Source organism: Lygodium microphyllum, unplaced genomic scaffold (genome assembly GCF_053477565.2).
Source record: "Lygodium microphyllum isolate KBCC unplaced genomic scaffold, Lygodium_microphyllum_v1.1.10 scaffold_31, whole genome shotgun sequence".
NCBI classification, from domain to species: Eukaryota; Viridiplantae; Streptophyta; class Polypodiopsida; order Schizaeales; family Lygodiaceae; genus Lygodium; species Lygodium microphyllum.
The window spans coordinates 13,489,391-13,633,569 of NW_028229514.1; the positions used below are offsets into that span (position 1 = coordinate 13,489,391).

The window sequence follows — 144,179 nt, forward strand, 5'->3', positions numbered from 1 at the left end:
GCTACTGGTGGAGTTGCCACTGGAAGTGCAAGAGTGCCCTTAAGACTATTGAGTGTGCTAAAAGCTCCTTCTTTAGAAAGTGATTGATCATCCTCTTGACTATACGGGATATGAAGAGTAACAAAAGATCTAGATAAACTAGTAAAAATGTACCAAGAGTAGAAGGAGATTAGGTCATGGTGTTTGATTTTAAGGTATCTGATGAAAGAAGGCTATGAAAGGCTCTACCCCTAAGAATTGCGTAGACACTGATTAGGGTAGAAAGAGCATTGCCCAAAAAAAAAGAGGAGGGAGCAACATGATGAAGATGCCATTCGGCTAGCTTGTCAATTTTAAGAAGGCAAAAGCTAAGGTGAGCACTTAAATTATTAGCCAACTACAAGAAATATGGAAGCTTCAACCAGAGTGGTAGTATGCCATTCTAGAGATAGATGGCATTGCAAGGTCAACATTATGTTTCTTTCAAAGATCACTAATGTCAATGACATGGTGCGAGAAAATTTGTATTTATTCCAACCTAGAGACTTGTGACCCTTCATTTTCCATATATCTTCAAATACTGCACTAGTTGGCATGACCTTGGCTTCATCACCACCTACAATCACATTCATCTTTTGGTTAAGACATTGGAGCAAGACATTACCCCTTGCAAAAAAAAAGAGCCCCCTTTACTCTTTGACATCAATGCAAGCATAGATAGGATAGTCGTGATATGACAACACCTACGCACCGTCCTTTTCCCATCGTGCTATGCGACACTACTAGAGAATATGGTGGATAGCCACTTTGCTTTATGTACCCACTTGTTTTATCTAGAGTCTTCCATTGAGATATGGAATGTAGTTGAATATTATATGCTTAGTAAGCGATGTCTCAGGCTCACTGTATAGTCACTCCCTGAGGAACAAAGCCAATCTTTAAATAAAAGAGAGAGAGAGAGAGAGAGAAGAAAATCAAATAAAAGGAGAACACAAGCTTCGACCTAGATAGGTGCAGTACATGAACATTGATTCCAAGAGTCCTCAAGTTATTGTCTTGTGGTGTTGGTCAGTCGGTTATGCTTCTAGCCCCCTAACCCTTTTCCCACAGCATAATCTTTGGGCACATCAAGGGTAGGATACCTTGGGCTTGCTTAGACAACCTATCACCCCAAGACTTCACTGAACAATAAAACTATACATTGACTAGGTCCTCAAGCGTGGAACAAAGTGCCATGCCTTCTTAAAGCTCGATCTATCTCCCAATTACACATGCACGAGCACAAGCACTGCACAATAAGGTTACACCCACATGGAGAGCACCTTAATTTTAGGTTGTTGAAGATCCATGGTCATTTAAGAATCCATTGAGGATCCTGTGACATTAGTGGACTTGTCATCCTGTGACATTAGGTTGTTGAAGATCCATGGTCATTGAAGAATCGATTGAGGATCCTATGACATTAGTGGACTTGTCATCTTGTGCATCAATACTACATCCACAAGCCTTTTTCTACCTCCTCAAGCACCATTGATAGAATTGCAACACACCAACACCCCTTATGGACTACTAGAACCTTTTAGTAGAATCATAGCACCACGACCATCCCTGGCATTGGGTCCTATTCCATGGCATGTCATGGGACTATCACTCATCTAAGAGGGGTTTAATGTTAACCTTGGCCTCACAATGAACCATTCCAAGAAGTAAAGATGTTATGAATGTGATATGGAATGTGATATGCAACAAAATTTTTGATTATGTGCCATGTAACAAGATGACTAGTCCACTAATGTGTGTGCAAGAGTGGGGAGGCCAAGAGATCACAAGTCTAGGTTGGATGCCCAAAAGGATAGGAAACCATAAAGCTTTGTATAAAAGGTTTAAGAGATAATGGAAACAACTCATGTGTATGCAAACTATGGAAACTTCTAGTATTCATGCTTGTGTTATTGCCTCTTGCAAGGGAGAGAGTTTGAGGTTGAGGGAGAGAGTGAGTGTGAGAGTGAGGGACATGGAGTGAGAAGCTCTTGCACCTTCTCTTCTTCTTAATCTATTCCATTGGAGCAACTTAAGTGGTAGTGAGAATTGTGAGGGAGGGAGAGTGGATAAGTGAGGGACATGGCAAGGGAAGTTTCCTCAATCTTTCTTCTCCTTGAGCTATCCTTGATGGTTCATGCAAGCAAGGCAATAATGCAAGCTAGAAGATAAGCAATTAGGTATATGTGTGGATTGTGGAGAAATGCTTGTCAACATGTTGCAACTACAATGTGGTAAGTGTTAGTAAGCATGCTCAATAAACCACCTCAATTTGATCTATTGTCATTGATAGGTTGGTTCATTATGTGCTATGCATGTGTGAGTAGGCTAGGTGAGAGATAGCCATGACTTAATGAGTCAAACCCTTAAAACAATAAGGGTGTTTTTCTGTTCTTGCCTTTGGTGTGTGAATGCCATAAGGAGCTTACCAATAGCAAGGCAAAAGAGGCAATTCCAACAAATAAGATCTCTTCATCCACATGGGGGTTGCGATTACATCGAGGACATGTGCATCCATTCTATCCCTGATCAAACTCACAAGTCTATCCATCCAACCTTTGACCTACTTACAATCTTCTTAGGGATCTAGTTTTCTCAATAATTACAACATTTTCTATCTCTCCATCATGTAAACCATCCTTGCTACTATAATGTCATTCAATCAAAATTAGCCACAACAGTTGTCTTCTACTTATGTGTTAGACTAATGTAAACAAATGCACTTACAAATTAATTACACTACAATACACAGTCCTCAAGTATGGATATACCAAGGAAGTTAGAGTGTTAAGACTTGTTTAGTATTAGTTTCATCTCCTAGTATCCTATGCACAAAAGACTAGCACCCCCCTTAGGATTTGATTGCATGCAAGGTTTTCATTGCAAGTACCAAAGCTTGTCAAGAACATTGGATCTTCATCTCTACATCAAGAACCTAGTTCTTCATCCTTCTACATTGAGCAAATTCTTCTTCCCAACACATCAAGTCCTTACCATTAGGGGATATATTCACTAGTAAAGAGTGTGGATGATGTTCGACAACACAATCTTTTGCCAACATCTTGTCATCCACCACCACCCAAACCATCATTTAACTAAGAAGGCCAAACACATTCCTCACCTTCATCATCATGAGCTACACCATTAATAAGAAGAACCATTCCTCCTCCATCCAACTACACCATTGAAGTCTTAACATTCCACATCTGTAGTTTGTGGTGCAACGCGCTACCTTCAATAATGAGTGTCAATAACAAATAAGTGCTTATCTAGGAGGGAGAGAATGCTAATCACATTTAGGAATTGCTAAATCAAGAATTGCTAAAAGTAATAGTTGAATAATGATTGTTGGAGTCAAAAGTGTGAAGTAAGTTTGCTAGGGGTGCCAAGAGTTAAGCAACACTTTCATAAGTCTCCACAAAAGTAGCTACCATAAGCAGGGGTTTAGAAAATAACAAGATAATTTTCGGGGACATTTAAGGTCTGTATGCCTCTTATTTCTATCTCTATTTGTTTTTCATTGAGACTAGTCCATTGCATTTAAGAGTTAATCTAAAATATTCGCAACATGTATAATATTTTGTAGGCTAAATAGAAAAATCATATGCATACATGTCAATATCTCATGGGTAAGCTATGAATGCCTAGTATGGGCATTGTAAGTGGACTTAGAGAGAGGCCAAGGGTTGAGGCTACCCACCCCAAAAACCCTACCTATAAGAAATGTGAAAATGAATAGAGAGCTCATGCTTGTATATGGAAAATTTTAAGTTCTTCCTTTTATGACTCTACCAAATCACCAAGGAGGACCAATCAAGCACTTTAGTGGGCAAGAGCACAAACTTATACAAACATACCATGTGAACATTAGTGTCGAAGTTCCAACCAAATGATGCACTTACTTGAATTCACAACCTCAATTGTATGAGCTTGTGTGTTAATAATTGCTAGTATATCACAACCTCAAGGGTATTAGCTTGTGTATTAATTGTTGGTGTACAATGTATTAAAATATCATAATTGTTTGTCAAAAAGTCAAATACGTTTACTCTATGGTACGCAATCATAAATTGCGATTTGCCCTTCTAACATGCTTTTATCATTGTCATATATAGTAGAAGATATCAATGATCATTGTATGTACATTTGCTGGAGGCCCTTATGGCTGAATTAGATGTTAAAGATGCACGACTTTGAGGTGTCAAATCAGGGCTTTCATGTGTTTGCATGCATTCACCACCTTCCTGGTTTTCTGATACGAACAGAAGATCACGATCTCCAAGAGAAGGGCTCTGAGAGAGAGAGAGAGAGAGAGAGAGAGAGAGAGAGAGAGAGAGAGAGGTTACTCAGGTTAGTTATGGAACCTGGGATCCTTCGTGAGATTGTGAAGGAGGTCGTGCGTCTCCACAGAGAACAACATTCTGATTCACAACGCCCTTTTCTCAACGAATTGGCCTGGTTTTTGGCGCAAGCTACTTGCCTTCAGCACCCTGACTTGTCTGTAGAATCTCTCTTCTTACTTTGAATTGGTTTCCTGCCACATATAATTGTATGCACAGCAACATAATTGTATGCGCGATCAATACGCATTGGATAGTTTTGCCAAATTAAATGATCCATCTAATGCATTTAAGTTTTATGCATTCTCTTGTGCGGTGCATCTACATGTCATCTCTTCTGTATATGTACATATGTGTTAGCTCCATTCATTGCTCTGCATAAACAGTCCAGCATTTCAAACAGGTACAGAGATTCTTGTACAGGCAAGACCTAGCGCCAGAGTCATGGGAATTGAATGTCGGTGATATGTCTCCTCGAGTTATGTACTCCGTGCAATTTTCAACATATACTACACCATTCAAAAGAGTTTCCACTATCAACAGAGATGCGGTCGAGAGTTCAGCATCAACTACTTTAGGGTGGCCTTGAAAGCTTCAAGAGTGAGACCGTGAATTTCTTGGGAGGATGTGTACAATTATCCAGATCAAAACAGATGAGTTGCAGCAGTCCAATGTTCCATCTCCATTCCACGTAGCAGCCTCTTTTCTCTCTGCAATGCCTACTCAGAAGAGATTACTGAACTGCAAGGTAGTGAAGTGTGAGGATATGCTAGGGTTTGCAGAGAAAACACAAAGAGTGTACGGACATGACTAACAAATGAACTCAGGAAAGAATGCAAACTAAGAAAGAAAGATGATGAACACTGAGATGAGCAGACTGAGTGCGCTAGGTGTGATACAAGGGCTGTCTGACAGCTACAGTTTCTTGTGGGGGCGGATTGGGGATGAAGGAGAGTGTGACATACTTTGATGCATAATGGTGCAGCAAACCAACTATGCTCAATGCTGGATGATGAGTAAGAGATGCAAGGCATCTATGAAGGCAGTAAGAGAGCCAAAATGCAGCAATTCCTACTAGAAAAAGGGTTGCTGAGGCTGAAAAGATGCCAGGCAGTAGCAGAATGCAGTAATGCCTTTGACATGGACCGGCAGAGCCATGCAGCTATGGATGATGGATATGGCAGCAGGAGCCAAAATGCAGCTCTCTGTTGACAATTGATGGTGCGTACAGATGGCTGTGGAGGATGCAAGGCAGATGTGAGGACAATGAAGACAATAGGAGGGGCTGGCGTTTGACCCAAACCCATAGGGTGCCAACACTGGAATCCAAATGTAGGAGAGGAGAGGCGTGGCAGCAATAAGATGATGGCAAGGAGAGATGGAGGGCTGGTGTGGAACATGAGACCAAAGAGATGAATCATTCTAAGTGAGTGATATGAAGACAAAAGTAAACTGGGATTCATCATGAATGTGGCAATCCCCACAATCTCTTTTATAGAATATTCTGAAGTTTTGTGATCGATTCAATTTCATGAGGATTTCTTTTTGGAGCCATAAGAGAGGTGAAGGAACTTACCAATAATATGAGATTATCTTTTGGGTTAATTCTGAGATAGCTCAATAGGCCAAAACAGGTTTTAAGGGGGAGGAAAAGCAGACTTTGTACCCCAACCTAAGACGTGGGACCCCAAACAGTCCCAAGGCATTCGACCACAGTTGCCACAAAGTACTGCCCGGGGTTTTACTAGGATTGCACGTGTGGTGAATATCTTCTTTTGAGTGCCCAAAATGTCCAACATAGTGAAACCAAGACATCGAACCAAGAGTGCCACAATGGAGTGCCCAAGGGCCTTTCCATGATTGCAAAGGCAATGCCAACTCTGTTATGCATCTTAGCTTTTATTTTATTTTCTCTTTTTTGAATGTTTGACTTGGCCCATTAGCTCATACAAAAATGAAACTACAATACAAGATCACTATGAACGTTGTTGCTAATGAAAATATGCTACAAAGAGTGGGGTAGTTGTTTGAGATTTGGGGTGAGCAAGGAAGGCCACAATTCTCCACTTGATGAGGTAAAAGGGAACATGCTACACAATGTATGAGTTTTTGGATGGAAAGATGGCCACAAATGCAAGGTTTCATATGCCCAAGCGCCTAAATTACGAAACACAATGCTATGATGCAAAAGGAATATAATAAGGGGCATGCTCATGAGGTAGGGTTTCTTGGACAATGACCTCGTAGGGGAATTGCTCAGTTGCCCAAGTGACCATTTACAATGTGAGAATGAATGCATGGGTACAAACTGAAAGCGATGTCGATGTCGAAGACAAGCCAAAACCTAAACGTATCATATGAGAAAAGCAACCCCCTTTCAAACCATGTTGGAGGTGGAGGAGGAGCTGAAGTCAACTAAGGTGCCAAGATGTTGAGCCACCAATACTAGGGTTTGCACTCGGTCATAATTATGGTGCATTAACCTTAATTTAGTCTCCTAAAAGAAGCCCCAAAAAGAAATTTTGCAAAAATAAAAAATAAATGGCTTTTTTTTGATAGTAGGACAAATGTACCCCCTTGAATCCTCTATAACCTTGTATTTGTGCATCCCGAATCCTTCATTCCAACTAGCTCTCATTCAATCCTCTCATCACCCATACTGTACAGCCATACCAGGATGATACGTTAGTTTGTGGAGCTTCTTGGGATGGTGCCCTTGCTGTCCACAGCCCCCTACATAGTTGGGTGACCTGATCTCCAGCCATTCTACACGTGGGTTTTCAGTCTATGGCTGCTGTGCTGTTGGTCATGGACTGTGGGATTCCTCTTTGGAGAGAGAGGAGTAGGACATATGGCATTTGAGACGATTGGCAAACCATCTTCTTCATCTCAACCAGGCCTAGTGTTAGGTTCATATAACCCCTTTGAGTCATATGAATCATAACCCTCCATTGTTTCTCCTTTTGGTATGCGGGCTCTATATAATTTTTAGTATGTCAATTTGAATCGAGGAGGCTCTAGACACAAATATACATCTATAGGTATATTCGGAATTGTATCTTTTGTTTCCTTTGAGCAAGGAGTTGGCACTTCACACTTCCCTCCTCTACCATTGATATCTCCTAAATCTCTTTCTTTTGCATTTGGTACTTTAGGATTACACTTCACTTCTGCATCTAGCACATTGGGAGTTGGATCTCCCATCTCTGCTCCTAGTTCCTTCTCTTTCTCTATACCCCCATGGTACCTATCCTTAGATGAATGCCACTTTGCACTGTGATATATCATTAGGGGGAATACCACCCTTTAACATTGTGCCTTTCATATTTCTGCACATGAACATGTCCTTTTACTATAGGACGACAGTGATGGTGGATATCCCCCTCATTTCCCTGAGATACCCTGCCTCCTTATCTATCGACCTCTTAGACACAAGGATTTTCATCCTTTGCTTATGGTGCATTGTCATATACTCCATGGGTCACTCCAATGTAGGGATTTTCATCCTTTGCTCCATGCGTCCCTATTTCTTCTCCATGGGCTATTTGTGCGGTCACCATGTCCATGCCTAGTTAGTCCATTCCCATTTTGGATCCATTGTGCATACTTCACGTATGCATGGTGGACACTGCGGGATTAATTTCCAAGGGTGCTCCATCCCCAGCCTATCCACCCTTTCCACCTTTCCTATCCTATGGTACTACCACTCCTGTTGTTATGACCAAGAATGCCTTCATGGATAAGATTCATTTTAATGGGTTGGATTTCATCACTTGGTTGAACGTCATGCAACAAGTGCTTAAATCTCAAGGTCTTTGGGAGCTCATCATTGGTCTAGAGCCTATGCTGCATTCTCAATTGGCTCACCCTGATCACATTCGTCAATGGAGAGCCGGCAACGCCACAACCAATGTTCAGGTAATGCAGGTGTTGCTTTTTGAGTTCCAATCTCGATTACATCAACTTTTCCTCACATTTGAGTGATGGAGTAATCTTATTGATTGCTTTGGGGTGTGAGATCTTGTCACAGATATGCCATGATCAAGTGCATGGATTAATTCTTGCTTATACCATATGAATCCACACCCCATGCGAACGCACCCTTAACAGGACATCCTCGAGCCAACCACGCAAACCCAGCCTTGCCATGTCATCATAGAACCTCTTGGAAGATATGCCATGTCATCGCTTGCATCATCGATGATGCCATTATGGAATATTCTAGAAGATCCTTAGTTGCCCTCCAACCTATAAAAGGAGGGGGCTAGTCTTGGGAGCTCAAGGAGTCAAGACCTCCAAGTAAGTAACTTCGAGTTCCAGTTCTAGTTTTTGTCTAGTCATGGTATCTAGTCTTGTCTTGTCTTTCATTGTACTCCTATTGTCTTGTCACCTTGTAATCTTGTAATACGAGATCTTGTCTAGTACAGTCTTGTGTCTTGTTCATCTCCGTTGAGAGAGATCTTGTAATTCTGATATCTTGTATCTTGGTATCTAGTCTTGTCTTGTCTTTCACTGTACTCCTGTTGTCTTGTCACCTTGTAATCTTGTAGTACGAGATCTTGTCTAGTATAGTCTTGTGTCTTGTTTATCTCTATTGAGAGAGATCTTGTAATTTTGATATCTTGTATTCAGACCTATAGTTCCAAGTTGTGGGATCCTTCATATCCTATCGAGTCTTGTTGTCTATACCTACGATCCTAGGTTGTGGGATTTTCCGTATCTTGTTAAGTTATCATTGTATCTTGTGTCCCTACGTGGGATTACCTTGTAATCAAAATTCTTGTAATAAATCTTGTATCTAGTCTAGTCTCTCAAGCATAGTCTAGTGCTTCCATAACAGTTTGGCAAGACTACTTTCTAGCCCTACTGAGCACCATGGAGGCAACCCTTGAAATAATCGTAGTCTCCCTTCAAGATCTCCAACAACAAAATCAAGACTTAAATGAACGACAAGTGCAACTTCAAATAGAACATCCTCCTATGCATCTAGGCCTTGCGCTTCAAGAGATGCAAGATTGGATCCAAGACTTGTAGAACAATAGAGGAAGTGATCAGATGATTCTGTGTTTATCAATCCCTAACAAGAGTTTGTGGTCAAGCTTTATCATGGTTCGCCCCAATCTTGGAAAAGAATATGCAAATACTTCATAACTATGAGGCACTTCTTTGCGAGCTCACTTCCACATTTGGAGATGTAGACAGTGGTCGAGTAGCAGAAACAAAAATTTGGAAGCTATGACAAGGTAACCCCTCTACCTTTGCTTATGCATCTGAATTTAGGCAATTAATTTGTGATCTCACTTAGTATGAGGATTATTTTATTAGCCAATTTAGATGGTGTCTTCGAGATGACATCAAGGACCTCATGCTTACTATGCCTGAGCCAAAAATACTCAACAATTATATCATGCAAGCCATCTAGTGTGATAATAGATTGTTCGAGAAGAAGCAAGAAAAGTGAGAAGAATTAAGGCCTTGCCAATGGAACCCAGCCCCAATCAGAGAAGAAACCAAGCCCGAACCGACACAAATAGATAATATCAAATTCTAGCCCTTGATCCCACAAGAAAAGCAAAGATGAAGAGAGAATCATCTATGCCTATATTGTGGAAATCGTGGACACATTGTCCTAAATTGCCCAAATAAGAGGGCAAGAACCCTAAGAGTTGCTGCAACCATTCTCGAGTAAGAAAACGAGGATGTCCGGTTGTAAATGAGATTGTACAAGTGGACCTTGACATAAGAAAGGGTCTCTTGATCCCAGCCATCCCAGCCACACCCATGGAAACTTTTTGTGTCATAGCCCAGATGATTTTGTTGAGAAAGACCCTTTCCCTCAAAGCCCTGGTCGACTCCCAGGCCTCTGCATGTTTCATTGATGATAGCTTTGTGAATAGATACCAGATTCCAGTACTCCAAAAGACCAATCTTGCAACAGTTGAAGTCATAGATGGAAGATCTCTAGCATCTGGAGATATTACCAAGGAAACCCGACCACCCATAGTAAATCATGGCGATCACAAATCTCGTGTATGCTTTAATGTTATATCCAGTCCCACAAATCCAATCATCCTTGGGATGCCTTGGCTAAAGAAACACAATTTAGAAATTGATTGTATTAAGCAAAAGATTACACGTCACAAAAATCAAGGAAAGCCGGTGTCATGAGGACATGGATTTTTGAAACCTCACTTACTATGTGGATTAATTTTTAATCACATGTTTAAGTAAATGTCGCACATGTGAGGTGTAACTGGGATTAGAGTAAATTTACGAGCTCGAAACCGGAGGAAATCACAGGATGTTAAAGGCAAAAGTTGCTATAAGTTATGCCGCACAGGTACTTGGTGGTATCTGGTGCCAGTTGTTGGCCTAGGTCATTCATTTGGCCATAAGTGTTAGTTGGTGACACCAGGGAAGTGGCATTTAATGGTACCTAACGCCAATCTGATGGTCAAAGATGGTGCAGAGACACTCGGGAATGGAAGTTGTCTAGCCAATTTAATTATTGATCAGTCAGATTATTTTTCAGGACACTGAAATAATTATAAACTGAAAATTAATATTTAATTATGGATAATGCTAGAAAAACCATTTGGGAAGGTTGCCAGTTGTCAAAAATGCCCATGCAAGGCTGTGCAAAAAAATCAACGAATTTGGGGCATTTTCTATCTCTATCAAAGCGCCTGAAGGCCAATTGACTGGCCAAAGACTTGCTGGTCATTTTGGATAGCAAGGGAAGTTGGGATACTAAAAGGTTTGGGAGAATCCCATTGTACATCAACTTCTTCTTCAATTAAGTTAAATAAATACCGAAAGGGTGCCAGTGTTGGGGCCAATAGGTTGTCCAATGTCCAAGATTATATGGTAAAGTGTGCATTTCAATTTTGTGAATTTGTTAATTGTTGTAAATAGTACTTAATCAGGTTATTTACTACCCTATCTGAGGAGGAAGGATGGTTTCAGTTGGTATATCTAGGAGCCAAAGCCTTTATGTACACAACAAGGCAAGAATTGACCTATATGATATATCATATACCAGCTCAAGAATCTAGTAAGGATGAGTCAGTCAAGCTACCAAGCCGGTATCAAGAATGATGAGATGTCTTTGAAAAAAAGAATGCAGATCTCTTGCTTGAATACAGATCATATGGTTGTGCTATAGAATTGCATAAGAGGGCTCAACCACCTTTTGGGTCCCTCTATAGGCTATCCCTTGATAAACTAGTTGAACTACGCAAGAACATCAATGAGATCTTAGCCAAGGGGTTCATTAGGCACTCGAAGTCTCCTGTTGAAGCCCCAATTCTGTTCGTGAAGAAGAAAGACGAGTCACTTCGAATGTGTGGATTATTGAGGACTCAATAAGATAACAATCAAGAATTGATATATACCAGAGCTCTTGGAAAGGCCAAGATCTTCACAAAGATCGATCTATGAGGGGCTTACACTTGTATGGATTAGAGAAGGAGATGAACGGAAGACAGCCTTCCGCACAAGGTATGGTCACTTTGAGTATGTTGTTATGCCATTCGGTCTCACCAATGCTTCTACAGTGTTTCAACATATGATGAATGATATCTTCTGAGAGTATCTAGATGATTTTGTAGTTATATACTTGGATGATATCTTGATATTCTCAAAAGATCCAAAGGAGCATGAGCATCACGTAAAATTAGTTTTGGAAAATCTCAGAGAAAAAGGACTATCTGTAAAACTTGAGGAGTGTTTTTTCTATTAGATAGAAATGGAATTCTTGGGGTATAATGTCTCCCTGAGAGAAATCTTCATGGATCCCAAGAAGATCGAGACTATTCTTGACTGGTAGACACCCACGTGTTCACGATGTCCAATGTTTCCTTGGCTTTGCCAACTTCTACAGGATATTTATCAAGGATTACTCAAAGATAGTCATACCACTCACCACACTCATAGGAAACTCAAAGTTCTCATGGACGCTGGAAGTCGAGAAGGCCTTCTAGACCCTAAAGATCGTTTTCACCACCGCCCCAATCCTAGTCCACCTAGATCCTACCAAGCCATTTTTCTTGAAGACCGATGCATCAAACTATGCCTTAGGAGCCATCTTGTGTTAGCATGGAGAAGATTGCCATATGCATCCAATTTATTCCACTCAAGGAAGTTCTCTCCTTCAGAGAGAAACTATGAGATCCATGACAAAGAACTCCTTTCTGTAAAGAAAAATACCCTAACACAGAAACATAAACAGAAACCGTATGACAAAGCACAGACTGATAAAAAGAACACAGTTAGGGTTAGGATTAGAGTAACTCAGAGACAATGAACACAGTGAATAAATAAAATGATATGATTACTAATAATACGATGCTCATGCAGCAAAAACACTGTAGTGAATGAATACTGAACCTCGAACTTCTGTATCTCTAGGATCAGGGCAGGGATAATGAGTTGGAGAGTGTGTCGTACTCCAAACGGATCCCGAATCATAGCAAGGCAGCCTCCGGATGTCGAACACCAACAAACATAGCAGTGAGAAGCTGGATCTGATGCAGATAGTAGTGAGGAGAGAGAAAGACTAAAAACAGAGCTTGCAGGAGAGAGAAAGACTAAAAACAGAGCTTGCAGGAGAGAGAAAGACTAAAAAGCAGGACAGCCTGCATGAGAGAGAAAGACTAAAAACGGAGCCTGCAGGAGAGAGAAAGACTGAATATGCAGGCAGGACAGCCTGTAGGAGAGAGAAAGACTAAAAATGCAGGCATGACAGCCTGTAGGAGAGAGAAAGACTAAAAACGGAACCTGCAGGAGAGAGAAAGACAAAAACGCAGGTAGGATAGCTTGCAGGAGAGAGAAAGACTGAAAACGCAGGCAGGACAGTCTGCACAAGAGAGAAATACTAAAAACGGAGCCTGCAGGAGAGAAAAACTGAAAACGCAGGCAGGATAGCCTGCAGGAGAGAGAAAGACTGCAGCGACTGGAAACAGGAGAGAGAAAACTGTCAGGGCGGTAGCTGGAGCCTGCAAACGCAGCAGTTTGCTGGCGTGGTAGGTTGTACGACAGCAGTGCAAATGAACAGCAGTCAGTCGCCAAGCAGAAACAACAGCAATCGGCATGTGGAGGGCTGGAAATAGGCGCCAGACTGTAGGAAACAGTGATGGATAGCAAGGGCTGAGATGTCCTCCGCGAACGGAGTGTGGACAGCAAGCTGATAACACCTGAAACCTGCAAAAACGAGATTGTAAAAGAGTGGAGGGCTGGCTGCCAATTTATAGAAAATTAGGATTCTAGATCCTCTCCCACTTAACTTTCTCGATCTGCTTCCTGTTTTAGGGTTTTGGCTAAAATAAGCCTAAAATAAGTATGTTTTGGGGCTGTTTAAGTGGCTAAGTGCATTTCTTAGCACAACACCCCCTCTCAGGCCCAAAATAGGGCGAGAAAAGTAGGCTAGTCTAAATTTTGATTTACCCCAAGGCGTCCCATCCCAAAGTAGCTAGGGCATCGGACAAAAGGTGCAGGTTGGCTGCCCAGTGGCCTTCCAAGACTACAAAGGCGATGGATATTTTACCAAGGGAGCCCAAGTGATCACCCCAAAGAGGTAAGGACATCAGACCAAGGGTGCTCGTCGGCTGCCCAAGGGCCTACCAAGGCCTACAAAGGCGGATGGAATCAACAATGGACTTGTTTGTTTTTTTTTTTTTGGTTTTTTTTTTTTGAAAAGTAAGTAATATAGGGGTAGCGGCCGATTAAGTGACAGATAGGAAAAGATAAAAAGAGTTTTAAATCCAAATTATTCACAAAACTAGCAAGCCAATCCCTCGTACTAACGAGGATAAGTGCCTAAGGATGATAAAAGTGAGTGTATGTGCCAATCATGTGTTGAATATGTGAGGGGCAAAAAAAAAAAAAAAAAGGTGGGCTTAGCAAGACAAGCAAAGCAAGCAAGCAAGCAAGGGTAGGGAAACTGCCTTTAGGAGAACTGCCATGTGTTATGCTACGAATATGGTGGATCCTAGAGTCGACCACTCCAAAAGACGGAAAAGGGATAATGTGTACAGATGCATGTTGACATGAACAGAATGCCAATGCATAGGGTAATACAAAGGGAGATGCGAGATGTCATGCTCATGCAATATGCTATGCAATGGTGCCACTGGGACAGTGCCCTCGCAGGGGAAGTGTTCACTTGTCCAAGTGCCCTTTTACAATCAGGTCATCCTGATAGTGCAGATAAAGTTGCAAATGTCCATAATACAATACAAAAGAATAAGTGAATGTAATGTCAAAGAATGTAAGCATCATCACTGTCACGATCAAGAGTAAGAGCCGCCCCCTCTCAAACTGGAAGGTAAAGCAAGAGGGAAGTATCCTCTCTCTTTCAAGCTGAAGAAGTAGGGGAGAGTGTACCCAAGCCGATCCTAGGTAGCAGGTACTGAAGAATCGGCCGGTTGACCGCTTTGGTCAAGATATCTGGAAAATTATTTGATGAAGGCATAAACTCTAGGCGAATAGTGCCTAGCTCAACCTGCTCTCTGGAAAAGTGGAAGTGGACTTCCACATGCCGTGTCCATGGTGTGATGAGCAGATTGCCCGCAAGGGCAATGGCACTCGGGTTGTCGCAGTAGACAACTGTGGGAGAGTCACAAGGAAAATGAAGCGTCGCCAGTAAACTCCTCAGATAGATGGCCTTTGTGGTGCCATCGAAGAGAGCCCGATACTCAGCCTCGGCCGTGGAAGTCGCCACTGTCTCTTGCTTACGGCTGGACCAAGAAAAGGGAGCCATGCCCAAGGTAAAGAGGTAGCCGCCATGGGAACGCCGGGTGTTAAGATCTGCTGCACAATCAGAATCAGTGTACCCCTGCAAACATAAACCGGAACCATATGTCAAGCCATAAGAAAAAGTACACCGCAAATAATGCAACACACGAAGACATGCAATCCAATGTGACATCCTAGGTGTTGTGAAATACTGATTGAGTATGCTAACTGAGTAAGCTAAATCTGGCCTAGTGTGAATTAACCAAAGAAGTTTTTCTACAACAGAAAGTAGGTGTGTGCATCGAAGGGCTGTCCTAGGGTATCCTTCGACAAGTGGATAGTAGGATCAAGAGGCATGGCCATTGGCCGTGTCTGATCCGAAGTGGTAAGCTTACCTATCTTGTTATCAGGCATGTGTGTGTATGCACGACACCCGAAGACTCTGAAATGGGAAATAACAGGCCGAGAGCCAAAAAATGCCTCATACAGGTTCTTTTAAGGAAGAGCCGCAGCCAGGCACCGGTTGAGGATATACACCGAAGTGTTAACAGCCTCGACCCAAAGGCGCTTAGGAAGCTCTGCTGCGAACAATATAGAGCGTGTCATTTCCATGACTATGCGGTTCCTACGCTCTACGACTCCATTCTGAGAGGGGGAGTTGGTAGAGGTGAGCTGGCGAGAAATGCCATGCTTCTGTAGAAACTCGGAAAACTCGTGGGAGATAAACTCACCACCGTTATCACTTCTCATGCATCCAACACGACGACCAGTTTGGTTATGAACCAGCAGTACCCAAGCAGAAAAATATGTGAAAGCATCTGACTTATGCTTGAGGAAGTACACCCACATGTATCGAGAAGGATCATCCACTATCAAAAAGAAGTACAGTGCACCGTTCGAAGCGGTAGTGGATGTCGGCCCACAAAGATCAACGTGAATCAATCAAAGAGGCTCCTCAGCTCTATGTGTAGCTTGCTGAAGAAATGGGTATGGCGCTGCTTCCCGAGCTGACAGGCTTTACAGACATCTCGAGCTAGCTTCAGGTGTGGAAGGCCCTCAACCAACTCACGGCGTGACAACTCATAAAGTGAGTCATAACCAAGATGCCCTAAGCGAAAATGCCAAAGACGCTCATTGTGCCTAGGCTCTCGAGATGTGGCTAAGGCCTGGAAGCTATGGAACACGGAGCCTTCAGCGTTCGGCTCGGTCAGAAAGTGTGTCATGTGGTATAGGCCATTAGGCTGTGCCTCACCGCGAGCAATCACTAGACCAGTCAGAGAGTCAAGGACCTCGACTATGGCAGCTGTAAAGAGACTGCTTGCCACAACCGGCAAAGCTGCTGAACAGATAACAAGTTCACCCCAAGCTGAGGGACATGATATACATTGTCCAGCGAAGCTAGATCCAGACCCTTGTCAGTGGCAAAACTGACGCAACCTTGAGCCTGAATCTTGATCGAGGAGTTGTTTTCTACACGGATCCGCCCGACTGCAGGGGCTCGGGTACGGAAAATGTCATCTATAGGAGTCATGTGATGTGTAGCTCCACTGTCCACAATCCAAACTGGAGTTGAAGTGCTCAGTTGTGATGAGTGGGCCTTTGCAGTAACCTCGTCGGGAGGCAACTCACAGATGTGGACGAGACTCGCATCTGATGTCTCTATGGAGACGATATGGGCCTCTGTAGACCAGTCAGACAAGCCCTCACGAGTTGAGAACGTTGTCGACTAAGATGATTGTGTGGTGGCAGTGTGAGTTTGACCTTTAAACTGCCCCTTGCCATCACCTTGCCTCCCCTGTTGGGGGTTGCCCGACTGAGGGGCGGGGGTCGAAGACTTAGGTTTTGGTGCTGTGCCTCGTGCCTTTGATCGACACTCGTCGTCAAAATGGCCAATCTTTTGACAATGTTGACAATACCTATTCTTTTTAGGTACATTCCATCCAGATTTGAGTTGTGACTGGGAGTTTCCTTGAGAATCCCCAGATTGATTTAGCTTTTGAGTTTGATTTTGATTTTGAGTGGAGGTTTGGTTTGGTTTGCCCTTCCCTTGTTGCCCTTTTTGAGAATGAGCAAGAAGAGTCTCCTTTGAAGAGAAATTCATATGAAACTGATCGAACAACCGTGCGTAACGCAATAGCTGACACTCAAATTCATAGAATGTAGGCATGGTAAGCTTTGAAACTGTTCCTTCCACAAAATTGAAGTATTTCTTGGGCAGTTTATTTAGGAACAATGTGACCTGATCGTCAGAGGACTTGGGAGTCCCCATAGTGGAGAATTTAGTGAGGAGACGCCGATTCTCAGCCAACTTGACTTTCAAGTCATCCCGGTCAGTGATTTTGAAAAGTTGAAGCTCATGGTTAAGATTAATACGACGCGTTCTATCTCGAGCCTCATAGCGGTCAGTCAAGTATGCCCATCGCTCTGACACTAAGTCAAAATGCTGAAGCTGAGAATGAAACTCTGGCAATAAGCCCTACATCAGCTCGACAATAGCGGAGGCATTCCTAGCCTTCCATGAGCGGATGACCTCGTATGGAACAAATGCGGGATCGGGTTGGGGTTCCAACCCTTGCACTAGATTCCATAGGTTTTGTGAATCAAGGACATGTCTCATCAAATTCGACCAAGTAGTAAAGTTTGACCCGTTAAAACGAGTCTTGTCATTAAATGCATTCTTGGCAGAAGATGAGCTAGAACCATGAGGTGTCGGGTGGGTGGAGTAAGATGATGGTGGGAAAGATGGTGGAGGTGAGAGTGTCTGATAAGAGTAAGAAGGAGGGGGAAGAATTGGGTAGGCAGAAGTAGGCTGTGAGTGTCCAATGAGTGCCGATTGATGCGGAGGAACGGGAACATGAATGCTTCCGTAAGGTGCCGGTGTAGGTGGAGGCACTGGGACATAGAAGCCTTGCCCAAAGTCAGGCTAGGACATAGCATTATGACCAGAAGGTCCACTAGGCAATGCCATGGAGGCAAACTGTGGAGGCAACTGATCCACACTCGGGAGAGATTGAGTGGGATACCCAGGCTGCAATGATCCCGAAAGTGTGTATGAGGTAGGTGGAACACCACCTGGTTGAGGGAAGGATGAGGTCCTAAAGGATGTGCCTATGTTTCCATAACCCCCCGGTGTGATGTGCGGTGCGACATGAGGTGTCTGAAATGGAAATGTAAATGGTGTAAATGGAAGTGGTGAAGCAACAGAAGAATGTGGTGGGATGGGTGGGTTTTGAAAGTGAGGTGTATGAGGTGCAGATTCTTTTTGTTCATTTACACTATGCAGTGAACGAATACTGAACCTCAAACTCTTGTATCTCTAGGATCAGGGCAGGGGTAATGAGCTAGAGAGTGTGTCGTACTCCGAACGGATCCGAATCGTAGCAAGGCAGCCTCTGGATGTCGAACACCAGCAAACACAACAGTTAGAAGCTGGATCTGATGCAAACAGCAGTGAGGAGAGAGAAAGACTAAAAACGGAGCCTGCAGGAGAGAGAAAGACTGAAAACGCAGGCAGGACAGCATGCAGGAGAGAAATACTAAAAACGGAGCCTGTAGGAGAGAGAAAAACTGAAAACGCAGGCATGACAGCTTGCAGGAGAGAGAAAGACTGCAACGACTACAGACAGGAGAGAAAATTGTCAGGGCGGCAGCTGGAGTCTGCAAACGCAACAGTTTGCTAGCGTGGCAGGCTGTACAACAGCAGTGCAGATGAACAGCAGTCAGTCGCCAGGCAGAAACAGCAGCAACCAGCGTGTGGAGGGCTGGAAACAGGTGCCAGACTGTAGGGAACATTTATGGACAGCAAGGGTTGAGATGTCCCCGTGAACGGGGTGTGGGCAGCAAGCTGATAACACTTGAAACTTGCAAAAATGAGAGTCTAAAAGAGTGGAGGGCTGGCTGCCAATTTATAGAAAATTAGGGTTCTAGATCCTCTCCCACTTAACTTTCTCGATCCGCTCCCCGTTTTAGGGTTTTGGCTAAAATAAGCCTAAAATAAGTATGTTTTGGGGCTGTTTAAGTGGCTAAGTGCATTTCTTAGCACAACACTTGCCATTGTAGATGCCTTTGATACTTGGTGTCATCATCTAGAGGGTGCAGCCCATAAAGTTATCGTCTATACAGATCACAAAAATCTAGAATACTTTATGACAACCCGCATTCTCAATTGAAGACAATTCCTCTTGAGTAACTTCTTATTTAGGTTTGACTTTGTCATCACCTATTGCCCAGGACGTCAACAATGCCAATTAGATACTGTATCAAAAAGATTCTACTTGGCACCTACGAAGTGAGAAGAAGCTTTTGATCAGCAACGAGCAATACTACTCAAGCTAGAGCACCTCCGGCTAGCAACCATCTCGAGTTGTCACCAAGATGACCCTACCTTGATCCGGTTAATCCATGAAGCCCCCTCCCGCATGATTATTTGGCCAACAATGTCAAGAGAAAAAATCAAGAGGGAAAAGGAAATGATGTTTGTGAGTTTCAGGAAATTAATGGATCGTTACACTATAAGGATCTACTTTATATCCCTCTAGGAAAGCTGAGACTCAAGGTAATCCAATAATGCTATAACACCCCAGTAGTAGGATACTTTTGAGTTAATAAGACCTTAGAGCTTATTTTAAGAGATTTTTGGTGGCCCCAAATGTGGAAAGAAGTTAAGGAATATATAAAATCATGTGATACTTGCAACAGGGCCAAGGTACCTCGTCACAAACCACATGGCCTCTTGCAACCCTTGCCCAGTCCAGTGCCGCCCTGGTCTTCTCTGTCCATGGATTTCATAACAGATCCGCCCAAATTAGACAAATATGACTCTATTTTTGTTATGGTGGATAGGTTCACAAAAATGGCACATTTCATCCCTACCACAAAGACCGTCACAGGTGTAGCTATTGCCAGACTTTTCCTCAAATACATTTCGAATTACGTAGACCCCTAGACGACATTGCCAACAATGGGGTTTCCCAATTCATATCTTGTTTTTGGAAGAGCCTTTGCAATCTCCTTGGAGTCCAAGTTAAGTTATCCACAACCAATCATCCATAGACTGATGGTCAAACAGAATAGGTAAATCAAGTCTTGAAACAATATCTCCACTGCACCATCAACTACCATTAGAATGTTTGGTTTGAGCTCTTTTTCTTTGCAGAGTTTGCTTATAATAATAATATCCATGTATCTGCTAAGCAAACTCCTTTGCAAACTATGGCAAGTATCCAAGGATGGATGTACATCTCTCCAATCAAGTAAAGAACCCCACCGCCCGAGATAAAGCTCAACATCTAGCAAATATAACCAAGAACTCAAGTAACAAATCCAAAAGGCTTAGAATCAGTACAAGTACTATGCGGACCGGTATCATCTTCAACATCTAGCATCATGGTTACTCAGGTATAATCTTCAGATAACAAGGCCCTCTAACAAGCTAGACCACTAGAGATTTGGACCCTTCACTATCATAGCCAAGTTCAGCCTAGTTGCTTATCAACTCAGCTGAGCTTCAATCTGTTCTTCCTCTCACATTTGGTATGAGAGCTCAGGTCAGCTCAGTCTCTACTCAGAGCTCCAACTCCAGCTTTAGCTTGGTAAGCTGTTGTCTCTGTCTGCAAGCAGCTGTCTACACTGCCACTAGCCACCACCAGGTTGTCTGCTAGCACTGAAGCCTTCGGTGTTGCCACCAGAGACAGCCGCTGCCACCTGTTAACTATGCCAGCTGCGCCTCAGGCGTTGCCAGCTCCTGCACGCCTGATTCAACTTGCTGTCTCCTGCCTCATGCTTGCTCAGTGCGCTGCTGACAGCGCCGCCCGTCTGCTCCACGCTCCCCGTCTACTCTAGGCTGCCCCTCTGCTCCAGTCTGCCCACCCACCCACTCCAATTCGCTCTGCACTACCAGCCAGCTCGCCAAGTCAGGCAGTAGCTACCTGACAGTCCAGGTCGACTTTGAGAATTAGGGTAAAAAGGATTTTTTATTTAAATTTATTTCTCTGGAAGGAGCTTGTTGCCCGGGCAGGCAATCTCAGTTCTAGTATGTGTCTGGGACACAAATATTGTAGAGATTTGTGCATTTTTTTTGGGCCAGACATATTGCTGAGTCAGTGTTTATTCATATCCATGAGCCCACAACCATCTTTGAGCTCTGTATTGGAAGTCCTACATCTATCGGACTTGGGCTTCCATCTTCTCTTATCGCATGGCCTTACATGACTTCGTACTCAAGTTGTCTTCACCAAGTAGGCCATAGTTATTGAGGATTCTTCCTTAGGAGCCATTCTTGTGATATTTTGGCGGGAGAGGCAGCTATATAGGCTCCATTCCCCTTCCAGAGTTAAGGGCCCTTCAAGGGAGTTTTCCATTGCCACATTGGTTCCCATTTGTGCACTACCCACCCATCCCATAGGTTCTACCCTATCCCTCACCATCTCCTTCGTTGGTTTTCTCATACCCTCCATCCCTTTGAGAGGGGGGACGATAAAGGAGATGTAGTTGTGGATTCCCTTGCCCTTTGTGTTCTAGAGAGGCATTTCAAGGATTGTGAGAGGAGATTCTTCACGCATTGCAATATTCTATGAGCCTTTCCTTTAGTAGCCTCTTTGTGTTGTCATCAAGCCACCATCCCCTGCTGCTTGATGGCCATCCCATGGCCGTCGATCCATGTTGTTCTTCTCTGGCAAATTATGACACCTTTGATAACTCCTTGCTATCATTTGTTAGTTGGGTCAAATCTTGGCTCACCTATTCTTGATTGGGCTTTTCTAGAGTGATCTATTTGAGGCCTCTCCACTTTGATTGACCTATGGTCGCCTACCATTGGATTGCACTTTCATTTGGAGACATGGTCTTACTCCTTGCTTGGCATTCATCATTGATGAACTTCATTGGCAATGGCACTCCTCCTAACACCCTCGAATCCATTCCATCTGCTTTGGCCTTCCACCATATCTAGGATGTGAAAGAGTAGTTAGCAGTCATATTTACCATGTTTGATCAACTTTTGCCTATGAGCCTCAATTTGAGTTAGATGGGGACATTGGGAGCTATGACATTGTGTTTGTTTGTCATTTTATTAGTCCTAGACACTTTGGAGGTGACACCAGTGCATTTCATTTCTAGCACAGTGGACATTTTGTCATTTGAGCAAATTGACCTAGGCATCCATATTTTGGGCCTGGCCAGCTAGTATACTAGTTATGGCTTCAATTTTATAGGCAGCCTGTCCCCTCACTCCATTGACTTATCATCCAGTGGTCATTCAGCGAGCCCTCCTCATTCTTGTCTCATCCTCTCGTTCCCATCCAGTGCCCACATTGACACTACATGCTGCATGTTGTGGCTGATTGTTGCAGCCTTGTATTCAGTCTTTTGCTAGTTTGTTCCTTCTCTCTCTTGCATTTCTTTCAATGTGTTCCCCCCCCCAAAAAAAAAACACACACACAAAAGAAAAGAGAAATCTATTAATAACACCTCGGAGAAAAATCCCCCTTGAGGTAGATACAAAGTACGAGGAACTCTGTGAAGAGTAACTAAGTGCATAAAAAAGACAACAGTTATGTGAACAATCAATCTGGTAGGCACCAGCTGAGGGGTAGTATGAAAGATGGTGTCTGAATCCCAAATCTGTAGGAAAGCTTCTCTTTTCTTCCTCATCCTCTTAGAGCTGCCCTACATCCTTTCCCATCTCCCATGGAGAGTGTGGACTATCTCTGTCCAAATCCTTGATAAAGACTCCCTAGTTGTTCAAAATCCTTCTCTATTCACTCCATGTTCACTTTCCTTTCTGCTGCCCGTAGCTCACTCTCCTAGTTGGATCCTAGGGGCATGTTTCAATTAGATTGTCCATACCAAAGTTTGAGAAGCAATGATAGAACAAGGAACAAAATATTCTTTGAACTAGCTGTACCCATGGGAGAGAATATTACGAGGTTTGTTGAAAAGCCAATCTGGTGATTTATAATGCAAGACTGTATGTGACTCTAGGTGAAAGAACATGCCAGAGTCCCATGTAGCAAGAAATACATATCTCCTCCTCGTATGCTTAGAGTCGCCCTATAGTCTCTCCCATCTCCCATACTGATCTCTGTTTAGAAGAAAGGGACTCAACTACAGAGATGCTCTATTCCTCAATGGCATGACTTGCATCTCGCTGTGTAGATGTACCAAGCAGTTATACTAGTAATGAATTCCCAATTGGATTGTGTCCTGAGATACCACTCTGTGTGCAAGAAGTCTGGTGCTTAGCTGCCAAAGATAAGTAAATAATGATTCCCCTAAACATCCTTATAGCCACATGCTGGACCTCTGTGTGTGACCTATTTACTGCCCCCTAGGTCAATATCGGTCTCAATTATGCTGTGAAAAGAATTGCAAGAATCTTGTTGCATACAACACCAACATGTATTTTATTTTATACCTATAAAAATTTACATGGTAATTAATTGGTATACATATCTTTTGAAACAATTGAAGCACAACCTTAGATGAAAGAACTGAATAACGAGAACAAAAAACACAGGTGTCGACACAGTCCTGAAAATGGAGCTGCACATATGGAGTTGGTTAATAGATGTGTCAAGCTTTTGTCACTTAGGGATTGTCCTGCCATTGAAACTATTTATTTACAGGTAATTGAGGCTTTAATTTTTAGCTTTTGACAAAACAGGATGTGCCAAAATATTTTCTTTTAAATCATCCGATTAGAAGGGTGAATTAGTACACTTGCATTGAAGTACAGTTTGCTTTTGACTGCAATAACAATTCATTTATAGCTGTTTGTTAGTTCAAATGAAAGCCTGGCATATGTAACATTAGTTTTGATGTGCTATTAAGTTTGTACATACATATATCATGGAAAAATGTTAAAATATCACTTTTTATGCTATTTTGATGATTCTCCTTGTTCTAGGAAATGATTAGATACTGGTCAAGCTTCAAGTTAATAAAATATTACATGGAAAATATTGATTTTGATCGGGAAATAAAGAGGCCATATCTTTATAATAATGCACAAATTGTTTGTGGCAATCAAAGAAGTAGAAGTGTGGGAAAATGTTTGACACCAAATGTGAGCAGCAATGCAGTGAGGTGACAAATGTGAAATACAAGGGCGTCAGTAGAGAGGTGGAGCACCACCTTGAAATGCATAAGTAGGCCAACAACTGTAGCTGTAGTTGACTGCCCAGTTATGCAAAGTGTACAAAACAAGGTGTTTATAGGAACTCTGATGTCCTGTAGACTCTGCTAGGTCCACAAGTGCAGATGACAAGGATCATCCTCAAAGATTTGGACACCCTCTTGCATCTCAAGAGGGAGCCAAACATCAGGAGGACCTGAAAAAAAGAAGATTTATGCTTGGAATCTCATGTCTCAATGAAAGAAAATCAGTATTGTGCTATGGAAAGAAGGTTTGCACTATAACCTATTGAAGAACCAGAGCTGAAGATGAGATCGACAAAGCTGCATCTAGAGTTGAGAGCTGAACATCCGACACAGATATGCTCTAAAAGCCTCCAACCAGCAGTGGAGGGATTGCTCTCCTGTCAAATAATTCCCTGGCAATGATGACATGCTGTGGGCATCTCATAAATCAGGATGCCCAACCATCGTGTCATACCTCAAGTAAAGTAGCTTGATCAATAGCCTTAGGATCTGCCTTTACATCTAAACAAGAACTTGAGCTCGCCTTGGGAGTTTCTCTTCTTCGTCTTCTTGTCCTTGCCTTGTTCATTTTTCTACTTCTGCTGAGGGTCACAGGTAGCTAATTCTTGCCACCAAACCAGCACTTGACCTTGTTCTTTTTTGGGTTCCTTTTCTTGGAACCTTCAGCAGCCATAACTGCCTTTGAAAGTCAGTTTTATGGTATCTAGGACCAAATTGTACACCAATCTCCATAAGCAAAGAATTCACCTCCTTAAAGGTAGGAGGATGAGTCCTAGAACTCATATATAGTACAAAGGCTAGTAGAATAACCAGTGTAGCAGTGGATAGTAGGTGGCCATATGGGGTTCCCCAAAGGGAAGAAAGTGCTGAAATGTGAAAAGCGTAAGAAGTCCTCATGTCTCCTACTCATGCACTCTAAATCACACCACAATTTGTGTCTCTGAGTGTCAATGGTCTTTGTCTTGATACAGTTGAGAATATGAGAAGTAGAGATGTGCTGTTGACGATGCTACCATTGAGCTCCCATCTATGATGGTGAGTCTCCTTTGTCACATGAACAAGCCATGGATCTCTGCCATGAGTCTTGCACATCTAGGCTCCTTTGGACATAAGCTGGCTGCATGCTTGGGAGGCTATGTTTCAGGCTTTGAGTGATGGTGTGGTCACCTGTAACCGAGCAAGCTGGTGCCCATGCTCGTGTCAATTGTGCTGCCAACCCTTGCTTGTGTTGATTGCATTGAGTTGGTGTCCCTGTCTTGACCTTGGTTAACTTGCTCATGCATCTGTCTGGTTGTGTCGCTTCTCTTGACATTGCCTTCTATCCCAATTATTGATCTAGCTTCAATGTTGTGCATCTTTGACTATGGTTGATGTGTGGATCCTTGTCTTTTTGTTATGAAGGCTTTTGTTGACACATACCATTGCTGTCTTCCATTGATGCTGTTGTGTGTTTTGGACTTTGTTTAAAGGCTTATTCATGTTGAGTCCATTTGAAGGTAGTTTACACATCGCGCTTGATTGGTTGGTTTTATCCTTGTGTACACTACATGTGCTCATTGTTCTAAGAAATTTTGCAGTTATTTGCACTCTCTTTGCTACTATTTCTAACTGATGTAATGTGCAAGTTATTTCCTCTTCTCATTTCACTTGATTATGATGCTTTGGTGCTCATGTTTGAGAGATCCATTATTTTGATACATCATCATGGAGCTGTGGTTGAGTGCTATGATACTCACTAGTGCTTTTCAAAGAGGTCTTAGATTGCTTGAGCCTTTGGAGGAGAGAGGACATCTTGATGCTCTTCATGTTCTTGGTGGATTTGATGTCTTTCATCATGCATACAGGTTTTGGCAATTCCAAACATTGGACTGGTGTGTCCATTGCTTGTGAATATATGCTAGGATTTGCATATAGAAAACACAAAATGTGTGAATATGGCTGGAACACAATAACTCAGACAATAAGACAAATGCAAAACACAAAATGCAAAAACACAAACACAAATAGAGAAGAAAGGGAACTCTGAAGTGAATGAATGAATGCTGTAAATGAAGGAAAGAATGTACAAGATGCTCAAGGAAAGTGGTGGCTCTCATGGGAGTGGGCTGACGGAGGTGTCGATGAGTGCAAACCAATGGAGACGGATCCTGAGTGTAGTAACCATGAGTTGGAGCAGAGACTAACGAAGAAAAGTGTTGAGAACACAAAAACGATTTGATTAGATGCAAACACAAGTTAGGCAGATGCTGGAAATGGAAAGGCAACAGGCCGGAAACCAGAATGCAATAGTGTTTGGGGCTAGAACTGTTGGGTATTTCACTCACGCCTCACTTACGCCTACGCTCACATCAGAGTGTCGGTGATCAGTAGGACACTGGGGCACTTTTTACTCTCGGTAGGAGAGGTTTTTTCCCCCAGACTTATGGTATTATTTCGTATGTGATTATGATACACACTTACGGGCACTTACCGTGTTCGGCTGTGAACACCCCCCTACAACCCTAAGGTTTAAGGGTTGTACCTTGTACTTTTAGTTTACACTCTTTCAGTCTATTCCATTGGGTGTCGTGCTTCACTCTCTACTGTCTACTAGTTTTTTGTGCTGAGCTTTGATCCTGTCCTCCCTCACATTTGGTCTCAAAGCATTGGCTTTGTTTAGCTGAGGCTTAGTTTTGCTCAGCCTCTGGGAGCTTGTGGCTCTTTCAGCACGACTTGTAGCAGCTTGACCAGTGCCCCAACAAACTTCAATTGCTTGCGTTTGAGGCAAACATAGCCCCTAAGCCACCCATTCGCCATTTGCCATGCCAGTTTAATCTGCACCCCTCCCCCCCCCCCACTCGTCAGACGTACGTCAGTCACTGTGCTTGTTAACAATCGATAGCTATCCTTCCTCACACAGTCACCTCACCTGGACCAACGCCTGCCTGGACCAGTGCCCACCCGCTTGGACTTTGCCATAGGCGTGCCCGGTTGACGCCTCCTGTTTGCCCGTCGTTTGTGCCTTTGCTCTGCACTATTTCGTCCTTGCTCGTCCACTTGCCCGATGTCCCGTCAGCTGCTGCACGCTCTGCCCGTCAGTCACGCTTTTCCATAGGGGAAGGGGGTAAGGTGGAAATAAGACTAAAACTCAAAAGCAAAGAAAAACAAATCAAAACCAATTCATGGTTAAGAAAAAGGGTTGTAAATTTTGGAATGTATGGACTGCTTGAGAGAGAAGTTTAATTCTATAATTAAGCATTTCAATTCCATAAGCATGTGATCTTTTTTTCTCTGCAAATAATTGTTTTGAAAAGCACTAATGGTGAACATGGCTTCAGGCCAAGAGAAAGCCAGCAAGTTGCAATTTTTAGAAGAAGAGTAGGCAAAATATGGCCTTTCGGTGGAAATAAGGGCCTTTAACCAGTTCAAGTTTAGGCATGTGTTGAACTTGAAGGATGTTGCCATGGAGGAACAAGCAATGAAGTGAATTGTCGAACAATGCCATTTGCAAAATACATAAGAGGCAGTTGGTCAAGGAATGGAGTACAGCGAGTGTGTGGAGTTCCTCCGGACCTTTAGTAGGAACTGTAGCACCGTGAGAGTGCGGGAAAGAGAAGAAACGTGTCAAGCCCAGATTGAGTTGACTCTAGAGTTGGTGGAGAAAGCATTGGGTGTAGCTAATAACGTGGAAAGGCGGCCAAAGAGAGATGTGTATGCCATGTTAGGAATGGATAAGGAGATAGTCCACACAAATGATGGCATCTACTTGGTAGACATCCTCGACTCCGTAATCTAGCTTCAAGCCAAAATGATGCACGCACTGTTCTCTAGCAAAAGGTACAACTCAATAATGAGCCGAATCAACCTGCCTATGCTGGAGAGCATTGCAAGAAGATCTCTTGACGAAGCGAACCTAAATGGCTCTGTGCGGAAGACCATTGAGTCTTCAGCAAAGCACTAGCAACATGAGGAAGACCCGCAGGAGGAGAGTCCCCTGCTACCAAGGCAAAAAGAAAAGCATCATCCTCAAAGGCCTCTACCATCGGATTCGGTGGGGTTTTAACAGCTATAATAAGGGAAGCATTGGGGGAAGGATAGGGTGAAGGAGGAGGAGTCGGAGAAACACCAGAGAGGTGACCTCCTCACCATGAAAAACAGCCACACTCTATGAAAGGACGGTGAGTGATGATGAGGAAGGAGAACAAGAAATGTCAAGCAGCTAGAACCGCAACTAGAGGTGCACCTGTCAGTTGCTGAACTGTCAAGCCCAACCAAACCTCAGCCACCTGCCGGCCTTAGACCCTCTTACCAGCGGAGATCCATTCTAAGCATAGCCATAGAGTTAGCTGAGAATACATGCGACGACTTGGTTGCTTCCCTCAGACGCTTGGATGCCAGGTTTACCATGCTTGCTAAAAGTTACCCGTCGGAGATGGATCCCAAGTACTGTAATCACCAGTTTGAGATGAGAGAGTGCTGAATAATGAAGGGTAGTAGGCTGGTCACGAAAACACAGCAGCTAGAGACTGAAATCTAGTAAACGTAGCAATGTGTACCACCAAAGAAGACTGAAAACTGATCACCTAAGGCAGAGGAGTGTGAGGCGACAACAAGAGAAGGGTTTGCCGATGTAGGCGGCCTGCTAGACAGCAAAAGCACATGTATTGTAGTAGTCGCCTGGTGGGAGAGATGGTAGTAGCCTTGTCACTTGGCACCAAATGCTGAAAACGCAGGCTGATCAGGCGCTATGATGATGAAGCAAATGGAGACCTCCAAACAACAGGTCCATGGCTAGAGATAGGCCACCTAGGTTGGGATAGTAATAGGTTGCAATCGATGATGGCTGAAGAGCAGATGGTAGGTGGCTGATGGCTGAAATCTGCATGGTACAGCAAGAAACCTGCACAAAAGGATGAAGATTGAATGGGGGCAGCCTGTCTATTTATAGATCTGGAGGGATCCTCCCAAATTAGGGTTTCATTGAAACTCTCTCAAACTGTGCATTGTTTTTGTGTTTTTCATTAAATAAGCATGCTTTGGGGCTGTTTAAGAGTCTAATCAGCATATAATGCATTTCCTAGCTCAACATGATTTGCATGCACTTCAAGAAGACTTAATTTGGGCTCCTTAGGTTGTAAATCGAGGGGAAAATTAACTTTTAGGATTGCGGGTTACAGAGAACAGCAAGTGATTTTAGAATTTTATGGGATTGAGCTTGGTTTGTTTTAAACTGGGAAAATTTTGTGGAATGGGAAACTTCAGTGGTAGGAACTTGAAATGTGTTCTCAGTTCTCAGCTGAAGGAACTCAGACACTCAGATGTATTCCTTGAGTTGACGGTGTGGTTGTCAAATCTTTGTGAGCTTCGGCCTTATCCCAATTGCAATTAATTTTCTCGAACTAATTCAAAAGAAACACGACAAGAGGTGCCAACATTTTTGGGGCCAATCGGTGTTGATGCACCTCTATTCCTTGAAGGCAACTTAATCCAAAGTAGTAAAGTGCTGAACTTTCAAGCTATTATTTGTTTTATGCATTCATTCCTTGCTGTCATTAGTGTAGTTCAAGGTTCCACCACCCTTTTCCAAAAAGAAAGACTGGTCTCTCACACACACACACACATCTCTCTCTCTCTCTCTCTCTCTCTCTCTCTCTCTCTCTCTCTCTAACCTGCAATGCGTGACTGAAGTGGCAACATGTTGATTGGAATAGAAGCGCATTTATGACTTTCAAGGAGTTTGTGGTGGGACGTGCACAGGAATTGCAATGTCCTTGTGTTTGTTATGACCTGCATGTGACAGGCCGCACATTTGCAACTACTACTCTGCACGTCTACAAATACAATCATGCTCTTTCATGTGAACCATTAATTAATTCTGATAAACCCTAACTACACTTGCACATTCTTAGCACATGGATGGTAAGAGGTGATGGTGACTACATAGACAGCAGGTCTATATAGGCAGCAGGTTGTGAACTGACTGTCAGGTGAGAAAATGCAACCCTAGAGCATGGCAATAGCTGAAAACCGTAGCTGAGGTTCTAGAGAATGGGTGGCAAATGCATGACCTGCTGGAGACAAAACACAGGCCTGGAGAGTGTGTTGCCTGCTTAGAATGGGCCGCCTAGACTGTCAGATGTCTCCCCTATCCAGAAAATTGGCTGCCAAACAAGAAAATGTGCCAACCCGCAGCAAGAACCCTAACGATAAAAAGGAGAGCCGCTGTTTGAGAGGACCGATTGACCAGCAAAAGCGAAGGGACACAAAAGGGGAGAGCTGCCACAAACAGCAAAAGTGGGCAGCATACATGCTGGGTGGGTAGACTTGTAGAAGGTGCCCAAGAGGTTGCTTGAGATGATCATGAGAAAGATGACGAACATGTTCATACAAAGCTTTGGTTGTCCTTATCTTACTTCCTCCAAGGGCCACAACAAGGAGAAGAACATAGAAGAGATTTTTTTTTTTCAAGTAAAATGTGGTTGATTATATTACTCAAAAGACTGATTATAATGGAATGCTCATGCTCGACAGATTAGCTGGAGCTACTGCAAGGTTACAAATACGTCATGTGCACAAGCCTCTCAAGGCGGCTTGGGGGGGGATGGGGGCAAGAAGCCAAGGAGGGGGGGGGGGGGGGGGGGGGTATCGCCATCTGGGGTTGCTTGCTTGCATCATGAAGAACAAGTTTTGGCCGCTCCAAGTGCACATGAAGTGAAAACGGAGCTCCTGGCGAGCTTAAGACTCGCCGTACTCCTGGTTCCATCCACCGTGAAGGGAGTGGATAATGGAGGTCTAGAGCTCTGCCAAGGCTGCCTGTACTGAAAGTCTCTCACCGCCAAAAACCTCCTGACATTGCGCCTTCCAGATGTGCCATCTAGTAAGACTCCCTACGATATCCCATACCTCAAAGCGGTCTGCTGTGGGCTCTAGTACCTAGCGGATGAGTAGAGCTTCCAAGCCGACCACTGCGCAGGACCCAACCTCAATGATGAAAATCGTGTCCTACATCCCAGCCTCCTACAAAAGTTGATGGCCCTAGTTGATTGCGTGCCAGTAGAAAGCTTCCCATGAGATACATCCAAGCGAGTGTGCTAGATGGCGGAGAATGCGGCATGCTCCTCTCCACATGAGCTGCACTGCCTCACATGATCAAAGGCAATGCTTTGGAGTTTCCAAAACTTGCTGTGTGCAGCGTTTACAATCTCCATCCTTCTGCAACTAGGCTAACCAACTCCCCACCACTAGGCCTCCATGTGCCAACAGCCATAAGAAGTACGATACCCTCCTCGGTCTCCAACTGTCCCATAGGCGGCGCCAAAAAGTCCGTCGAAAAGCATTCGTGATGCTGTGCTCCGCCTAGTATCTACTACGCGAAGGTGCCTAGTTTATGTCTTCTTGCATCGGTACGTGTTTGCCAATCTTGGCTGTGTACTCTAGGAACCTCGGTGGCTTCTTGGCGACTGCAGTGGCCGGCCATAGCCACTCTCCAGGGTCCCACTCCAGCTCATCAAGTGTCCTAATCTCCCATATCTAGAGGCACCACTCTTGGAACTCCTCCCAGAATATATAAGAGTCTAGACGCTATGTCAAGGACCAGACGCCCCCCCTCTTGTACCGTGAAGAAAGTCCCATGTGGGGTGCCACCCACTCTACTTGCTACCCGTAGGGGGATACCTGTTGGTGAAAATCTAGTGGCCCATACCTCACCAGGCTCTACCGGCTCTCATATCGGAGGGTCAAGCCATTCTTGAGGTATCATTGCATCAATCTCCCTTCTCCTCAACTCAACTCTTCTCTGACAACCTAATGCCTGTTGCAACACCTCCTGGTCCACCATCCTGTACACCTCTCGCCATGTCCTGATGGTATGAGTAGGACCGGCCTCCTAGCCAGCCCACTGGATATGGGGGTGCTCGCCAATCTGTATCCCATCCCAATCTTTGACTTGGGGATTCCAGATCACCGGCTGGTGGTCGTATCTTCTCTTGGCAATTTGGGGGGCTCTGAATTAGGGCCTTATGGAGGCCCTGCCACACATGAAGTAGGCTGCGGAGGAAGGAGGATCTGGGGTGCGTGATGTGGGCCATTGTGAAGATCCATCTCAAGGACGGCCTCCAGTCACCACCAAGCCTCGGTCAGCACTCCTAGAGACCCTCCTGCAATAGGACCTTCCAGGTCTGCCCTCCTAGTTTGAGACCGCGGACTACTAGCTTGCCCAAAAGGGCTAGACTTTGATACTCTGAATCTATGATCCAAAGCCCTCCCTCTTAGTGATGCCGGATGATGGTTACCCACGCTAGCTTGGCCCGAGAGTCCTTGGAACTGCCTGACTTGGTCGAGAGAACATTCCGCACTAGGCAGCAAAGTTGAACTACACAGGACGAGGAAAAGCACCAACACGAGGCTATGTACCAAGCCGTTGCTAGGAGGATTTGGTTAATCACTAGGGCTCGTCCGCTAGGGAAAGGCGAGCAGTTACTCTAGTAGGTCAGCTTTTGCCGAATAGAGTCGAGGAGTGGAAGAAACTGCTGGGCAGGAGTGATGTCGAGTCCCACCTGGAACCCTAGGTAACGGACGGTCTGCCCTCTGCACACCATCTGAATCCCAAGTGGACGCCCCACTCCGTGCTAGAGTCCGGGTCCGTAAGGAAACCAACCGACTTTCACCAGTTGATTTTCGCTCCCACTGTAGTGCAAAACACCTTGAGAGCTAGTCTCACTCTCTCCAACATTAGCTCATTGTCCTCTATGTAGAGTGTTGTATCATTTGCATACTTTGAGTCCAACAACTCCGTCTCCTCTCTCATCGGAAGTCGGAGGCCACGTAACCCGCTCACAGGTGACCTGAGGAAGTGAGACATTGCCTCTGCAAAGAGTAGGAATTGATACGAGGCCAAAAGGCAGCCCTACCGGACTGATCTCCCCAGCCTAAACTCCTCCCCCCACTTGCTAGCTATGAGAACCTTGCTGGTAGCCGATCTGTGAAGTGTGGAGACCCCATGGATCCATGCCTAGGGGAAGCCTAGCCTCACCATGGTGCCCTCTAAGAAGTCCCAGTCCACCCTGTCATAGGCTTTGTCGAAGTCCAGGAGTAGTACCGCCAATCCCTGACGACTATGCTAGGCCCACTCTGTTGCCTCAAAGAAGGTGAAGAAATTGTCTAGGATGCTCCTATCCTGGACAAAGCCTGTCTGTGTGTCATGAACGATGCCTAGAAGCATAGGGTGGAGTCGACTACCAATCATCTTAGCTAGTGCCTTATAGGCCACTGACAACAGGGTGATCGGTCTCCATTGGGATAGCTCCAACCAATCTCCCCCTTTGGGGAGGAGACTGGTAAGACCTACCGATAGATTCCTTGGAATCCTTCTTGAGCTGAAAATCTCATGGAAGGCCAGCAGTAGGGGGTCCTTCACCACCCCCCTAGTAGGTAGTGAGGAAGGCCTTAGAAAGACTATCCTCTCTTGGGCATTTCTGCCTGTCGTGTATGGAAAGCCTCCTCTAGTTCCTTCTCTATGAAGGGGTCTAGGAGGGAGCGTCCCATCTCCTCTATGACAAGGGACGGGATGTGATCCTAGACTTGCTGCCTACATCGCTGATCTCTGGCTGAGGCTGTCTCTTGCTTGAAAAGGTGTTTGTAGTAGTTAGTGGCAATCTCTATCACCTCATTTGGGCTGGAGCGAATACTCCCATATTGATCCTGAAGGCTGCGTATCTACTCTCCTGAGGTGCGGAGCTGATGCACCTGGAAAAACTCCCTACACATCGTGTCCCCCTTCCGCGCCCAAAAGACTGCTGAGGTGTGAAAGGAAAACTCTGAGTGCCTGTCCTCTCTAACCCGGCGAGGGCTGCTCATGCGCGCATTTCTTGTGCGTGGAGGATGGGGTCCCTTGGTGCCTCCTATAGTAGTCTTTGCGTGGTTGCTAGGTCCCCCCAGAGTACTTTCTCCTTTTCCCACCTTTGCTTCCTGGCTTGTAGGGTTGCCTCCTGGCACATACTACTTGACTCGGCTAGGACCTTTGCAACCTCCTCTGTGATCTGGTCCCTCCTGCCCCACTCCCTAGTCTAGAGCTGCTTAATGTGTCTCTTCACCTCCTCCCTTTTGTAGATCGAGTCAGGGATCCGACAGGATCATGTATCTAGGGTACAGGCTGGGGCATCAAGTGTCAGGAGAACCGGGTAGTGATTAGACAAAGTGGTGCTAGCCAAGTGCCCTACCTGGCCTCTGCGAGAGCATCCCCAGTCTCCCACATAAAACCTGTCCAGTTGCTCCAGCAAAACTCCACCTAGCCGCCTGTATCCCCAAGAGAAGTCGAGCGGCGTCTTCCTCCTGTGGAAAGCTAGGTCTCTCCAAGCATCGCATGCTCCTACTGCTAGGAGAAAGACCTCCCATGCCTTCTGTTCCTCCCCAGCCATGCCCTGTAGTTTCTGCCTCTGCCTTGTTGGTCCTCTAAGGCCTCCAGGTTGTTGAAGTCTCCTCCAACAATCCAGGAGTTCACCTCTGGGAGTCTTGCAATCTCCACCCAGAACTTGCCGCGTGCCCTAACCTCAGTAGGGGCATAGACATTGAGGACTCTAAGGCATGAGTCTCCAATATCCAATTTGATCCATAGAACCCTCCCTGCCACAATTGTCCCATGGTCCCGTACACAAGCGGTGAGGCTCAAGCCAATAGAGGTGCATACACCTCCACTCCTGTCGTGGGCACCAATGGCGTGCTCCCAGTAAGTGTGTGAACTACATGGGAGTAACTTTCCTACTTGATGGGCCTGGGCGGAAGTGAGCTTGTGCTCTTGCAAAAGTAGCATGTTGATCCGTCCGATAAGGGCAAGTTGCAGCTCCTGCCGAACAATCAACTTCTTGGAACCACGTGCCCCACTGTAGTGGAGGTTGTTCACATTCCAGGATGCAAGATGTAAACTCATAGGGAAATCTGTGATTGACTGAAGAGACATTTGTTCGGTGTGGAAGCTCTTGATGAAGAAGAAGAGCTATGGGGCTTGCGGATACGCTTTGTTGCAGGCCTGAACAGTGAATTCCATTTCCCCATGGCGGCCCTCGGGCGGACCATGGGGGTGATAGATGCACCTGGTGGTACCACCAGGGTATCTATTTGCCAGGCTGAGAGGCGTGACTCAGTACATTGGTAGAAACGGGCCATCGGCGCTAGGGGCCACTCGATCACATCCATTCGAGCTCTCCACTACGGAGGGGCTCGAAAGATAATGCTCAGATGTGGGACCTTGGTCCCAGCCCACCAATCAATGTCCATCATGCAACCTGGCCATTGCTGGGAAAAGAGTGCTAGTCCTCCTTCTCCCATCCACTGGGAGATGTGGTTTGCCACCTGACTCTTCACCTCCTCTTCTATGTGTGTCATTATCTAGTCTCCTGTATGAGAGGTTTGAAGGAAGAAGGCATAGTTTGGTCCATCTGGTAGTGCTAGTAGATGGATCTTGCTGCTCCTTGACTTGCGTACCACGAAGATTCCTACCTCTAGAGGTAGTGGGAACTCTCCGCGCTCCGCAACTCTCAGGTAGGACCACAGACCACTGTGAAAGAACTCCAGCAATAGTAGCTGCACTTGTCTTGGGAAAGTGTGACGAGCGGCATGGACAGATGAGCTGGTGGCTGTGTGGGGAAGGGGGGGCCTAGGTTGTTGGTGAGTGGAGGATGTTGGCTTATGGGGCTCCTTACCTCTTGTGGGGAGGGGGTCACCTGTATTGGGTGGGAGTCAGGGAGACTGATCGACGGGGGAGATGGTGGGGAGGGGGAGGATTGAGGGATGGTGGGGTGGTCGGAGGCACAAGGCGGGTGTGTGGGGGGGTGCGGTCGCTCTGGAGGGGGGGATTGTGGACTAGGGTCGGGGGGGGGGTAGGTGTGGGGGATGTGGGCCCTCGGGTGTGGTGTCCTGTGATGCCTCTGTGGGAGGTGGATGTGGAGGCTTATGGTCTTGCTGGGTGGGTGGGACGAGGAGGGGGGGGGGGGGGGGACTGCGTGGTGCTTTGCTGGGTGGGGGGGAGTGATGCTCGCCCTCCTTCTTCCTGTTGCTATCGCTGTGTTTGAGGGGCTGACTGCGGCCCCCCTTGCTGTTTTCCTCTCTGTTGTCTTTGGACCCGTGTAAAGCCGTCAGTGTCCACCTGTGGGCCTGTCGACAAAGCTGTCTTGGCTTTGAAGTGCGTGCAATCTGCTACCTGATGCCCAAAGTCATGGCAATGTAGGCACTGCCGTGGCTACCCAGTCACAATAACCTGCTCCCTAAAAGAGTGTCCACTTGCCTCAATCTCTAGAAACTGTGGTATATTCTTTGTCTCTTTCATTGCCACCCGTACCTTTGGGACTCATGGAGCTGTCATTGTGTCCGCGAAGGAGGCGGGAAGGATAGTGCCGAACTGCTGTTCAAAGTCCTCCACTAACTGGCGATACTCTACCGCCAGGCCGGGGAAGAGTAGGGTGACCGGATGTTTAAGGAACCTATTGTGGAGCACGAATGCCTCCAGTGTGAAGCCACTATACCAGGGAACCATGTGGATGACCCCCTTCGTGGAAGTATAGGGTGAGCTATCCACTAGCTCATGGGTTGCGTTTGCTGAGGTGAGTCGTACCATGAAGATCCCTTGACCCATGAGAACCGCCTTTGCGATCTGCGCTGTGCCAATGTGCAGCGTGGAGTGAAGCCAATCTCGAAGCTGGGCCCTAGATGGGGAGTGTCCTACGACTTGACCAAAGATTGCTGTTTCCTTCAGCTCTAGCTCTATGGCACAGACAACTAAGAGCTGTTCCTCAGAGAGGACAATGCGCAAGGTGTTTGACCGGGGGGCACTCGTAGAATGCACCGGCATCTAATCAGAGGTTTTCATTGCGCGTTCTTGCTGAGAACCTACCAATCTCACTGCTGTGCTATCGGAAGGGGGGGGAGTTGCTACAGAGGGAGGGAGCAACTGGAGGGGGGAGGGATTCTTTTTTCTGCTGGTGGGGGAGGTGCTGGACACCATTGAAGGCTGGCTCTTAGCGGGCACAGCACGGGTGTTGGGCTTGACGGATGGGGCCGGGGCTGCAGGGTGGAAGAGGCTGGGAATCAGGGCGGAGGAGGCGGGGGATCAGGGCAGGGGGAAGGCTGGCGTAGGAAAGAAGGGGGGTGAATAGGAGGGGGGGGTGGGGCGGGGGGGTACAGCAGGCGGGTGTGAGTGAGGTGGAGGCAGCGCTGGGTGGGCGTATGCGGGCAGTATGTGGGGGGGGGGGGGGGTGGCGTTGGCAGGGCAATGGCAGAGCAGAAGGCGGGGGGAGGGTGGAGAACATAGTGCCACGGGGGGAGAGAGCTGGGGGCGGCGGATCACAGGCAGTTGGCGAGGGGGGGAGAGCAGGTATGATGGCGGGGGCCCTCTCTCTTCTCTTTTGCTGTCTGAACATAGAAGAGATAGTAAATGACATGGTTGCAAACACCTCCTTATGGGAGGAATGAACGTCCTCTTCATTGGGATAGTGGGAATCTCCTAGCTGATGGTTGCGGCAGCATCGGCTACCTTGATTGTTGCCATGTCCCCATCACTAGCTACTAGAAATGAGGCCCCCCTTTGAATTGAAAGAGAAATGGACATTAATCAAGATCAAGATTGGAATACTTCATATAGACAAGAGTGAGTGAGACAAAGTGAGATAATGAAAATGCACAACATGTGATCTCCTTGGTTACTTGACATATCTCTTCAAATAGGCCTAGAGCCCTGGATTGCTGCATTTACTGTTGGAGCAGGCTGCCCTGCTGTCCTGTCCCTCCTGTGCTTGTTTTTAGCTTGTGTTTGCTGTTCGAGCAGGCTACCCTGGATGAGATTCACCGTTTCCAGTTGTCGCTCAACTATTTACTATTGCATGTGACCGGTTGCACTCTTCTTCAGGCAGGTACATTGCTGCTTACCAGATTCAGCCTCCAGACTGCTACATTTTGGTTTCCAGCCTACTGCCCTTCAACCTCCAGCACCATCTCAGTTTCAAGTGACCTCGAGATCCGTCTTTGGTGGATGTCACTCTTTGACTACTTGCATTGCTTTGGCTTTGATTATTTGTACACTCTTTCATTCATTTATAGCATTCAACAAGTATCAGTGAGGGCGTTGGATTAGGCTGATGATGATGGTAGCACCAGAGACAGAGAAAGAGGCTGGAATTGGAGTGTGTAACCTGCAGAAAAAGATGAATGATTTTCCCCAATTGGGGGCTGCCTATACATAGCGAATAAATAGCTAGAGTGGTTGACTGTTGTCTGGGGCTGAAAATGGTATAGTTGGCCATTCAAAAACTGGTCAACCAACTTGCTAAAATGGCAACATGCTGTCACTGATGCCTATGGAGGGCCGGTCTGATTTGATTGCATACATACGGACCACTTGGCCACTGCAAGGCTGGAAATTGGCCACAGATAGTGTGAAACACACTTGACACTCACTGAAGAAGAAATGCACAAACTAAATGGGCAGAAACAATCAGAGCTCCAAGGCCTCCATAGACTTTGATAGAGCTCATAGCTAGGAGATGACAGGTTGATAAAATGGCAGGCTAACTCCTTTCAGATCCTATATTGTTTGAAGATCTAACAACCTCATGTGATACAACATAGAAGCCTATGGCAAAGGCTTTATGAAGAAATATGCTGCATTGTCCTCCATGGGACAGTAGGCCATTGCTAACTCGGAATCCATGATCCACTCTCATACAAAGTGATAGTGAACCTGGAAGTGCTTTGTGTGAGTGTGAAACACAAGGTTCTTCACCAGAGCTAAGGCACTCTGGTTATCCATGCACAACTGTGTGGGTTGTGTCTATGGAAATCCACTCTTCACCAATATTTGATGGAGCCAAAACACCTCTTGAGCGGTAGAACAAAGTGCTTGATACCTGGTCTCCATAGAAGATAAGGGTATGGTAGGCTGCTTCTTATTACTCCATGAGATAGCTCCCGAGCAAGGGAGAAAGCAAAACCTGTAGTGGAGTGTCTAGGCTCCACATCACCTACCCAATCTGAGTCACTCCATCCAGTGAGAGTTCTAAGTAGTCCTATCTCCATACATGATCCCGTAGGATCGAGTTCCCTATAAATAGCGCAACATGTGCAAGGTAGCTCTCTAGTGAGCTTGAGTAGAAGTCTTCATGAAAGAAGATAGTAGTGCCACTACAAAAGAAATGTCTAGCCTAGTATAGATAAGCCAAATCAAAGATCCAACAATATTTGTACCAAGTAGCATTTGGAAGGGGGTCTCTGGTAGTCATCATCTTGGCTCGATGTCCATGGGGCATAAAATGGGCTTATACTCAGCCATACCAAACTCTGAAAGAAGCTTGAATAAATACATGTGTTGGGAAATAAAGATGCTATGTGTCAGAGCTGATAAATCTCAAGACCTAGGAAGAAGTGTAGGATCTCAAGGTTCGTCATTTAAAACTCTAGTTGCAACATCTTTGGAGTCCAATCCACCTACTGTGAGTCACTCCCTATAATAATCAACTTATTCACATATAAGATGACCAAAGTACATATGTCACTCTCAACCTTGTAATAAAGGTTAGGGTCATGAGATTGGAATGATGGGAGCCACACTATAGAAAGAACCGATCAAATACGTTGGTACCAAGCCTAAGGAGCTTGCTTCAATCCATAGAGAGTTTGCACCTATAGATGTAATCCTCCTTGTGTACACAAAAACTAGGAGACTAATCAATATAAGTCTCCTCTAGGATACCATTCAAGAAGGCAGACTTATTCATATGGTAAACCAGCCATTGGTGATGAGCTGCAAGAGTCAAAACAACTTGAATAGTAGACATATAGGCTATAGGTGCAAACGTTTGGAATAGTCTAAGCTTGCCCTGTGTGCAAAACCCTTGGCAACAAGCCTAGCTTTGGCTTGTCCAAAGTGCCATTAGCTAGGTATTTGGTCTTAGAGACCCACTTCACACCTATCATCTTCCACTTTGTCGGATGCGGAACCAACACCCAAGTCTTATTATGCTTAACGGAATCAAGCTCCTGTTGTATAGCATAGTGCCATACATCCTGTGCAAGGGCCTCATGATTTGGTATTCCCAATGGAGGTCATGTCCATAGGTTCACACAAGTCAGTGTGCACCAACTCAGGAGGAGTAGTAGTCTTGCAAGAAGTAACTTGTGGATGAGGCTACTAATGTTGCTTGCTCTCTTGGCAAGTAGGGTATAAAGTGTGGATGGGGGAAATCTAGAAGTCTCTCAATTGACTTCTTTTGAGAAGCTTGTTTGATGGAGTCAAAATTCGGATGCCCATAATGGGCATGCTGAATCAGCCCAAGCTTGCGGGAAGTTCATGCAACAAGGGCAGTGAGCTTGTAAACCCCACCCTCTTGTGTATTTATCCAAAGAATAGAACTTGTAGAACAGTCCTTAATGGTTACAACATCCTAGGTGAAGATCATGTGAGTACCTAGTTGTTTCAAACCATGGACAAAAAGAAGGTTAAGACCTAAATTGGGTCATAAAGAACTTTGGTGGATGAGGCCTATCTATTGGGAAAAAGGGAAATAGCCCCCACTCCACAAATGGAGGCGAAAGAATTGCCACCGATGGTGATGGAGCCCTTCCGTGGAATGAGGATTCTAGAGCCAATCTTGTCGGTAGGCCATATGCAAAGAGGCCTCATTGCCAACGAACCATAGCTTCTCCTGAGTGGAAGAAGCAAGTGATGTATTTTCAACCTCAAACAAATGAACAAAGATGGACTCTGTAGTAGTAGGGGTAGCCTTCGAAGCCTTCGAACTTTGCTTTGGGTTCATATGGGGGTACTTCTGCTGACACTTCTCCTTTGGACGAGTGCCCGTCCCACAATGTAGTTACTTGAGACTTCTCCTCATCCTTCTTATCATCTTGCTTCTTGTTATTGTTTTCCTTCTTGTTTCCTGCTCCTACACTTTTGGTAAAGGCTTTGGTAGAGCTGGATCCACTAGCTCCTATCTCTTTGAGTCACTCGTCATGCTCCAAGACAAGTGGAGCTAACTTCTCCCAAAGAAGAGTCTCACATTGCTTGGAGGTAAGCAGACTAGTTTAGGAGACATCCTACTTAGGAGATGGCAATTGGTTAAGAAGAACCCTTGCCATATCCTCTAAAGATATCATTTGTCCTAGGGATGCAAGCTTATTCCGCTTATCCTCCATTTCGTTAATGTGATCTTTCATAGAAGAAGAGTCATCAATGGAAATCAGTTTTGAAACTTCTCATGAATGATACAGTAGGCAAATCTTTTGATGATAGGGAGAAGAGAGCTTCGTCCACACCTCCGTTGCCGTTTGCAACCTATGTATACAAACAAGGACATCATCTTGTAGACTCATAAAAGGAAAGGATCTACCTCAAGAATTGAGTGAAAGATCCCATAGAGTTGCGTTGTCTATAGTAGAACCAATGGCAGGATGCCAAGATCCTCAATGGGGGGAGGAATAGTAGTCCTAAAATCCCATAGATCAAAGGTATCGAGGATGCACTCCACTTTCCATGACCAAAGTCAGTAGTTTGACCCGCCAAGTTGATTTGCTTTGGGTAAGGAAGCAAGGACTAGCACTTGTATAGAAGATGCCATCATGGCAAGACGAGGGCTAGAAACACGGGCCCCCATGTGAGACATGTAAAGAAGCAGGAGGAGAAAGCCGCCTTGATCTTCAAGACTTGTTAGAATGATGCTTCCTTTTGGAATGAGGCTCTAATCTCTATTCTTCGCGTTGCTCTTCGCAGTGTTTTGATCAGTGAGAATGATCTACACACAACCCAAAGTGTCAGTGAGAACACTGGATCAGGTTGATGATGATGGCAGCACCTAAGATGAAGGCAGCTGAAGTCAGAGTGTGCATAACTTGCAGAAAAAGATGAATGATTTGCTCCAACTAGAGGCTGGCTATATAGAGCCAAGAAATGCCTAAACTGACCAACTACTTTCTGGGACTAAAAATGGTGCAGTCAGCTAGCTACACCTGATACTCAGTGAAGATGAAATGCACACAAACTGAATGGACAGAAATAGTGAGAACTCCAATATCTCCGTCAGACTTTGACGGAGCTCATAACTGGGAGATGAAAGACTGATAAAATGGCAAGCTAACAGCTTCAAACCATAAAATTCTACCTTGAGATGTAGCGCTTTACTCTTTCCCTGGTGGCCAAAGATTTCATTCATGTTAATCCAAGCTTGTCTTCTAGTCCTTTGGACATTCATGTTGTGTATAAGTCCAGTGGCATGATAATGGCCCATCAGGGATGAAGCTAGTTGATCTTTCTCTTTCCAATTGGAAGTTGTTGGAACTTGTGTATCTTCACAAACCACATTCCACAATTTCTTGTGCATATAAAAGAAAGGTGATCTGAGTAGATTGGGTGTCAAATGCTTGGCCTTTAGATTTTACAATGGAGACATTTAAACTTGAACTTGCCATTTCAAGTGTATATGATACACTAGTAGTGTCAATTCTATTACAACAGTATTTGGCTGAATGGTGTTTCAATAGGCTGAAATTGAAAAGCTGAAACCATAGTTATAATTGACGATCATTTTTGGACTTGAGTATTGCAAGGACAATAGCTTCTTTTTGTCCCACATCCCCTTCCATGTGACTATATAGTCACAAGTGACCTCCCTGGTTGAAATAGAAACAAAACCCATAGTGGGATCATTGTTGAAAAATAAAGATTAAAAAAGTATTTTATTATTTAAGACTTAGGTTTTTGTTGTTTAGGAAAGGGGCCCTGAACTTTACCCACCTATGTTTTCATTTTTGGCCAATAACCAATATGCTTTAGTTTGTCATCTTAGCACTTAAGGCATAGTAGGCTGTGAGATCACTTGTTGTGAAGTTCAAGTATTTTGGTGGCAACATATTAAGGAGCAAAGTGACCTAGTCACTAGGGGACCTAGGAAGTTTGGTAGTGGCAAACTTAGTGTGTAACTACCGGTACTTGGTTAAGTTGACCTTAAGTGTGCATCTTGGTCAGATATCTTAAACTCTTGGAGCTCATGGACAAAGATTGATATGAGGGGTCCTATCTTGAGATGCATAGTGGTCAATCCAGCGTTCCTACAGCTGGTCGAATGCTAGGTCAAAGTGTTGTATTTGAGAGTGATTTTCAGGCAAAAGACATTGCATCAACACAATGATGGCTGAAGCATTACAGTCTTTCCATGTGTGGACAACCTTAGGGGGAACCCAATGACGTTTTGGCTAGGGTTCCAGCCCTTGAACAAGGTCCCACAAGTTTTGAGAGTCTAATAAAGGACTCATCAAATTGGGCCAAGTAGTATATTTAGACCTCTTAAAATGAGTCTTATTGGCAAAGGCATTCTTGGCAGAGATAGTAGTGTGGTATGAACTTTGAGGTGTCACATATGAGGGGTAAGATGGGAAGGCAAGAATAGAGCTGGTGTAACATGTTGTGCCATAGGAGGAGACAATGTAACTCATGGTCCTTGCTCAATTTTAGGTTGAAGTACTTGAGTATAAATCAATGGTCCACCAAGTAATGACATTTGAGCAAAATGTGAAACCATTTGGGCAACAATAGGGGGTTGGTACATATGGTAGGTTACAAGTAACCGTTACAAATAGATCGCCGAAGGTGCTTGGTTTGGGGAATATACCTCCACCACTAGTGTACCTCCACCACCTTGTTGCACATAAGCATAGGTTCCTCAAGGATGAGTGTCTAGGGCTTGCTTGCCAATTTGGTGAATTGTGGAGTGGAACGAGATGGGGGATGGGTGGGATTTTAATGTGATAGGTGTGTGGAATTTAAATGTAAGATAAAGGTGGAATGGGTGGAATGTGAGTGTAAAATGATGCACCAAACGAAACATCTCTTGAATCTGCAAATGAATATGACGTCTTTGGCTGTTGTGCACCTCCCTTTGGGTTGTAAATCAGATCATGTGGATGGTATGCCAAATTAGGAGTAGGAATATATTAGCTTTGAGGCATGTTCCTTTGTTGTTTGCGTTTTACTTGTCTCCACAGTAAGATTTTAGTGTACTTATAAGGGGTGATTCAGCATATCTTTTGAGTGTTGAAGTAATGAAGGCATGGATGACTTTGGTTTCAGGAGTTGTCAACTATCCCTCTGATCTTCCACGGAAATTGTTGGTATTGGTGCTGAAGAAGTTAACTCTTAAGGAGATTGCTTTGATGACGGTGGATGAGACATCTTTCCTTCTTCTCTTTAATGTCAAGCTTTTAGATCAAGGCTTATGTATGTATCTTTGAGTGTACCTAGCGCTCTGATGCCATGTAAAGAAATGCTTGAATAGAGCAACAAGGACGCAGTGAAAGCAGTCAAACTTAAGGAGAAGAGAACTCGGAATGAAGAGTGAATGAATAAACGAATTGAACTATGTTGGTATGACACAATGGGCAACCTGTGAGAGTGAGCAAGAGAAGAGGAACACAAACGTTGAGAGAAAAAGAGAAGAGAAAGACGGCAGGAATGGAAGAGAAGAAATGCACACAAAACTGAATGGAAAATATGGTTAGAGATCCAATGTCTCCGTTAGAGTCTGATGGAGCTCACAATGAAGAGAGGACCTTGAGTGGATCCTGAAACAGGCAGTCTCTTTCATGATCAGAAGCTGAAAATGTAGATCAATATGGAACCACCTATTTGAATTAGGCTAAGGCAGAGGGCAGCCTGCTGTCTGCAAAAATACAGGGTCCAACAGTCTAGAAGTGACCTTTGTGTGCAACACACAGCTATATGCTAATGGTTGGAGGAGAAATGCTGACTGCTGGGCAGTGTCTGAAACAGCTGGAAACGCAGCTCTAAGAAATGGTGACGGCTGCTGAAAGGTCCTTGACAAGTGGCAGCAGGTCGTGTGCTGAAAGTGCAGCCTGGGGATGGAGCTGAACAGGTTGCCTGGCTGGGAAAAGGCTGGAATCAGCAATGGCAGCACTCCGAGCTCTTCACGAACTAAGATGTCTGCCGGAAGGGGTGTGGAGTCTGGACAGCAGTGGGGGTGAGGGCAGGTGGGTGTGAGCTGATCAATGACTGAGGGATGAATGACTGCACTCATGAGGCTCCTATTTATAGAGGATTGGGGTTGCATTTGACCTATTGCCAAAAATAAACCATTTAATTTAATTATTTCAGCATTTTGCACTTTTGAAGCTGGTTTAAAGAGACTTGATTATGGTTTTAATAAAACCCCAATTTTAGTGCTCAACAACTTTGTAGTTTATAGGGATGGGAGAGTGATCATCATAGAACGTTGGTCCACCTAACAACATGCTGTCTATGAGACCTAGATGATTACTATATGGAACTGCAATGGGATTCTAGGCATAGATGCAGGCTATTTTAAGGATACCTTCAAGGGCCTAGAAATTGGCACAAGCATGCATGTAGCCATCTCTTGGTAGTTCATAGTAATAGGTGGTTTCCTCTTCCCTTAGTCATGTACTATAGATGGTACTAGAGGATCCAGAATAGTATTATTATTTGAGAGGAGTTGACGGAAGAAGTGGACATAATAGAGCTAGATAGGGTCAACATTACAGGATGGTGGATTAGGAGGTGTTGCAGCGGGCATTAGGTTGTCAGCGAGGAGCTAAGGTGAGGAGAAGGGAGATTGACTCAGTGATCCCTCAGGAGTGGCTTGACCCCCCGATCTGAGAGCCGGTGGAGCCCGGTGAGGTGTGGGCCACTAGGTTCTCACCGGTAGGTGGACCCTACAGGTGATAGGTAGAGTGGGCGGCACCCCCTACAGAATTTTCTTCACCATGTAGGATGGGGGGCATTTGGTCCTTGACAGAGGGCAGCAGGATGAGGAGATTGTTGTCCTTGAAGGAGGATTCGTGTGGTTGGTCTCCAGGGGAAGACTTGGCGTTTGGACCCTTGTGTGTTCTGGGAGGAGTTTTGGGAGTGGCGCCTTTGGATATGGGAGAGCAGACCACTTGATGAGCTGGAGTGGGACCCTAGAGAGTGGCTATGGCCGGCCACTACGGTTGCCAAGACAAGTACTGATGTAGGAGGACATGGATTGGGTGCCTTTGCATAGCAGATATTGGGTGGAACATAGCATCACGGATGCCTTCCGTCGGACTTTCTGGCGCTGCCTATGGGACAGCTGGAGGCCGAGGAGGGTGTTGTATTTCCTATGGCTTTTGGCACGTGGAGGTTTGGCGGTTGGGAGTTGGCTGGCCCAGATACAGTAGGATGGAGGGTGTAAACGCTGCCCACAGCAAGTTTTGGAAACTCCAAAGCACTGCCTTTGGTCGTGCGAGGCAGCACAACTCGTATGGAGAGGAGCCTACCGCTTTCTCTGTCGTGTGGCACCCAACCTTGGATGTATCTCATGGGGGGCTTTCTACTGGCAGGCGAGTAGTCAGCCAGGGGCCGCCACCTTTTGTACGAGGCCGGGATGCACGACACGATTTTCATCATTGAGGCTGGGTCTTGCGCAATGGTCGGCTTGGAGGCTTTACCTAGCCGCCAAGTACTGGAGCCCACAGTAGACCACTCAGAGGTATGATCGTATGGAGTCTTACAAGATGGCACATCTGGAAGGCATGTTGTGAGGAGGTTTTTGGTGGTGGGGAGTGCCTTTCAGTACAGGTGACTTTAGCAGAGCTTTGGACTTCCATCATCCACTCCCTCCGTGGCCAGTGGGACTAGGTGCAGGGCAAGTCTCGAGCTCGTCAGGAGCTCCGTTTTCACTTTCTACGCACTTGGGGGGGCGAGGACCTATTCTTCATGATGCAAGCAGGCAGCCCTAGATGGTGATACACCCCTCTCCATGGCTTCTTGCCCCCATCCCCCCCAGACCGCCTTGAGAGGCTTGTATACATGATGTATTTGTGATTTGCATCAGCTCCAGCTAGTCTGTTGAGCATGTGCACTTCGTTGTAATCAGTCTTTTGAGTAATATAATTAGCCACATTTTACTTGCAAAAAATAGATAGGGTCAACATTGTCTTTGTGGGCCTAAATCTTGTAAGCTAATATGAATATGTAATTGCAAAGCTCTAATTCCAAGGGATACTTTGCTGAAAATGAAGTAGACATGAAATGAGGCACAATATCAAAATTACAGCCAAAGCTCCCAGAAGTTGTGCAGCCAAGGTAGATCATGAGAGTGAACAGTGCAGTTAGAAATGAGTGGAGTTACAAAGTTCAAAATGTGACCTCTAGTTACTAGTACTTACAAAAATAAGAAGTTATAAGACTATGCTTTGAATATAATGCAATTAGGAAACACCTTTTCATCCAGGACCTGGTCGCTTGTGGGGAATTTTATTAGACCACGCATTATATAGTAGGCGATGGTTAGTATGGGTAATGCAAAGAGTAGCCGAGACCCATCTACCACTATTATCTTGGACCCATCGATTGATTAGATAGCATGTTAGGCATACACCTTTTGCTATATATGTAGGAGGGATGGGTTACAACTTGATGCATTTAGTTTAGGGCTACGAGCCCTATTTTTCCCCTTGGGATGGAGCGTATTTTCGTCTATCTGCCTTATTCCAAGGAGGGATGTGTAGGTGATGTTCTACTTGATTTCATTAGGCCAAGAGGGCGAATTTCGTCAAGTTTTAATGTTTGATTTCATTAGACCAAGAGGGCTAGTCAATTTACAGTGACATGATCTATCTTGCATGCATAGTTGATGGCCAGCTGTTACCTTGGCTATGGTCTGCGAGTTATAACTACTTTTTATGGGAGGCTACAGAGAGAACCCTTGGAGCAAAACCAAATTGAAAGACACATGGTGACCCTAATTTTATTGGGGACTAGGTCTATCTAGTTGAATACTCTCTACAACGTCTAATAAAAAGTAGCCAAACTGATGTAAACTGAAAGTTGGATTAACCATGCATGTAAGAAAAATTGCACATCTTTATGCATGGAATGGTGAAAATTTTCGACATTGATCATATCAAATGTAAATTCGTAGTATCTCATATAGAAGTGCTTGTGAACAAGAAATTATGTTCTTCAATTTCATATGAAAACTTTTGGATGTAGGTGAGTACACATGCTAGCATTTATGCGCAATCAATGTGTATGACAAAAGAGCGAAAGAAACATGAACAAAGGCTTGAAAAAATGTTTAACGATATCATAGATATAAAGGTATTTGTCATTGTTAAGACATCTTGCTTTTATGTTTGTTATAAGCTTGTTTTATATTGTGTACTCACTTTCTATTGAACTAATTGAATAATTGCTTTTTGAAGCTTCTTGCCATGGTTTGTGGCCATGGAGGTTAAAAAACTAGTTATTGTGAAGAAAGTTGCAACATTGTATATGATGGATTGAGAAGTTGCAAGAATTCTTATTGTGGATCAATAAGTTATCAAAAAATGAAGATATTAGTCATTTGTTGACCATGCTTAATGGCTTCTGTTGTGGATGATTTTAACTCTACTCATTTCTCTACATCACATTTCATTGAGATGAACAAAGTATATGCCTTAAGGCTGGATAACCACACAAGAGTCTTTAGTATTTATGACCATGAGTTTCTCATTGCTGTATTTGTCTTGTTTTCAACACTTTTAAAAAGAGAAAAGGATGCTTCTATTAATAAATCCCCTCTGAACAAAGTATTCCAAGTCAAAGTACTAATACAATGCTACAAGGAACTTCTAAAATAGAAAATAAAAAAAAAGAAAATGTAGTACAAGTCTTGAGTGAATAAACAGTCATGAGGCCTATCTTGCTAAAGCATGTGTGGCTAACAATGAAAGGAAGTGCCAGAATCTCAGGTTGTGCTGTGAAAAGCATCTCTTGCCTTTCAATTTGGTTAGACAGATTCAGCATTTAGAGATCTGTTAGACGGGACTGTCCACTTGCCCCCTTCTTGTTCTTATTTGTAGCATAGGCTATGAGTTCCTTTTTGAGAGAGAGATCTATAGGTACTAGAGCCATTAGGTTACTCATCCATGAGTTTGAGGAGCTTCTTGATGTGGAGTTTGCTGATGACGCAGTAGTCTATCTAGATGGGGATGAGAATAATTTTAGGGCCTTTGTAATGGCCATAGAGACATTTTACAGAGCAGCAGGTGCCCTAATTCATTGGCACAAGTCCTATGGATTTTGGGTATGTGACACTAGTTAGCTAAACTGGCGATTGCATGAGGATTTTACGTGGGTTCCTTGTGGGACCGCAATGAGATATCTTGGATGCCATGTGGGGATTGATATTACTTTAGAGTAGGAGTTGGCACCTCTACACTTGAGCATCAAACAAAAGCTTCTTTATTGGAGCTTAGTGAGACTTTCACTAGCAGGGAGAGTAGTGGTTGGCAACCACGTTCTTCTTGTGACTATGTGGTAGGTACATCACTTCCTATTGGGCATTCTCTAGGTCATGCATTGGCCAGATGAAGTGCCTTATCCGGAGCTTTATTCGGTTGGGAGGAGTAGGAGTCTAGCTAGAGGGAAGGTGGCTTGGGATGTTATCATATAGCCTAGATCTAGAGGGGGATTAGGGATCATAGACCCAAATAGTTTGAGCAAAGCTTTCTTGCCTAAGCTCATTGTTAGGGGTTTGCTATCAGAATATCTGATGATGCAGAGAGAGAGTAGGTTTTGCGGGGAGAAACACAGTGTGTACTACAAACATAAAGAGACAAGAGAAACTTAGAAACGCAAGAACAAGATGATGAAGCATTGAATCATGCTATATGAAGAAAAGTTCTCGTCTAGGTGTCATTGTGCCTTAGAAAGCACCAATTTCCATGAATGTACCAAGTGAGTGAGGAGTACTGAAGCTGATGTAGAAAACTCAATGTCCGTACTATGGACATGCCACCAAGAACCTTGAATCTTCATATTACCATGGCAAGGGTCGTGATGTTCATGAAAATAATGGGCAATAATTGTCTAGGGTTTTTGACTCGCACATATGGACTGCAAAAGCAGCCAGCAAAGGGCTATCATATGAGTATGCACATCCAAAATCGCCCCACCCCCCATGGATTTCAGTGTATAAACATGATTCCAAGATATCCATGATATACCATCATCATGTAGTAAGTCTTTCTTCCATAGCATAAAGCAGATGTGGCGGGTGATATCCCTTAGAGCCATGTTAGTCCAAGGCAACAATGGTAGAAAGTAAGTGAGCATGGGAAGCATAATGGTCTGAGCCACTTTAAGGCGTACATGAAAGGGCAAAGCTTGCAATTTCCAATAAACAAATTTGGCGTCTAGTCTGTGCGAGATCCATTTGAGCAAGTGTTTAGGTTGCACATTGACACCTAGGGGATAACCAAGATGCCTCACAATATCTCCTTGTGGAACAATCATACCTTGTCATCTCAAATTTGACAAGCTTGAGCTGGTGGAAGCATTAAGGGATGATTTGGCAGCATTAATACAGATATTTGATGCATGCCCAAAGGGATCTGAAACATCCAAAGCTTTGCGAAGATTAGTGGCATCCGCTTTTAGAACCATAAAGATATCATCTGCCAATGCCTGACCAATAAAATGCTGACTTGAAGGAAGAGGTAAACTAGCTAGTTGACCCATATCAACAAGATGTGACAATGTAGAGAGAATGGGACACGTAGCAAGCACAAAAAGAAGAGGGCTCAGTGGGCAGCCTTGACGAACTGAGCATGCAAGAGAGAATGGATTAGTTATGCCACCATTCATCATAACACGGGATGTAGCCCCCACACTGATGATGTAGATCAACTTGGCGATGCGAGGCCCAAAACCCATAGCTTGCATAAGATCCACATGGAAAGACCACTCTAGAAAATCGAAGGCCTTTTCATAGTTCAATTGCACTAGGACCACCTCTTGTTGTGTATGTTGCGCATAATCAATGGCCATTTGGGCAGTGAGGATATTATTGAAAATATTCCTACCCTTAAAGCCATACTAATGAGGATGTTCCAGGACAGGTGACTACTCATGAAGGCGATTTGTGAATACCTTTGCAAAGATCTTGTACATAGTGCTTATAAGGGATATCGGTCTCTAGTGCTTTAGTTTCAAAGGAAGGGAATTTTAGGAATCAGCTTAATGATCCCTTCTTTCCATGATGAAGGCATGTCGCTTGAATCCCAAACTTGCTGACACATTGCTGTGAGCGGTTTGACCAAAACAGATGCATGAATTTTGAAGATTTCATTAGTTATACTGTCCCAACTCGGGCTTTTATCACCCGGCAACTTCAATAAGACATCCATAACTTCGTTCTCATGAATATTAGCATCCAAAATAGCTTACATATCATGTGGAACTTGATCTTTGACCAAGGTGCAAAAGATTGCAAGGGCATGAGTAACCTGAGGGGAGCATGTTTGCTGAGAACTGAAAAGATTTACAAAGTAGTCCCAACACATACATACAATGGATTGGGGTTTTGTAACTATGTGACCTTGTGCATTTTGTAGGGGCTGCTTCTTGCTACTCCAAGATATAACACCTGTACCCAAGATAAAACAGTAGCCTGTAGTAGACCATCGGTGGTCCACATCTCTAGCCCAATCTGAGTCACTCCAACCTGCAAGAACCAGATCTGTAACATCTGTACCTGCGGGATAAGAAATCCCTAAGTCAGAGGTCCCCCTCAAATACCGAAGAATCCTCAAGGCAGCCTACCAATGCACATGTTTGGGTTCCGTTATGAACCCTGCCAAAAGATCCATAGCAAAACAAAGATCAACACGAGTGTTGAGAAGCCAAATCAAGGATCCAATCAACTGATGGTAGCGTGAAGCATCCATCACGGGAGAATCTGAGTGTGAAGTGGCCTTCCAATTCGGATCCATAGGAGTAGTAATGGGCCGACAAGTCTCCATCTCAAAAGTCACCAAGAGCTCCTGAATGTACCGTTGTTGAGAGATGAAAATCCCCCTCTAAGACTGATAAATCTTGTGACCCAAGAAGAAATAAAGAAGCCCCAAATCCGTCATCTCGAATGCCTGATGGAAAGCTGTCTTGGTCTCTCGGACCTTTTGTGCATGATCCCCTGTCAAAATCAAATCATCAACATATAACACGAACAACACATGACCAACCTCGGAAGTGTGCACATAAAGCTGCGGATCGGCCTTGGAGCGTCGATATTCCAACTTTGATTGAAGAAACGAGTCAATCTTCTCGTTCCATGCACGCGGAGCTTGCTTGAGGCCATACAAGGCCTTCTTCAACCTGTAAACTTTCCCATCCGAGGATCCAAAGCCAGTAGGCTGCTCAACATAGATCTCCTCCTGCAAGTCATCATTCAGAAAGGCCGACTTTACATCCAACTGATAAACAGGCCATCTTCTATGGCCAGCCGAGGCAAGAACATTGCGAATAGTCGCCATACGAGCAGTGGGGGTAAAAGTATCATGGAAATCAATGCCTGGGCATTGAGCAAAACCTTTAGCAACAAGGCGAGCCTTGTGCTTGTCCAAAGAACCATTGCTAAGGTACTTGGTCTTGAAGACCCACTTGACACCAATCACCTTCTTGTGAGAGGGACGAGGCACAAGAGACCAAGTGCCATTCCTCTCAATAGCCTCCGACTCAGCTTCCATAGCCTTCCGCCAATGATCAGACTGCAAAGCCTCCTTCACTAAAGTGGGCTCTCGATCTTGTATAACACGGGCCAGTAAACAATAGTTGGAGCAGACAAGCTACGAAGAATGTGCCTGGTTCCTCCGTGACCTCTGCATTCCATCGTGCAGTTCCCACTCCTCAGGGACCCCCTCGATCCCTGAATCTCGGAGGGTGTCACGGGCCTAACAAGGAGGAGGACAAACCTCTCCCCATCACTCTCCATCTGCTGAAGACTCACGAACATCCACCGGCGGAAGCTCCTCGTGGGTTGCCGGTGGAAGAGAAGACTCTGAATCCGAAGAAGAATCTCCATCAAGAGGCTCTGGTTCCAAAGGAACTATCTCAGGAGCCCAACTCTCCCCTGGATCTCCAAGGACGGGGTGCTCCTCACCCCCCTCTGTGGCCGGTACTTCCACGAACCTCACATCTCGGCTCATGTAGACATCCCACTTAACGGGATCAAGCAAACGATAACCTTGGGATTGGGACCTATAGCCAACAAAAACCTGTCATCGGAAAGCCGGCTCGAACTTATCACGCTGCGTCTTTGGAATGTGTACATAAGTGTCACACCCAAAGATCCTCAAATAAGAGACATCAGGCTTAGTCTCGAAGTAAGCCTCAAAAGGTGTCATCTTGTCAACAACCGAAGTGGGAGATCGATTAAGGATGTGAACTGCGGTAGCCACTGCCTCGGCCCACAAAAATTGAGGTGTCTGTTGGTGCTCCATCATGGTGCGTGCCATCTCGATCACACTTCGGTTCTTCTGCTCCAAAATGCCATTCTCTTGGGGAGTGTTGGTGTTAGCAAACTCCTGGTGAATACCCCTATTTGCACAAAACGAGCAAGCTCATCAGACATACATTCACCTCCCTTGTTTGAACGCAAGGTCTTCAGTCGCGCCGGCCAAAACGGTTCTCCTAAAAAAGAAGCCAATCCTTGAAATGAGAGAAAGCCTTCGACTTCAAAGTTAAGAAATAGGCCCAAGTCATCGTGCTATAGTCATCTACGATCAACATGAAGTACAAGCTCCCCTTCAAGGACTCGGTCCTCATTGGGCCACAAAGATCCGTAGATACAAGCTCCATGGGTGAAGTAGACCGCCTAGAAGCTTTGTTGGGAATCGCATCCTGATGTAGTTTCCCATGAATGCAAGAGACACATGGCTGATGGCTCACCACTATGTCCGGCAAGCCTCGGACAAATGACCCTCGCAACACCTTCCAAAGGTACTCCTAGTTCAGGTGGCCAAACCGAGCATGCCATAGCTCGGACTGTGTCTGAGAAGTAAGAAGAAGAGAAATAAGAGCTGAAGAAAACTTCAATTTGTAGACTCGATTCTCCTCATACCCTTTAGAGAGAACTTTCCTCGATCCAGGATCAAGGACTCGAACAGTATCACTGTCAAACTCCACCAAGAGGCCAAGAGCACAAATCTTATGAACCAAAAGTAAATGATACCCCAATCCTAGCACATGCAATACCTCAAAGGTATAGGTACCACCACGTCCATTTGGAATAAGATGCATCTCACCCTGTGCAGCAATAGACACAGAAGAGTTGTCTCCAATGAGAATCTTCCCACACGAAGGTCGCAAATGGGCAACACCAACGGAAGGAGTCATGTGCCGTGAGGCACCACTGTCCACAATCCACTCTCGAGCGTGGGGAGCTATTATCGCAGCATCAGAAGTTGTCGGTGTAGAGTCCTCAATGACTGCTAAGTATAGAAAAGTAGCTGATGAGGGTGCAGCCACCGCTCCAGAGTCCTTCGTGTCCTTCTTCTTGGTATCCTTCTTGTCTTTGTCGGAGCAATCCTTCTTCCAGTGATCGGTCTTGCCACAAATATGGCAAGTTGATTCCTTCTTCTTGTCCTTCTTGGATTTGTTGTCCTCCTTCTTCTTCTTTTGGTCCTTTCCATTTGACCAACCAATGCCTCCGATTTGGAAGCATTCTGTTCCTTCAATTGTTCCTCTTGGTCCAAGACCATAGGAACCAACTCTTCCCACCGAAGAGTGGACTCCCGCCTTGAAGCAATAAGAGCAGAATAAAAAGGTACCGAATCGTGGCGGCAACTGGTATAGTAAAGCGATCACCATGACTTCGGAAGAAATAGGCTTCCCCGCATTTTGAACCTGCATTTGAAGTTGCCGAAACTTGTTGATGTGTTCCCGAAGCGAAGAAGACTTATTCACGGACAATGTCCGCATCTGCACCTCCAAAGAAACCCGCTTCATCAGGGTCATCGGGTTGTACATTTGATCGAGCTCTAGCCATATCTCACGAGCCATCGTCAAGTGCTCGATGTGAGCTATCACGGTTGTGGTGCAAGACAGAAACAGAAAAGATCGAATCCTAGCATTCAGTTTGTCCCAATGAGACTGGGCCATGGTCAACTCCGCATGAGCATTGGAAGAGAGTTTGGACTCATCCCTCATCGAGGGCCTATTAATCTCCTCCATCACCAGTTTCGCCAAATCATAAGACTCTAAAATGGCCAACATCATGACCCGCCAGATGCGGTAATTGTCACCATCAAGCTTTTGATCCGTTGGAAGAGCCGGTAGGACAGGAACCTTCCTGTCCATGATCTCCTGGAACTCCAAATCAGTCTCTGAAGACATGTTAACCTGCAATACCTGCACAAACGCAAAAGCAGCCCCCTCTGACTGTGAAAACGCAGCCTTCTAGGACTGATTCTTCCGCTGCCCAAACCTTCTTCACCTGCCGGAGGCGATGAAAAAGTAAAATCTGCAATGGAAGGCCATGAAACACAGCCTTCCTCCCCTTTGAACAGCAATAACCTACAGCAAATTCACCGATTAGACTCCTTTCTCGCACGCCCACGCTCGCTTCAGCCCTGATCTGATGCGCAGCCCTCCCCCTCGCCCTTAGAACTTGGAAACGCAGCATTGTGTCGCGATGAAATCTCTTCTTCAGATAGGTTCAGCCATCTTCACCGCTCTGATACCATGTTAGAGTGTAGCGATGCGGAAGTGTAGGACAAAGACTGAGAGAGAGTGAACACAGAGAGAAGAGAGAGAGAGAGAGGAGACAGTGTAAATGCGGAAAATCTGCGGTGTAGTATGCTGTATAAAAGTGCAGAAATACACAAGGGGGCAGAGGAAATATCTATGTTGTCTCCGACTTGATGACCTCGATCTCCATCAGCCCGAGCACAGTCTGTCTTAGCCAACAGATCTTCAAGATCAGAATCTGAATAATGAGAGCTGGAGTGAGCCACCAAACAGGCTATAAATAGCCGAAAAAATAGAAAATCCCAGCACTAGGTCAGCTGCATTTAATGCAGTTGACTGCAGGATATCTGGCTGACTGCACAGCAAATCTGGCCGACTGCAGGTGCTGATGTGACACCTGCTGACGTGGCACTGACATCCGTACTGTCCAGCTGTCCAGCTGTCCAGGAAATGACTGTCTAACAAAATATGATAGGCAAGAGTCTAGGGCTATGACATCTTTTGCCTATTCTTGATAGGCCTTGGCAGAGTATTGCTATGAACTTCATCTTTGATCTTTTAAGGACATCTACGGGTTATGATGGCATTTGGACTGTTATTTATAGGCTTAGCAAACAAGCACATTTTATCCCTATTTTGAAGAAGAACAAGATTGATCATATGGCACATGTATTTAGGTAGTTTATTTACCTATCATAGTATATCAGAGTTTATAGTTAGTGATAGGGATCCACGTATAACAAGTATTTTATACAAACAGATGGAGCCTAGACAATTAGAAAAGGCTATTTTCATTGTCTTAGACTTTGAAGATATTATGTATCAAAGCATAAGATGTAGTGGGAACCATATTTGGTGTTGGTTGAGTTTGCACATAACAATATAGTGCATAGGCCTACTAGCAAAGCTTTGTTTGGGATTGCGGAAGATGATAAGAATGTTGCATCCATCTTGTGGACCAAGGATAAGATCTTTAAGAATAATAAATATGTGGAATACATGGATGTTTCTTATCTGAAGGTAAAACATGCATTTTAAAGATCTCAAGATAAGAAAAAGAGGGTAGCTGACTGCCATAGGCATGGAATTTGCAAAGGGTGATTGGGTGCTTTTGCACTTTGAAAAAAAAGGCAGAAAAAGATGAGAGGCAAGGAGCATTATCCTAAGCTGAATACGTGATATTATGGGTCATTTCAAGTAGTGGAAAAGATCAATGGTATGGCTTCTAGGCTGAAGTCATTGGAAGCTACAAAATGCCTTTCATGTCCGTTTGTTGAGACCTTTCCATGGGGATGTGCCAAGGGATGTATCTGATGAGGTTTAGTTTAGGGTTGAGGAACATGATGAGATCTTGGCTCCAAAATAAATATTGGCACATAAGGAGTAGGAGCTTTGGTGAAGTTTTAGACTTACTCATTTATGGATGCGAAATGGATGGATGAGGGTGACCTGGTGAACCATCCTCAAGTGTTGCAGCTTTACCTCGTTGCATTTCGGTTGGACTCAATATTTGATTGGTTGCATTCATGCTCACTTAATAGACCAAAGAGTCTAGAGTATTACTTGATGCTCAAGGGGGAAGGCAACACCTCTACTCTCTTGGGATGGACTAACTCGGGTATATGGCGATCTTGCTTATACTTTAGTTTCATTCAGGGTACTGTATATTGACACTATTTTTGCCAAAAGAATCACTATTTAGTGTACTTTCACTTCGGATTGTTGTGTAGTAGTTAAATATGGTTTGCACTTGGGATCTAAAACTATGCATTTGTATGGGATACATGAGATGTACATTTGCAATGCATCTTTGGTTTGAGGCATTGTTTATGCTTAGTTCTTACATTATGTTGTCTTAGAATGGCTAGAACATCTTTTATTGCCTTTGGTTTTGATGGTAGTTATGATTCATCTGTGTGAGTTGTAACTTGATTTTGGTGGTTGGAATTTCAGCATGTAGACGGCATATGCATGGTTAAGCAATAGGTGTAGATGTTTGACTATGGTGCCACATGTATTTCCAGTGGTAGCTGATATGTTTGTCTTGTTGCAATGCAATTGATGAAGATTGCAAGGATTCAAGGGGAAAATCTCTCATTGAGGTCACGAATTTTGGACTCAATGAATGTTGAATGTATCTCCTCTTGTCCCAGAAATCTTGACCTGGCTGTGTATTGAAGAATAGAGGGTTGTTATACCCTTGATCCACTTCTCTAGAAAGCCCATCCTCAGCATCGTGCCCTCTAGGAAATCCCAATCCATGCAATGATATGCCTTCTCGAAGTTGAGAGAAGGATAATAAGGTCTTGACTCCTGGATCTAGCCAAAGCTTTGGTCTTCCAAAAGGTTAAAATATTGTCCAAGATGGTGTCCCGCACAAATCCTGTTTGAGTGGGGTGTACAATGCCTGATATCAATGGTGCTAGCTTGGGACTAATCGCCTTTGCAAGGATCTTGTAGTAGGCAGTTCCAAGCAAGGTGGTTGGTCCCCATTGTGTGATCTCTAATCTATCTCCACTTTCTTTGGGGATGAGATGAATCAGCCCCTTCAAAAGTTTCTTTGGCATAGCTCCTCATGCTATAATCTCTTGAAAGGCTGAGTGGAATCCTGCACTAAAAAGATCCCAATAGCTCACAAAGAAGGACTTATCTAGTCCATCTTCCTCTAGACACTTGCTTGAGGGCAGTGCCAGATGTGCCTCCTTGAGGTCCTCTGTAAAATGGGCCATCAAATCTCTGCTTATCCTATCAGTAACCACGTTCTTGGTGTGTCTCTCTGTCTCTCTCGTATCCGGGAGGCCTAATAGTGGATCCTAGTAGAGCTGTGTAGTATTGTGTGGTTACCTGTCTTGCCTCTAGAGGATCCTTTGCAATGGCTCAATCGGCTCTCCTGCCTCTCTGAACACCCTATCTAGAGTGTTTGGGCTCTATGATGCATAAAAAATCTCTATTAACCGTGCTGCTAGATTGAGTCCAAAAAGAAGCTCTCGCATGGACTATGCATTTTTAGGATGCTCAAGGAAGCACTTCTTTTCTCATCATTGGACAACATCTGAGCAGGATCACTACCTGAGACTACTTGCAGATGCAATGGACTCAAGGACTGTCATATATGGGAGCTGATTTCCAGCATCATAGCTTGGTAGATATGGACTGTGAGATGTAGCCAGGTCATTGATTTTAATGATGTATCCATTGGGGAGTGAAGGAACTGGATAAAGATAGTCCACATTCTCTGTGGGAGATGGGAGAGGATGCAAGGCAGCATTGAGAGGATGAGTAAGAAATGTGAGGCTTTCTTGCAGATTTGAGACTCAAACATCTTCTTTCATACTATCCCTTAAATGGCCTAGCATTTTAGCCCACCAGATTGGTTGTTCACACAACCATTGTGTTTTTAATGTACTTGGTTACTCTTCACAGAGTTCCTTGTACTTTGTATTTACCTCAGGCAGGTTTTCCTTTGAGGTCTTATTAATATAATTTCTTTTCCTAAATTTCTTTTTGGAACTTAATACTCTTGGGATATCTAACTTGTGTTCATGTGAAATCAAGTTGAACATGAGTCAAGGTGATGACAGGCAAACTCTAGCTTGGGCAGTGGGGGCTATTGGCAGAAGTTGTTATGGATAGGTGCCAGGGGGTGCCTGGGTCAAATTCGGTCTAGAGACATTGGATTTTCCTTGGTAATGACTTTCAATATCAAAGGTGTAGAGAATTGAAACGTTTGATGTCTTGGACTAACGTTTGTTAAAGTTGCAACATTTCAGGTCATAATAGTAAGGAATTTTAAAATGAGGCTGGGCAGTTTGCAAAACTTGGGTAGGGCCAATTATTTTTCATTTTCTTGAATTATTAATGGCTGGGAATTCAATCTAGAGGCTCAGTTTTGCATGGGCAGGTTTGCCATGGGATTCGGCTGGAAGAGATGCCATGCAAGGCTAGGGGAAGCCATTCTGGGCTATTCCAGGGCAGTTTGCTGCAGGTGATAGAAGATCTAGGTGTTTGGACAGCAGCTGAACCACCCTGGGCAGCAGGTGACTTGATCAAGAGCACTTTGAGCAATAGGTGACCTGATTTTGGGCTTCCTACTGGGCAAATGACAGCTGCAGCACACTAATCAGGCTGGCGAATTCTTTTTTTTTTTCCGTAAAAGGTAATTGTATTAATTACGAAAAAAAAGGTACAAGGTTACATGATTACAATATACACGACGGCTCTAAGCCACCATGTGTGAACTTGTCAGTACAAAACCCAGACTGCGATACACAAGTCACGGCAAAGACATAGAGGAAATTGCCCTATGCCAGGGAAGCAAGTCTTCCCGAGGGAGCAAGTCTTCCCGAGGGAGCAAGTCAGAGTGCTGAATGAGATCTATCTGCCAAAGCAAGAGGCCTTTAAGCCTGGAAATGTGTCCCGGAACATTAGAGGCCGACTCAAAAAGAAAGGCATTCCGAGTAGTCCAATTATGCCAGCATCCCCAGTATTTGAGAAAATGGAACACGGTCTTCATATGCAACTGTGCCGGTGCGGGGTAATTTGGGTGTGCAAAAACCCAATCGAAAGGACTCATTGAGAAACCAACCACAGCTCATCAAACCACAGACAAAAGCAACCAGATTTTCTTAGCAAGAGGGCAAGAGATAAATCGGTGATGGGCCGATTCCACAGTAGTGGTGCAGAAGAAACAGTTGCCGTTAGAGATGCGACGCTTGGAAAGGGCCGAGGCAAGAGGAAGACCACCAATCATTACCCTCCAAAGAAAGACCTTGCATTTGAAAGGTGTCTTGTTCACCCAGCCCTCCATGACAGTTGCCTTCCACCATGATTGAGATTTCCGCAACCCCCATACAGTATTAGCTTTCGTGACCAGCCATTGATGATCTTTAATTAAAAGATGGTACACCTGGTTAGCTGAGGCCTTTTCCAAATTTAACCAACCTGCAAGGACCCAGTCCTGCCAAGGGCGATCCACAGCAAGGGCAGGAAAGGGTTGTCTGTTCTGGAGCACTGACAAAAGCTGTTCCCATAAATCATGGTATCCACGAGGGATTCGGAAAAGCCTCCTGGCAGTACGAAATGAAATGAAGACATTACGACTGGTAAGGGTGGCATCTACAACTGAGGTCAAGCCCAAACGGGCCATGTGGTTAAATTTTGGTCTAAGCTCCTGTTTGCCTTCCCATGAAAGTAATCTCGAGGCTGCCAACAATTCCAATTGAAAAGAGTTAGTATTTACGCGGTCTTCCGCTAGAGACCAATGCACCTTCTGAAGAACCAATTGCCAGGAGCCGACCAAATGAACGAGCAGAGGTGAGGAAGGACTCGAAAACCGAGCGTCCGCATTAAGCACATGCCACCAGGAGCCTCGAATTTGTGTATTCCCATGCAGAAGCCCGCGGTCCTCAAGAAAATAACGGGCTATAGCGGCCCACGGGTGATGCTCCACACACATGCCACGAAAAATAGACCAATGAAGTGCCAGCATATGAGTTTCGGCATCCAAAATAGCCCCACCACCCAGGCGTTTGGGGGTACATGTATGCGACCACAAAATCCACGAAATACCGGCATGCAATGAATCCTTCTTCCATAACATGAAACGAATGGGCCGGGTGAGAGCATTCAAAGTAGTAGGAGTCCAAGGCAGCAATGGTGAGAAATATGTGAGCATTGGCAGCATAATTGTTTGATCCACTTTGAGGCGAACGTGGAAGGGCCATGCTTGCGACTTCCAATAAAGAAACTTCGCTGCCAGTTTCTGTGAAATCCATTGTAGTAGTTGTTTTGACTGAACATCAACACCCAAAGGGTACCCAAGATGCCCGACAATGGACCCACGGGGCACAACTTGTCCCTGCCAGCCCAATGACCATAAATCGGACTCTATACAACTGAGAAGGGCCGATTTGAAAGTATTGATATGAAGACCTGAAGCCTGACCAAAGAGCGTCCAGACATCTAATGCCTTGCGAATATTGTCCTTGTCCACACGTAAAATCATAAAACTGTCATCTGCCAAAGATTGACTAACGAAGTGCTGACCAAAAGGAAGAGACAATCCAGCCAACTGAGCAGAAGCTGCCATGGAGGATAACATCGACAGAACCGGATGAGTCGCCAAGGCAAAGAAGAGAGGACTCAAAGGACAACCCTGTCTCACAGAACGTGCTAGGATAAAGGGCTCTGTAACACCACCATTTAGCATAACTCGCGAAGAGGCCGCCGCACTAATGGTGTAGATCAAGCGGGACATCCGAGTGCCAAAGACCATCGTCGACATAAGTTCTGCAATGAAAGACCAGTCTAAATAGTCAAATGCCTTTTCCAGATCCAATTGGATCAATACCACTTCCTGACTAGAGTGCCTTGCATAGTCAATAGCCATTTGCACATTTAAGATATTATGCAAAATATTGCGGCCCTCAATGAAACCATATTGAAGAGGATACACAATGGCCGGAAGATGTTTGTGGAGCCGATTCGCCAGCACTTTAGAGAAGATTTTATACATCGAACCCATCAAAGAGATTGGTCTCCAATGTTGCAACATTGACGGGGAAGGAACCTTTGAAAGCAATTTGATAAGCCCTTCTTTCCATGAGGAAGGCATGAACCCTGTTTCCCAAACCTGCTAAAACATAGCCGTCAATGTCTTCAGTAGTTGGGTAGCAGAGCTCTCAAAGAATTCATAGGTGAGACCATCCCAACCGGGACTTTTATCCTGAGGCAGGTGCAACAAAACATCCATAACCTCCTCCTTACAAATATCAGACTCCAAAGTAGTTTGCATATCAAGTGGAACCTGATGTCAGACCAGATCATAGAAGATTGAACGTGCATGCGTAACCTGGTCAAAAGTTGACTGAGAAGAACCAAGAAGCTCCGGAAAATAATTCCTGCACATATTAACAATAGTCTGAGGGTCAGTGATCATTTGACCCTCTGAATTCTGGAGTCTAGTCATATTTTCTCGAGCCGGAGAGGCATGCAGCACGCGAAAGAACTTATGAGTTTGACAAACATTATCTTGCAAATTCTCAGTCAACTTTTATAATTTGGCTTGCCGATAAGATTTCAGTTGAAACTCTTTAATAAGATCAGCCAAACGCATTGCCAGTGACACCAGAAATTTATCATCTGGAGTGTCTACCAGTAGAGAATAAACCAAAGCCAGTAAGTCCTCCGCTGCGTGTCGACGCCGTCGACAAAGAGAGGCATGGTGGATCCCATGCTGTCGAGCTATCCGTTGCACATTAGAGAGCAATCGTTCAAAGGAAGCAGTGCCCTCAGAGGCGAAGTCCAATAAAAATCTATCAATCAATTGCTGCATATAGCCCTGAAAGAGCGAATGCTTCAAATAAAAGGAGTTGAAACGTAAAGGGAGTCTATCCAGCAGTTGCATAAAAGGTGCAATGGGTTGTGCAAGTAGCTCAAGCTGGAGAGGGAAATGGTGCGACGAGGCATATTGCTGCAAGACTGTCATTTCCAGCATCTCAGGAAGAAAATCATCATCCTGCATGATGTACATTCGGTCCAACCTCGACCAGGTAGTGGCATACTGTGCCGAATGGAAAGTAAACCCTGTAGAAAAAGGGTGTAGCCAGGTCCATAGATCTTGCTTAAGCACATCAAGAGCAAACTCATTCCACACCCGACTTTCCGGAGCGTCCATCACCGAGTGCCCCGAAGTGGATTGTGAAGAATCAACACACATATTAAAATCCCCCATCAAAAAACCCCGTCTGCCAAGTGACAAGGAGGTCTTCATGGTATTCCAAAGATCCCGGCGGGATAAAGGATCATTCGGAGCATATAGGCCCAGCAACATAAGATTTTCTCCTTCAAATAAAACTTCAACCACCACAAAGCGGCCATGCACATCATTTTTAATAAGAACCGACTGATATTTCTCATGTACAATCATAAGCATACGAGAATAATGGCCGGCGGGTGTCCCTGCATAAAATAAGCGAAACCCATGGCAATCCACAACTTTTCCTGCTTCACCGTGACTCTTGTGCTCTACCGCACACAAGACATCCCATTGATTCTCATGCAATACAGTCCACATGGCATGTTGCTTATGGCGAGAACAAATGCCTCGCACATTCCACGTGGCTATCTTCATGCGTATCCAAAAAGAAAATCAGGCACGAGGCACCACTTGCCTCGATTTAACATTTTCTGCTAGAATATCAAGGACACCATCATCCAAAAAATCAGCTAACACGGCAAAAGAGTTCTGACGGCCAGCTTTAGAGGTCGACGGAATATCCACTGTCTTGGGGATGGAGCGAGGATAACGACAATCCCATGGCGTAATCACATTCCCTCGAGTGTCAAAAGCCAACTTAGCAGGTGGGCCCTTTGGACTCTCGGTATAAAATTTCCTAGCAGACTGATTACGGGGAGCAGAAGGAACCATAGTACGCGCAGCATGCTCTGAAGACAACATTTCTTTCCTGTGCATATATGTGCGCATGGAATCTTGTGAAACATTAGGCCCAATAGCTGCCAGGCCAGCATCAACCTTTTTACCTTTTTTGGGACGTTTGTTTACCTTTATCCAGAACTTTTTGTGGTTGGGGTGTATCCTGGGACGGAGCATCAAGCACCATGTCTTCCATTGGCAGCGCAACATGCTCATCATTTGAAGATGGTTTCTTCTCTGGGCATTCAGCCATAAAATGCCCCAATTTTCCACACGAAAAGCAGTGTCCTGCAAAGTTGCCCCATTTTAAACGAAAGTGCAAAGGATGCATGTCAGAGCAATTAATATAAAGCCATGCAGGCCTTTTCCTAGCAGTGTCCCATAGCATACACAAACGGTTGCGATTCATGGCCCTTAGGCTTGGGGGGACCAGAACAGTTCCCACAGCGGCCATGGCATCCTTTAACAACGGCTAATAGACAGCCGGGCAATTTTCCACTTCAACCCACACCGGGCATTCACGTTGAAGGAGGCGCTGAAAGTCCGCCATAGGGCGCCATGGCACAACATGGACCAAACGGCGATCAAAGAACAATGGCAGTTTAGACAGAAGCTCAGCCCAATGCGCCTTAGATTTCAACAGTACCTCATAGAAGCCTCGGGGCCCAACAAAAATCTCCTCAACACACTCCCCCTGTAGTAAATGATGCAGCCACTGGCGAATGTGGGAAAGCACTGGAAGCCTGCCAGTGAAGAAGAGTATAACAGCATGGTCGTAAAACACCGAAAAAGAGCGCAAGACACTTTTCGGGTCCACCGTGGCTTCCATCAGTTCGAGAGTCAGAAAATGCTACATGATTGTGTTGGACATACTCGCCAAGCAACGTGTTGGCAAACTCCAGTAAATGCTCCCAGTTAATATCTTGCGAATCCACAGAGTCAGAGGCAACCTGAGCATACGAACGTTCCTGATGATCCATTATCTCTTCTGGCGTATGGTTGGAGCGTTTGCCCGCAGGCTGGAAGTCCGGACCAGGGGGCATTTCCTCCGTACACGGAACCATGTCCTCTGGTTCCTCTGTATCAGAATCCGGACCAAGGGCTGGCGAATTCTCTCTCTTCTACTGTTCTTCTCTCTCTCTTCCAATTGATTGCATGCAACAGTTGAAGACTCAATTTGACTTCCCAAGCATTCAGAGATCGGGGAACAAATGGAGAATTTGTGCTGCTGATTACTGTAGACAGCAAAGGGTTCCAAAATTGTCAGGGATCGTGCGTTGATTTGCTGGGAGTTGGGGAATTTCAATTGAACTTGGAGGGATTCCTAGTTGTTGGCGTAGTCCTCAAATTTCTTGGAGCTTTGGTTTCTCTCAGTTGTAATCCACAATTTCTGGAATAAAGATTAACGAAATACTGCCAAGGGGTGCCAGGGTTTGGGGACAATCTGTGTCAGATTGTGCCATTTGTTTGGTAATATGCTGAATTTTCATTATTTCTTTACTATTTTCTTGCTGTAATACTTGGAAATTAGGGATTCACCGCCCTTTTTTTCAAGGAATTCTGGGCAATCTACCTTTTTTCAATACAACTAAATTTACATTAAGATTAAGCTTGTCACCTGTAGATCCCACATGGTAGCTTGCTAAATAAGCAGTGTTAGGTTGAAGAGAAAGCATGCATGTCTTGTTTGCAGCCAAATGATTATGGTGAAGAACAACATACTAAATTGTCTATTAAAATAAATAGAAAATGATGGTTTTGTCACATGAATCTCATGCCTTCATGCTTAATCATATGTCTTAGCTAAGATGTCTTTCTCTTATTTCATCTCATATATACCATATATTTTTTTCCAGTTTATGAATTCTGAAGACTTGTGAATTACAGGTATCTGACAAAAGAGAACTGGCCAGGGTAGCTGATACATTGGAACATCTTGTGCTTCAGTCAATTATAGAAACCAGTGGACGAGTTAATGAAAGGCTTCATCTTGACTGGCCCAATGAAGATGAGTTGTGTTGTGCCTTACAAAGTGTTTTTCCGAGAACAGAGTTTCTATGCTGGATGGAGTTATCAGAGATTGAAAAAATGTCCCAACTGCAGGAACTCTCCAGAATTGTGCTGGGAATCTGTGTTTACAATAGGTTATCTATTTCATGAGTTCTTAAAAACCTCATGTAAATGCATGCTTCTGTAAATCTTTTGCAGCATATTAAAGTCTCCCACTGTACATTAAATATTTTCCAATTCCATAAGACATTAAAGTCATAATGGAGAGCATCAGGGAGATGGTACCCCTTGAATGGAGTAATGACTGTGACATAGATAGGGCTCTTTACCAGGGGAGAGATCCTTCATGCAGTGGTAAGCACCTGTGGAGAGAGTGTGTTTACTTTTTAGTAGAGATGGATGGCATGCTTAGGTGAGAGGATCTGGATCAGTTAGAGTTCATGGCTTGACAAAGGATTAGAGTTGTGGCTCATTGTGATAGGACTTGGTACTTAGACCTAGACCCTGAGACTTGTATGGAAGATGGATGGAGACATTGGGCATTTAGGAGGAGGCTGCTACAGAGACTTCACTGGGATCCTGGGGAGTGAGTATGGAGAGATCCATTTGCAGAGATGCCTTAGGACGTACCTTCTTTGGCTATACACTAGTTTGGTGAGGAGGATACAAATGAGCAGGATCAGAGTGGTGCCAGCTGCAGCTGAGCATTAGACTATCCAAGGTATATCACAGGCTTGCAGACTTCTGGAGGAGATTGGAGGACAGCTTTAGACCCACGCTTCACTCTTTCTTTGGTTAGCAGCACACAGGAGTTTAGCAGTTGGTACATGGCTTGGCTATTGTAGAGACCCTATTCCTTGCGCTAAATATGGGGAGCATGAGGAGACTCAGATGCATTGCATATGGGATTGCCCATGGGCTCAAGAGGTCTAGATGAGAGGATGGTGTTTCATGGCACTCTAGATTCTATGTTTGCTATGTGGAGGATAGTTTCATGGGTCACTGATAGAGGCCTGGCTTGTGGCTATGAGGATGTACAGGGGTGTTAGGCTTATCTCATCTCAGGACAGCTTGTGATTAGGACTTTCATGCCAGATTTCTCGTAGACTATGGTCTCAGGGGCATTGTCACAGATGGGAGCTCATAGCTAGCATTATTGCTTGGTACATATGGACAGTTAGATGTAATCTGGCTATTGATTTTTTGGACATATCTACTGCAAAGACTCTCTCTAGGATCTGGATAGAGATTGTGCATACTCTTCATGGGAGGTGGGAGAGAATACAGGGCAGTGTGGAGACTATGAGGAAGAGGAGAGATGCTTTCCTCACGACATGGGATTTTGGCATGTTTTTCCTCTTCCACACCAACATGCTTTGGCATTATAGACCTCCCGATTCGCTATTTACCCAAGCTTTGTAATAGACTTCCCCTTCTTATATAATTCTTGATACGGAACTCCCTTACAGGGCTGCTTTGTACTTGGTTTTTTGCCTTGGAACACTTTGTTCTGAGCTGTGTTAATAGAATTTTTACTTTTCTCTGAAAAAAAACTATTCAGAAGTAGTCTATTTAGGGGATTAGAAGCATCACAATCAATAAGTGGTTAGTGACTATATATCAATCAAATTCTTGCACAGTGAGCTGCGTGTTGAAGCTATTGGGCTCTTTCCTCAGGATTTTAGTTCATTTTGTTTCACCCTTTCCAAGAAGCTGGTGGGATATGTCCTTATTTTAAGTCATGTCTTACACTTCCCAAGAAGCAAATGGGGTTTTTTGACACTGGCTCAGTTCATCACGAATTGCCTTCCCTGAGAAGTCATGACTTCAAACCTGGGTATCTTCTGTCAACTTATCTCTTCACAGTAGGGCATTTAAAGCAAACTCCTATCTTTTTTTTTTTTTTTTTTGGAGAAAAGAAAATTCTATCTCAGAAAAATCCCCATGAGGTAGAAATACAAGGTACAAGGATCTGCTATCTTAAACTATCTTTTTGAAGTTTTTGGCTCTATGTCAATTTGATGTATGGTTTTGTTTCTTTACACTTTTTCCAGTGCAAAAGGGAAAAGCAGCATCAATTGCCACCTGCCATTTGATATTTTTGAGAAAGAATATCAAACTATGGCAAAGAATGTTAAGGATAAGCTGAAGGATGCAACTGATAGAGTGGTGGCTTATAGAAGGGCAATTTCTGTGCAGATTAGGGTTCTGAGCATTGAGCATGTTCTAATACAGCGCTTACGTGATGAATTAAGTTTTGAGATGCAACTTATGTCATATTTGCAAAGTCTGGATTTAGAACTCAGTGATGTGCAAAATCAAATGACAAAACTTTCTTATACTTTCACTAAGCACCTGAAAATACTGGAGGCTACTATTGGATTGCAGAAGTGTGTTCCTAATGAATTGGTATGTATTCAGTATATACATGCCATTGTCAGTTTGTATTTTGATTTGGAATTACTATAATGCGAATATCTTTGGAAATTGATTTACAGGTGGTTCTGTTTCATTCAACAGGTTTTCCCAGAGTTTCAAGTCACAGGCCTTGTACTACAAAGAGTTTCAGATGAATTTAGGAAATTACGGGCACATTGCACTGTGGCTGCAATGTTATTTGAACTTTCTAGTGAAGCCAACTTCAATCGGACACCTCTTGGCATGGCTAGCATAACAACTGATGCTGGAAGCATGAAACTTAACATTCTTGCTGAAAATTTTGGATATTTACCAGCTCAACTGTACACTGTTTCACATGGTCAAAGAGAACTGTACGACCTCTGCCAGCTATCCATCTTAAGAAATCAACATATGTCCTACTGTGGGCTGATTATCAGATTGTACTGTATGATCTTAAATGCAGCATAGTGATGTATTATGCTGTTTTGTATGGCTCAATCTTATAAATTATGTTTTGAGGCATTGACATGGGTATTGAAATGCCATTTAAATGTGAGAACCAGCATGATTTATGTTCTAAAACTTTACTGTCCCTACATAATATACAGTTAGAGTGGCCTATTTTGGAGATGCTTCGAGCATTATATACCTCTCTTAGACAGACTTTGAGATATGAAAAACTATGAATATGTTTATGTTAAGATGACCGACAGGATTTCTCTGTTTTGGACCTGCCCAGGGCCTTTGTGTTTGTTAGTAGTTTGTGAGTTTTACTCAAGAAAAGAGAAGGAGATTTAGTCTGTAAATAATGTACGACAAGAAGCTAGAAAAATCCAGGCATTGAAGAACTTGTAGATCCCTGGAAGTCAGAGACTAATTGCCTTGGCAAGGATTTTATAAGTAGTTCCTAGCAAGGTGATTGGTCTCCATGGAGTGAGCGACAAGAGCTAAATTGATCCCTTAGACAGCCTCTCTGTCAGCCGCATCATGCCATGATCTTTTGGAAAGCTGTGAGTAAGGCCTGCACTAAGAAGATCCCAGTAACTCAAAAATGTCCTATCCAGTCCGTTGTCTTGTGGGCATTTGCTTGAGCACAAGGTGCTAAAGCTTTCACAGGATCCTCCTCTACAAAGGGGGCCATGAATTATTGTCCATGCTCTCAATGAACACCTCTTGGTGCTTTGCCATATTGTCTCTTTGTCTCTCTCATATCCTGGAGATTTGATTGTGTATCCTAGTAGGCTCTTTGTTGTTTGTTAGGTGTTTTGCAACTTTTCCTCAAGAAAAAAGAAGAAAAAGTAGTTTTAAAAATATGTACAAAAATTAATCTATTAGACGTTTTGTGATTCTTCCTCAAGAAAAAGAAGAAAAAGCAGCAACGCCATGATAAAGCTTCAAAGCCCTTAAACTCATCCCTGCACAACGGATTGCTGCCCTTAGCAATCTAAGGGTGATGTTTATTGACTCATTCTGGGGTCTTAACACAGCTTATGCTTGAAAGCTGGTCAGTGTATGTCGGGATCTTAGTATTGGGGTCTTAACATAGCCTTTTCTATCAAGTTAGTCAGTGTCTATTGCAATACAACTTGGAGGTCTTAACATAGTTTTTTCTAGCAAATTGGCTAGTGTCTGCTCACTAGACTCTTTGTTTTTGTACACATTGGGTCGAAGCTCGCCGTCGTGTCGCTTGGTACCCCCACCCCCCAACTACGCCCTCACGCCCGCGCTCGCCCTACCCGTCGCCTTGGCTGGTGCCCCCCCGTTCTCCGCCTGCGGCCCCCGCTTGTAGCCCGTCACCCCGTCCCCACCCTATTCGTCGCCTCGCTCCGCCTTGTCGCCCGTCCCCGCCTTGTTCGTCACCCATATGACTGGCCACACGACTACCCACACCCGACGACCCCCACCCGACTGGTTGGTCTACCTACCCCCCCCCCCCCCCCCTTCCATGTCCGCAACCTCGGACCCATCCATAGCAAACACAGCAGTGTTCCCCCCCCCCTCGCCATTGATCCCCCCACCCTCCAGTTGCTCCCTCCATTTGCACCAACTCCCCTCCCCTTAGGTAGTACCGCGACGTGATTGGTAGTCCTCTCAGAAGGGACGCGCAATGGAAACCTCTGGTCAGACGCTGGCGCACTCAGCAAGTGCCCCCGAGTCAAACACCTTGCGCATAGTCCTCTCCGAGGAACAGCTCTTAGCCATTTGAGCTAAGGAGATGGAGCTAATGGAAACAACGATTTATGGTCAGGCAGTAGGACATTCCTCAGGTAGCACCGCGACGTGATTTGTAGTCCTCTCAGAAGGGACGCACAATGGAAACCTTTGGTCAAATGCTGACGCACTCAGCGAGTGCCCCCCCGTCAAACATCTTGCGCGTAGTCCTCTCTGAGGAACAGCTCTTAGCCGTTCGAGCTAAGGAGTTGGAGCTAATGGAAACAATGATTTATGGTCAGGTAGTAGGACATTCCCTAGCTAGGGGCCCAGCTTCGGAACTGGCTACACTCCATGCTGCGCATCAGGACAGCGCAAATCGAGAAGGCGGTCCTATTGGGCCGAGGGATCTTCATGGTCCGGCTCAGCTCCGTGGACGTAGCTCGCAAGTTACTCGCAAGTTCACCATATGCATCCACGAAGGGGGTCATACACATGGTCCCTTGGTACAGGGCTTTACCGTGGAGGCATTTGCACTCCACAATAGGTCTCTTCGACACCTGGCCACACTTCTTTTCCCCGGCCTGGTGGCGATTGAGTATCACCAGTTGGTGGAAGACTTTGGACAGCTTTTCGGCACTATCCTTCCCGCATCCTTCGCGGATGCAATGACAGCTTCAGGAGTCCCAAAGGTACGGGTGGTAGTGAAAAAGATCAAGAATATCCCACAATTCCTAGAGATTGAGGCGGGCGGGCACTCCTTTAGGTAGCAGGTCATTGTGATGGGGCAGCCAAGGCAGTGCCTGCGCTGCCACGACTTTGGGCATCAGGCAGTAGGTTGCATGCGTTTCGAAGTCAAGGTGGCTCCACCGACAGGCCCGTAGGTGGACGCTGATGGCTTCACACGGGTCCAGAGAGGATAGAGAGGGAGACGGCGGGGGGGGGGGGGCGCAGCCAGCATCTCAGACCCAGCCTCGACAGCAGGGAGCAGGTGGGCGTGCGACGCCCCCTCGACAGAGCACTCCACAGCCCCCCTGTCCGCCCCACCCAACAGGACCGCTGCCCCCCACATCCACAACCCGCGCCACAGACTATCTCTCCTGAGTCCCCACAGCTCCCACACCCACCGCCCTCCACATCCCATGGCCTGCTCCCCCCCCCCCCCAACTGACCTTGGCCCACGGCCCCCCACTTCAAGGACCACTAGCCCCTCCCTCCCCCCAACACCCGCCATGTACTTCCGTCCATCCCACCATCCCTTGATCATCGTTTCCCCCACCCATAGAAACAAGGAACGGCCGTTTCGGCCTGTAGGAACAGCCTAACGCGTTCCAAACCCTCCAAGGAGGTGAAACGGCCAGGGAACGTTCCCTGCCGTTCCCTGTTTGGAATGGCCGTTCGAGGCCTGTTTACTGAAAATTGACGTTTTTTCTTGTTTTTTAAAAAAAACTTGGATCATAGTCCTTCTACCACATATTCATCCATCTCCATTGTTTAATGCGCACACACTAATCTCTCTCTCTCTCTCTCGGGTTGAAGATTCAAAGTGTCAAGACAACCCACAATCTAATTAGGAGTCCATGCAAAGTTCAAATTTGATGCATTATCAACTCTTGCAAATCAGAATCAAATTTCAGCCGATCCTCAATTCCAAGGTATTCATCCATTTATATTGTCTAATTTCAAGGGAAATCGGGATAATTGGGGCAATTCAAGGCAATTTGGAGCTATGGGGGTAATCGAGTCAATGTTGGGACATTTGGGTCAATTTCATGTATTGACGGGTATTGGAGCAATTAGAGGGACATTCTTTGGGGCAGTTTGGGTCATGTAGGGCATATTTGGGGCACTTAAGACATGTGCCGTTCCCCCCGTTCCCGTTCCCCGACCTTGGACATTCCCCCCGTTCCAGGGGGTCCAGTTCCCATTCCCGTTCCCTGTTCCAGGTAACTATGCCCCCACCACCTCCCGTACCGAGCACCCCCCATGATCCGCACCTGGTTCAGGTGATCCCCCCCAAACCCACCCCCCTTCTCCCACAGGAGGTGATGAGCCACACACGCCTACATCCTCTTCGCACCAACAGTCCTTCCCCTCCCATACAGCCTACATCCTCTTCGCACCAATAGTCCTCCCCCTCCCATACAGCCACCAGCTCATCCACCCTTGCCCCCTGTCACACTTTCCTGAGACAGGCACACCTATTGCCACAGGAGTTCTTCCGCAGTGGCCCATGGTCCTACTTGAGAGTTGCGGAGCGCGGAGAGTTCCCACTACCTCTAGAGGTGGGGATGTTCGTGGTTCGTAAGTCAAGGAGGGGCAAGGTCCATCTACTAGCACCATCGGATGGATCAAACTATGCTTTTTTTCTTCAGTCCTCTCACTCAGGGGAGTGGACGACAACACAGATAGAGGAAGAGTTGAAGAGTCAGGTGGCGGACCACACCTCCCAATGGATGGGAGAAGGACTAGCATTGTTTGCACAGCAGTGGCCTGGTTGCATGATGGACATTAGCTGGTGGGCTGGTGCCGAGGTCCCTCACCTGAGCATTATCTTTCGAGCCCCTCCACAGTGGAGAGCTCCGAGGGATGTGATCGAGCAGCCCCTGGCACAGGCGGCCTGTTTCTACTAGTGCATAGAGTCTTGACTCTCAGCATGGCTAATAGATGCATTGATAGTACCACCTAGAACTTCTATCACCCCTATGGTCCTGCCGAGGGCCACCATGGGGGAATGGAGCTCGTCGTCCAGACCAGTTGCAAAGCGTACCTGCATGCCTCATAGCTCCTCCTCGTCATTAGCAGCCTCCACACCGAACAGATGCCTATTCGGGTAGTCACGTTTCCCCATGAGCTTACACCTTGCATCCTGGAATGTGAATAGCCTCCACTACAGTGGGGCACGTGGTTGCCGGAAATTGATTGTTCCGCAGGAGTTGCAGCCTGCTCTTGCCAGACGGATCGACATCTTACTTCTACAGGAGCACAAGCTCACCCCCACCCAGGTCCAGTGGGTAGGGAAGGTACTCCAAGGCAGCTCGCACACTTACTGGGGGTATACCATCGGTGCCCACGGTAGGAGTGGAGGCGTATGCACCTCTATTGGTCTGAGTCCTTAATATCTATTGGTCCGAGTGCTATGGATCAGATTGGATATTGGGGACTGGTGCCTTGGAGTCCTTAATATCTATACCCCTACGGAGGTTAGGGCATGCAGTAGGTTCTGGGTGGAGATTGCGGAAGGACTCCCAGAGGTGGACTCCTGGATTGTTGGAGGAGACTTCAACAACCTGGAGGCTTTGGAGGACCAGCATGGCAGAGGGAGAAACTACCAGGGCATGGCTGGGGAGGAGCACGAGGCATGGGAGGTGTTTCTACTAGCAGTAGGAGCATGCGATGCTTGGAGAGACCCTGCCTTCCGCAGGAGGGAGAGGTCGCTGGACTTCTCTTGGGGAGATAGATGGCTAGGTGGAGTCCTGCTGGAGCAGTTGGACAAGTTTTATGTGGGAGAGTGGGGAGGCTCTTAGGGAGGCCAAATTCAGCAATTGGCGGGCACCACGTTGTCCGATCATTGCCCGGTTCTCCTAGCACTAGATCCCCCAGCATTTGCCCTAGATACATGATCTTGTCGGATCCCTGACTCTATCTATAGGAGGGAGGAGGTGACAAGACAGATAGAGCAGATTTGGACCAGAGAGTGGGGCAGGAGGGGTCAGATTGCAGAGGAGGTTGTAGAGCCCTAGCTGAGCCGAGTAGAATTTGCCAAGAGGCAGCCATACAGGCCAGGCAGTAGAGCTGGGAGGAGGAGAGAGCACTCCGGCGGAACCTTGGAGCCACGCAAAGATTATTACAGGAGGCACCAAGGGATCCCACTCTCCACGCACAGGAGGTGCATGCGCGAGCAACCATTGCTGGCCTAGAGGACATGCGCTTTGAGTTCTCTTTCCGTACCTTAGCAGCTTTCTGGGCGCGAAAGGGAGACACGATGTGCAGGGAGTTTTTTCAGGTGCACCGGCCTCACACCTCAGGAGAGCAGATATGCTGCTTTCGAGATCAGTATGGGAGGACCCGTTCTAGCCCAAACGAGGTGATGGAGATTGCCACCGACTACTATAGACGCCTCTTCTAGCAGGAGACAGCCTCAGCTAGAGGATAGCGAGGTAGAAAACATGTCTAGGATAACATCTTGTCCCTTTTCACAGAGGAGATGGGACGCTCCCTCCTAGCTCCCTTCACAGAGAAAGGAACTAGAGGAGGCTTTCCATACACAGGATGGGTAGAAATGCCCGGGAGAGGATGGCCTCTCTAAGGCTTTCTTCACTACCTTCTGGGAAGTGGTGAAGGACCCCCTACAGATGGCCTTTCAGGAGATTTTCACTTCAGGACAGATGCCAGGGAGTTTATCGGCAGGCCTTATCAGTCTTCTCCCCAAAGGGGAAGACCGGTTGGAGCTTTCCCAGTGGAGACCAATCACCTTATTGTCAGTGGCCTATAAGGCACTGGCAAAGATGATTGGTAGGCGACTACGCCCCTTGCTTCCAGACATCATCCATGACACACAGACAGGCTTTGTCCAGGATAGGAGCATCCTGAACAATGTATTCACCTTCTTTGAGGCAACATAGTGGGCCCAGTACAATGGGTGGAGATTGGCCGTACTACTCTTGGATTTTGAGAAAGCCTATGACAGGGTGGACTGGGATTTCCTAGAGGGCACCATGGTGAGGTTGGGCTTCCCCCAGGCTTGGATTCCCGGGGTCTCCGCACTACAGATCGGCCACCAACAGGGTTCTCATAGGAGGGAGACGAGGGGAGGAGTTTCGGCTGGAGAGATCGGTCCGATAGGGTTGCCCCCTAGCCCCGTACCTGTTTCTTCTCTTTGCAGAGGCGATGTCTCACTTCCTCGCGTCACGTGTGAGTGGTTTACGTGGCCTTCGACTTCCAGTAAGAGAGGAGACTGAGTTGTTAGACTCAGAGTATGTAGATGATACAACGCGCTCTACATAGAGGACAACGAGTTGATGTTGGAGAGAGTGAGGTTGGCTCTTGAGGTATTCTGTTCTGCAACGGGAGCAAAAATCAACTAGCGAAAGTCGGTTGGTTTCCTCACAGACCCGGACTCTAGTACGGAGTGGGGCGTCCACTTGGGATTTAGATGGGTGAGCAGAGGACAGATCATCCGGTACCTAGGGTTCCAAGTGGGACTTGACATCATTCCCGCCCGGCAGTTTCTTCTAGTCCTCGATTCTATTCGGAGGAGGCTGACCTACTGGAGCATGGCTTGCCTCCCACTAGCCGGCGGAGCCCTGGTAGTTAACTAGGCCCTCCTAGCAACGGCCTGGTACATCGCCTTGTGTTGGTGCTTCTCCTCCTCCTGCGTAATGCAACTTCGCCGCGTAGTGCGGAATTTCCTTTAGTTCGGGTCAAACATCTCCAAGGATTCTAGGGCCAAGGTGGCGTGGGCGACCATTATACGACATCGGTCAGAGGGAGGGCTTGGGATCATAGACCCAGAGTATCAGAGTATGGCCCTCTTGGGCAAGCTAGTTGTCCGCGGCCTCACACCGGGAGGGTAGACCTGGAAGGTCTTATTGTAGGAGGGTCTTCAGGACTGTAGACCAAGGCTTGGCAGTGAGTGGAGGCCATCCCTTAGATGGATCTTCATGTGAGCCCAGATCACCCTCCTACGCAACTTGCTCCACGTTTGGCAGGGCCTCCGTAAGGCCCTAATCTAGAGCTCCCCAGGCTGCCAAGAGGAGATAGACCGTTAGCCGGTTATTTGGAACCCCTAGGCTAGGGACCGGGAAGGGGCACAAATTGGCGAGTGGCCCCACATCCAGTGGGCTGGTTGGGAGGCTGGGGTCGTACCATCAGGACATGGCGGGAGGTGTACAGGATGGCGGACGAGGTACTGAAGCAAGTATCAGGTTGCCAGTGAGGAGTGGAGCTGAGGAGAAGGGAGATAGATGCAGCGAAACCTCGCGAGTGCCTTGCTCCCCCGATCCGAGGGCCGATAGAGCCCGGGGAGGTATGGGCCGCTAGGTTTTCACCAGCAGGTATCCCCCTACAGGTGGCAGGAAGAGCGGGTGGCGCTCCACGTGGGACCTTTTTCACAATGTAGGGGGGGGGGGGGCGTCTGGCTCTTGACAGAGGGCAATAGGACGAGGGGATAGCTGTCCTTTCATGGAAGAGGATTCGGGTGGTTGGCCTTTAGGGGAAGACATGGCGGCTGGACCCTTTGGTCTTTTGGCAGGAGCTCAGGGAGTGGCACCTTTGGATCTGGGAAGGAAGGCCACTTGATGAGTTGGAGTGGGATCCGGGAGAGTGGCTTTGGCCACTGCGATTGCCAAGAAGCCACCGAGGTTCCTAGAGTACACTGCCAGGATTGGCAGACACGTACTGATGTAGGAGGATATGGATTGGGTGCCGTCACATAGCAGACATTGGGCTGAGCACAACATCACAGAGCCTTTCCGACGGACCTTCTGGTGCTGCCTATGGGATAGCTGGAGGCCAAGGAGGGTATCATATTTCTTATGGCTGGTGGCACATGGAGGCTTGGCGGTGGGAAGTTGGCTTGCCTAGATGCAAGAGGAGGGAGGTTGTAAGGGCTGCACACAGCAGCCTCTGGAAACCGCGAAGCACTGCCTTTGGTTATGTGAGGAGGCGCAGCTTGTGTGGAGAGAAGCGAGTTCTTCTCTCTATGTTCATGTCTTTCTTTTTGTGTTTTGAATTTTGAGTTTTGTGTTTTGTGTTTTAGATTTGAGTTTTGCATGTCATTGTCTATGTCTTTGTGTTTTTGTTGTGGTTGTACATTCTTTTGTTTCCTTAGTGCAAACCCTAGCAATTTCTTCATGTGGCAGGGGGGAAGGGGGAACACTTGAGGGGAGGGGGGTGGGACAAGGTGCAGGATGGGGTGACAAGGCTTGCGCTTGGGAGGAGGCTGCAGCCGTGGGGGGCCATATTGATGGGTGGGCCTTTCAAATGTGTCCTTTCTTAGTTGGGCCCACTGGGAAGCAGGCTGGATCCTACCATGGTAGCACTTGACTTTGGTGAAGCTGTCCTCATCCAGTAAAGGGTGTGACTCCATTTAGTGAGTGGGCTTACACCCGAACTATGTGCACTTTGCAGCTTGATGCCCAAAAGGTTGGCATCTGAGACACTGCCCAAGCTGCCTTGTAACAATGATCTATTAAATGGTGAGGGTTTTACTGGCTTCAATCTCAAGTACTTCGGGTACGAGGAGGTGTCAATAAGACCTAGTGGAGGTGACAGTAAAACCACTACACCAAGGAATCATGTAAATAACCACGTTTGTGGACACAACTAGGGAGGCGTTGGCAAGCTCTCATGTGGCCTTTGCTGAGTAACATGAACCATGAAGCTACCAAGCCTTGTCAGCACTGCCTCCCCTATGCATGAGGTGCCAATGTGCAAGGTAGAGTGAAGCCAATTGCAGAGTTGTGCCCGTGGCGAGGAGTGACCCACGACTTGTCCAAAGACTGCAGTCTCCTCCAGCTCCTGTGTGGCATAGACTGTTTGGAGTTTTTCCTTAAAGAGAACCACACACAGTCCCAATCAACCTTGTGGTAGGCTCTCTCAAAATCCAAGAGCACTGCTACTTCTTGCAAATTGTGTTGGGCCCACTCTGTGGCCCCAAAGAGGGTAAATATTCTGTCTAGGATACTTTGATCTTGAACAAAGCTTTTCTGAGTGTCATAATGATATTTTGTAAGAGGGAGTAGAGTTTGTTGCCAATCATCCTTGCCAGGGCCCTATAGGCCACTAAGAAAGGAGTGATGGAGCGCCACCAGTGAAATCCCCCCTTCAGAGAGGAAACAGACTAACCCAGTAGAGCAGCTAGCTAGCATTCGCTGGGAGCCAAAGATCTGCCGAAAAGCCAGACCCTCCTCTCATGGGCATTGTTGCCCCCCTGCCCCCCCCCCCAGAAGGCTTGAAGCAACTCCCACTTTGTAAAGAGTGTTAACGAAGGACCTTCCCATCTGTAGTGATTAGTGACAGGATGCACTCCTAAACCTGCTCACTACAATGTGCCAAAATCTGATCCTACTGAAACCATTGTCTGTAGAAGTCATTGGCCAGTGGACTTCCTCTAGGCAAGTCCACCCTCGGCCATATTGGACTCAGGCCATGATTCTGATCCCCAGTCATGCTAGGCCAGGCCAATATACCTGAAAGAACACTTTGCACATGGTGTCTCCTTTCAATGCCCAGAAAGTAGTATCATCTTGGAAGGAGAACTCCATCCTCCTGCCCTTTAAGCTGGATAGGGCAGTTGCACATGTATCATCTGAATCTGAAGGATCTGGTCTCTCTGGGAGTCCTGTAGTAGCCTCTAGCTGGCTTTACCAAATCTCTTGGTAGTGCCCTCTCATCCTCCCAACACTCTTGCAAATTGCAAATAGGCCCTCCCTCATCCTAACAGGTCCTGCTTGAGTCTCCAAAAGTCCATGCCACCCCATCTACAATCTGTCACTTGGTCCTAGTCTCTAGACCAAACCTCCCTGATCTATCTACCTGCCTCATGCTGATAGGTCAAGTTATAGATCTGATGCGAGCAGGGTTCCAAGGCTGTTACAGGAGCGCCCAATGTCGAGCTGGAGCTTGATCTGATAGAGGTGGTGCCTGCCATGTGCCCAATCTGTCCATCTTGAGAGCTACCCTAATCACCTATGTAGAACCTATCAAGATGGTCTAAGCGTCTGCCTCCCAATTGCTTTTAGCCTCAACAGAAAGCAAGTGAGCCATCCCACTTGCAGACGGCCAGGGTCTCCAAGCATCTTTGACACCAACCATGAAAAAAAAGGCTTCCTAGGCATCCTGGTCTCCATTTGCAATGCCCTGGAACTGTACCCCTTAGTCCTACTGATCCTCTAGTGTCTCTAGATTGTTTAAGTCACCTCCAACAATCCAAGAGTCAATCATGATCAGGCTTGTCACTACCTCGAACTAGAAGGCAGACTAGTTGACGTTGGTCGGTGCATATGCACCAGCACCCAACATCTACCTTGACTAAAAGGCCCACCTCGTGACAATGGTCCCATAGTCTCTCACATACGGCAATAGGCTCAGCCCGATCGAAGTGCACATTCCACTGCCCTAATGGGCACCCATCAAATACTCCCAATCGGTGAATGAGCCTTTTGGAAGTACCTTCCCACCATGGCTTGCATGAGAGGAGAGCTTATGCTTCTATAACAACAAAATGTCAAGGCATCCAGCAAGGACTGGCTGCAGCTCCTACTTCCTGTGTCCCTGCGCTTCACTCAGTGAAGGTTGCTCATGTTCCAAGGTGTTAGGTATATTCTCCTTGTAAAATCTAGGGTCATCCTTTTCTTCAACCTACTGTGGTGTACCGCTTTAGCCATATCACCATCAGAGGAAGATATTCATAATGTAAAACCCTTGAGTAACATTTTAACATGCAAATATAGAATTTGTGTGCTGTATTGGCATGCGGTTTTCTGTCATCAAATAACTTCAATTTATTCAGAAAAAGGCAATTTATTCACAAACAGAGTTGAATTGCAAGTGTGTGTGTCTTCTAGCAAAATTTTGATCAGACAGCTTGTTGTGATACCTTCAACAGGAGGCTATAGCTTTCTACTCTTCAGGTATTTTACTAATAAAATGGACTATTATGCAACACTATGTGATGTGCTGTATCTGCATGCAAATTGATATGCAGGATTTCAAATTTGTTAATTTTCTTCTTCTGACCATTTAATATAAACTTTACAAGGAAATAGTGGTTTTGAAAAATTCAGCATAAAGTTGCAAATCAACTTTTCCAACAGGTTGATAATTTCATTGTTTCCTCCTGTGAAGGTGGGATTCAGGTATGCCAACTTACAAAATGGAGTTACACACAAGGAGGACATAAGTGTTATCCAGGATGTGCAAGACTCACTGTGGAGAGGCTTGAAGCTTCAATTGAACGGCTACTGCGCAATTAATCTCATAAAGAATGGAGGGCTTCTATTAGTTGGAGATCCTAAGGCTGGACTAGTGCGAGTTGGGGAAAAGTTTTACTCCTTTGCTACTCCTGGAGACTTGAATGAGTACGCTAATGTATTTTTGTGTTTGTCAGCTGGTTTAGAAGATAGACAACCTATCCAAATTGTACCTTTAATATGTGCAGGTTTGTTAAGGCGCCCAGTAGTTTCTTGAGAACAGTAGACATGCTTGCTATGATGATGCCACATTTGGTTAATTTGTTAGGACTTCAAAGGGAGTCATGCTTTTCTAGTCTTGCAATACCAAAGGTAAACACCAACTCTATCTGGTGATCATTCATATCATCTATTGTTCCTTAAGAGGACACCCTTGTTTGGCTCTCTACTGACCAATGCTGTTTTCTGAAATAAGCATATTAATATTCAATTGAAAGTTTCCATGTTTGTCATTATTGTCCTTGGCACTTAAATGAGGGGTTGAAAGAATCCTGAATTGTTTTCTGTCAAAGCTGACCTACAGACAACCTGTTCTTTGTTTTCCTTGTGAAAGAAAGTTCTATCAGAGGTACCCTAGCAATAATGGCCACAAATGTAGATACACTGTAAAAAGGGCCAAAAATACGCAAGGAAAAAAGACATGGGTCAACAGCTCCCTGCATATCCACTCAAGGGAGATGCGTGGTACAAGGCTAATGAAATAACCATCGTGTGACTTATAGTGCCAGTGTATATGAGTTGCCTTTAAGTGGAACAAAGAGCCAAACTCCCCATTATGATTGAAGGCCTCACGTCCCTTTCTCATCCATATTTAGGCACCATGCAATCACTCTCATTTTAATCTAAGAGGGTGAAATCTCTCTACCCATATCTTGGTGAGAGTCTCAGAAGTAGAGACGTGCTGCTATTCCATAGCCTCCATACATCTAACTGTCCATATGTAAGAAATAATGCTGCCAACAATTTTGCATCTATGATTATGTCTTGTAATCCACTCCACTTTAGAAAAGTTGGGATTTTGGGTCCTGCAACATGGAAACAAATTTCCCTTGGAAGTACTCATCCGCAAGGTAGTCCTTTGTCTGTTTCCCATGCTGCTGGTCCTGAGGTCGCTATCGTCTCTCTGTGAGTACATTGAAAGACCAATCTGAGCGCTCTCCTCTAAAACTCCTGGGCCCATATATAGTGCCTCAGAGTCTCCTTTGTCACTTCGCATCTGAAACAGGCTAGTTGGAGAACCCAGTTCACAAATGCCTACTGCTATGACTCCTATGCAATGATAAAGAAAAGCAAGACCTTCCTCAGTCTAAAATTTTCCTCCAAACTTTCTCTAGAAGTCTGTTAGAATTGGTTGAGATTTGCTATGTCTAAACCAATGCTGAGCTGTTGCAGGGATCACCATGATCCTGATTATCTGAATCCTCCTTATTAACCTAGTCATGTACTGAAAGAAAAGCATATTTCTAGAGCCATTGTCTTGGAACGGACCTATCCACAGACTCTCTTGGATCTCGTCTAAGTCTTGACAGGAAAATCCTCTAATATATCCAAAATTTTCCCTTCTTGGGCACAAGAAGTTGGGTCCAGGTCAAAATGTACCAGTTATGGACACAATGAGCCACCATTCTAATCCTGTCTGATACAACATGTATAGTCTGCCGAGTCAACCTCCTAAATAGGCAGATCTGTCCTCTGTACATCTGGAAAACTTTTATCAATGCCACATCATCACCTGCACTCCTGTCCATCCTTGACATCTTTGTCACTGGATGTTAATAGATGGATCTATGAAGGTGAACCACTTTTCATAGTGCCAGAAATATTTGATGAAAATCTTCCCCACCAAGATAGGTGAAGTCTTTGTCCTAATATGTAACCATATCTGTGCTCTGGCCTGCTTGTTGAAGAGGTTGCATCATCCTGTCTTCAACAAAGGGGCACTGTGCAAGAAGCATGAAGAAACGGATTTTCATGTCCAAACTTGACCTCAAAGATCGTCCTAGAGTCCATTTGATGCTTAGTTGCAAGGGGCCACTCAACTCTGGTCTGAATCCTCCAATCATCCAAACAGAAGGTTCTTCCAATGTTCCTCATGCGGAAGGAGGCCTCAACCTCGCCTCAACGGAAAAGGAATGGAGCAAGTGCAGCTCTATCTCATTGATCTAGAATGTTGAATGTCTCTCTTGTAATATCCATGGCTCACAATTCAGGGGTGGGATGGTAAGGGCAAAGACTCCTCCAATCTACTATCTAGGAAAACTTAGTGTTTCCATGGTGCCCTCTGGATAAGGCCAACCAACATGGGTCTAGTCCTCAAAATTTCTGGAGCACTACAATATCCAAGTAGGCTGGCTTGGCCATTCAGAATAGAAGATCCATTTTCACTGCAAAGCTTCCTCTTGGAGTCACACAAGATGTTATGATCTTATGGATTCTTGCTGACATCTCAAAGATTGTGGAGGCTAGTGCTTCGGTCTAGGAACACACTAGGAGGTTGACCCTCCCATGTAGAAGGTGTTCTCAAGAGATGGATGGCCTTCTCTTGGCTGCCTTTTTCAGAAATTTAGGAGGCCCTTCTAGAGAGATCTTATAGCATTGGAGGAGATCATTTACACAAGTACTATGCTAGAAAGTCTGGCAAAGGGATTGATCCACCCTGCCCTGAAGGATAGCAACAACATAATCTGAAAACATACAAGACAGTTTACACAATCCTAGGTCTAAAATGTCCACCTCCTATAGCCTTTGAAGGTGTACCAAGTCACATCTCAAACTTCTCTCCTCTCTCTAAGAGACTCAAGTCGACCTGTCATCTCCTGAGTAAGTGACTTACCAGTTGCAGCCTAGACTAGCTGGTTTGTTGGTCCTTAAGTATCACATCTGCCAAATAGCTGTTGATATTCTCAAAAATTTCGTCTTCATCAAGAAACTCGCAGATCTGAAGGGTCTGTTAGCAGATTAGTCAGTTCACATGTGAATCTGTGATGTGGGGCACCAGTCTATTTGGGACAGATTGTGGTGAACTGCCATTATTTTGACTAGCTGATTTGATTTATTGTGTGCTGCAGATCTGGCCAACTTTTTCATGATGATAGCCTATTTATGATGGCCATGGCTCCCTCCTCCTAAGACACATCTTCAGCGGAGAGAGGGAGCTAGTGCCAATGCCTACATATGTCAGTAGCCCACTGTCTAGTTGTATTGTCTCTTGCCTTGGCATATAGATTCCATTTCCCGCACTCTCACTGTGCATCTCTTCTTTGCTTTATCTTCACTTCCTCTCCTCTCCAATGGCACCCCCTTGCTGTTCAATTAATGATTATCTTCATGGTCCTGATTATCTCACTTGGAGTGCCATCATGAAAGCTTGGATCGTGTATAAGTGCTTATGGTACGTGGTTTCAATAGCTATCATACGTCCCAGGATGTCAAATCCTATTTCTAGATTGGGACCATGACAACTATGAGGAAGGAATTCTTACATGTGCAAATCAAATGATGTGCTTGCTTATTTTGCTCTTCTCAAGTGTATTTCTAGAGAGGTCCTTCTAGCTATTACCTCTTGGAAGTTAGCTTTAGATGTATGGGAGAAATTATAGATGTTGTATGAGGCTCCATTGACCATATGAGATGTGACCCCCGATGGTGAGCTCCAGCAAATGATGTTCCAACCGAAGGATACTATTCGATATTTTCTACTTCATGTTACATAGGTGTAGGATCAGTTTTTGTGCATGTAAACTACCCTTCCAAAGACTAACCTTGCGGGATTGTGCTCCATAAGCTCCTTCAGAGTTTGATGGAGTAACCAATGCTCTACAAGCCCAAACATCAACACTAGTTAGCTTTACTCATATATCCTCCATGCTACTTGAGCACGAGGCATCTTTGAGTTATAGGGGAGGTTTGCATCTCACTATGGTGGCCACAAGGAGGCTTTTGCAGCTTCAAAGAGGGGTAACAAGAAGAAGAAGAAAACAAAGGCCTAATGCTATCACTATGGTAAGAAGGGACATCTATGCAAGGATTGCAAGGAACTAGCAGCATCATGGAAGAAGAAGAAGAAGAAGAAGAAGAAGGAAAAGAAGCCGCGGGCATCCAAGGATACATTGCCAAACTCAAGGGTCTTCTATAGTGGCAACTAGATCTTTTGCAACATGTTAATTTTATCCCTAGGGAGGATTTAGCTCCTTGTAAGTTGGCATATGGCAATATCTTCTACTTCTTTGCCGTAACTTTTTGTATCTTTCATGTCATCCAACTTTTCTATGCCTTCTATGATTTTATATGATATAAACTACCCATTATAGGAAAAAAAGAGAGAATCAGGATACAGACTCTCCAATGAGTTGTCATTCTTCTTTGACTCTGGCTCCAATTCAGATCTCCCGACAAAGGTGAATTCCAAGGCGTGGAGGGGCTCATCTTCTTTAGTGAAGGGGAAAGACATTGTAGCCCCTTCCTTTGCTATCTTCTAGTATTGGTGATGCAAGTGTTTCCTCACAACTCTCTAATGCCAGAGAGGGAGTATGAGAGGGTGGTGAGGTGGGGTAGTTGGACCTCATCCATAAACGCATACAGGTGCACAAACCTCATGCATCAACTAGAGTCTGGCAAGTTTTGAAATCCTAGAGCCAAGGTTGACATCGAGGTTCATGATGGGCTATTTCTTGACAAAGAGTACAATTCGCTCCTACACTAAGCTCATATGAGGGGACACTTTGGTGGTTTGGCTAAAGGTTGGAAATCCATGGTCATCTATGCTACTACGGAGGCATTGTTGACAGATATAGAGAGCTAGAAAAACAGTTTTGTTATCAAGAGCTAGTATAATTGACATTAACCTCAGGTTCTCTCTGAGGCACCTTCGTGGTGGCTTGATCACCCACTTCTTGGGTATCTATGGTTCATTTTGATGGTCATTGGTGTATATACTATAATGAGTCATTATCATGTATATTGTATTGTACTAGATCATCCATGATTTGAGAGAGGGTCTTAGTAGATTAGTCAATTCATGTGTGAATCTATATTTTACTGGTAGCTAGCTATTCTATTTCAGTCGTGATTTGTGGGCACTAGTTAACTTAGGCCAAATTGTGGCCAATTGTCATTATTTTGACTAGCTAACCTAATCTATTGTGTGCCATAGATATGGCCGACTTTTTCATGATGATGGCCTATTTGTGGCCAAGGCTCCCTCCTCCTCAAACACATCTTCAGCATACTCCATTACTTGCAAGTCATGTTGGAGAGAGGGATCCAATGCCAATGCCCACATTTGTTGGTGACTCACTAATTATCTCTTGTCTTGATGTATGGATTCCATTTCTTGAGTGTTCTTCTTTTGAGTTCTTTTGTAGTGTTCATCTTTCTTTGCAGCCTCTCTCTTCTCTCTCTTGTTTGTGCAGTCTACTATAGCAAATTCGCACACTTCCATTGTTCACCCACTTTTGAGAGCAGCATTGTCTGAGATACTTGTGCCAGAGCTTTTGTTAGGATACTTATGATGTTCATTGAAAACATGTTGTAGAACTATTACGAAACCTTCAGCTTAGAATTTTGTAGGTGTTTTCTAAGGCTGTGAATGGCATTTCACAAGTATAGCTGAAATGAACTCGTCTTTATCAATTCTGAACCTCCTTTTTGAAAATTTAGGAGTGCTTTTTCTAAATTTTAAATTTTCTTGACACTAAAATGTCGTTCTTTTGTGAACACTGACCTATATCATGCCTCTTGATCACCGTGAAAAATGTAGTCTCCTTCAAAAAACATATCTTAGACCAGCCTTTTGCATTCTTGTCCCTTGACTATAAGTCATTGTGCTCTACAGCTCCAAATTCAAAATTGCTGCATAGTGAATTTCAATTGTGGGCTGTACTTTTTGGCATTTTAGTTGATTGCACCCAAAGCATTCAGATTGCCATGTAAGACAACTAGCAGAATGTCAAATTTGAGCTTGGACAAATAATTGCAATCCCATATAATTTGAAATATTTTTCTGTGGTGTTTGTAGATTTTGGAGCTTGTGAATGGCCAACCTTTACAATATGATTTTTCAACACAAACTGCAGTACATATTCAGCCTGAGCATCAACTTGATGAGGAGATGTTACTCCAGAGGTAGTATTTTCCTATCGTGGACTCCGAGCTATGATTAATGCATTTTGTGAATGATCTGTTTTTCGTCAAGGTATTTCAATGTGCCCTGCTTCATCATAGTCTATGATTGATCAAAGGGTGGATTAATGTTCTCAATGTTAGAACCTCTCAGGTCTTTAATGAGGGAATCTCCTTATGTTTTCACAATTGATTTATCAAGGATGTTGGGGAAAAGGGGAAGGCTAAATAGTATCAAGAATGAGATGGGGGATAAGAGGAGTGTGCCCTTTTTTTTCTCATTGCTTTGTCTTTCTTTTTCTCCCCCCTTTTCTGCCCTTTTTCTCTTTTGGAAAAAGTACAGAAGAATAAGAGTTGGAATGATACTGGGGTGGGGCTGTGGTGGTGCCTTGGCATGATGACTTGTGGCGATGCCTATGAGTGCTCATGCAGGCATCTCAACTGTGTTGTCCTATGTACAAGGAACTGTGGCTAACACGAGGGTTCTAGGCCCACATCATTAAAAAGTGTCACAAGATTTTGCAAAGTTCATGCAGTCCTTGAAGATAGAGAGCCACCTTAGTCAGGTGTGAAGAATCTGGAGTCACGTGTCATATTGGAGGTAATGAGCACCTCTGGGCCCTTTGTGAGCTGTGGTAATGAGATCAGGAATTTGGTGTGGCAGAACAACAATGGAGCACCCTATCCTGGCCTAAATGGTGAAGATAGCCACTGGACAAGCGAAATGGAAAACTTCTGATCAGTAATCTCCACTTCTCTTGTGGGGCCAGATGCTTTGGCATCTTCCTTTAGCCAGTAAGGTCACAATATTTGCATACCATGGTGGTATAGCCTTCATCTTGTAAAGAGAAAAGTCATAAAAAAATATATTGATGTCAAGGATTTCATCATTTATACCATTCTCCAATTGATACTTTTTTTTTTGCAAATAAAGTGTGGCTAATTATATTACTTCAGAAAAACTTGAATACAACGAAGCGCTCATGCTCAACAGACTAGCTGGAGCTGATGCAGAGTCACAGATATATCAAGTATACAAGCCTCTCAAGGTGGTCTAGGGGGGATGGGAGCAAGAACCCATGGAGGGGGGGTGTACTGCCATCTGGGGTTGCGTGCCTGCATCATGAAGAACAGGTCTTGGCCGTCCCAAGTGCACAAGAAATGAGAATGGAGCTCCTGACGAGCTGGAGACTCGCCTTGCACCTGGTCCCACCGGCCACAAGAGTGGATGATGGAGGTCCAAAGCTCAGCCAAAGTCGTCTGTACTGAGAGGCTCTCCTTGCCAAAAACCACATGACAATATGCCTTTTAGATGTGCCATCTAGTAAGACTCCCTACGATCTCCCATACCTCAAAGTGGTGTGTTGTGGGCTCTAATACCTGGCGCCTGGGTAAAGCTTCTAGGCCGACCATTGCGCAGGACCCAGCCTCAATGATGAAGATTGTGTCCTGCATCCTGGCCTCATACAGAAGGTGACGACCCTACCTGATTGCCTGCCAGCAAAAAGCTCCCCACGAGATACATCCAAAGTTGGGTGCCAAACGATGAAAAATGCAGCATGCTCCTCTCCACACAAGCTGTGCTGCTTCGCACGACCAAAGGTAGTGTATTGGAGTTTCCAAAAGCTGCTGTGGGCAGCGTTTACACCCTCCATCTTGCTGCATCTGGGCTAGCCAACTCCCCACTGCCAGTCCTCCAAGCTTATGGGGCCTGCTGCAGATAGGTTTAAAGCTGTCCAATAGAGGGATCTGATGTTGATCAATGAGCATGATTACCCCTTGAAGATCCTTATACAACCAAAAAAAAAGAGATATTTTTATATTTCAAAAAGAAACAAGTCAGCTTGTCAAGAAGAGTTGGGCTGATCCATAGCCATTCTACCAAGAGAATGGGCCTTGGCCCTTCTTCCGTGCCTAGATTGTATTCTTGGACAGGATCTTGAAAATGCTTTGGGTGATCTTCTAGGTCGAATCTCTTTCCTTTGTCTTGAGTGTTTTCTTCATAGTTTTGCATTGGGAATGGATCTTTCATCTATCGTAAAAGTGTCCTTTTTGTTTCCTCCTCAAGCTGAGGGCACATTATTATTTATTTCCTCCTCATCATGTACTATTTTCTTTGACCTTTGGCTTGATGTGGATTGGCTGGCTTTTGCCTTAAGACTTTCTTTGGCTAGCCCATGGCTAAGAGGGGTCTCTGATTAGGCGATTCTTTTTTCCTCTTTGCTTGTCAAGATGAGGTTCATTCAAATTGACCACAGTAGTTTCTTGTTTTTCTTGATTCGGTTCTTCAAAGGTGGGGGTGGCAGTCTTCTTAGGATCGTTGAGCCAAAACACGCTTTACAACTAAGTAGCATCTTTAAACAGCCCCAAAACACGCTTGATTAATAAAAAAACGCAAAATTGGTGAGTGGTTTGAGAGAGTTTCAATGGTCCCCCAAAACCCCAATTTTTGGGGCACCCTTCAACATCTATAAATAGATAGATTTCCCACCATTCGGTCTCATTCCTTTTGTACAAGTTCTCACTCCTCTTGTACAGATTTCAGCCAACAGCTTTCATCCATGTGGCGGTTCTTCATTTGCAACAACTGCCACACCTTACATAGCTCCTCCAATTCTTGGCATCTTCATCCACTACTACCATCCAATGTCTGGTGCCCTCCCTCCTATTGGGTTTGTCCCATCAACCATCGCTAGCCATCAGACTGCCTCCTACTACTTACATTTGATCCTGATCAGCCCATGCGACAGTTGGCAGCACCTTTCCTCTGCATCAGGTGACCTTCTGCAATCTGCATTTGGCCCTTCTCTCCTCCAAGCAACAGCTAGCGTTCATCCTTCTCCTCCAGGCAGCCTCTTTTCTGTTGCGTTTGTAGCTCTTTGGCTTTGCCACCCTCATCAATCACCTCCTGTTGCAGTCACATCAGTGTCTTCTCACTCTAGTAATCAACATTTGGTGTTTCGCCTTCCAACACTCTAGCTAGTGGTCACACACCTCGGGATTCCTCTCAGGTGGATGTTACTCTCCGATACTCCATTGTTGCGCCCTTGGGCATTTTGTACACTCTCACATTCATTTGCAGCATTCATTCACTTCAAAGTTTCTTATCTCTGTGTTTGTCTTTGTGTTTGAGTTTTGACTTTTGTGTTTGTGTTTTGTGTTTAGGATTTGAGTTTTTCTTGTCATTGTCTTTGTGTTTTAGTTGTGGTTGTATATGATATGTTTCCTCGGTGCAAACCCTACCATATCTTCACATGTTATTAGAGTTGGTGCTCATCCAAAGAGTATGTTGTGGTGATTGTGGAGGCTAGTCTGTGTGCAAGACTCACATGCGACTCAATTGTAACTCGTAATATCTCAAGCATCTTCTTCTAGGGATCCTATGACACCCTATTAGGCTTCTCCATCATTGGAGACTCTGAGAAGGCATTATGATCTTGAGAAGGAGATAGACATATCTTTACCTTTATTATCTTCTTCTCCACATTTCAGTCAACTTACAAAGGAGTTTGAAGAGTATTTGTGTATCACATACAGTTCGGTTTACACCCCTCCAACGAGTGCTACTACTCGATGTGGACCGCTTGGTGAGACTAGCCACCTCTCTGATCTTGGAGAGACCATAACATTGGATGTATCTAGTGATCCATCTCCTTCATCACAATCAGGCCTTATATCAAATTCGTATAATCCTTTTGTGTCGTATGAGCCAAAACCCTCTTTTGTTTCTTCTTTTGACGTGTAGGATTCGGATGGTTTTCAGTATGTTAACTTTAATAGAGGAGACTCTTAAAGCAGATACCCTTCATCAGGTATATCTCTACCATTTGTTTCATTTGAGTAAGTAAACCATGTTTCTCAACTCCCTCCCATTCCACCACTATCGTCTCCACATTGTAATCTGCTCACATATTCATTCCAAACCTTGGGATTACACTCCACTTCCGCTCCTAGAACTTTCTCATTCTCCATCCCACTATCTACCTACCCTCCATTCACTTTACCTCTTGGTGTATTGTTAGGGAAAATGCCAGCCTTAAACATTGCACCTTTCACATACCCTCACTTTACCACATCCTTACACTCTGGGACGGCTGTGATGGGCATCCCTCTCACTATCCTCAGACACTCATAACCCCCCCACACGACCTTTTAAACATAGGGATATCCATCCTCTGCTTATGGATTGTCATCACACATCCCTTGGATTACTCCTACGTAGAGGTTTCCATCCTCTGCTCCACGTGTCCCTATCCCTCCACCCTGGGCTCCTCATGCAATTACCATGCCTATACCCAATTCGCCCATGCCCACATTTGGAACTATTGTGCATAATTTTTGTATGCATGGTGGACACTCTAGGATTATTTTCCCAATGTACTCTACTCCTCTGCCTTGTTTTCTCTATCCACCCTACTCCCATGTACACACCTTCTCTATCTTCTAGCACTACTACTCTTGCTGCAATAGCCAAGAATGCCTTCACGAATAAGACTCATTTTAACGGTTCAAATTTCACCACTTGGTTGTGTTGAGAAACCCTTCACCCTTCACCCGCAGTTTGCATTTTTGTGTTTCTGCGTTTTGCGTTTAGGATTTGGAGCCCCAAAAAGGGGCGCCACCCTAGATTGATTGTGTCTATTTATAGGCCACTCTCTCATTCATTCCTTATGACTGATTCATTCAGTCCGTCACCTCTTCTCTCTAGCCTCTCCACTACCCTTACATCCCTTTAGGAGGACATTGCAGTTGGTGGTTCGTGGCTGTCTTCATCATCTTCCTTATGCTACGGCACCCTTGTTCCCTTGTATCACATTCACTCCATGATTCAGAACTTCATCATTTCATTCATCAGATTTTCTTCTCTCTTCTCTTCTCTTCTCCATGTTTGCTGATTTTACTCCGTGTTCCTCCCCGCAAACCCTACTGTCTCGTCGCTACGTCATCTTTTGATATGGTATCAGAGCTAGATCTACTCACCTAGCAGTGAAGATCCTCCCCTCCAGTGAAGGCAAAGATCGGTGGCGGGTTCGGTATCCACTTCTCTTCTTCTTCCACTGCATCAAAATCTCGTTTTTACAGATTTAAGGTGTTTCAGCTTGTTGTCCACACCCTGTTCGTGGCGGACATTGCAATCTCAGCTATTTCTTGCTGTCATCTACAATTTGGCACTTGTTTCCAGTCTTCCACCCACAATTTGCAGTTGTTTACAACAAAGTGATTGTTGCTGATCACTCTCCATTCAGAAAACAATCTCGTTTTTGCAGATTTCAGGTATTTTAGCTTATTGCCCACATCCCGAATGCAGAGGACATCGCGATCCAAGATGGCCATTGTTGTCTACAACAATATGGCACCTATTTCCAGTCTACCACACACTATTCAGAGCTGATTTCAGTATGCTAATTGCTATTGCTGGTTTTTCCTGCGTTTTTAGTCTTTCTCTCTCCTGCACTCTCGTCTACATCAGATCCAGCCTTCCTTGGTTGCGTTTTTTCACAAAGATTCTCCTCATCAGAGAAGACAAAGACTGGTGGCGGGTTTGGCATCAACATTTGATTTCTCTATCATTTTTGTTACGCATTGGGGCACATCCTTTTTCTCCCTTCCACCCTCCCTTCTTCAGTTTGCCATACCAGTACCATGGCATCTCTGTCATGAGGACATGTATTTTTGAAATCTCACTTAACATGTGGATTAATTTTTAATCACATGATTAAGTACATGATGCACATGTGAGGTGCAACTGGGGTTGAAGTAAATTTATAAGCCCAGGACCCGAAGAAATCACAAGATGTCAAAGGCAAAAGTTACTATAAGTTATGTCGCACAGGTACTTGGTAGTATTTGGTGCCAGCTATTGGCCTAGGTTATCCATTTGGCCATAAGTGTTAGTTGGTGACACTAGAGAAGTGGCGTTTAATGGTACCTAACGCCAATTTGATGGTCAAAGATGGCACAAAGACACTCCGAAATGGAAGTTGCCTAGCCAATTTAATTATTGGCCAGTCAGATTATTTTTCAGGACATCGAAATAATTATTAGATTAATTTTCAGTAATTTAAGGCTGAAAATTAATATTTAATTATGGAAAATGCTGGAAAAACAATTTGGGAAGGCTGTAACTTGTGAAAAATGCCCATGCAAGATTGAAAAACGTCTTTAGAGGCTGGAGAGAGGCATTTATGTAAATTCAGCCTGCAAGAGAGAGGGAGGAGAGGCTACTAGTCTGATTTGCAGCCATTGGAGGAACTTCTGAGGCAGCCAGGGGCAAAAGAAGACCAATCAACAGCAGGAGACAGCATCTACAGGCTATTGAGGCAAGGCAGCAGCAGTAAATGACTGATTTTCTTTAGTTCTTTGTATCTACATGCTGTTGTGGCAGAGTAGCAGTTGCACTTGACTGATTTTCAGTCATTCTTCTCGACAAAACTCTGAATTTTCTCTCTCTACAGCTTTCCTTCTTATCTCCCAATCATTTCACAGTCTTGCTCCAAAGATCTCAGCATTTGGACCCTTGGAGGCTGAGAAATTGCAAATTTCTCTGCTGTAAACCCTAATTTACAGCAACAGCAAAAATTAGGGTATAGCAATAGCCTTGGGAAGCATGCCAAAAATTGGAAGCTCCAAGGCTTGGATTCAACAAGGCTGAAGGTGAATTTCAACTGAATTCAGGTGGAGGACTAGCCAGCCATTGAATTTGGGGCATTTCCATCGTCTATGAAGTGGGTGAAGGCCAATTGAGTACCCGAATCAAGGGGAAAAATAGATTGAAGACTTGCTGGTCACTTTGGACTCCAAGGGGAGTTGAAATGCCAAAAGGGATTGGGAGAATCCCATTGTAAGTCAACTTTTTCTTCAATAAAGCTAAAGAAATACCAAAAGAGGCACCAATTTTGGGGCCAATCGGGTGTGCATTGTCCAAGATCAGTAGGGAAATTTGTATTTTCAGATTTGCATTTATTGTTTGCTGCTGTAATTAAGTTGTAATCAGGGATTTACCACCCTATCCGAGGAGGAAGGCTGGTTTCAGTCTCCATCGACAAATTGCCCTTCTACTAGGTGCTACTATTGTGGCAAGAATAGTCATCCCACCGAAGATTATCGGCATCAACCTTTGCTCCCACCCCTTTGGAGTATATGTGTCTTTCACCAAGCACTCCTTGTGCCACCTCTCGTTTCTGGGCCACAAAGATTGTTCTACATCGGCTATCAAAGAGTTATGCTCAAGGCAATAAGCCGCAACCGACGCGCACTAAGTCCTTTCGAGCACACGGCGGCTCTAAGACCTTACCAGGTGATAAGCCCTCCTGGAGACCACCCCACTACGCAGAGGTTTCCCCCACCTACTTCCGGGTACAGTGGCTTCCACGGCTCACATCTCCTCCACAGTCCACTCTCCTAAGAGCCCGCGACTGTTTCCCACCCTTTGCTCATCCTAAGCCTCCTTCCCCACCCTCTTTCACTCAGGTTCGAGAGGGCACTTCTAGGTGCTTTTTGGCTTTTTCTTCTGAGCTCCAAATATCTTCTTTGGCACAACTGGTGGCACTTCCTTCGTCATTAGATGCTTCGCAGTCCTTGAGCCATGAGTGGTTGGATTCCCTTTCTCTCTCAGATTGGGATTCAGAGGGGATAATGTGCCATGAAGTTCTTCACACACCACTATCTTTCACTTTGAAGGAGTGGCTCTCCTTTGAGCAGTCATTTCCTCTACTCATACCCAGGATCTAGAGGATCTACCTAGATCGGGGGCCTTGGGTCTTCAATAGCGACTTGGTGGCCAGACCTTCGTATTCCTTCCAGCTTGGAATCACGAAGCTAGTGGCTTCTCTCCCGAGGTTGAGTTTTGGGTTTCACAGCTCATCCAGACTCTTGGCTATCTTCAAAGGTCTCCTTTCAGGTGGTATTCTTAGATTACAGGGTGGATCTTCATCCCTTGGTTAGCATGGAGCCACCTCTCGAGATCAAGTACGGGCATATCCTTATGGTTCTCTACACCACACAAAGTCCGATATTTCTCCCTTGCATTGCATGATTTCATCATCTTTGTACTAGGGCGCTTGGGCAAGTGAACAATTTTCCCACAAGGGACATTGTCCAAGTGGCACCTGTTGCATGAGAATTCTTTAGCATGTAGCATTGCATCTCCACCTCACTCCTCTTGTTCCCCTTTTTGGGCCTGAGAGGGGGTGTTGAGAAACCCTTCGTGCGCAGTTTGCATTTTTGTGTTTCTGCGTTTTGCGTTTAGAGTTTGCAGCCCCAAAAAGGGGCGCCACCCTAGATTGACTATTTCTATTTATAGGCCACTCTCTCATTCATTCCTTACAGCTGATTCATTCAGTCCGTCACCTCTTCTCTCCAGCCTCTCCACTACCCTCACACCCCTTCGAGAGGACATTGCGGTTCGTGGTTCGGCTGTCTTCATCATCTTCCTTGTGCTATGGCACCCTTGTTTCCTTATATCACATTCACTCTGTGATTTAGAACTTCATCATTCCATTCATCAGAGTTTCTTTTCTCTTCTTTTCTCTTCTCCATGTTTTCCAAGTTCACTCCGTATTCCTCCTCGCAAACCCTACTGTCTTGCTAGTACGTCATCTTTTGACAGGTTAAACTTCACGCAACAAGTGCTTGAATCTCAAGGACTTTTGTACCTCATGGTTGGTACTAAATGCCGAACCCTTGATTGGCTCACTCTGCTCACATCCGTTAATGGTTGTTGTTAGAGCATTTTCCCCTTGCATTTGAGCGGTGGAGGCATCTCATTAACCGCTACGTGGCATGAGATCACACCCAATGTATCAATCTCAATTTTGAGCTTCAAGAATTTTCCATTAAGGGGATGATCTAAAAGTCAAGTTGGCTAAATATCAGAGGTTACTTGCCGAATTTGCCACTACTGGCTTCCTTGAAGTTAGATGACGATCAGGTTACGATTTTCTTGAACAAGTTACCCGATAAATACTTCCATTTTATCCAACACATTATCTGACTACCTAGATTGCCAACCTTCTCCAAGTTTGAGTACTAGTTATTGCGTTACATGAGGCTGTATGATTAAGTTTACAAGAAGTCCTTCATACACATCCATTTAGAGGGGCAAGGGTTGATTGCCTCTTCTTCGAGAGAGAAAACCAACAGTGGTAAGAACTCGCAAGATGTGAAGGCAAATCAAAACAAGGCTGACCTCCCTTTCTCCGACAGAACCAAAGAAACACGACTCCTTTGGTAGAAAATTCCTTAGAAAAATAGATATTACACATTGCCAGAGATCCAAGCTATGTGGACATGAGTATTATACCAAGGCCCAGGGTCTTCCACCTAGAAAACCATAGCAGATTGTTGCAACTACCTCCACTCTGGCTGGCCAGCCCAGTGGGGCTACACCTCCCGCTGCTACACCCTCTGCTTCATCTATCCTAGTCGCTACTAGACATGATTGCACGGATAGTCTCAACAGCCTATCTTCTTCACTACTCCTGAAGGATTAGCTAATTAGTCTACTAATGGCTCCCTTATTGCACTTTACATATCCATTCCTAGGGCATCCACTATATCTTCTAGGACCCCTTTCCCACCTCACCATATGCAATGGTGGCCACACACTTAGCCTTTCCCTTTATAGACTTGCATTGTACTTAGCTTTGCTTTCCTTTACTTTTAGTTTTGTTTTTTGGAGCATCTCACTACTCACCTTTGTGCTTGTTGCAGATTTTGATCTCTTTTGCAAGGTTTTGTATTTCAATATAAGGCTAACTATTGGGTTTGACTTACGCCTACACTCATAGAGGAGTGTTGGTGATCCTCGGTAGGATACTTGGACACTTTTTACTCTCCTTACGAGAGGTTTTTTTCCCCAATCTTATTTTCTTTTATTTTATGTGCCTATGTTATATATTTGGGCACTTCTCATGTTTTATACCTTTCAGGTGTGAACACACATTAGCAACCTTAAGGTTTAAAGGGTTGCACTTTGTACTTGCACATTACACTCTTTTGATTATTGCATTGGGAGTCGTGTCTACTCTCTCACACTCTCTTCACTGTCAACTGTACTCTCAGCTGAGCTTTGATCTCTTTGCATCCTCTCTCATCGCACATTTGGTATCAGAGCTGAGAAGTTGCACCCCTAGTGTCAGCAGCTCCACCGCCACCAGCTATCTTCAACTCCACTAGAGCCACCACCAGGTCCGCTAGTAGCCCCCAATTGCCAACATCACCATTTGCAAGCCCGTTGCGTGTGTGTTTGCTCCAATCAGGTGCCCACCAGCCTAACCCTTCGTGGGCCTACAACTACGCTGGCCCTGTATGCCAAGTCCGCCACCACACAAGTCTGCCTCCAGCCCCAATTCGCCAATGCCTCTACTCCCTGCAAGTGCCTCTGCTCCTTGTGGGTGCTCCAGCTGATCCACTTGTTCTGCCTGCTCCACCACCATCTGTAGATCTACTATGCCACAGTCCTGTCCGCCACCACAACAAAGCCCCAACCGCCTCCTCCAGCAGTCAGCTATCTCACCATGATTATTTCCCCACAGCTACTTATTTTCGTTTAGTTGGTTAGTTTGCTCTTAGAAAAGATCAAACAAGAAAGAATAGTAGGGTAGATGTAATAGCCTCTAAACAAGCTTTTATGGCAAGACAGAAGGGTAACGGCAGCTAGGCTAAAAATGCTCCGCAGAGTCCTAGGAGTTCAAGTAATTCACAGAGTAGCAAGAAATCGGGGGGGGGGGGGGGGGGGGGGGAGAGGGAGAGAGGGGGCACATGCAAGCCAAGAAGGGCAAGTGTCACTATTGCAAAAAGCCATGTCACTACATCACAAAATGTAGGAAATGCATAGTCAAGGAGAAAAAGGAGTCAGGGATATTTGTTTTTGATGCACCTTCTATTGCTATTGAGTCTGTGTCTTTTGTTGTAGACTGTGACTATTGTTTCTACACTTGTAGTTATGACTTTTCTTGGGCTGATAGAGCATTTAGATCTACTGAGGATGCGAGCACTTGGTTCTTTGACAATGGTGCTTCTAGGCATATTACATCTTGCAGGGAATTTTTTTCCTTGTTATTGTGGCTCCCATTGGGGCAAGTTTGTGTAGTGTGCCAACAATGCATTGTACCTTGTTAGAGGTATTGGGGAGATTGTATTGACAGTCATTGATGGCTCTATTCTCGGTTTGCAAAATGCATTATTTGTGCCAGGCATAAATAAGAATTTGTTGTCCATTTCTTCTTTGACAAAGTGTGGTACACAAGTTACATTCGATGATGACAGATGTATGGCCAAGATAAAGAATTCATGAATTTGGTTTTGACTGGCATATTATATCATGGATTATATGAGTTAGATGCTTATTCAATTGATCAGTCGGTATATCTAGCATCTACTCTTACTTCTGCTATGTCATAGGCAGAGTTATGGCATGCTCGCATGGAGCATGTTAACTATGGCAATTTGAAGCTTATACAACATACACAGATACTTGATGGCTTACCTCTCTTGGAGAGACCTCCTGAGCATATATGTGAGGGGTGCATTTTGGAAAAAATACATCGTTTTTTATTTCCTTATGATGTTGCTTTTAAGGCAACTACCAGATTACATATTGTGCATTTGGATATGCGTGGCCCTATGCAGATAAAGTCATTGGGTCGTCGTTATTATTTTGTAACTTTCATTGATGACTGTACTCGTTTTTGTTGGGTCTACTCATAGGTGAAAAAGTTAGAGGTGTATGATGCATATTTGGCTTTTGTAGCACTTGCTGAAAATCAATCTAGCTACAAGATTAAGACTCTCCATTCGGACCGAGGGGGAAAATGCATGTCTTCCATTTTGGATAATTTTTTGAAACAGAAAGACATTGTCCATCAGTACACTACTGCATATACTTCAAAGCAGAATGGGTTTACAAAGAGAAAGAATCGGTCACTCATGGAGATGGGTAGATGTATGCTGGAAGCAAAGAGTTTGTCAGATAGTTTTTGGATGGAAGCAGTTATGTGTGCTTGCCATGTTTTGAATAAGTGTCCTACCAAGGCATTAAAGAATGTTACGCATCTTGAGATTTGGAATAGCGGAAAACCTTCTATTGGACATTTTCGTACTTTTGGGTGTCTTGCGTATGCTCACATTCCCAAGGTACTAAGAAAGAAGTTGGATAATGAGGCTGTTAAATGCATTTTTGTAGGATACAACACTGAGAGCAAAGGGTATAGATTGTATGATCTTATCTTTAAGAAAGTATTTGTCAGTAGGGGTGTGGTTTTTTATGAAAAATCAGAATTATCCCTTGCTGGTTTTGATACATATCAGGCTACCAATGATGTATTGCTGCCCATTTCTTTTGGTGATATAGCTGGAGCTTCACCAAGTGAACATCATGTTCAGCCAGTTGCTCCATTGAATAATGCAGAAATTCAGCCTCTGGTTGATATGAATATTCAGCAAGATGCTGAATTTGAGGTTTAGTAGGAGCTTGTATACATTCAGGAAGCTAGGTAAATGCCTAGATGGTACTTGTAGACTATGAAATATAGTCATTTGGATGCTCCTATTATTGGTTGTAGTAGAAGGCAAGCTCGTATGCATGATGGTGCACATACCATGGAGTTTGTTATGGTGGCAGATACATTTGATCATGAGGAGTCTGAATGTTTTGAGAATGCACAACATAGTGTTCATTAGTACAAAGTGGGTCTATAAGTTAAAAAGGAATGCAGATGGATCCATTGACAAGTATAAAGCCAAGCTTGTGGCCAAAGGCTACACACAAAAGAAAACGTTGACTATGAGGATGAGCAAAAAATCATCCACATAAAGACAAATGACCAGTAAAGATCCCCTCTCTTTGTATACATAAAGAGTAGACTCTGATGGGCTATTAAGGTGCCCTTGGCTAAGTAAAAAGGCATTAATTTTTCCATACCAAGCTCGCAGAGCTTACTTCAAACCATACAAATCCTTTTTTAGCTTGCAACCAAGTCTTTGGATCCTTCAACTACACTTCTTCCTAAAGTTCCCCATGTGAAAATGCAATTTTAATGTCAAGCTAGTGCACAATCCAACCATAATGGGCAGCCAAAGCAACCATATACCTAATGGTGGTCATACGGGATGCAGAAGCAAATGTCTCCTCATAATCAATGCCCCACTTTTGCGGATAGCCCTTTGCAACAAGCCTAGCTTTGCACTTATCAATGGATCCATCTGCTTTTCTTTTTAGCTTATAGACCCATTTAGTACCAATGGCTTTCTTTCCAAGAGGTAATGTAACTAAATTCCATGTTTGATTCTTCATGATAGAATAAAATTCAGTTTGTTTTGCTGCTTGGATGCACACTCTATTATGCATCCTCAAAAGAATCAGGCTCCTCATCATCAAGTGTGTTTGTTGCCATAACAAACTCCATTGTATTAGCATGATCATGCAAACATGTTTGTCTTTGAGTACGACCAACAAGAGGATCATCCAAATGACTGTCCTTTAAAGTCTGCAAGTATCATCTAGGCACTTGTCTAGCCTCCTAGTTATGTGTGTGCTCTTAATGAACCTCGAGTTCAGCATCTTGCTGAATATTCAGATCAGCCATAGGCTGAATTTCTACATTGTTTAATGGAGCAGTTGGTTGAACATTTTGTTTATTTAATGAAGCTCTAGCTGTATCACCAAAAGAAATAGGTAGTAGCCCTTCAAACACATCATTTGTAGCTTGGTATGTGTCAAAACCAGCAAGAGATAATTCTGATTTTTCATCAAAAATCACATCCCTACTGACATAGACTTTCTTGGAAACAGGATCATGCAATCTGTATCCTTTGCTTTCACCATTGTACCCCACAAATACGCACTTGACAGCCTTATTGTCCAACTTATTTCTCAATACTTTGGGAATATGAGTATGAAAGTGACCAACTGAAGGTTTACGGCTATTCCAAGCCTCAAAAGGCATGACATTTTTCAATGCGTTTGCAGGGCACCTATTCAAAACATGGCAAGCACACATAACTACTTCCATCCAAAAACCATGTGGCAAGTTTTTAGCTTTCGGTATACATCTAGCCATCTCCATGAGTGACCAATTCTTCCTTTTTGCAACCCCATTCTGTTGTGGAGTATATACAGTAGTGTACTCATGTGCAATGCCTTTTTGCTCCAAAAAATTATTCAGCAAAGAAGACATGTATTCCCGCCCTCGATCTGATTGGATAGTCTTAATCTGACAGCCAGATTGATTTTCCACAAGTGCAACAAAAGCCAAAAAATGCATCATACACTTCTGACTTTTTCACCAGTGAATAGACTCAGCAAAAGCGAGTAAAGTCATCAATGAAGGTGATGAAATAATAGCATTCACCCAATGACTTTGTCTACATGGTTCCACATACATTTGAATGCACAATCTGCAACCTGGTCGTTGCCTTAAAAGCAATATCATGAGGAAAAGAGAACCGGTGCATTTTTCCCAAAACACATCCCTCACAAATATACGCAAGAGGTCTCTCTAGAGAGAGAAACCATCTAACATTAGAGTATGTTGCATAAGTATCAAACTGCCATAGTTAACATGCCCCATGCGAGCATGCCATAACTCTGCCTGCGACATAGTAGAAGTAATAGCAGATGCCAAATAGATTGAGTGATCAATCGAATGAGCATCTAACTCATAGAGTCCGTGAAATAATGTGCCAGTAAGTACCAAAGTCAAGAATTCTTTATCTTTGACCATGCATTTATTATCATCAAATATGACTTGCATTCCATATTTTGCTAAAGAAGAAATGGACAACAAGTTCTTCTTTATTCCTAGCACATATATTGCATCCTGCAAATGGAGAGTAGAGCCATCAATGGCTTTCAAGACAATCTCTCCAATACCTCTAACAAGATAAGATACATTGTTAGCACATTGCATAGATTTACCAATGAGAGTTGCAATAACAGAGGTAAACAAATCCCTACTGAATGTAATATGCTTAGAAGCACCACTATCAAAGAACCAAGTGCTAGCATCCTTTGTAGAGATGAATGCTCTATTTGCCAAAGAAGAACCATAACTGCAAGTGTAAAAATAGTAGTCACTGTTAACAACAAATGACGTGGACTCTATAGCAGTAGCAATAGAAGGTACATCAGAAATAGACATCCCAGACTCCTTTTTCTCCTTGGCAATGCATTTCTTGCATTCTGTGATGTAGTAACCTGGCTTTTTACAGTAATGGCACTTGCCCTTCTTGGCTTGTGTGCCCCCTGCTTCTTCTTGTTCTATGAAGTGTCTCAACTTCCAAAACTGTATGGAGCATTCCTCGACGAACTCCCCTTGCCCTTTTGTTTTGCCATAAAAGCCTGTTCTAAGGCTACAATATCCACCCCATTCTTCTTCTTTGTTTGCTCTTCTTCAGGGTTGTCTCCTTATGTAGTACGGACTGATCCGTATGGTACGGTACGGTACGTATCCGTATGATTTAGTATGAAAAATAAGGCACTTTTTGGCCACTCTCCTTCAAGCCTACACTTTCCCCCCCCCCCCCCCTTCTTTCTTTCTTATTTCTCTCCCCTAAGCCTCTCTCTCTCTCTCTCTCTCTCTTTTCGTAAAAGATAATTGTATTAATTACGAAAAAAGGTACAAGTTTACATGATTACAAGATACAGGAGGGCTCTAAGCCAACGTGTGTAAAATCCCAGTACGAAGCCACGAAAAAGTTACACAAGTCATGGCAAAGACCCAGAGGAAATTGCCATATGCTAGGGAAGTAAGTCCTCCCGAGGGAGCAAGTCCGAGTGCCGAATGAGATCTATCTGCCAATGCAAGAGACCTTTAAGCCTAGCAATGTGTCTCGGTACATTAGAGGCCGAATAAAAAAGAAAGGCATTCTGAGTGGTCCAATTGTGCCAGCATCCCTAGTATCTAAAAAAGTGGAATAAGATCTGCATATGCAACTGTGGCGGTGTGGGTTATTTTGGGCGCACAAAAACCCAATCGAAAGGGGTTAGTGAGAATCCCACCACCGCGCGCCAAACCTGTGACAAAAGCGACAAGATATTCTCAGCGAAGCAGGCAAGAAATAAATTGATGTCGGGCCGATTCCACAGTAGTGGTGCAGAAGAAACAATTGCCGTTCGAGATTCGACGCTTGGAAAGGGCCGAGGCAAGAGGAAGACCACCAATCATCACCCGCCAAAGAAAGACCTTACATTTGAAAGGTGTCTTATTCAACCAGCCCTCCATCACAGTTGCCTTCCACCGTGACTGAGATTTCCACAATCCCCATATAGTATTAGCTTTAACCCCGAGCCATTGATGATCTTTAATTAGTAGATGATACACCTGATTAGCAGAGGCCTTTTCCAGACTCAACCGGCCAGTAAGGTCCCAGTCCTACCAAGGATGATCCACAGCAAGGGCAGGAAAGGGTTGCCTGCTCTGAAGCACTAACAAAGGCTATTCCCATAAATCACGGTATCGACGCAGGATTCTGAAAAGTCTCCTGGCAGTACGAAATGATGTGAAGACATTATGACTGGCAAGGGTGGCATCCGCAACTGAAGTCAGACCCAAACAGGCCATGCGGTTAAATTTTGGTCTGAGCTAATGTTTGTTTTTCCATGAAAGTAATCTCGAGACTGCCAACAATTCCAGTTGAAAGGAGTTAGTATGCAAGCGGCCCTCCGCCGCTGGATGTCAACGCGCCTTTTGGAGCACCACTTTCTAGGAGTCGACCAAATGCAGTAACAGAGAGGAGGACGGACTAGAAAACTAAGAGTCGGCATTAAGGACGCCACCAAGAGCTCCGAAGTTGTGTATTACCATGCCGAAGCCCGCTGTCCTCAAGAAAATGACGGGCTAACTCTCTCTCTCTCTCTCTCTCTCTTTTCCTTCATAGGTGGATACTAGGGATTATTGCTCGGGCTAGAGCTAGGCTCTCAATACCCACATGAGATTGTACCATTTGGAGCTCATTGTTACTAGACAGAGCTCTATGTTTTACACATAGCCATAGTTTCCTTTCTTATTTTTCTTTATGCTATATATTTTTCCCAAACAGTTGTACCATCATACACATGATTGTAACTCATGGTCTCATAGGTCATTTTGGCCTTTTGTAGATGTTAATATATCATTACATTTCTCTCTCTCTCTCTCTCTCTCTCTCTCTCTCTCTCTCTCTCTCTCTCTCTCTCTCTCTCTCGCGTCTTTCTCTCTCTCAACCATAGTTGCACTAGTATCATGTACGAAAGGTTTCATACTATACCATACTTTAGGTACCGTACCTTACATATTAGTACCATAAGGTACCAACTTAATGGATACATCTTTCCCATTCGAACTGCACTTTGGGACTAGCTAAATGCTGCTTATATTAATATGATTCTCCCATGAGATTAGGTTATTTGAGATTTAAACATTTTCTCTCAATCTTCTCTCTCTCAAGCCCACACTTCTCTTATTTGTATGATCATGCATGTATGATGTATCCACTCCGATGTATGTAGTTATAAGTTGTAGGTAGCAGTAGCGCATGTTGCACATGCAGCATTAGGTTTTGGCATGTTACCCTCAAGTACTTATCTTATATACTCTAATAGCATTGCTATTTAGACTTGAAATATCTATTTTATTATCTTCAGTCCAAAATAATCAAGGTTTTTTTTTCGTACTAGTATTGTACCGTACCTTATAAAATCTTAAGGTACCATTTAGTACCATATTTTATCGTACTGTACCGTATTGTACCTTTCGTATCTGACAACTATGCTCTTCTTCTAGGAGCAAACTAACCAATTGAAGAAAGGTAAGTGGCTGCGGAGAAATTCTCATTGTGAGATTCAATGCCATGTGAAAGGCCAAATAAGAATGTGGCAAGGAATTCAAAGTAGTGGAGATAATTTATGCATCAAAATAATACTCATTTACATTCATCAACTACTCACGCAAGTCCTAAGATTTGTTAAGATGATCCTATATAGCATCATCTTCATGTGTATACATTAATCGGCTCCCTACCAACACGCTGCGTGCCGCCATCGCACCTCTCCATCGCTCCTGCTGCACTAGCGCCTCCCCTCTCCTCTGACCATCATCGCGCCCCCTCCCTAGCTGCCACTGCGCTGCCCTCCCACCGTCTGGCCGCCTTCACGCCTCCCTCTCTCCCAACAGCCACCGCACCCCCCTCCTTCCGTGGCCGCCACTGATTTTTTCTTTATGCTATATATTTTGCCCAAACAGTTGTACCATCATACACATGATTGTAACTCATGGTCTCATAGGTCATTTTGGCCTTTTGTAGATGTTAATATATCATTTCATTTCTCTCTCTCTCTCTCTCTCTCTCTCTCTCTCTCTCTCTCTCTCTAGCCTCTTTCTCTCTCTCAACCATAGTTGCACTAGTATCACGTACGAAAGGTTTCATACTATACCATACTTTAGGTACCGTACCTTACATATTAGTACCATAAGGTACCAACTTAATGGATACATCTTTTCCATTCGAACTGCACTTTGGGACTAGCTAAATGCTCCTTATATTAATATGATTCTCCCATGAGATTAGGTTATTTGAGATTCAAACAATTTCTCTTAATCTTCTCTCTCTCAAGCCCACACTTCTCTTATTTGTATGATCATGCATGTATGATGTATCCACTCCGATGTATGTAGTTATAAGTTGTAGGTAGCAGTAGCGCATGTTGCACATGCAGCATTAGGTTTTGGCATGTTACCCTCAAGTACTTATCTTATATACTCTAATAGCATTGCTATTTAGACTTGAAATATCTATTTTATTATCTTCAGTCCAAAATAATCAAGGTTTTTTTTTCATACTAGTATTGTACCGTACCTTATAAAATCTTAAGGTACCATTTAGTACCATATTTTATCGTACCGCACCGTATTGTACCTTTCGTATCTGACAACTATGCTCTTCTTCTAGGAGCAAACTAACCAATTGAAGAAAGGTAAGTGGCTGCGGAGAAATTCTCATTGTGAGATTCAATGCCATGTGAAAGGCCAAATAAGAATGTGGCAAGGAATTCAAAGTAGTGGAGATAATTTATGCATCAAAATAATACTCATTTACATTCATCAACTACTCACGCAAGTCCTAAGATTTGTTAAGATGATCCTATATAGCATCATCTTCATGTGTATACATTAATCGGCTCCCTACCAACACGCTGCGTGCCGCCATCGCACCTCTCCATCGCTCCTGCTGCACTAGCGCCTCCCCTCTCCTCTGACCATCATCGCGCCCCCTCCCTAGCTGCCACTGCGCTGCCCTCCCACCGTCTGGCCGCCTTCACGCCTCCCTCTCTCCCAACAGCCACCGCACCCCCCTCCTTCCATGGCCGCCACTGCGCCCCCCCTCCCCCCTTCCCTTCCGCCTGTCCACCACTGGGCCCTCTGCTTCTCCCTCCTCCTGTTTGGCCTCCATCGCGATCCTCCCTCACCCCGGCAGCCATCGTGCCCCCCCCCCCCCCCCCCCCCCTTCGGCCCGCGACTGCGCCTCCCTCTTTCTGCCTATCTGCCTTGGGCCTCCCCTTGCATTGCGCGCCTCCATTATCGTGACGTGCTGCATACCCTCCCCCCTTCTTGTTAGCCTCTTCCTCACACGCTCCATAAACCCCCCCAACCCTGCTGGTAGCCACAAAAACTCTCTGCGCAGTCCACGTCTGGAACTCCCCCCCCCCCCCCCCCCCCCACACACACACACACACACACTGCCCCCGCATCCCTCGCCTTGTGGCTTAGCCGTCAGGTCCCCCACCCACGAGATCAGGCCACCAATGGCGACCAGCTCTTTACCCACCGCTGGAAAACAGAATCCCCCCCCATCCCTCACCATCACCCCTCCCCCTGTTGCTTCCTCCTTTGCAGCAACACCCCCCTGCTAGCAACACAGCAGTGTGATTAGTAGGTTCTCAGCAGGGACATGCAATGGAAACCCCTGGTCCAAACGTCACTGCATTCAACGAGTACCTCCCAGTCAAACAGCTTGCGTATCGTCCTCTCTGAGGAACAACTCTTAGTTGTCCGTGCCACCGCAGAGCTGGAGCTAAAAGAAACAACGATCTTTGATCACATAGTAGGGCATTCCCCATCCAGGGCCCAGCTTCGAGATCGCTCCACGCTACGCATCGGCATAGCGTAGATCATGGAAGCAGTTCTAATAGGCCAAGGGATCTTCATGGTACGACTCACCTCGACAGACGGAGCCCGTGAGCTACTGGCCAGTTCACCCTATGCTTCCATGAAGGGGGTCATCTATATGGTCCCTTGGTACAATGGCTTCACAGTGGAGGCATTCGCACTCCACAATATGTTCCTTAGACACCCGGTCATCCTTCTCTTTCCAAGACTGGCGATAGAGTATCGCTAGTTGGTGGAAGACTTTGGATGGCTCTTCGGCATTGTCCTTCCTGCCTCTTTCACGAACGCAATGACACCGCAAGAGTCCCAAAGGTACAGGTACCAGTGAAAGAGACCAAGAATATACCACACTTTCTAGAGATTGAGGCAAGCGGACACTCCTTTAGGAAGCAAGTTATTGTAACTGGGCAGCCAGGGCAGTGTTTGCGTCGCCATGACTTTGGGCACCAGGTAGCACTGGGTCTAAGACCACCGACTTATTTAATGTCCCACACTTGCTAATATAGCTGGACACAGCTAATGTCGGTCATACATACTGACAGGAGAGTAATGGGAGCTTGATATTCTAACACACCTGGGATTTAAATGGGTGAGCAGAGGGCAGACCGCCGTCCATTACCTAGGGTTCCAGGTGAGACTCAACATCACTCCCGCCCAGCAGTTTCTTCCAATCCTTAACTCTATTCGGAGGAAGCTGACTTATTGGAGTACTACTCGCCTCTCCATAGTAGGCTGAGCCTTGGTGGTTAACCAAGTCCTCCTAGTGACAACCTGGTACATCGCCTCGTGCTAGTGCTTCTTCTCATCCTGTGTAGTTCAACTTCTCCGCCTAGTGCGAAACTTCCTTTGGTCTGGGTCAGACAGTTCTAGGGATTCCCGGGCCAAGGTGGCGTGGGTGACCATCATCCGGCATCGATCAGAGGAAGGACTTGAAATCATAGACCCAAAGTATCAGAGTATGGCCCTCTTGGGCAAGCTAGTAGTCTGTGCCCTCACACCAAGAGGGTAGGCCTGGAAGGTCCTATTGTAGGAGGGTCTTCAGGATTGTAGACCGAGGCTTGGCGGTGAGTGGAGGCCGTCCCTGAGATGGATCTTCACGATAGCCCAGATCACCCCCCCCCAAAATCCCCCTTCCTACGCAACTTGCTTCGTGTGTGGCAAGGATTCTATAAGGCCCTAATCCAAAGCCCCCCAGGTTGCCAGGAGGAGATAGACCGTCAATCGGAGATCTGAAACCCCCAGGTCAGAGATCAAGAAGGGGCACCAATTGGTGAGCGCCCCCACATCCAGTGGGCTGGTTGGAAGGCCGGCCCAGCTCGTACCATCAGGACATGGCGGGAGGTGTACAGGATGGTGGACAAGGAGGTGATGCAGCGAGTATCAGGCTGCCAGAGAGAAGTGAAGTTAAGAAGAAGAGAGATAGATGCAACAATACCTCAGGAGCGGCTTGCTCTCCCGATACGAGAGCCGGTAAAGCCTGGGGAGGTATGGGCCGCTAGGTTTTCACCAGTAGGTATCCCCCTACAGGTAGCAAGTAGAGTGGGCGCCGCTCCATATGGGACCTTCACCATGCAGGAGGGGGGGCGTCTGGCCCTTGACACGCCCTTGAGAGAGGTAGCAAGATGAGGGCATAGCTGTCTTTTCATGGAGGATTCGGGTGGTTGGCCTTCATGGGAGGACATGGCAGCTAGACCCTTATGTCTTTTGGGAGGAGCTCAGGGAGTGGTGCCTCTGGATCTAGGAGGGTAGACAACTTGATGAGTTGGAGTAGGATCCGAGAGAGTGGCTATGGCCGGCCACTCTAGTCGCCAAGAAGTGCAAGGAGGTAGAGCAGGGCAGTGGAGGTGGAGCAAGGGGCGGCGCAAGTAGAGCAAGGGGGTGCAGGCAGAGCAGGGGGCAGCACAGGTGGAGCAGTTAGGTGGTGATTGTTGGAGAAGAGGGGTGGCGCTGTTGGACAAGGAGGCGCCACTAAACAGGGCGGTGCTGCAGGCACAAGCACAGGGCTAGTGAGCTTGCTGGTGGATTGGGCTGGGCAAGCACTGGTTGGCCACATGCAGCAGCTCTTAGAGAGCTAACGAGGAGCTGGACCGGGCGAGCCTGACAAGGCTAAGGAGAGTGTTGCAGCTGACGGAGGCTGGCCTAACCAACCTTGAGCTCTAATACTAAATGTTGAAGATGGAGATAGCAGCTCCAAGCTTAGTACGCAAAGTGAGTAGTAGAGAGAGAGTGTGGACACAGATCGACACATGATTCATTCACAAGTGTGTAAGACAAGTACAAAGTACAACCCTTAGACCGTAGGATTGTGTAAGTGCCTTAAGGCATGTTCACACCTAAAAGTGCGGTAAGTGACCGAACTATGTAACATAAACATACAAATAGAGAATAATATAACTGGGGGGGGGGGGGGGGGGAACCTCTCTTACAGAGAGTAAAAAGTGCCCTAGTTGCCTTTTTGCAGATCACCGACACTCCTATGTGAGTAAAGGTGTGAGTCAAATCCAACACCTTGGAGTTAAAGGGTAGGATGATATGCTGGAGTAGGATATTGCAGAGTTGCAACATACACATAAGGGCATAGTTGGATGGTAGAATCATAGAATAACTGAAAGGGATGGCTAAGATAGGACAATTCCCATAATTTTGGGGTGACTCCATTCCAATGTCTTCCCTTTGGTCTATCAGGGCAAGCTCTAGGTGTAGAGAGAGGTAGAGGCACCATAATTGAAATTGTTCAAAGGGTTTCCTTGCTTGTGGAACTCTTGAGGTAATAACACTCTAGGTCTGTGTGACATTCCTTCTATCAGAAGCTACAAAACGTTTTGTAAGTCTGGGTGTGAATGACCATTGACGAGGGTTGTTGCAAGAGGTAAACCATAGCTGCGTGGAGTCCTTTTCTTTCTTCAGTTCTTCAATTTCCTTTCTTAGCTGAAGCAAGGCAGACTCTTCCTATTTCTTGGTTCAGTTCTGCATGAAGGAATCTAGTTCCTTCTTGAATTCACTTACCACACCATGTTTTGAGGGGGTGAGGCTTGAACCCCACAACATCGCTTAAGACAGTCTGCAGGCATTCTCTAGTCTTAGTGCTAGTTGCTGGAATGCTTCTAGGGTAGTGGTGGGTCCAAGGTCTCCCAAATCTTCTGTTTGGTTGTAGGAGGCAATGCTTGCATGGTCCATTGGCAGACCATGAAGTCTCTTGAATATGTCAGAAGCCTCGTGACTAGAACTTTGACTCAATGAAATGGTTTTAGAGGCTTGGCCAATTGTGGAAATGATCATCTGAATATTGGCTGTATCATAATATCATTTGTCAGCCAATACTTCCAAAGTAGAGGGCAAGAGGGCCATGAAGGCATCCTCTTTATCCACTCCACAACTTAGACATGTGGTCCTAAACCAGTGCAAAAATGATCTTCTGGGTTTTACAGGCCATCCCTATGAATGTTGGCAAGTTGGTAACCCTTGCTCAGGCTTTAGGTAGGGGCTTCAGTTGTGGCTGTGCAATTGGGTTTGGAACAGCTCCACCTTCTGCATTACGTCCTGACCTGTTTCCTTCCCCAAATCAACCTGAGGCATTGCTAGCCATTCCTTGAAAATGGGGAAAAGGAGAGGGAAGAGATTAAGATGCCAGGAACAGAGATGCTATTGTACGAAGAACCTTAGGGAGGGTCTGATTGTAGGCATGCTGAAGGTGGTTAGATTGGTGGTGAGCTTGCTAGAGTGATTGGCATACAGCAGTAGGGCTAAGCTGGTGCACCTTGGGAGAATTGGCAAAAATTGATCCGTATTAGCGCTAGGTGTGTGCCAATTTGGCTCCTACCATCGCGCCACTGTTCCATCTCCCCCGACATCTCCAATGCGCCCCCCGCTGACCTGTGGCGTGCGCCGCCTGATCCCCACCATCCCCCCCCCCCCCGCCGCCCCGCCTTCTGTGCCGCCTGTCCCCCGTCTCCCAGCGCGACCCCCATCTTCCCCCCAGCGCGCAGCGCGACCCCCCTCTGTCTTCCCCCAGCATGACTCCTCCCCCCCAACACGACCCCCCGTCAGTCCCAACCCAACACCACGCCGTCTGCCCCTCCCCCCCCCCCCCCCTGCACGCCTCGCCTCCCCTGCTGCAAACACGATACTGCCGCCCCCACCTGGAAACCTGTCCCCCCCACCTGCCTGAACCCGCGATGTGTCCTCCTGCCTGAGGATCTGGTTCCCCGCCCGCCCGCCCCCCCCCCTTGCCTCGCTACGAGCTGGATTACAGCAGTGTCCAACACCTCCCCCACAGTGTAAACAAGTTTTTCCCCAAACCCCCCCCCCCCCCCCCCCCCCCTCTTCCTCGCCATTGTTTCTCCTCCCCTCCAGTTGCTCCCTTCCTCTGCAGCGCCCCCCCCCCCCCCCCCCCCTTCGACAGCGCAGCAGTGTGAGTGGTAGGTCCTCAGTTGGGACGCGCAATGGAAACCTCTGGTCAGACGCCGGCGCATTCTACGAGTGCCCCCCAATCAAACACCTTGTGCATCATCCTCTCTAAGGAACAACTCTTGGCCGTCCGGGCCACAGAGTTGGAGCTGAAAGAAACAGCAATCTTTGGTCAGGTCATTGGACATTCCCCATCGAGAGCCTAGCTGCGGGAATGGCTCCACTCCACGCTGTGCATTGGCACAGCGCAAATCTTGGAGGTAGTGCTAATGGGCCGAGGGATCTTCATGGTTCGACTCACCTCTGCGGACGCAACCTGTGAGTTGGTGGAGAGCTCGCCCTATGCCTCCACGAAGGGGGTCATCTACATGGTTCCTTGGTATAGCGGCTTCATAGTGGAGTCATTTGCGCTCCACAACAGTTTTCTCAGACACCCAGTCACCCTACTTTTTGAGAGCTCGCCCTATGCCTCCACGAAGGGGGTCATCTACATGGTTCCTTGGTATAGCGGCTTCATAGTGGAGTCATTTGCGCTCCACAACAAATTTCTCAGACACCCAGTCACCCTACTTTTTCCTGGACTGGCGGTAGAATACCGCCAATTAGTGGAGGAATTTGGACGGCTTTTTGGCATAGTTCTCCTTGCTTCCTTTACGGATGCAGTGACAGGTGCAGGAGTTCTAAAGGTACGAGTGGCCGTGAAAGACACAAAAAGCATACCAAAGTTCCTGGAGATTGAGCCTGGAGGTCACTCCTTTAAGCAACAGGTCATTGTGACTGGGCAACCAGGGCAGTGTCTGTGCTGCCATGACTTTGAACATCACACAGTAGGCTGTACGCGTTTCGGGGCCAAGGCGGCTCCGACGACGGGCCCACAGGTGGATGCCGACGGCTTCACACGGGCCCAGACACGACAGAGAGGGAGACGACAGGGGGGCCGCAGCCAGCACCTCAATCACAACCTCAATAGCAGGGCACAGGAGGGCGAGCGATGCCCCCTCGACAGAGCACTCCGCAGCCGCCCCCCCCCCCCCACGCCTGTCCCACCCGGCAAGACCGCAGTCCCCCATAGCCACCACTCGCGTCACAGACTACTCCACCTGAGATCCCACAGCCCCCACACCCACCCTCCACCACCTCCCAGGCTCCCCCCACTGACCCTGACCCACAAGCCCCCCCTTCCAGGGCCACAACCCCCCCCCCCCCCCCCTCCACCCGCCACATACTTCCGACCATCCCACCATCCCTCGACCCTCGACCCTCCCCCCCCCCCACCCGCCACATACTTCCGACCATCCCACCATCCCTCGACCCTCGACCCTCGACCCTCCCCCCCCCCCCCCCCCCACCATCTCCCCTGCCGAGCACCCCCCCTAATCCGCACCCATTGCAGGTAATCCCCCCCAGACCCACTCCCGCTCATCCCACAAGAGGTGATGAGCCAGACACGCCTACATCCTCCACGCACCAGCAGTCTTCCCCCTCCCATACGGCCACCAGCTCATCTGCCCCTGCCGCCCGTCACACCTTCCCAAGACAAGCACAGTTGTTGCCACAAGAGATTTTCCACAGTGGCCCGTGGTCCTACCTGAGAGTTGCGGAGCGCGGAGTGTTCCCACTACCTCTAGAGTTGGGGATCTTCGTGGTTCGCAAGCCAAGGAGGGGCAAGGTCCATCTACTAGCACCACCGGATGGACCAAACTACACTTTCTTCTTTCAGTCCTCTCACTCAGGGGATTGGACGATGATACAGATAGAGGAGTTGAAGAGTCAGGTGGCGGACCACATCTCCCAGTGGATGGGAGAAGAAGGACAAGCATTGTTTGCACAGCAATGGCCTGGTAGCATGAGGGACACTAACTGGTGGGCTAGTGCCGAGGTCCGACACTTGAGCATTATCTTTTGAGGCCCTCCATAGTGGAGGGCTTCGAGGGATGTGATCGAGTGCCCCCTGGCACAGGCGGCCCGTTTCTACCAATGTACTGAGTCACGACTCTCAACATCACTGATAGATGCATTGATTGTACCACCTGGAGCATCTATCACCCCTATGGTCCGGCTGAGGGCCACCATGGGGGATGGAGTTCGCCGTCCAGACCTGTGGCAAAGCGTACCTGCATGCCCCATAGTTTCTCATCCTCATCAGCAGCTTCCACACCGAACAGATGTCTGTTCGGTCAGTCATAGGTTTTCCCATGAGCTTACACCTTGTATCCTGGAATGTGAATAGTCTCCACTACAGTGGGGCACGTGGATCCAGGAAGTTGATTGTTCGGCAGGAGCTGCAACTTGCCCTTGCCTGATAGATCGGCATTTTACTTTTACAGGAGCACAAGCTCACTCCCTCCTAGGCCCAACGGGTAGGAAAGGTACTCCCGGGCAGCTCGCACACTTATTGGGAGCACGCCATAGGTGCCCACGGCAGGAGTGGAGGTGTATGCACCTCTATTGGCCCGAGTCTCACCACCTGCGTACGAGAGCCTATGTACAAGACCATGGGACAATAGTGGCAGGGAGGGTTCTATGGATTAGACTGGATATTGGGAACTCGTGCCTGGGAGTCCTCAACGTCTATGCCCCTATGGAGGTTAGGGCACGCAACAGATTCTAGGTGGAGATCACGGATGGACTCCCAAAGGTGGACTCCTGGATAGTTGGAGGAGACTTCAACAACTTGGAGGCTTTGGAGGACCAGCAGAGCAGAGGCAGAAACTATCAGGGCATGACTGGGGAGGAGCAGGAGGCATGGGAGGTATTTCTATTGGCAATAGGGGCACATGATGCCTGGAGAGACCCTGCCTTCCACAGGAGGGAGAGGTCGCTGGACTTCTCTTGGGGATATGGGCGGCTAGGTGGAGTCCTACTGGAGCGGTTGGGTGGACAGGTTTTATGTGGGAGAGTGGGGAGGCTCTCGTGGGGGACAGATTGGGCAATTGGCTGGCACCACGTTGTCTGATCATCACTGCCCGGTTCTCCTGACACTAGATCCCCCAGCATCTGCCCTAGACACTCGATTCTGTGGGATCCCTGACTTGATCTATAGGAGGGAGGAGGTGACGAGGCAGATAAAGCAGCTTTGGACTAGGGAGTGAGGCAGGAGGGACCGGATCGCAGAGGAGGTTGCAGAGATCCTAACTGAGTCGAGCAGAATCTGCTAGTAAGAGGCAGCCATACAGGCCAGGCAGCAGAGTTGGGAGGAGGAGAGAGCGCTCCGGCGGGACCTTGCAGCCACGCAGAGATTACTACAGGAGGCACTAGGGTACCCCACTCTCCACGCACAGGACAAGCGCTCTGAGTTCTCTTTCCGCACCTCAGTAGCTTTTTGGGCGCGGAAGGGGGACACGATGTGCAGGGAGTTTTTCCAAGTGCAACAGCCTCGCACCTCAAGAGTGCAGATACGCAGCCTTCGAGATCAATATGGGAGGACTCGTTCAAGCCGAGACCAGGTGATGGAGATTGCCATTGATTACTACAGATGCCTTTTTCAGTAGGAAACAGCCTCAGCTAGAGGACAGCGATGTAGGCAGCAAGTCTGGGATCACATCCCGTCCCTTGTCACAGAGGAGATGGGACGTCCCTCCTAGCCGCCTTCACAGAGAAGGAACTAGAGGAGGCTTTCCATACACAGGACGGGCAGAAATTTCCAGGAGAGGATGGTCTCTCTAAGGCCTTCTTTACTACCTACTGGGAAGTGGTGAAGGACCCTCTACTGATGGCCTTCCAAGAGATCTTCACTTCAGGATAGATGCGAGGGAGCCTTTTGGCAGGCCTTATCAGTCTTCTCTCCAAAGGGGGAGACCGATTGGAGCTTTCCCAGTGGAGACCGATCACCTTATTGTCAGTGGCCTATAAGGCACTGGCAAAGATGATTGGTAGGCGATTACGCCCCGTGCTGCCAGACATCATCCATGACACACAGATAGGCTTTGTCTGGGATAGGAGTATCCTAGACAATGTATTCACCTTCTTTGAGGCGATAGAGTGGGCTCAGCACAGTGGGTAGAGACTGGCCGTACTACTCTTGGATTTCGAGAAAGCTTATGATAAGGTGGACTGGGATTTCCTAGAGGGCACCATGGTGAGGTTGGGTATCCCCGAGGCTTGGATTCGCGGGGTTGCCGCACTTTACAGATCGGCCACCAGCAGGGTTCTCATAGGTGGTAGGCGAGGGAAGAAGTTTCGGCTGTAGAGATCGGTCTAGCAGGGTTGCCCCCTGGCCCCATACCTGTTCCTACTCTTTGCAAAGGCGATGCCTCACTTCCTCAGGTCCCGTGTGAGCGGATTACGCGGCCTCCAACTTCCCATGAGAGAGGAGACTGAGTTGCTAGACTCAAAGTATGCAGATGATACAGCACTCTACATAAAGGACAATGAGTTGATGTTGGAGAGAGTGAGGCTCGCTCTTGAGGTGTTCTGTTCCGCAGCAGAAGTAAAAATCAACTAGCGAAAGTCGGTTGGTTTCCTCACAGACCCAGACTCTAGCACGGAGTGGGGCATCCACCTGACCGTCCGGTACCTAGGGTTCCAGGTAGGACTCGACATCACTCCTGCCCAGCAGTTTCTTCTAGTCCTCGATTCTATTCAGAGGAAGCTGGCTTACTGGAGCACGGCTCGCCTCTCACTAGCCGGCCGAGCCCTGGTAGTTAACCAGGTCCTCCTAGCGATGGCCTGGTACATCGCCTCGTATTCGTGCTTCTCCTCATCGTACGTAGTGCAGCTTCAACGCCTAGTGGGGAACTTCCTTTGGTCCGGGTCAGACGGCTCTAGGGATTCCTGGGCCAAGGTGGCGTGGGGGACCATCATACGGCATCGCTCAGAGGGAGGGCTTGGGATCATAGACCCGGAGTTTCAGAGTATGGCCCTCTTGGGCAAGCTAGTTGTCTGCGGCCTCACACCGGGAGGGCAAACCTGGAAGGTCCTATTGTAGGAGGGTCTTCAGGATTGTAGACCGAGGCTTGACGGTGAGTGGAGGCCGCCCCTGAGATGGGATCTTCACGTCAGCCCAAATCACCCCCCCCCCCCCCCCCAAATCAGCCCTAATCCAAAGCCCCCCAAGCTGTCAGGAGGAGATAGACCGTCAGCCGGTGATCTGGAACCTCCAGGTCAAAGATCGGGAAGAAGGGGCACAGATTGGCCGCCGCCGCCACATCCAGTGGGCTGACTGGAAGGCCGGCCCGGCTCGTACCATCAGGACATGGCGAGAGGTGTACAGGATAGCGGACGAGGAGGTGCTGCAGCGGGTTTCAGGCTGCCAGAGAGGAGTGGAGTTGAGACGAAGGGAGATAGACACAGCAATACCTCCGGAGTGGCTTGCCCCCCCCGATACGAGTGCCGATAGAGCCTGGGGAGGTATGGGCCGCCACGTTTTCACCAACAGGCATCCCCCTACAGGTAGCAAGTAGTGTGGGCAGTGCCCCGCAAGGGACTTTCTTCACCGTTCAGGAGGGGGGGCATCTGGCTCTTGACAGAGGGCAGTAGGATGAGGGGATAGCTGCCCTTTCATGGAGGAGGATTCGGGTGGTGGGCCTTCAGGGGAAGACATGGCGATTGGACCCCTATGTTTTCTGGAAGGAGCTCAGGGAGTGGGGCCTTTGGATCTGGGAGGGCAGACCACTTGATGAGCTGGAGTGGGATCCAAGAGAGTGGCTCTGGCCGACCACTACAGTCGCCATGAAGCCACCAAGGTTCCTAGAGTACACTGCCAGGATTGCCTGATGCAGGAGGATATGGATTGGGTGCCGTCACGTAACAGGCAGTGGACGGAGCACACCATCATGGAGCCATTCCAACAAACCTTCTGGCGCCGCCTATGGGATAGCTGGAGGCCAAAGAGGGTATCGTATTTCTTATGGCTGGTGGCACATGGAGGCTTGGCGGTGGGAAGTTGGCTTGCCTAGATGCAGAAGGAGGGAGGTTGTAAGCGTTGCACACAGCAACCTCTGGAAACCTCAAAGCACTGCTTTGGTCATGTGAGGAGGCGCAGCTCGTGTGGAGAGGAGCATGCCGCATCCTCCGCTGTACAGCACCCAGCCTTGGATGTATCTCATGGGGAGCTTTCTACTGGCAAGCAATCAGCCAGGGCCATCACCTTCTATATGATGCCGGGATGCAGGACACGATATTCATCGTTGAGGCAAGGTCGTGCGTAGTAGTCGGTTTGGAGGCTCTACCCATCCACCAAGTACTTGCGCCCACAGCAGACCGCTCTTAGGTATGGGAGATCATAGGGAGTCTTACTGGATGGCATATCTGGAAGGCACGGTGTCAGGAGACTTTCGGCGGAGAGAGACTTTTAGCACAGGCAACCTTAGCAGAGCTTTGGACCTCCATCATCCACCCCCTCCATGGCCAATGGGACTAGGTGCAGGGCGAGTCTAGGGCTCGTCAAGAGCTCCGTTGTCATTTCATGTGCACTTAGGGCGGCCAAGACTAGTTTTTTGTGATGCAGGCAAGCAGCCCCAGATGGCAATACACCCCCCCTCCATGGCTTTTGTAATGCCGGCATCCCCCCTAGACCGCCTTGACAGACTTGTACATCTAATGTATGTGTGACTCTGCATCAGCTCCAGCTAGTCTGTTGAGCATGAGCACTCCATTGTAATCAGTTTCTTTGAGTAATATAATCAGCCACATTTTATTTGCAAAAAAGAAAGGTGTGTGCCAATTTTGCACAAAGTAGTATGCTCTCTTCTTGACTATGGATTCCACCAAAGAGTCCTGAGGAATGCTATGCCACTGCGGTAAGAGTAGGGTGGAATGTGGGGTTTCACTAGAGAGGAGCTAGAAAAGGCTATGGTAATACTAGAGTGTTTTCGCATGTGCTTGTCAGAGTGAGTGCTGAGGGCCATGGAGTGGCCTATACTGGCCTCACTAGAGGGCAGTACGCAGGCAGGCAATGGTAGACATAGATGATTAAGGGGAAGACATCCTACTATGAAGACTGTCTCCAATGAGAAAGCCAATGGCATTTTTCTGCCATATAAGAGTTACTAATTTTGATCTTTGGAACTAAGAGTTTCAAAGGACATTTGCTGCCTCTAGAAGCAAGGGTTTGCATGAGAGTGAAACTTCTAAAGAGAGTTTCCGCTGGACAAATTGAAATTATCCTTTGTAAGCCGGTGCTGTCCATCTAGTAACTGCAACCCATGCACTATTACTCGCTCTGTATGCTTGTACAGATAGCAAACATAAGTACAAATCAATGCGTTCAAGGGTTGTACTTCCTGACTAAACTTGTAACACCCATGGCATAGATAATGCTGCATTTTAGATGTAAACCCCAACTCAGACATCACTGCAGTAGGACCCTGGTTCCCCAAAGGCCAAGGTTACTTAAGTCGTCCAAGGTTACTTCAAAGACTCTGTACAATTTGCATGCCATTCACTTCAAACCCTGAAGTGCCAAGGTAGGTTATAGCTTAGTACCTTAAAAAATGTGAAATCTAGTAGAATCTTTCAATGGTGATGGAAGAGGTCTATTTTCAAACTACTGACATGTATTTCTATCCATATTAACAAGATATACGTAGAGTTTTTAGCTAATTTCCTTCTTGGTGTAATTTTTAGGGCATGGCAACTTTCAAACAAACATACCAGCAGCACCCAAACCATCTTTAGTCACTTCTATAGGAACTCATCTTCGCAAGTAAGCTTCAAGTTGTATTTTACCTAGATGAGTTAGTGGGAGTAAAAACCCAATATCTGAATTGATCTTTTTTCAATGATCCAGGTATGGCTTCCCAAAGAAAAAGCTACTCAAAGTTTGTTTGGCAAAGGAACAACCATGTCTAAGAGAGTGAGATATTTTGAGAACCTACAAGGACCTCCCAACATGAAGTTTAACATTGTGAATATCACCCTTGATGTTTAAAAGAAGCATTTTATTGTCAGCTAGTGACATTGTAAAACTAGTTGATTATGCTTACATTGCTTGACAATCTAAACTTTCCCTTCAATAAGAATGGATATATTTTCCCAGCAGCTTGTAAAGCAAAAGAGAGGAGATTTCCCAAGTTAAAAAGATGGTGACACTAACAATAACATGAACATTCTCTTTCTATATGTTAGTGAAATGCATTGTGTTCTTGAGTTTTCAATTTGAATGCGTGAACTTGTAAAGCAAAAGATAGTATACTACTCAAGGTTAAAGAGAATATCTATAACGTGGTGTTCTGGTGTTAATAATGGTATTATACTCATAGTTGCAAAATGGAAATGCATTTGACTAGCATATTGTGAGGACTTGCATAGAATGCCTTATTAACATTGTCTAAATGTTTTAAGCTAGTGTATAACCTTTCATAAATAGCAACATTTTAATGGTGAATTCACATGTGCAACTCTATCCAAAAATGAACCAAGAATACTGGTTGGTTGTGAATAGGAGAAAACCTATCCATTGGAGACCTCTAACAATGCTCTACTTTTCCTAAAAAGTCTTAGCCAAAGCCCTTGCCTTAACGATAAACCATATACTTGCAAAAATGGTTCATCCTTATCAATTTGGGTTTATCTATGGATGAAACTTTTAGGACCCCATTCTAAACTTGATACTCTCCATAGATTATGCCCTCAGCTCCTAGTCTAATTTTGTTCTTCTCAATTTAGGCCTTGACGTTGCCTATGACTCAATAAGTTGGAGGTTCATTATAGCCATCCTTCGAGTTTGGTGTGGTTTTCATTCAATTAATAGAAGCCCTTTTCATTAATGCTACGGCATTGACCTATGTAAATGGCTTGCTCTCTCCTCCATTTGAGCTTAAGAGATATGTGAGACAAGGATACATACTAGCATCCTTCCTCTTTGCCCTCATAACATGCCCACTGCTAAGGAAACTTGACTTTAAAGTTTGAAAATGTATGATTAGAGGACTAGCACTACCTAGTGGGCATCAATTCATAGCTTAGTTTTTTGCAGATGACAATGTAAGCATCCTAAAGGTAGAAAAGGGAATGGTGGATTCCTTTCTCAACATATATGAAGACTCTACATGTCTATCAGCCTCCCAAATGAGTACTTTCAAGATCAAGATGCTCTACTTCGGATTTAATGACTCAACATTTGGGACACACCTAGAAGTCCATATATCTTCACCATGTTTAATTCAAAGGCATTGGCTACAAAATATAATGATGTAATGGATACGTGAGAAAATACATAGAGTGGTTATAATTCACCAACTCGAAGTAGTCATGTGTATCTAGACGATTGCTTTAAGTTAGGAATTACCTACCATTTTATATGTCATCTTATGTATCCGATCAATACATTTGCAGACCAATACCCTAGCGTAATAAGATTAAGAAGATTGTTTATTGATGTGTGTATCTATCCAAATGTGTGCATGCGCATGTATTGTTGGGGGTAAAGGTGCTTGTGCCTAGTCGCTCTTGTATTGCTACACTGACAATATCCTTACCTACACACTGCAAGCAGTGGGTACCCATCACTGTCACTTCATTCTTTATTCTTTCTATGACATTTGAATAAAGCGAAGATTGACCACACATTGTGACTATTGGAGTTTCCACATCTTGAGTCTCTCTTGCTCTCTTGCTCCATCCGCCATAGCTCACCTTTCTCTTACTTTCACTTGCTCATGCTTCCACTTGGGCTTCTCCCTTCAACTGGTATTAGAGCCACGTTCTTCATGAGCTTGAGCTTAATCCAGCATTGCTTAACTCTCATTTGAGTTACCTACAGCAGGGTTTCACCATTGGTAGCCATAGCTCCACCTCTTGAGATTCATATTGAGTTCTCATTGCTCTAGGACTTCTCAGGACCTATTGGGGCTATCTCAAGGAAATCTTGAGCCTACGTTGAGCTTATTTCAAGGAGTATTTAGCTCAATATTCAAGGCCAAAATACAAACACGTTTTTTCAACTATGGCCACTTTCAAGCACTTGTGCTTACTCAACCACTCCCCAGCATTGGACAAAGGCTTTGGCATTGTTTACCACTCCTCTGGGCATTGACCATTAACATTGACCATTGGTCTTGAGTCATTGAGCTTCAGCTATTAAATGTGCAAATAGGGTAGCATACTCTTGGCTTATGTGATGCTCTCAGGATGCTCATTTGATGCTGGACACTTGGAAAATGTTTGGTCAATGTATTGGAAAACTTTTGGATTGATTTGAGCCCATATTTGGCTCGGTTTTATTGTCATTTTTACTTATGCAATAAGCAGGGCTAAAGGTTATTTTAATAGTAAAAGCATATGCCTATTGCTTGTTGATGCTTCTCAGCTACTTGGGATAATACATTGATATCTATGGTTGATGTCACATGCTTGGCTATGATCTCGGAATGCTTTTGGGGTTCGATTGAGCTCACTTTTGCTTAGTCTTGACTGTCATTTTACTGTTGTACATACAGTGGACAACAAGCTTTTAACAAGGATAGTTTATGCCTAAATCTCTTTCATGCTGTTCGAACATTCTATCGAATGTATTGGTGCATGACATTGAAGCTCTATGCTTGGTTATACTATTGAATGCATTTGAGCTTTGATTTGAGCTTATGACATTTGACATCTATTGTCAGTTACTTCATTGGATACTTCAGAGGTAAGCTCTATGCTTGGTTATACTATTGAATGCATTTGAGCCTTGATTTGAGCTTATGACATTTGACATCTATTGTCAGTTACTTCATTGGATACTTCAGAGGTCTATGACCTTATTGGCTTGAAGCTTTTATTGGGTCTTATGCTCTCGGCTATGTACTTGATGTATCTTGGATGCTTGGATGCCACTTTGTTTGCTCATCTAGCATTTGACTTTTATTTCAGTGGAAGCCACTTACTTGACACTTGGATGTTACATTGAGCTTTGGATTTTATTTGTAGTGAGCTTGAGTATGTACATTATTTGTAGCATGATGTAATTGCATACTATTGTACTATTTATGATAACAGTCTCTTCCATTTGATGCTATTTTGGTCATAGTTTGTGGACAGCTTATTATTTGGTTGGTACCTCTTGTTTTTAGCTTGCTTTGATAGTGGTTTTGGGGTTGTTTGCATGTATTACAGTAGCCTGTTTAGTCTGTACTATGCCTCTTTTTCTTGCAGTATGGCTAGTCATTCAAATGACAGTGTCATCTTCAACATTGAAAAGTTGGATGGTAGCAATTATGGCTATTGGAATACCCAAGTTTGGCAGGTTTTGGTGTAGAGATCTCAAATTAGGTCCATCAAATGTAAAAGCATTAAGCCTGAAGGTCACGATCAAGATGTATTGGATGACTTAGATGAGCTTTGTAAGTCCACAATTATCATTCCCTCAACAATCAGGTTTATTATAATGTTGTCATAGATGGGCAGTCTACATGGAATCATAGAAAATCTGTAATCTCTATGATAAGCAAAGTCATTCTTCTCAAATATATTGGCTAAAGCAACTTATGGATCTTCATGTGAAGGAACATACTAGTGTTTCTCAGCATTTGAGTGAGTTTCATGCTATCATTGGCTAGTTGTCATCGTAAGATATTGACTTTAAGACAATCTTCCACTTTTGTTCTTGTTGGTCACACTACCTGAGTCTTTGGACACATTCTATACTACTATGTATGCAAATATACCGAGAATGGGTTGAAATTGTCTTATGTAGAGGGTACACTCCTAACAAAGGAGATCAATAGGAAGAATGTGGATGCTTCTCATACTTCTCATGTTTTGACTATTCGGAGCCACCATGATGGCAAGAGTGGGAATGACTGCCATGGTAGAGACTCGCAAAAGTCTCATTCTAAGTCCCGTGGGTAGTCTCGCAGTAAGTCTCGTGGACGTCAGTCCGATTTGACATGCCATTATTGTGGGAAAGCATGACATATCAAGTCGCAATGCCATAAAATGCACAATGACAAGCACAAGGAAAAGGGCAAAGGGAAAGCGTAGGACAAGTCTGATGATCGTAGCATTATCCCTGCTAAGTTCAATGTTAAGATAGAAGAGATCAATGTAGTGCAACAACCTGACTCTGATGATGATTACATAATTGCAGCTTCTTCTTTGGATGAGTCATAATTGTCTGATGCCTTACCTGGTTTTACTCAGTGTTGATTAATGGATTCAGAGGCTTCCTTTCATGTGACTCCTCATTGAGAGTGGTTCCACTCCTATCGCAGTATGATTGGATCTGTCTATTTGGGGAACTCGACATTGCAGATAGTTGGTATTGGTGATATTCAACTGCATTTTGGTTTAGGTAGTATGTTTACTTTGCATAATGTTCGACATATACTAGCTCTCACAAAGAGTCTTATCTCTGTCGGCACACTGGATGATGAGGGTTACTTTGTTTCCTTTGGGGATTCTTCTTGGAAGATCACCCATGGGAACCTTGTTCTAGCATGTGGTGCCAAGTCTAGCACTTTATATCCCTTGGTTGTATCTGGCTTTGTAGATCGTGTTTTGTTTGTCTACAGTTCCACATGTATCTCTTTGGCATCATTGCCTTGGGTATATGTCCTTAAAGAGAATGAAAATGCTTACTTGTTTGTAGTATCTTTTGCCCCTTGACTATAAGTGTCTTGAGTCATGTGATCATTGTTTGTATGGCAGGCAAACACGTAGTACGTATAAAAGGTCTAGCACTCTACAAGCATAGGTGAGCCTTTGGCTCTTGTTCATTCTTGATGTATGTGGATTTATGCCTTGCCAGTCATTAGGAGGTGCGAAGTACTTTGTCACATTCATTGATGATTACTCACATAAGGTCTGGGCATATCCCATAAAGCTAAAATCTAGTGTTTTGGCTACCTTTCAGCGTTGGCTTGTATTGGTTGAGAACCAGTCTGGATATAGGCTGAAATGCCTACAGTCAGATAATGGGAGTGAGTGTGTAAAGTCTTTGAGCAGTTTTGTGATGAAAGGGGTATTAAGCGACCGCCTTGTACACCCCACCTCTGAATGGTATGGCTAAGCGCATGAATAGGACAATACAGGAAAGGGTCCATAGTATGCTTAGCCAGGTAGGCTTACCACAACAGTTTTGGACTGAGGCAGTGACTACTGCCGTACACTTAATCAATTAATCTCCTTGTAGTTCTATTAACTTATAGATTGCAAAGGAGGTATGGTTTGGAAAACCTCCCTCGTATGATTATTTTCATATATTTGATTGTGAGGCTTTTTGCCATGTACCAAAGGACAAGCGCACAATGCTGGATCCTTAGTCTGTAAAATGCATCTTTCTTGGTTATGGAGATGCATGTGAGATGGGCTATCGCCTATGGGATCCGTAGGCTCGAAAAATCATCTGCAGCCATGATGTAGTTTTCCATATGGAAAAGATGCATAAGCAACCTGAGTAGATAGTTGAGATACATAGGGTTATCTTTCAAGAGGAGCCTCCTGCTCTCGTACAACCAGCTAGATAGCTTGCAATAGCAATTGATGCTCCAATAGCCCATGACCATGATGTTAGACAGAATGTGCAAGCTCCTTAGCCTACCTTGAGACGCTCTAAAAGAGCCAGACATCCTCTTGAGCTATTTGAGCCCTCCATTGAGTATGTGATGGTGACAGATGCAGGTGAGCCTCTCACTTATGATGAGGCCATGCACCATGATGATAGTCACTCGGTCATGCAATCAAAGTTTGACTCTTTACAGAAAAATCATATGTGGGAGTTGGTTTCTTTGCTTGGAGGAAAGTGTGCATTGCCATGCAAGTGGGTATACAAGGTGAAGAGCACCCTTGGACACCCCAAGCCTGCCTATAAGGCCAAATTGGTTACTAAGGGTTTTAAACATAAGCATGGTGTTAACTTCGAGGAAGTCTTTTCTCTTGTAGTCAAGATGACTATCCTATGTATGGTACTAGCATTGGTTGCTCAGTTAGATCTGGACCTTTATCAGATGGATGTTAAGACATCTTTCTTACATGGGGACTTGCATGAGGAGATTTATATGCAACAGCCTAAGGGCTTTGAGAAAAAAGGCAGGGAACACCTAGTGTGCAAATTGAGAAAAAGCCTTTATGGCCTTAAGTAGGCACCTAGGGAATTGTACCACAAGTTTTATGCTTTTATGCATTCACAAGGCTATACATGCAGTGATGGCAACCTTTTAATTTTGGCACTCTATGTAGATGAGATCTTGATTGCTAAGAGAGCTCCTGATGAGTTGGATGCTCTGAAAAGTCAGCTCAAGAAGAGCTTTAAGATGAAAGACATGGAACAGGCCTCATATATTCTTGGGATGCACATTACGTGTGACCGCTCTCAAGGGTTTCTTTGCTTGTCACAAAAGGAATATATCCAGAGGATCCTTGAGTGGTTTCATATGTAGGATGTTAAGCCTATTGGCTATCATTTGCCTTCTCATGTGAAGGTGAGCCAAGCGGATTGTCCATGGTCTGATGAGCAAAAGGCAATTTGGTGTATGCCATGATAGCCACTCACCCTAACATAGCTTTTGCAGTGGGAGTTGTGGCATGCTATATGGCTATGCCTGGCAGGTGGCATTGGGATGCTATCAAGGGTATCATGAGGTACTTGAAGGGCACAGTACATATGTGCATATGTTATGGTGGCCAGGATATAGGAGTCATGGGGTACACTGACTCTAATTATGCAATATGCAGATAGTAGAAAATCCACCTCTAGCTATGTGTTTGCCTTTGTTGGGGGTATTGTTTCTTGAATGTTCAGGGTGCAAAAATGCATGACACTCTCTAATACAAAGGCCGAGTATGTCGCAGCCACTGAAGCTTGCAAGGAGGTTCTCTAGTTAGGCCGCCTGGTGGCATACCTTGGTATGACTGATGAGGTTCCTGCACTACATTCGAATTCTATGAATGCTATCCAATTATCAAGAATCCGGCCTTCCATGCAAAAACAAAGCACATTGAGGTGTGATATCACTTTATCAAAGAGGTCATTGAGGACAAGTCTGTTGGTCTTTTCAATATCTCAACTGACTAAAATCCTGTAGATCTTCTCACAAAAAGTCTCTCAGTAGAGTGTTTTGTCTTCCTTAGGAAGTTAACGCGCATTGGATGAGATGACCTGTATGCTCATCGTATTGTAATCTATGTACACATTGTACTTTGTCGTTTTTTTTTCCTTATTCCCTCTTCACTCCAGGCGCATTCGCCTCTAAGTGGGAGGTTGTTGGGGGTAAATGCACATGTGCCTAGCTGCCCATGTATTACTACGCTAAACCCGCACATGTACACTGTAGGCCACGGGCGCCCATCACTGTCACTTCATTCTTTATTCTTTCTGTGACATTTGAATAAAGGGAAGGCCATTCACACATTGTGATTGTTGGAGTTCCCATATCTTGAGTCTCTCTTGCTCTCTTGCTTCATTTGCCATAGCTCACACCTCTCTTACTTCCGCTTGCTCGTGCTTCCACTTGAGCTTCTCCCTTCGTGTATGTGTGTATTTCTCTCTCTTACTCTTTGCTCTCTTTGATGTCTCCCCTAGTCTACTCTCTTCTCTACTTTCTCCCCTTTCACTTTTCTCTCTCTCTCTCTCTCTCTCTCTCTCTCTCTCTCTCTCTCTCTCTCTCTCTCTCTCTCTCTCTCTCTCTCTCTCTCTCTCACTCTCAAACTCTCTCTTTACCCTACTTTTTCTCTAGTCTAGCTACTCTCTCTTTTCTCCACTCTCTACTCTAACTACCCTCTCTTTTTTATCTTTAATCTAGTTATCCTTTAGTTTAAATAACTAAAAAATATAAGTAGTTAAATAGTTAAATTAGTTATTTAAATAATTGATTATATATAAGTAAATAAAATATTTTAATATTTAAAAATAAATACTTGAAAGAAAATTAAAATTTAATTCTTTTTTATGTTAGAGAAAGTCTCACACTTTAAAATGATTATAATTCTTAAGAGTTTATTTTGTTGTATTAAATACTTTCTCACACCTCAAAATAAACTAATAGAAGACTTAGAGTTTTTTTATTAGTTTATTATGTTGGAGATATCTTGCACTTTAAAATAATAGAGACTAGAGAAAATGGCCTCCTTACTCTTAGTGGAAAGATGGTCATATTAAAGGTCATTTTGATAGCCACAATTATCTTTGTGGGTGTTATTATACCATTTAATAAGACCACATGAACTAGGATAGAGAAGATGCTCAAGCCTTTGTATGGAGCAAGGAGAATATGATGGGCTTTTTCTAAACCAATTGAGATACCATGGCCAATGACAGGGAGGATGGAGGTATTGGCTTAGAAGTGCTTCAAGCAAAATCCTTCATGCTCTACTTTGGTTTACTCAAGAGGATTAAAGACTCCCAGCCCTGGATGCAATTAATGCAACATTGGCTCTTTAGTGCAGTGATTGTGGTATGCACTTGGCCAAACATCAAATGGCAAGATGTTGCGATGAGTCATTGTTCCACCAAGATTACCCAATCTCAAGTTGCCAAAGCTTTGGCAAATGCATGGGCTAAAGTGCTCAAGGACTCAAGTTGGCCTAAGGAATGGAGTTGTAAATCTAATCCATCCCTTCTTTATGATGTATGGCTAGTCTCACATGCCTACAACCCACCAACCCTAGCTTTAGAGATTGCCAAAATGAATAGAAAATTAGACATAAAAGGGATTAGCCAACTGATAGATGTACGTGATGTTAAGATGTCAAGCTCTAAATGAGTTAACATCCACTATGTGCCTTGGTGATATGGCACGATATTATTCAGTGGTATGCTAGGTGATCCCATGAGGATACACCAGTGATTCTATAACTGGACTATACCCACATAGTCCATCCTATGTTATGACACATTCATTGTGTCACATTTTCTTTCCTAGCACATTCACACTTAATGACCGCATGTACATACATTGTGGTACTTTAATATTAGTCTTTTATTATGTTATAAACTTAGTTCTTTTGGAAGAAAAAGAAAGAAGAAGAAGAAGATTTCAGTCCTATCTCTTTGTGTTCTCAAGTCTCCATTGCTTTTGTGTATGTGTTTTCTTGGGTGCTTCACCTCTCTCTCCTCTTGTCTATTTTCATGGTATCAAAGACATCCCACAAGTGCATGAAGCTCAATTGAAGGCTCAGGTGAAGGCATTGGAGCATGGAAGCAAGCAAGCAAGCAATGGGTAAAAAGCTCTTCCACCTTGCTCAATTTACATTAGGTTATAGGCACCCGCGGGAGGCTCCTAAGGCTAGTAGGGCTGCAGTCTCCAATTGGAATGAAACTTGGTGATCAGAAAGAGTAGCATGTATATTGCAAATCAACACTTTAGGGCTTGTTTGTTGTGATTTCTGGCTTCTGAGGTCATTTTGGCCTTTATTTTCAACCTACAAGTGGTCTCGACAACAATTTTTGGGTATACTACAATTTTGGCTATGTCCGTCGTTTATAAGTGTGTAGGTACAGATTTCGAATTTATAAGGTTTCAAGTGTTTGTTGGGTTACAAACATAAAAGGTATTTACATACAGATTGCACATTATAGTTATTACTATGCAGTTAGTGAAAAAGACTATGTGTTTAGTTATGGTACATCTCGTATTAGCTTGCTTGCAGAGATTGCAAGTTTTTGCAAGGTTTTCTATTTTGTCAAAATGTCTAAGAACTTTAACTAGATTATCAATGAGAAGCTTGATAAGAACAATTACCTTGCATGAAAGTTCAGGATGACAAATTTCTTAAAGGACAAAGGTATTTGGAATTACATTGAAGGAGACATGGCAGTAGCACTTAAAAGTTCATGCATGAAATGCTACTATAAAACAATTAAAGGCTAAGAAAGATTGGGAGCAAACACAAAGTAAAGTTTATATTGGTTGTCTTTCAATGTCACAAATAGATTGATGGGCTATTTTCCAAAATTTGAAATCCTTGCTATTGCATGGAAGAACTTGGCAAGGCTGTTCAAAATACATACAAAGGCTAGAAAGATGCAGCTCAAAGTCAAACCTAAACCAAGTGAAAAGAGGAAACCTATCCATTAATGATTATGCCTTGAAGATCAAGAGTATTGTAGAAGCTCTTAAATCTATTAGTATGGTAGTTGATGATGATGATGATGATATTATGCGTGTATGCTTAAATGGGCTTGGAGATGAATACAAGAGCTTAAGGTCATCTAGGAATACGAGGGATGATATTCTTGATTTTGCAAGCTTAAATTGATACTTGAGAATAAACTTGGCTTGGATTCCTCATCTTCTTAAAGTAATAGCAAGTTTGAACATGAAGTTTACTCTACTAACAAAGGTAGAGGTCATGGCAGAGGCCAAGGTAGTGGTCGTAATCAAGTCGTGGTCAAAATTATGATGCGCAGCAAAATAGAGAAGGATAATCCCGAAGAAAGAGTCTAAGAGGATAAGTTGCAAATTCTAATAAGCAACAGAATTCTGGTGATAGTAGAGAATGCTAGCATTGTGGTCAGAAAGGCCATGTTTCTAAAATTTACTTCAAAAAGAAGGTTGAAATTAGAAATGGAAAAAAACAGCAAGGTAATTATACATCCAGTAGCAGCAGAAATAATGATGATAGAAATGAACAGTTGTTTGTTATGCAACACTTTATGAACACTATTATTATTGATGACTCATCAAAAAATAATGTAATTGTATGTAGATTTAGGTGTCTCTAACCACATGACTTCTCATGGAGAGTGGTTTAGAGAGATGCACAGTCTAGAGTCTTCGGGCTATGCGGAAACAAGGGATAATACAGCTCATCCCATTACTCATGTTGGAAATGTTCATTTGAGTATGCAGGATGATAAAACTAAGTACTTGACTAATGTGCTACATGTACCAAATATTACAAAAAACTTGGTCTCTATTGGTTAGATGGTAGAATAGAAATTGCAGGTTCGATTCATATCTTATGTTGTTATGTAAAATATCTCAAAAATGATTGCAGGTTGATTGCAAAAGGGAAACATGCTGGTAGATTGTTTACCCTTGATGTAAGTTTACCTAAAATGGATACTGTCATATTTATACAAGGTCAAGTGTTGTGAGTGATATTGAAATTTGGCGTAAGATAATTGGTCATGTGAACGTGCAACAGTTGAAAGATATGCAATCAAAACACATTGTGGATGGCTTGCCCCAAGTTTAGGGTTAATGGGATGCATAAATTATGTAAAGCATGTCCATTTGGAAAGCAAGTAAGGCATGCATTTTCACATGAAAAGTATGTATGCAAGAAGCCACTTGAATTGATACATTCTAATGTGTGGGGTCCTACAAAGACTACAACTTTGAGTGATTGCAGATATTATGTTTCCTTCATTGTTGATCATACCTACAAAGTATGGGTTTACTTTATGCATGAGAAAAGTGAGGTGCTTACTTACTTTAAAATATTTAAGATTTTGGTTGAGAAGAAGCCATGGTTGCATAATAAATGTCTCAGGTCGAATGAAGGGGAAGAATAACTCTCCAATGACTTTTTTAAATTTTTGCAAAAAAATAGTATATAAAGGTAGTATACATGTAGATATACTCTGCAATAAAATGGAGTTGCTGAGTGAAAAAGCATATATATTACTGAGGTAGCTTATGTACTAATGTTAAAAAGAAACTTGCATCATTACTATTGGGCTAAAGTAGTTGCTACTACTGTATACATTATGAACAAGATACCATGTGTTGTTGTACATGGTATGACACATGAAGAGAAGTTTACAAGTAGAAAGCCAAATCTGTCCTATTTGAAAGTATTTGGATGTATTGCTTACATGCATATTCCTAATGAGTTGCGTAGTAAGTTGGATCCCAAAGTAGAAAAATATGTATTTGTCAAATATTCTCTTAAGCAAAAGGGATATAGATATTATAACATTGTTACAAGTGAGTTGAGAGTTAGCAAGGATAGTATTTCTTATGAAATGAGTAGCTGGTATAGTAATGTGCAAAATATAGTTGGGGTTAATGAGCATGACAAAGTGGCTATGCAGAAAACAAGTCAACAGTCACAAGCATTGAGTGAACCACAAGAGTCTCCTAGTCATGGTTCAGTTAATAGACCTTGGAGTGGAAGATCGAGATCACAAATTACTCTACCAAGTATATCACAAATAACAAAAAAACTTAAAGAGAAGGTTGGGGACTCACCTAGTGTGACAAATGTATCATCAAGTTTCTCTCATGTTGATGCTGGTTCAGATAGCTTTGAGCAGAGCTTGAATGAGGAGTTTGGGATTCCATAAACCCCTGGTGTGTGGAAAGCATAAGAGAATGCTAAATCACCTAGTAGTGATCCAAGTCCACGCAGGTTAAGTAGAGTAAGAAAGTCAACACAACAATTGATATATGATAGCTATATAGCTCATCACTATGCATACATGGCTAAGGTTGTGCAAGATGTGGAATCCACTTGTTTAGAGGATGTAGTGGATAATGAGTATTGGGATCATGCTATGGATGAAGAAATGGATACACTAATGGATTATCACACATGGGAGTTAGTGCCTTTACCTGAAGGCAAGAAAGCTATCGGCTACAAATGGGTTTACAAGATCAAGCATAAGTCAGATAGATCTATTGAGCGCTATAAGGTGCAACTAGTTACCAAAGGGTATGTGCAAATTTATGGTATTGATTATGAGGAGACCTTTGCTCTAGTGGCTAAAATGGCCATATAAGGACTATCATAGCAGTGCCTACATCAAAAGGTTGAATCATGCATCAAATGGATATTAAGAATGCCTTCTTGTAGGGGGAATTGTAAGAGGAAGTTTATGTGAAGTAACCACCTAGTTATGTGAATGAGAATCATTCAAATTATGTCTACAAGCTTTGTAAGGTCTTATATGGGCTTGAAGCAAGTACCTAGGGCATGGCCTAATAGGATTGCAAAATACCTTGTCAACATTGGATTTCACAGAGTATAGGTTGATCACTCACTCTATGTATGTGAGAATGATACAAGTATTATGACAATTACTATATATGTGGATGATTTTATCATTGTTGGTGATACTAAGACAAAGATTGACAATGTGAAGAGTTTTCTCAAGGCTACATTTGATATGAAAATTTGGGAGAACTGCACTATTTTCTCAGCATACAGATAATCAAGTCTCCAAAGGGTATGTTGAAAAAGTATGGTATGGCTGATTATAAGCCTATTTCTATACCTTTGGATATTAATGCTAAGCTTAGTACACATGAGAGTGACTTGGTTAAGGATGTCACTATGTATCAGAAGATTGTGGGTAGCCTTATCTATTTGATGATCATCAAGCCAAACCTAAACTACATAATTGGTTTGGAGAGTCAGTTTATGCATCTTCCATGGAAGCCACATTTGGATAGAGTGTGGCGCACATTGCACTATGTCAAGTCCGCATTGGACTATGTTTTATTTTATGGTGCAAGTGTACCATTGGATTTGCATGTTTACATAGATATAGATTGGATTGATAGTATTTTAGAGAAGAGGTCTACCTATGGTTTTAAATTTTCCTTTGGCTACTCTTACTTGGAGCAGCAAGAAACAGCCAATAGTGCCTTGTCTAGTACAAAGGCAGAGTGGAGAGGTGCTACAATTGCAGCATGTGAGCTAACTTGGTTATGCAAGCTACTTATAATTATATAAAAACATGGTGACTCAAGACATGGCCAAATAGAAGCTATAAACCTTGTCAACTTTATTACCAATATAGATTGATTATTGGTCACTTGCATCAAATATGTAAGGATACAATTCCCATAAGGTGCATGAAATGTTATTCTTTAAAAGCTCATGAAAAATGCTTAAGTCATAGTTGTATTAGATCAATGCCACATTAGAAAAGTAGGTGGAACTTTTGTAACAAATCTTTCTCAAATAGCATATTGCAAGTGAAGCATGCAATTAAGGTACATTATACAAATCAAATTTGCAAACAATAAAAATCACATGTCAAAGAGTAGTGAACATATTCATGGTTGTGGGCTAAAGTGAAAGTAATAAGGAGCTAGAATCCAAGAGTTGCATTTAAGGTCTCATTGAGGGGGCATTTCTAAACATGGTTGCTTCCATGACTTATCAATAGTGAGATCCAATGAGAGTAAAAAACCAACCTACTACTACTCTCAAGTAGACCATCAAATTTAAAGTTTTAGAAACAAAACTTTATATGTGATTCTCTATTCGATAAGTTATAACAACAAAGAAATTACAATATAAATCAAATGAAAAGAAGTACGCAAGAGCCTCGAGTATAAAATGAGACAACTTGTGATCCACACATAATGTGCCTAACTAGTTATTCACAAGCATTAAATACACTTCAACAACAATTATGAACTCAAAATGTGCAAGCATTGATAGCAATGCATAAAACCATCCATAAGTCATAAACCCCTTGTGCCTACAAGGAATATAACCATATGTAAGTCATAAACCTCGTATGCTTGATTTCGTAAATTCCTTGCTTAATCTATCTTTATGGAGGAAACAAGATAAATACTTTAATTGTCTAAGTATAAGACTCAGTCAGACACTCCAAGTTTGTGTTTATTAGTGTCTCATCTCTATGGTAATCAGTTGTTTGTTATTCTCAATGAATATGATAGTAACATATTTGTAAAATGATGAACGTTGATATACATGCTTGCATCATTTATAGCGGATTTTCAAGTTAGACTTTGTGTGAAATTTATATACAGCTTACCATATTGACCATTGTGTAAAATTTTCAAGTTTTCTGTTAAGATGAACACTAGAAATATATAGACAACATAAATGCAATGAAAGAAGAAAATTAGACAAATGGACAACATAAAGAGTGACAAATGCATCCTATAAGCTATTGAAGATAGGGAATACCACCCCAACTATAATGAGTATCGTGGGTGGGTCCCAATTAGGGACTCCAAACTAGTTGCTCTATGGGGTGATTTGTTTCAAAGTGGAGCACATAACTAACCTCTCAAAACTTAAAGTATACAGCCTCATAAAACATAAAAGAATTTGCAAAAGTTAATAAATTGTGAAAGAATAGAGAGAAATACACAATTTGGGGCCAATCTTCCCATAACAAAAGCTATGGTTTGCCGCCCTCAATTATGTGATTATTGTATTACATAGATATAAACATCCATATATTATACACTCATACAAAGGAGACAAAACCAAAAGTGAAATAAAATAAATGAGACCTCTTAGAGAATAATAATCGAATGCAAAGTTTTTAGCATGTTGAATCTTCTTGTTTCACATTCCATCATGTTCAAAACATGCCTAGAACTCCAAATAGACTCTTGAAGCTTTAAGTACCAATCTCAAATGAGTTTTTGGTTGGGAGGCCATAATGTGAGTATATAAACTCCAAATTTATCAAATCTTGGTGTGTTAGAATCCTCTCACTCGGACCTTTCCAATGATATGCTAGATTGATATAATTTTGAGGTATAATAGATATAATTATCCGTGGGCTCCTTTTTAAAATTAACAAATGACTTAGCATTTCTCAGAGGGCCCAAAAATGAGTCCACATTTTCCCTAATCATCTCAACATGTCATCATGTGATAATAATCTTTTTGTTTAGACATGCTTCCATACTTCGTAGTATTTTTCCCTCTCGTAGCCTCCGTTCCTTCCCTCCTAGCAACCCTCTTTCAAATCCTAGTTTTGACCTCAACCCTTTACTCCCCAATCCTTACCTCCCCCCACTAATGGAACAATATCAATACAACCCAAAAACTTGACAATCACAAGAAACTTCCCTATGGCAAAACAAAGGAGAAATCTCTATTTGTAAGATAGTAATGAGAGTGTCCACTACCTTCTCGAGGGACTTGAATGCAACCCCAACAATTTCCAAAATTGATACTTTTCCATTTATGAAGTTCGATACTCACATGGAGCTATGACGTGAGAGACAAACTAGTGACCATGGAAGCCATTATTTTGGATCTCCAAACTAGTGAGTTCCAACCATTAGTACATATGTAAGGATTTTATCCAAGTAGTTATCATAAGGACCCTAGGGTTACCATGGTAATCCCCCTAGGCAAGCAATGGTTCAGGCTAAGTGTTAGCACTATACAACATTTTGAGTTGGTGCTTGCCAAAAGCACACATGATATTTAAACTTCAATTGCCTTCTTTGTTGATAAGTGGATTGAGAGGAGGAAGTATTTCTCTTTAGGGACTTGATCTTCATACAAAGAGAACACCATTTATGACATTAATGGATCATTTATGACATTAGTTGATCCTTTAAAATTACTAAACTCAACTTGAGGAAATTGTAAAATCTTGTATGCTAACATAAAGATATGTGGCTCCTAATTAGTACCCCAAAAATGGGCTAAGCTAATGCTCCCATTTTGATTCTAGACTTGTTAATGAGAACTTAGCAACTTGGGCTTCCAGACACTCTAATCTCCAATGGCCTTCCTCCATGAAAAAGAAATATTGTTTGTATGATGAGTGGTAATTTCCTCCTTGACCTCCTCAATTCCTTCCTTGTCCTTTACAGCTAACATTGGGAGATGAACAATCTTGTTAGGTGTAAGCAACTACCAATGCCACTGTTACAGATGGTCCAAGGGTATTACAATTATTGGTAGGATGTGCTCCTTCTACACCTTTCATTGCCCAAGTGTCCCATTCGACTCTTGGCATTGTACCAGCAAACTTCTGTATTGTAAGTAGACATATGGCAAATACTGCACCATCACTGATTGAGACCACAATTAGTCACCAGATGACCCGGATTGTTACACTTGTTACACCAAAGGGTTTTGGTTGTAGATTTATGAGCACCCTTTTAGGGTTTTTTATCATTTTCCTTCCTCTTGGACTTTGTGGGCTTCCAATGTCCCTCATCCTCATAGTCCTCTTCATCACTGCTACTCTCTTTCTCTAGGTTCGAATCTGAATCCAAGTCACTAGATTCCTAGTGACAACTTCTGTCAGCAAATTTAACTGATTTCTTTCCTTTTTCTAAATTCTTCCTAGCTAGAAACATTTCAATATGGACAACGCACTGATAAAAATATTCCAAATTATGACTAGACAAATCTTTTAAAGCCAAATATTTAGGGATATCCCAATTAAGCCCTTGCACACATAATGAGTGCAACATTTCACCAATAGGCTATGTGTTTAGAGACATTCTTCCTTTTAGGACCTTAAATTGAGTTGTATAGCTCTGGGTTGTAGCATCTCCTTGCTTGAGATTCTAGAGTCTCTTTAGCTTCCATGCATCAATTTGGCTGGCTAAAACCATGAATGGAATATTGTCTTGGCATTATAAAAATTTGCCTAGTTATTTTTTGCTACAAGCCAAGGCACTGCCTTTTCCTACATCAATGACTGGAAAAAAGTAACATTATGGGTGGGATCCACTTGAGTGGAAAATTTGATAGTATATGCCATCTCAGTTTTTTTAAAAAAGCATCTAGGCCCTCATAGTTGATGAGCCAGAAAACTTAGAAAATGGAACCCATGCCTAGACAGCCATCCATGTATGGGTTGGGATACCACAAGGTAGAATGGGTAAAACTAGAACCGGTTTTGCTAATGCAAACAACCACTGTGCTAGCTTCAAAGGCCTCATCACAAGAGCAATTGTTGGTGGACTTGGGAGCACTTCCCTAGATTGGAAAATGGAGCCGGAGTTGTGTTTATGGAGCTGCAGAGTCTTGAGGGACCCGCTCATGAATATATGTATATATAACTTAGGTTCATAAAAAAGGGTTGTATTTTATTCAAGAAAAATTCCTAGATAAGGACATTTATAAATAGACAATGAATGCATGTGATATAGAGGATATATATATAGTAAACCCTTAGAGTGCGGAGTGGACTTCTCCACCATTGAGAGTTCATCATCACTAAGGAATGAAGTACCCTTAGGAGACAATACCTAACACCACTACTCACATCCAGACCACCATGTAAGCACAAAGGTAGATGTCCTCTGTTAGACCCCTTGAGAGCATGTATGCATGTAGATGCATGTGAGAAAGATCAACATGGTTGCCATGTGTAATTAGATCCAAGTCCAGGTTGTGGTCACTAGGTGCAATTAGACCACACCAACTTTGTGGGACTGCAAAGTCCTAACATACTCAGACTCGACACAAAGATATGCTACCATTATAGACGTATCATCATAGCATATCAAATAAAACCTATCTAAATTCCTTTCTTGGGCGAAGGCTCGAGTACCCTCTCTCCCCTTCGCAATTCTCGTAACCTCTCCATCGACTGCCTCTAATTGACAAGGAGACCATGAAAGTCAAGACAAGGTGTAGGGAACTCTGGCACCAAGGAGTCCTCCGAGAGGAGTGAAGGTTGCATTCCAAGCTTCGAAATGGCCACAAAGTGTAAACTCTCCCAAGTAACTTGAAAAGCTGCGACTATGGAAGGAGGATCGAGCAAAGATGCCACCACCAACATGAACAGGTTGTCAGGCATAAACGCTAACTCGACACTCCAAAACTAGGCACCGCTACCATGTCAAGTACTTTGAACCCATCATTTAAGCATGGACATCATTAAGGAGAGGTCGTACTTCTCATCGCGTAACTTGCACAACTCGAAAGGTAGTTGAAAAGGCTTAATAACCATGAATTGTCATGAACAGATTAAGAATCTATGGGTTGTTGCAGTAATTAAGCCAGGTATTAGATTCGAACTTTCGCAAATGCCTCATAGATCGCCGGTGTACATAAATATTCTGTATAGGTCAAATTGCATCTTGTAGACCATTGGAGTGAATTGACTTGCATCTACAATGAACTCAGGTACACTCGCATTTAAATACCTAGGTCATGCCTTATGAATTGCATAAATGCACTAGAAGGAATTTTCATGAATGGGGATCCCACATCGTATCATCAACTCAGGAAAGACTTGCATCTAGGTTTGCATGGCATCATGGACAACTTCAATTGCACCACATAACTCAAAATGTACCTTAGGACTCATGCAAGTTTTGAGGGACATGTCCTAAGTTCTTTTCCTTCTCCATTTTTGTAGGTTTCACCTTTAAGCCTCTCCTACCTCAATGAAGAGAGGCACTAGAGTGTTCTTGATCTTGAGTTTCCCTAAGGTACATTTGGAAATCAAAGTTTGACTAGTGTTGGGAGCATGGATTTCCAAGTCACTTCACAAGTTCATGCACTCACATGTTGGCTCTAAAATAATCTAATAAATTGCTATCACTTATTTTAAATTTCAAAAGTTTCAAGATGCGTGCTACTTTTTATGTTTGTTGAGGCTTCTTAAGAGCTTGCTTATGTTTTTTTGTAGTAGTTGAGGCTTCTTAAAAACTTGATTATGTTTTTTTTTGTAGTAGTTGTATAGCACATTTAATAATCCTTCCTTGTTTTGTTCCATGACTCGTGTGTATGTGCATGTTTCCCTTGACTATTATGATTCCATAAGCATTGTTGGCCCTAATGAGTTTGCATTTAGATTCATTCTTCTTGCACCTATTGATATTTTACTTATGATTTGTAGGCAAGCTCTAATAGTTCTTGTGTTTCAATTCATATATTTGACTTGGAATATTTATTGCGATTAGAGTTTTTGGATTTGGTACATTTACATTCAATTATGCACAAATATCTCCCTTTTTTTTAATGCTTTATGCAAGTGTGTATATGAGGATATATGTACACTTTGTAATGTTGAAGTAGACTTTTAGATTTTATTCATCCAATAATTTTTTATGTGTGCAAGCAATCAATTCTTTTCGTGCATGTACCCAATGTGCATGTGGGTTAGTGTCTTTTTCAAAGTATCTGAATGTGTTTCATAGTGCAAATTTGTAATAGTATGGTGGAGAGTTGCACTTGTGTGGTGGCTAGTATAATCACATTTTAAATCATGATGCATTCACATGACCTCAGGTGGAGGTGCATGGATATTTAATCACTACAAACTATCCAAGCATACATTCAACATTTAATGAGGAGGAGGGTACCTTTAATGCTCGATAACATCTAATACTTATTGATGGTTGGGACTCAGTTTGAGCTCCCATGCTCCTTCTTCCTTGCCTCACTCATGTAGTGATGATGCTATTTGCACTCCTCTTATATTTGCAATCTCTCTATGTTTCCTTGATTCTCTACCTCCACAATCCTATCTTTGTTGGCTCTTTCTTGTTCCTCAAGGTGAGTTGCCTAATACTTGTGTCTTCCAATACAAGTGTAGACAAGGTGTGGAGAGAATGACTATGTTGAAGATTAGAGTTCGTGCTAGAGATGATGGGAGTTGAGGGTGAAGAGAAAGGCTATGGAAGGGGGCTAAGTTGATGGTGAGGAAGAAGGTAGGGGAGGCTATATGGACACAATTGCAAAAATGACATGTAATTTGTGAGTGCCACCTTCATGCAATTGTGGTATGAAGCACCACACAGGCAACATATAACTCTCAAGCGCATGAGTGGCCAATCGCCATATAATCAGGGCTACATTTAACTATGACAAGTATTCTTTACAAGAAGTGTGGATCCAATCATGATAAAAACCCTATCCTTGCACTTGTGAAGATTATGGTTGCCAATCATTGTACAGGTATATGGTGAGGAATGTGTAGATCATGAGAAATGAAAATCATAGATTGCAAGGACCAATTTCCATATATAATTAGGGTAGACCAATCAATTGCCATAGTGAAGATTAGGGTTTCCAATTACTACAAGGTAGTGAGCTTCTGACTTAAGACCTCATGTTTATCCTCACAAGCATCATCCTCATGGTGTCATCCTCACAAATGTGATCATCATGAGTACAAGGGTAGTGGTATGCTTTTCTAACATGGTGTTAATGCAAAATATAAGAGGGCCATATTATTTTAGCCATTGTTTCCTTATCCTCACCTCCTCCCCCAATTGTGTAGTATCCCCTCTCACCTATATAGCCTTTAGCATGCTTTTCTAACATGGTGTTAATGAAGAATATAAGAGGGACATATTATTTTAGCCATTTTTTCCTTATCCTCACCTCCTCCCCCAATTGTATAGCATCCCCTCTCACCTATATAGCCTTTAGCATGCATCTCCTACCCTTGTCATCTTGAATAATTTTGCACCCTCTCCGTTGTCAGCTAGCCTCCCTTTCTTGCTATTAGAATCTCCTCCTCCAACATAAGGCTTATGACCCATGCCATTAGCTTATGACTCTCCTCTCCTCCCCATCAAATTGTTGCACCTTTCCATTCCTTCTGTCCTCTCCTCCTCTACTTATCTTCAATAGACTCTCCAACCCTCTACATCATTGCATAACCTTCCCTCCTCCTTGCATAGTGATTGCCTCCCCACAACCACCACCTTCTCCTTCTCCATCTCATCCTCACCACCAATTCCAACCCTCTCTTTCACCCCTTCACCATTGATAGCATAAATATCATATGAATATAGAGAAGATAATTTCATGGCCATTATTATTTTTCTTTTTTACAAATGATTTGTATTCTCTACACCATAAGTCATATGGTGGCCTTCTTGGTGATCGTGTTGATGTAGGTCTTCGTGGTCTTGTTGATCAAGTGGACATGTGACATACAAGCCATCATATCATGATTCCTCCTCAAGATTTTATATTAGAACATAGCTTGAAAGATATGATCATGATCAAAGGGCATGATAATGTTCATGGGACAAGGGCATGTGCATGACACAATCATGACATTGTTGTCTCAATTGATGGTTGTATGGTTGTAGGGTGGATTTAGTGTGTGGTGGTGGGGAAGAATAGTGACAGTAGTGGTAGGGAATGGGGGTTATAGACAGAGTTGGGAATGGGGGGTATGGATAAAGTTGAGTGGTATGTTAGGAGACTATCAAATGTGTCGAGGGGGTGGATCAAATGGTAGGTAGGGGTGAACGAGTGGTGGAAGGATCGTGAAGGAGGGGAGTTCCAATTGTAAGGTGAGGTGGAGTGAGATCATGAGGTTGTAAGAATAAATGTTGGAAGGGATAGTATGGGATAGAGGTGGCAATGAGATGTAAGGAGGTGGTTATGTACATGGCATGTAATGTGAGGGGAGAGTCACGAGAAGAGACAAGGTCAAAAAGGGTAATGGTGGCTGAATAATGTAGTGAGAGGTGAGAAGGATAAGGGCAACGATGACATGGGTGTGTATTGTGAGCTATGAGGAGTGGGACATGGTGAGGGTACATGATATGAAGACGTGTACAAGGGGTGGTTGCAATGAGGGGACTATGTGTTAATGGTGAGGAGATGTGTGAAATTGCTATGGGGTGTGATGTACATGATGAGAAGAGAGGAAAATCACAATAGAGATTATGTGATGTGATTGTAAGAAGGATGGTGCACTAGTTGGATTTGATATGAGTGTGTTTCCTATCCAATACCATGCTACATCATAAAAACTTTTATGCTCTTAGGCTACTCAAGGCTATGAATTTTAAATCATCCAATTCTAGCAAAGTGAATAGATCGATGAGCTTCTAAGCACACCTAGCTTGCATAAGACCAATAATAAGTGAAGGGTTTTTTTGTTTTCACTTTCTATGAGTTTTCTCCACTATGTGATTCTCCTACTTTACCTCTCTCTCTCTCTCTCTCTCTCTCTCTCTCTCTCTCTCTCTCTCTCTCTCTCTCTCTCTCTCTCTCTCTCTCTCTCTCTCTCTCTCTCTCTCTCTCTCTCTCTCTCTCTCTCTCTCTCTCTCTCTCTCTCTCTCTCTCTCTCTCTCTCTCATATACTATAATATCTATTTACTTCCCATTCTCCAACTAATTCCTTCACTGATTTGCTTTTTACCTAGCCGTGTGTTTTTTATGTAAGCAAGATACACAAATGGGAGATCTTTCTTATCCATCCCATGCATGCACTCAAGCTTCCTATTCCACTACATGATGAGAATACAATAATTTTATGTGCATTGATTCATTCCTTGTCCTAGCAATGAAACGAAAATGTTGGCCTCTATGAGAGCGCAATGCTAGGACATTGGATGGAGACTCTTATTCTTTTAATAGCTCAACATACTTATAGCTAAATTATCATTGTCCTAGCAATGAAACCAAAATGTTGGCCTCTATGAGAGTGCAATGTTGGAACATTGGATAGAGACTCTTGTTCTTTCAAGAGCTTAACACACACTTGTAGCTAATTTATCTCTCATCTAGTTGGCTCACACTCCAACTCAAAGTTAACATCCTCCCCTCCCAATGTGAGTTACAAAATCAAATAACTCAAGAGAGTGTAGTAGACTCATCTATTTACCCTCTCACATTGTGAGTAGGAAAATCAAATTACTCAAGAAGGTCTAATAGACTCATCTACTTATCTTTATTGCATTGTAATCCGAATTCCGTTAAAGGTTCAATGGTAGCTTCATGATCCATGTGGTGCTCATCAACTTGCTTCCTTCACTCCTTCACATCCAATCCAATTCACAATGGCTCCATTCATGAGAAGAAAATATAGAGAAGAATGGCTCCATTCATGAGAAGAAAATATAGAGAAGAACAAGAATGAAGGTATGGAGAAGAGCTTTTCCAATAATTCCCACACATACACACACACACACACACACACACACACACACACACACTCTCTCTCTCTCTCTCTCTCTCTCTCTCTCTCTCTCTCTCTCTCTCTCTCTCTCTCTCTCTCTCTCTCTCTCTCTCTCTCTCTCTCTCTCTCTCTCTCTCTCTCTCTCTCTCTCTCTCTCTCTCTCTCTCTCTCTCTCTCTCTCTCTCTCTCTCTCTCTCTCTCTCTCTCTCTCTCTCTCTATCCAAGATATGGAACTAGAGGGAAATAATAAAATGAAAACAAGAAGAGAAGATAAGCTTCACTCTCAAGTCCCTTACTCAAGCTCTCACTCTCACTTACTAACTCACTCTTCCTCACTCTTAAGAAATGGTGCAAAAGAGAGTAGACAAGAAACAAGAAGAGTGGATGCTCACAAAGTTACACACACAAGAATAATCTCTCTATTCAAATTTTATACATTACATATATCAACATTTTGTTTTAATTTTCCCACTTAAGTTGGGCACCCTGACAACTTTTTCTACTGATTTCATGATTGATACTTCTTTGTTTTCATGTAGTTGCCTTACTTGGACTTAATTCACATAGATAATTTCCTTTTTTACACTACAAATAAGCATGGTTAACTATAGGATAGAAGGTATCATGACAATAAAGCAAATATGCAAAGATGTGCAAAGGCAAAAAAAGTAAAGAGAATTACAAATCAAGAGAAGGGCGCAAGACATATAATTTATGGTCAAAGCCGTACTCATACAAGTAATTGTAATATTATTTTGAAAGTCTCCATGTAGAAAGACTTGTAGTGAAGGGAGTGAGCCTTGAGTGGAAGCTTGTGGGAAAAAACAAGAGCTATGGTTGGAAAGAGTAAGAGAGCAAGAGTAAGAGATACAAGATGTGGGAACTCCAATAGTCACAATATGTGACCGGTCTTCCCTTACTCAAATGTCACTAAAAGAATAATGAATAAAGTGACAGTAATGAGTGGCTACCATCTGCAATATATAGGTGTGTGGATATTGTCAATGTCATGAATACACGGGTGGTTAGGCACAAACACCTTTAACCCCAATAATTTTCCACTTAAAGGTGAAAGTGTCCTTAGTGAGGAGAGAAAAAGAAAAAAGTGACAAAGCACAAATGCACATAAAGTACAATAGGATTAGGAAAATATACCATCTCATTCTATGCTCATCAACTTCCTAAGGAAGGCAAAATTTTCTGTTGAGAGACTTTTAGTGAGCAAACTTGTAAGATTCTCATTAGTTTCTCAACAGACTTATCCTCTACCACCTCCTTAATGAAGTAATAGTGCACCTCAATGTGCTTTGTCTTTACATGGAAAA

At 44.5% G+C, this 144,179-nt stretch overlaps 1 protein-coding gene across 4 annotated transcripts; it reads left to right on the plus strand.

Annotated features, from left to right (window-relative positions):
- Positions 1-4,182: 4,182 nt before the first annotated feature.
- LOC148009330 (uncharacterized) lies at positions 4,183-119,482 on the plus strand. 4 transcript variants are annotated; one of them, XM_087673578.1, is made up of 11 exons: positions 4,183-4,519; positions 23,608-23,716; positions 48,253-48,360; positions 66,095-66,351; positions 68,272-68,626; positions 68,738-68,988; positions 80,629-80,850; positions 80,931-81,054; positions 86,759-86,865; positions 118,980-119,058; positions 119,143-119,482. In XM_087673578.1, exons 2-11 carry the CDS (start codon positions 23,642-23,644, stop codon positions 119,281-119,283), a joined length of 1,719 nt encoding a protein of 572 aa, XP_087529704.1. In that variant the 5' UTR covers positions 4,183-4,519; positions 23,608-23,641; the 3' UTR covers positions 119,284-119,482. The 4 variants fall into 4 exon arrangements, with proteins under 4 accessions (XP_087529704.1, XP_087529703.1, XP_087529707.1 ...); XM_087673577.1 differs by having other exon boundaries at positions 4,183-4,515; XM_087673580.1 differs by lacking the exon at positions 4,183-4,519 and adding an exon at positions 44,332-44,420.
- Positions 119,483-144,179: the final 24,697 nt, after the last annotated feature.

Coding starts and splice junctions, on each gene's coding strand:
- LOC148009330 (XM_087673577.1), top strand. CDS start 4,193: ATGTTAAAGATGCACGACTTTGAGGTGTCAAATCAGGGCTTTCATGTG. Junction 4,516..23,607: donor TGCCTTCAGCACCCTGACTT/GTCTGTAGAATC, acceptor CAAAAAACACAG/GTGTCGACACAGTCCTGAAA. Junction 81,055..86,758: donor CTAGTCTTGCAATACCAAAG/GTAAACACCAAC, acceptor TGGTGTTTGTAG/ATTTTGGAGCTTGTGAATGG.